The following is a 123,027-nucleotide window of genomic DNA, read 5'->3' as shown; positions in this document are numbered from 1 at the left end:
TGCTGGTCTCTCCTGGCTCACAGTTTTTGAGATCACACAGAGGCTACAATTATCAGTATTGTATTTTTCAACATACTGCATTTTTCATTTTCAACTTTGGTCTCCACCTTATTAATATGTTCTTATTTTTGTTGCACTGTAGGATAATTGATGTTGTACTTAAGCTACTTATTTCTTGGTTTCAAAATAAAATAAAAACTATTTTAACTGAATTTTAATTGTACATTATTTTATTTCAAAGAACGCTGTCTTGTCACAGTCACACACAATTCAATTCAAAGGGTTTTATTGACATGAGAAAACATTGAAGTATTTATGAACAGTTTGCAGAATGGGTACATTTCACATGAAAGCACGACCGTCACAGTCTGTCATTAGGCGTGTTCGAGATGGGATAGGCGGACGCAGATCTGCGCATGTTTTACTACGGCCTCGCCAAGCGCGTTGCATGACGGTTAGAATGTTGTCCGACTTGCTCTGAAAATCTGGCGAGGCGAGGCGCGGAACTCGAGATGCTTCCACCTGCAGAACCCCAGATCCCCGCAGGCTGAGGATCCGCAGGCTGAGGACGCTCGCTTCCATTGGCTGATTTGGGTCACGTGACCGTCCCACCCAATGGCTGAATTGGAGTGTTGCACTGCGGGCATTGGCTGATTTGGGTCACGTTGCACTGCGGGATTGATTGATTGATTGATTGAAAACTTTATTAACAGATTGCAGAATGGGTACACGTGACCGCCACAGGCCCTGATTGATTGATTGAAAACTTTATTAACAGATTGTAGAATGGGTACAGTGACCGATTGATTGATTGATTGTTTGATTGATTGATTGATTGAAAACTTTATTAACAGATTGCAGAATGGGTACAGTGACGTCACAGGCCCGGATTGATTGATTGATTGATTGATTGAAAACTTTATTAACAGATTGCAGAATGGGTACAGTGACGTCACAGGCATGGATTGATTGATTGATTGATTGATTGATTGAAAACTTTATTAACAGATTGCAGAATGGGTACAGTGACGTCACAGGCCCGGATTGATTGATAACTTGATTAACAGATTGTAGAATGGGTACAGTGACCGATTGATTGTTTGATTGATTGATTGATTGAAAACTTTATTAACAGATTGCAGAATGGGTACAGTGACGTCACAGGCCCGGATTGATTGATTGATTGATTAATTGATTGATTGAAAACTTTATTAACAGATTGCAGAATGGGTACAGTGACGTCACAGGCCCGGATTGATCGATTGATTGATTGAAAACTTTATTAACAGATTGCAGAATGGGTACAGTGACGTCACAGGCCCGGATTGATTGATTGATTGATTGAAAACTTTATTAACAGATTGCAGAATGGGTACAGTGACGTCACAGGCCCGGATTGATTGATTGAAAACTTTATTAACAGATTGCAGAATGGGTACAGTGACGTCACAGGCCCGGATTGATTGATTGATTGATTGAAAACTTTATTAACAGATTGCAGAATGCAGTACAGCGCAATACACACAATTGTTAAGGGGATGCAGACCATGCAGTACTGTTACATTTGTGACATACAGTAAATATATACAAGGGGGAGGGAACTGTACATTTATGATGAATTGAAAATGGGGGACCCTGATGTAAACAAGACGGAAGTCTTTCTCTGGTCTGCATCCCCTTAACAATTGTGTGTATTGAGCTGTACTGCAGATATATTTCAATTGCCTTACTTATTTACATAAGTATTATAGGCCTACAGCAGTATTGTACAGACAGTAACTATAGAGAGTGTGCTGACCTACGGTGTGTGTGTGGTTCTCCAGCTGCACAAAGGCAGAGCAAGAGGCTCTACAGAGGGTGGTGAAGGCGGCAGGCAGGATCGTCGGGACTCCTCTACCAAACATCACCTCTGTCTTCACCTCCTGCTGCCTCCACCGCTCCAAGTGTATCATCACCCCGCATTTCATTGTATACCTGTATGCCGTGACAATTAAAACTCTTGACTTGACTTGAAATCAAGGACCAGTCTCACCCAGCACATCACCTCTTTCAGCTCCTTCCCCCAGGGAGGAGATACCGGTCCATACATGCCAAGAGTTCAAGATTTAAGAACAGCTTTTTCCCCCAAGCAGTCAGACTGTTAAACGCTCATTGACTGTCCCCTCACGTGCACCATGCACTTACCTGGACTTGATAATCACTGTTACCACTCATCATGCACTTTATTTAAAATATTCTGTTATGTACAGTGTTAAATGTGTTGTTCATGTATGTATATATTGTATTATATATAAAGTCACAGAATATTACAGAATGTATTAAGCCCAAACTGAGTAAAAGATCACGTTCTGACATTGAAGATGCAGAGGAAGCTTCATTGGAGGAAGCGCTGACAATAAGAGAGGTTGACATGAATCTAACATTACAGGCCATCAATAAGAGACTTGATAAACTGGATATGTTGGACTTGATGATGCAGGAAATTAAGAGCCTCAAAGAAAGCTTGGAGTTCAGTCAGAGACAAATTGATGAGCTGGTCAAGGATAATGCTGAGCTGAAAGGAAAGGTGGAATACATGGGAAACAAAGTAGACATAATTGAGATAGACAACAGGAAGTTGAAGGAATCTCTTCTGGATGTACAGTGTAGGTCTATGCAAGACAATCTGGTTTTTACAGGGATAGCAGAGAAGGAGAGCAAAGACTGTGAAACAGTCATAAGGGAGTTTATGTCAGACCAGCTAAGACTGCCTAGGGACACTGTTCAGAACATCACATTCTCTAGAGTACACAGAATGGGAAAACCCTCAGGGGACAGACCACGGGCAATAGTGGCTCGTTTTGAGCATCACCAGCAGAAGGAGCTTGTCAAGGGTAGGGGCAGGGAGTTAAAGAACACCACCTTTGGCATGAACAACCAATTTCCTCCCGAGATCAATGGAAGACGTAAGCTATTATATCCTATCATGAAAGAACATCGAAGCCTAAACAAACGTGTCGGTGGATAGACTATTATATCAACAACCAACTGTTTAGGGACTCCAGTATCACTCCCTGGTTATTCTGAAACCCATTGAGACTATTGCTTTATGGTCGGTAGGCCTACTGATACTTCCTGTATTAAGCTAGGCTTGCATAAAGGTTTGGTTATAGCTCATATCAATGTGTGTAGCCTGAGAAATAAGATACAATAACTTCCTTACAATAACCATATAATATATAAATAGCCAACTAATAGGAAATAGGAGTAATTCCAGATATTGATACATACATTGATGAATACAAAAACGGGGCGTATGGCAAAACTTTTATTTTATAAACGGAAAGGTCAAAATAAACACAACACATGATGTATTCTTAATCTTACTAATAGGCTACATAAAAGCCTAAGAACAGTTTAATAAACCAATCATATGGCGAATCAACATGGGTTTAATGCGTACACCCCCCTCCCCCCCAGTATCCACCCCCCTCCCCCCCTGTAGAGGACGAGACGTGCGGTGACCGGAAGCCCGCGCTTCGTCAGCGCGTCGTAGCCACCCCCCTCCACCACCAGGAGTCTGAGGGGCGACACGCTCCTCTTCATCATCGCCACCACCTCCTCGAAGAACTCCCTCTCCACGTTGCGTCCGTTCACCTCCACCACGTCTGGCCCGAGCCCGCTGGCACCACCTGGTGGACGGAACACAGAGCTGCACTCAGAGCTGATTGATTGATTGATTGATTGATTGATTGATTGATTGATTGATTGATTGATTGATTGATTTATTGATTTATTGATTGATTGAAAATGTTATTAACAGGTTGCAGAATGGGTACAATACAGTACGGCTCAATACACACAATTGTTAAGGGGATGCAGACCAGAGAAAGACTTTCGCCTTGTTTACATCAGGGTCCCCCATTTTCAATTCATAGTGACATTTATGACATACACGACATACAGATATACAGGAGATATATATCATGACATACATGACATACAGGTATATAGTACTGTTACATTTGACACACAAGATATGCAAATATACAGTACTTTAAACAGAGATCCTAACAGAAAATATATACACCGCTCATTGACATTTAGTCATTTAGCTGAACGTTTTTATCCAAGTCAGCAGGAAGGAAGGGTACAACTCTTACAGCTGAGTAACAATGTTCATCAAACAGTGCTGAAACTTGGGTGCTGCAGTGTTGAGTGCATAGTAGTAAACGTAGTAGAAAAGACACACACATCCCAAGTATAGTCACGGGTGCTCGACTCAAATAGATATGTAAAGTTGTGGAAAAAAAAGTCAGCACACCGTCTGCCGTGTTCCCAAGTTTAATATACTATAACACAACGTTTCGGCCTGTGGCCTTTGTCAAGTCAAATAATTGATGGCAATGAAAACCTGACTTGTGTACTGTAAAACCCAATACAAATATTGTTTAAAATAAAAAAACAAGAGCAAGACGCTTAACCCCTAACTGCTCCCGATGAGCAAGTTGGCACCTTGCGTGGTCGCCTCTGCCGTCGGTGTGTGAATGTGGAGGAACAAAAATTGTAAAGCGCTTTGGATAAAAGCTGCTATATAAATGCACCATTTACGATTTAATGTATATATTCATTATGACGTTAGATCATTCTTGGTATAAAAGTAGTGATGCTTATATATCGGCCGATATATCGTCGACACACTTCTTACATGTTTTGGCTTTAAATAGTTTCAAAATATCAGTCATTTTTGAAAATAAGTTACAAAAGTAAAAAAATTATGCGTTTTGGAAAATAGCTCTTTATTTGATTATCATAAAAAAGTGTTTTCTATACAGAGATATCGACATCGGTAAATATCGGTATCGGCCAGAACAGCAATATTAATATCGGTTATCGGTATCGGCCACAATTTTCACATCGGTGCATCACTATATAAAAGGCATCCATTATAGATCCAGTATAACAGTATGGAGTAGGGATGCACCGATCCGATATTGATATCGGATATCGGCCCCGAAAATAGCTAGATCGGGTATCGGAGACACTTTAAATATATATATTTTTATTGTTTTTTATATGTTTATATTTAATTTAATAATAAATAACAATTCAGTACATTTATATCTATGTCAAGCCTGATGTTGTCTTGCACAAAAGAATGATCCCAGTCTCTTCCACACAGTGAGGCATACAGTTTATTAATTGAACAATGGGTATCGGATCGGTACTCGGTATCGGCCGATACCCAAAGCCCAGGTATATCGGTATCAGTATCGGGACTGAAAGAGTCGGATCGGTGCATCCCTATAGTATGGAGTACCTGGCTAATGAATGTCCCGGGCTCATCCTGAACACAGCCCAGGTGGAACCCGAACCTGGTCTCCTCTCGGTCCAGGACACAGAGTCGGGGACAGGGGAGGGAGACGTCCTCTCTGCCTCCGTGTCCGTTCTGGTCGTCCAGGCGGCGGGACACGGTCTTCACCCCGTCCTCTCTGCCTCTGTGTCCCTTCTGGTCATCCAGGCGGCGGGACACAGTCTTTACCCCGTCCTCTCTGCCTCCGTGTCCCTTCTGGTCGTCCAGGCGGTGGGACACAGTCTTTAACCGGTCCTCTCTGCCTCCGTGTCCCTTCTGGTCTTTACCCCGTCGTCCTTCTTTGGCAGGTAGACCTCATGGAACAACAGTGGAGATATGCCCAGCTATACAAGAGGAAGACAGGCGATCAGAGATGAGTTAGACATGTGTCGTAAATTAATTGAATAAAAAAATGTACGGTACAGTAAGGTTAGGGTTTTAAGGAGACATATGGTCACAGCTTTAAAGAGGAATGACGCTCAAGTCAAAGCAAACAGCAAGGAATGCACTTTTGTTGAGGGGTAGATTACTGTTTCCTCACCCCCCACTCGGCGAGGTCAGTAACGCCATAAAAGCCTACCCCTCCGACACCAGAAGGAGGGGTTGGTGTATTTTAGGGTAGAAACAGACCAAACCATGGTGCTATTCTCCTCCGGTGACAGTTTAAGTCTTCTGCCAGGAAGACAGATAAGATGGTTACAGGGTCACATACCTTAGAAAAACAGTTGGTGGTTTAGATGTGAGTAGGAGATAGAAGGCCGAGAGGAGGAAATAACTTAGCAGCTGGTCTAAAACAGATTAATGACTTACAAATGCAGAAAGTTAAGACTCTAAAATAAGCAAGTTATTAAGCAACAGATAACTATAGGAGACACATTAAGAAAAAGCAAGCACTATGACACTAAGAAATAGACGGATTGACCACTGAGAAGTGGAATAATCTGACTCGCGGATAAAGGGAAAGAGCCACACATAGGTTTAAAAGATAACATTGTCAAAGAAATAAGATTTTAGTTTAATATAGGTAAAAAGCCATTACCAGAGAGAGACCAAATTAAATAAAACAACAGTCCTAAATACATTGCTTATGAAATAAAAAGGAGATGGAGTTTTGCATACTACTGTACCCACAATAATCTAAATCTGAATTAAATAGGATTTAGATGATCTAGCATAATCTGGAATGTAATAGTAAAAAGCCTGTAGTAAAGTAGAGTGAATATTTTATTGTTCATTTAGAAAGAAAAGGTTAAGACCAAATTGGAAAAAATAGCGGGCCTAATGTAAACTTATCCAAAAAGGTGATTGCTAATTTAGATCCCGTTGGTAAGAGTTGTGTGTGTATTATACTGTGCTATAACCATTCTGCAATCTGTTAAACAAAAGTATTCACTCATATATTTTGATCAAACAATAACTGTGTAGTCCTTGAAAACGGCCCGAAATAAGTTACTTCACCTCCTTATTTGGAGAGGAAGACAGTCTCCTAGAGTGGTAAGCCAATCACATTGGAGTCCTTGGCATGTGACATCACATCTCAGAGACTCGATCAATGGGGGATGGGTTGTCGAGTCCCTATATTTACCACAGATCTGAGACATGGAGAAAAACGCACGGAGACCAGCAGACCACGTCAACGCACGGAGAGCATCATCTTGAGACGACCCCCAAAACCTACGCTGAAAACCTATCCAATCGAGACGTGCTGCAGATGCTTTTAGACAATAGAAAAGTTGGCGAGAACTTTAAGCTGTTTGGATCTTCCAATAAACGACGGCCAGACTGTCTTTGTACCTTTAGCGCCTGGCTCCGACTCCAAATCATTTATAAGACAATTGAACAGAACGTGTGAGTACAACAGCAGAGATACTATAGAGATCCACTATACGATCCTAAGACTTTAGTAGATAGATTCATTGAAAATACACGTCAATCTGGAGCTGTTTTCCTGAGCTGAAAAATCCACTATACCATCCTTCGAAGACAAGATCTCTCACTGAGCAGAGCAACGACGTTTTCAACGACTGTTTACACTCTACACAACGGACATCCAAGCGCCGGCGGAGAGTAAACGGTAAGTTGCAACAGGGGAGATGGGTTTAGAAGGATGGAGTTTGGGCAGCTGTGAATCGTGGGTTGTAACGGAGCGAATAATGACATCAGAGCGGCCGAGATTTGGTTCCAGTTCTCACAAGACTGGTCTGGTGTCGGCCGTTGTGGTGAAGAGTTAAACGCTGGGGACAGAGGAGATGACGCGGGCAGTTGGAACAGGACGCAATCATAAATGTAATAGACTAGATTGTGTTCGTTCGGCCGCGTCGTCAAAGAGGTTGTTGCTTTTTCCGTGCCATCATTTGCGGACTTCACTCTTAGAATCGGCACGTATAAACAGACGAGTTTAAAAAGACGTTTTCATACAGATCTGTTATATGGTGATCCGACGCAATCTGCTTATAGAATTCGCCTATTAGTGCGAATTCTTAAGGAGGCATTCGGTCGATTAAAAACGGCGCTGGATGTGAAGATTGAGGGGTTGAGAAGAGGGGTGATGGGGGAGAAAAGTAACCGTTGATATAAAGCGCTTGTGCACTGGGGGGTTATAAAGATCTGCGCTTATGTTCGAACTAAAAAAGAAAGGCACTTAGAAGCGTTATGAGTTAGTATATAAAGCACTGTTTCGTAGCGGGGCTAATAAAGACCTGTGTAGAAATGTATAAAAATATGGGTAAGGGATGTAAATTGAGATATGCATTAATTCGGTGTGATAGGAGGCTGATGCGCCAGCTTGGCATTAGCGTCGCGGGTTGCGGCGGAGACCATGATAAGGTTGCCGTTGGGGCCCGTGAGCTAATGTTATGCTGGGAAGGGCTGGATACATGCTAAACTAGGCTACAAGCTAACGGGTGATGCTGGGAGCCGGTGGAGCTTATAGCATCGTGTCGGGTGGCTGGAAAGCTACCGGGCGGTGCTGCATACTGTATTGAGCTGCCCAGGGCTGAAGGTTATTATAATGTTGGATGAGAGTATGTGAGTGATTGTGGCGTTGTATGAAAGAGAATGGGGATGAGTTGTTTAGGAGGTTAGGAATGAATGAATGAAACAGATAATTTTGTAAACAAATGAAGTCCCGTGACAAAGCCTCGCGTGTTGCTATTCTGGTGTCCAACGAGATCTCAGAATGGCGGACGTGACGTAATTTCGGAGACGACGTCTGCAGGAAGCCGGCCTGCAAGACGAACTACAATTCGGTGCAGGGGATTCTGGGTGTTGGGGTTAAAATTGAGTGGGCACGTGGGCAGGCGTTGTGGAGGTGTGGCTGCGTAATGACGCACGTAATGTTAGAAGGTTGGGGGCGCCTCCTGCAGGATGTTTTGGGGTACTGTGGTGCAATAGGGGTGATGTGCGAAAAAGGGCAGCAGGGGGCGATATTGTCTTAGGAATAAATATAGCCTATTGTTCCCACAGGCCCCCTGGTATAAATGTGCGGGGTGCTTTCAAATCTCTTGCCCTGGTATGCTCCCTCAAGAACGCCCCCCTCTGACTCCTCTCCTCTCCCCTCCTCTCCTCTCCTCTCCTCTCCTCTCCCTCCCTCCCTCCTTCCCTCTCCCCCCTCTCCTTTCCTCTCCTCTCCCTCCTTCCCTTCCTTCCCTCCCTCCCTTCCTTCCCTTCCTCTCCTCCCTCCCTCCCTCCTTCCCTCTCCTCCCTCCCTCCCTCCCCCCCTCCTCCCTCCCTCCCTCCTTCCCTCTCTCCTTCCTCCCTCCCCCCCCTCCTCTCTCCCTCCTTCCCTCTCCTCCCTCCCTCTTCCCCCCCTCTCCCTCCCTTTCCTTTCCTCTCCTCTCCTCCCTCCCTCCCTCCCTCCTTTCCTCCCTCCCTTTCCCTCCCTCTCCTTTCCTCTCCTTTCCTTTCTCTCTCTCTCCCTTCCAGTCTCAATGGTATATGCCCCCCCGCCCCGCTGTAGGATTGAGATATCAGTTCTCTCCATGAAGTGGTGTGAGACCCCGTGCGGAAATAGTGCGCTTTTTTGCCCCCCCCCCCCCCCCCCCCCCACACGCTGTTTCCTGTCCTAGCTCCTTTCCTAGGTACGTCACTCCCTCCCTTGTGGTATACTCCCTCACGGGATGTTCCCTCCTTTCCTGTCTGGCATGACGTACTCTGGTCTTGCCGGGTCTCCTCTCCTCTGGGTAAATTGGGTGTGCTCCCTCCCTCCCGGGCCTTTCCCAGTGTGTGTCCCTATCCCCGGCCCGGGGGCGCTTTCCCACCCACTCTCTTCCACTCTCCTGTTAGGGATATATTGGAGGGTTGGTTAGGGGGAGAATAGACCGGGGTTATGTGTTGTATGGTGAACAGTTTGTAATGAGGGATGTTGTTGGCTGTTGTCTGTGGGGCGTTGCAGGGAGAGTGGGAAAACGCGCAGCAGGAGGAGGGAAGCAGGGATAACGCGGAGGAGAGCGGGCCGGTAAAAGGATGGTTGGTTTGTCTAGGCGTGCGGAGTGCGTGTTGGTGTTGGGCACTCTGGTGACGGTGTTCTTGTTATTTACGGCAGGAGTTTTGTATTATTTTTCGCCCCAGCGGCCGGAGCTTATAAATATAGATGTGGACAAGCGGGAATTGCGTGAGCCTCACACGAATGTGTTTATAAAAATAGCAAGGGAAGTGGCGAAAAGTGCGAATAAGTCTGATTGTTATGTGTGCGGCCTAGCACCGGAGTCTGCTGCAGCCGGTTTACCGCTTATGGCCCACCCAGTCACTGAGTGTCATAACTCTGTGTTGAGGGGATTTAATTTGCCTTTCCTATGTAAGGGAGTAAGTGAGGGGAGGATGGAGGCGTATCGTAAGACGGGGCGGTTGCTAGGGGGTGAGACGGGGCAGGCTAGTTTGGATGTTAGGCCTATTCCGGTGGCAGTTAGGCCGGAGGAGTTTACAAGATGTGAGGACGGCGAGAATGGTGTGTATGTGGGCACGCTGGGGAATTGTGTAGGGGGGGTGAGCCTGGGGGCTGCAAAGGTGGCTGCACGGGCTCCCCCAGGTACGTATTGGATTTGTGGTGAGAATGCGTATGCAGCGTTGCCAGCGGGTTGGAAAGGAAGGTGTGCGTTGGGGTATCTGGTGCCGGCAATGAGGGTAACGGATGTCTTGCCGACGCACCCTGGGGCGAGGAAGACGCGGGCTGCGACTCGTGCGGATCGTTTTTTCAGGGTGGCGCTTCCTGCGTATGGGACGTATGCTAATATGAAGGAGATTGATCGTTTGGCTGCATTATTTGAGGACATGGCGGCCACAACAACAAAGGGGTTTAGCCTAGAAAATGAGGAGATGCGGTCGTTGAGATTAATGGAGATGCAGACAAGGGCGGCTATGGATTTTTTGTTGGCAGCTTCGGGGGGTACGTGTGCGTTGATTGGTCAGGAATGCTGCACATATGTGCCCGAAAATGATGAGATAGGGATGCCGGACGTGATAGCACATTTGAGGAACATTACGAGGGATATCCATGACTCTCGGGTGAGTTCGTGGGAGGATTGGGGTCAGGAGCAGTTGGGGTATATAGGTTGGGTGATAGTTAAATACGTTCTCTATGCAGTGGTGATATTTGTGATATTGGTTGTGTGTGTGTCGGTGATTAGAGCATGCTTTGGGTATCTGATTAGGACTCTCTGCGCAGCCGGTCCGGCGGTGGAGAAGTCACTCCGCTCGGCTGCACCTGATATGACTAAGATAATGGCGGTAGAGGAGGATGACGAAGGGGGCAGAGCGGAGGTGGGCGTTCCGTTGGTGCCAAGGTACCATGAGTACGCCCTGTCTGTCATTTTTTGATCTGGACTGCTGGACAGTCTGGGTCGATGGGTGGGGGATGGGGTGTGCAGGGGGGTATGGTGCTGGGGGGACGTGCCTGGGGATATTATAAAAGTAATGTTGTTTTTGTGAATGAGTTTTGTTTCCATGACTAGGTACACGGAGAAGGAATGGGTTGAGAGTTGTTAGGTCCCTGGGGTCTGGTGCTGAGTCTGTACGGTTATGCATGACCGTTTAGCAGGGCACTGGGCTTCCTGGGGTTAGTGACAAGGTGGGGTGCCTGGGCGTTAACTACCTTGTACCTGTGGTGAGGTTATCCTGTCCTCTGTGGGGAGTCTGTAATGGACGCTTCGGAAAACAGAGGGTGGGGCCTCGCGGCGTGCAGGGAGTGATGTCGGAAGGTGCGTAGAAACAAATGTTAGTGGACACGTGTCTGAGGAGGACAAATGTCCACTGGGGGGAAGTAGTATTGAGAAATGGAAACAAGATGATTGAATGAAATGTGTAATCAAGATGGTGACACTAATCAAAGAATTTTGTGATTTTCGAGGTGAAACAGAATATTGGAGCGGGACCACAGGGAAAACATCGGAAAGCGGAAAATCAACGAAGGAGGGATCAACATAGAAGCGGAAATAAGGGAGTAGACACCGGAAACGCAAACACCACTGTCAATCACAACATCTCTCAAAAATTTGAAAGAATTGTATGAATTAAGTAAAGGATTATTCATACTGTTGATAAGAAATCTCTCAAAAATTAGATGTGGTATGAATATTAGATAGAAGATATATTCATACTGAAAAAACGGAGTAAAGTGAAATTCCAGTTGAAAAATTAAAAAGAACTGTTGTATTTTGTGCTCTATTTTTTCAGCAGTTCTGCCAGGCAACAAGGGCACCGCAAGTCAGGTAAGACTACAGATCACCAGTGAGAAGGGAAAGAAGAGAATAGACAGGGCTACAAGTACCGTTAGCGGTTGTTCGAGTAGGAGATAGTCACAAAAGCATAGACACCTACACGTAGACAGGGAATACAAAGATCACTCTTGCCTGCTGCCATTTAAAAAAAAAATTAAATAGGACACAGAAAGAGGAATTAAAAACCTCTAGTACATGAGAAGAAGAAACGCATATAGAAAAATGACAAAAGAGGCGAATAAAGATGTGAGTACACCAATTGGTTGGATGGAAGTGCTTGCTAAAAATAATCCTTACACAGAGGACAATCCTTACTATGTGGAAAGACTGATTGAATTATCAACCAAATGGAATAAAAGATGGCCAAAAATCACAAAACCCTGGCCTATTGAGGGCTCTTTTGATTTAGAAATAATATCAGATCTGCATGCTCTAATTAGGACATATAGAACGGGGGAGGAAAAAGTGGGAAAGATGACAATCAGAGGGAAAAAACGCATGCAAGAAATGGACGCCTTATCAAAATTCGCTCGGGAAGCTGAGAGAAGGAAGAGTATGGTTGAGGACAGTTCGACTGCCAATAAGGAGGCCCTGCCGACAGAGGAGCTAGCTCCCATCCTGATCACTCCCCAGGCCCCTAAAAGGACAATAGTCATCTCCCAAAGAGCAACTGAGGTAAATATAGCACCTCCACCTTATGCCAGCAGGAATAAGGAACCAATCTACCCTATCCTGCCTATGATAGACATGGATAGCCAATACGAGATAACCAACAATAGTGGCCGTAGAACAGAGATGGGACGGGCAGTGACAACAATCACCCTAACGCCTGAAGCAGACGAAAAAGAGGGGGAGAGAAGAAGGGAGCGAGACGTTCAGTCCCACAGTATTCCTTATCCCAGGGCGGCGGAGAGATATCAAGACGAAGAGAGACATCGATGCATACATGTACCGCTCACTGCCGCACAGAAAGAAATACTCTGGGCGGAAGGAGAGGGACGCCGAAGCGACGACATCAGGGCTTGGGATGACCAAATAGAAAGTCTATACGATAGAGATCTCAGCCCCAGAAGAGACTATCCCCAGGGAAAGTCAAGACAAGCTCCCATCCGGCGTCGGCTCTCCCCCCCCGCAACCCGCAAATACGGGGAAGACACAGAGGACGAGGAACAGACATGGGAGCCCCCGAACAGGTACCAGGAGAAAGACAGAGAACGAGAGGAAGAGGAGAGAAAGAACAGACCCCTCAGAGAAGTGACGCCGAAGAGGTTACCTGCTCCAAAATTCACTACACCATTCTCCGTGCCCGCACCTACCCTCGAAGAAAGAGATCAGCTGCAGAAACTGACGGCTACCATGGAGGAATTAAATCGACGACATCATGGAATGAGTAAGGAAAACCGAGAGATGGAAGCACAGATACAGTCCTACCACGATGACCAAGACACTGAGTCCGAGGGATACAAAGCAAGCACCGAACGCTGGAGAAGGGGCACCACAGCACGACAAGAATTGGAAGAACAAATGACAAAAGCAAAGGATGAAATCAAAGCGTTGAAAAGGTCGGAAGAAAAAAGAGTGACCAGATCCAGTACCCGAGAGCCTACGGTCAACATACAACCCTTGATGATAAGACATCAGGGATTGGAGTACCAGCCATGGAATGCTTCAGACATGTCCCAAATATCGGAAAAGTTGCCCTCCCTCCAGAATGGGGCTTTTCCATGGATTGCCAAGCTGGAGGAAATAATGGTAGGCCAACAGCTGGCTATCGGCGATGTCAAGCGACTACTCTCTCACAAAGTAGGAGTCGCTGGCATGGAAGAACTACTAACCAAGGCTGCCTTGGTGCGGTATGTAGTGTCTGGAGCCCACGACCAGGACCTCTTCGCCGCTCACCGAGGAGCACTGTGGCGGGTCCTGCGGGAGACCTATCACACCCTGATGCATCCAGATAAGATCCACATTGGTGCGTTGGGACCTGATACCCCCCCCAGAGAGTATGTGGCACAAGCCTACGCCACCTGGAGAGACATGACCGGCCAAGACCCTGCACAAAATCCAATGGGAGAGGCGATGCTAAGAGAGAAAATACAGAAGGGCCTCTCCAATGAGGTGAGACAAAAACTGAACGAAGTGGTGTGCCTGGGAAGCCTTCCGTTAAATGCATACCTGGAGAACGTGAGCCATCAAGTGGAGCTGCACAGGAAGAAGGAACAACAGGCCAAAGACAAAGAAACGGCAAGTCAGCGAAAGCTCATGTACCAACAGCCGGTCGAGGCAGTCAAGATGGTAGAGTACCTCCAAGCCCTGGTACAAGCCACACCACCCAGAGCCGAGACGGGGAATAGTGGACAACTGAACAACCAGGAAACAGCACAGCCCACCAAACAGGAAGCACCGGCACCCACTCAACAACAAAATCAGAGGGGATCAAACGGGCAGTCACGACGAGGAAATGGACAGCAAAGAAGCGGACCCCTGGAATGGCCAGCGTCAGCGGAGTGTTGGCATTGTGGAGAAATCGGACATTTCGCCCGGAACTGTGAAAAAGGATGGCGAAGCCAAGGACCCAGCAGCAGGGGTCGAGGAAATAACAGAGGAGGTGGCCGAAGAGGTTATGGCCGATCCCAGGAGCAGTGGTACGGACCCAACCAATACCAGAACCAAGACCAGATGCAAGACCAGAACCAGCAACAGAACAGGGGCCCAGTGAATCCGTCCAGAGGGCCGGAACAGGAGTTCTGACGAGGCCCAGAGAGTTCAATGGGGGGGTGCCAGCTGTCATTGTCACACTTAAGGGAGGATCCGATAGTGCACGTAGCGGTGAATAATAAATCTGTCAGGATGATGGCAGACACCGGGGCGGCGTACACTGTGGTCCAACCTAAAGATGCAACACACCTGCCCATGTCCAGTCGATATGTACGGACCATTGGATTTGAAGGGATAAAGAAGCTGATTCCAGTGACAGAGCCTGTCACCCTGAAGTACAGAGGCAAAGAGGCGACGGTTTCCATCTTGGTCTCCGACACCGCACCCATTGGCTTACTGGGCAGAGACGGCCTTGGTATGTTGGGGATGAACATTCTATGCACGCCGGATGGTTGTGTGATCGACGTCCCAGAAGACCAATATTATGAAATGATGCAAAGAACAGACCCCCGACCCCCGGAAGTATACTGGTTGGGGAACCTAAGCCAGGAATTGCTCGGACCAGCGTTGGAATGGGAGACCTTCATCACCGCCAATATGCCAGCGGCAAAGAACCCAGAGACACCATACCATTGCACCCTACAGTACTATAAAGATGCGGATGAAAGACAAGCCGAGGAGTGGATGAGAAATCAACCAGAGGAGGTGCAGCTCAACGCCACCAGCATAGTGATGGGCCCCCAAGGAGCAGCAATACGGCTTGCACGGAGCAACTATCTGCAAAAGGAACACGAGATCACAGACAGCGTTCCCCACGTGACGCTAAAAGTGACCGACTCGTGCGACCAACAACACATCGGAAGGATGATGAAAGAGGCAGAAGGAATAAAGTTCGAACAGACGACGGAGAACCGACTCATATGGATAAGCCCGGACAAACGGTTCATCAAGATAATGATTCAAGGCACAGGGATGGGACGTCCCCAGACGGTGCAGCTGTCACAGGAGACAGTAGAAGAAACCCCCCAGAAATTGAGCCTCCAGGAGGAGATGATGGGGGCCATACCGGAAGTGCTGTGGTCAAAACATAGCACCGACATTGGACTGATCAAATCTGCTCAACCAGTGAGGGTGGAGCTTAGACCAGGAGCAACCCTGCCCTGGAAAAGTCAGTACCCACTGAAGGAAAAAGCGGTGGCCGGAATTGAGCCACAAATCAAAGGACTTCTAGAAGCCGGAGTACTACGAAAGACAAAGAGCCCCAAGAGCAACACGCCGTTGCTGCCAGTGGAGAAACCTGACACCTCGTACCGTCTGGTACACGACTTGAGGGCCGTCAATGAGGTTTTAATTGACTATCCCGCCGATGTCCCAGATCCCCACACACTACTGACATTCATCCCGCCGCAAGCTGAGTATTTTACGGTTATAGATTTGTGTAGCGCCTATTTTAGCGTACCTTTGAGCAAAGAGTGCCAGCATTTTTTTGGTTTTACCTATAAGAATGAGCATTATGAGTACACTAGGCTCCCACAGGGATTAAAGCATTCCCCACACATCTTTAACAAGATCTTGAGAGAGGATCTGGACGGGTTGGACCTGAGATTAAAATCCAGAGTCATTCAGTATATGGACGATATTATCTTGTGTGCCGACGATCAGACAACATGTCACAAGGAATCTATCGAACTATTGCAACTACTAGCAGAGAAGGGACACAAGGTGTCTTTGAAAAAATTGCAGTACTGTCAACCTAAAGTAGCATATCTAGGTCAAACGATTTCAAAAGGCCATCGAGCTATTACAGAGGAACATTTGGTGGCTATTAAGAAAGCTCCAAAGCCAGTGACTGTAAGACAGATGATGATGTTTTTGGGAATCGTCGGGTATAGTTCCACTTGGGTGGAGAATTATACAGAACTAGTAGGGCCTTTAAGAGCTATGATAAAAGTTTGCGGAAATGATAAGTTGAGTGCTAAAGTAACCTGGACTGAGGAGGGCCTGAGGGCATTTGAGACCATAAAGACCCATATGTTAGCTGCCCCGGCCTTGACTTTGCCTGATTATACCAAGCAGTTCATACTATATGTCTCTTCCTCTTCAGATCAGAGGTATGCATGCGCAGTACTGGCACAAAACACCGGAGTGGGGATCCATCCACAACCAATAGGATACTACTCCATCGCCTATTCAGAGGTGGAAATGGGAATGCCTCCGTGCTACCGAGATTGCGCCGGAGTCTTCCTGATGTACGAGAAAGCTGCAAGTATCATGATGGGGTATCCAGTCAATATTATGGTAGGACATGCGATCCAAAATTTGTTGGAATCTGGTAAATCTGCACTAACGATACCCCGTCTGAAAAATTATTACAGGATTTTGGAACAGGAAGATGTTACTTTGACTAGGTGTTCCATAGTGAACCCAGCGCAGACCCTTCCTAAGCCTGAGGATGGAGAACCTCACGACTGTGTGGAGGCCGCTGAGAGGTACTCCAGACTTAGAGCTGACTTGCAGGCTTTCCCGTTTAGCAGTCCTGATTTGGAACTATGGACAGATGGCTCATGTTACAGAGTTGGAGAGGACCTAAAAGCAGGTTACTCTGTAGTAAAATCACAAGGTGATGGGTTTGTCGTAGCAAAGGCCGAAGCCTTGACACAACCCTGTTCAGCTCAGCTGGCGGAACTAGTCGCTCTGACTGAAGCGTGCAAAATGGCAGAAGGCAAGAGCTGTAATATCTACACGGATAGTAGCTACGCACAGAATATCAGTTTTCTCTACGGAGCGGTGTGGAAAGGGCGAGGTTTTAAGAGAGCAGATGGTACCGCCATAAGACACTGTAGTCAGATAACCGATTTGTTGCAAGCAATAATGAAACCCAAACAAATCGCAATTATCAAATGTGCTGCCCATCAGTCTGATGAGTCTAAGGTGACCAGAGGTAACAACATGGCGGATGTTGCTGCCAAGCAAGTGACAGGTGCGGACAGAGCAGGTAAGGTATTGGTTATCACACATGAGGTGGAGTTGGAAGATAAGATTACTTACAAAGATGTTTTGACCTTTCAGGAAGAGGCGAGTCAGGTGGAGAGAAATCTCTGGTCAGCAAGGGGGGCTAGTAGGGATGGGACAGGTTTGTGGCGGAACCATGAAGGACTTGTGGTTGCACCAACTGGCCTGGTCGGACTGCTGATCCAAACTGCGCATGAGTTCTGTCATGCACACCGGAGAGAGGTGAGTAGAAAAATAGAAGAGTATGGGTTTTGGGCGCCAAACCTGCTACGGCAGATTGATTGTGTAATAAGTAGATGTGCAATTTGCTTGAAGAACAATGCACGCAGAGGGATCGTTGTGTCTCCGGGACACATCCCCACCCCAAATGGCCCAATGAGAGAACTTGTGATTGACTATGTAGACATGATAAAACCGATTAACCAAAAAAGGTACATTCTTGTCGTGGTGTGTCGATTTTCAAAGTGGGTGGAGGCTTGCGCGACTAAACATAAGGATGCTGCCTCAGTGGCTAAGTTCTTATGCCGTGAGGTAGTAAGCCGTTACGGAATTCCAGATAAAATCTGCAGTGATAATGGAAAAGAATTTGTGGACAAAACTGTACGTTTAGTACTCCAACAGATGGGGATAAAACAGCGTTTCGGGTCCGTTTACCACCCTCAGAGCCAGGGGGCTGTGGAACGCATGAACGGGGTACTTAAGAACAAATTGGTTAAGATCTGTCAACACACCGGTCTAAACTGGCTGAGCGCGTTACCGTTAGCATTGATGGCTTGTAGATCTAGCGAGATCCGGGGTCTGCGTTTAACTCCGCACGAAATGTTGTTTGGCCGATGTATGGTTGTGCCCGGATTGCGCGCAGCAGGAAAAGGTCCGAGTTTGGATATTCTAGACCACGAGATGCGTGAGTACGTGAAGTACATGTCAAAGCTCCACGGGGCAATCTATGATTATGTCTCTAGTAAACGAGAGACAAAGGAGGAGGAGGATAGGCGGAATGTTCCCCAGATAGTACCAGGGGACTACGTTTATGTTAAAGTGTTCAGACGCAAGTGGTATGGAGCGCGGCGGGAAGGACCGTACGAGGTCGTAAGAGCTACGGAAAGAGCGCTACAGGTAAAAGGATCTTCAATGTGGTTTCACCTTTCGCATTGCGTAAAAGCCCTGCAAGATGGGCAAGAATTGGAATCCGAACCCCTGTTCATTGATCAAGAACAGGAGGAAAGGCACGACGAAGGGGAAAATGAAGACGATTATGGGGAACCAGACAGAGGCGAACATGATGGTCCCTCTAGGGCAGGGGTGGCCAACCATTCAGAGACTAAGAGCCACAAAAAAATGACTGTGGTACCACAAAGAGCCACACCATATACCAGCGTTTCTCAACCTTTTTTTTCAGTCACGGCACCCTTCATGTGTTTATAGGTCTCACCCTCTGGCCTCTGAAGTTGCTAATGTCTTTTTTATTTGGGCCTCACATGGTTAAAAGTACCCTGTGAGACCCACGGTTGCAAAATTACAAAATCACTTTTAGCCATTTAAAAAAATAATGTTTATTTAAAAAATGTTAAAGGGGAACTATTTTACTATTTCTTTCACTATTTGGGCACTTTTACACAATTCCTGTGAGTCTATGGAACACCTAGGTTTTTTTCAAAAAAAATGCATTGTTTTGTATTTCTAATCAAGTACTAAAAACCGCATTTTTCTACCTCAAGATCTTAAGCCGTTTTGAGGCTGGGCTCCAACCACTGTGTGGCCTGGTGCCAACTGCCACATCAACTGCCACATTATTATGCAGCTGAGAAATCTCTGACATCACAGATATGCACATTTTCAGATGACTCAGTTCAGTGAGGGTGAATATTGTGAGAGGAGAATTGGAAGAATTCGCCAATATGAGAATTAGAGACATATATCCTATTAATATAAGTCCACATAGCTAAGAAACAATGGTAAACACTGAAAAAAGCCATTTATAAGATAGTTCCCCTTTAAGCACATGTATAGTCAATTGGTCCTGTTGTTCAGCCTCACAATGCTATTTGATAGTAAATGTGTTTATATGTCCCACCCTCTGGCCTCTGAAGTTGCTAATTTCTTTTTAATTTGGGCCTCACAGGGTTAACCTCTTAAGCCCGAGATATACAATAAAAGTGTATATTTTCAGCATTATGTTTGTTTACCAATTATTTTAACTGTTATTAGTGAAATATAAGATTATAGAAATCTCAGGGCATTGAGTCGGAAACCGGCGCATATTGACAGGAGGAAGTGGCACAGCCAAAAGTGAGTGTAGTCTTTTGAAGGAAGAGACTCAGGGGCGGGGCTTTCAAATTTCGAAAAACTACCCTACCCAGCTCACACCAGCCCCTGTCAATCATCTGACTTCTGGATTTACTTTTTAATTTCTCTTATTTTTTGGGATTATCTCCCACAAACCTGAACGTTATTGCCATAAAACAGAACGCAGTTAGTTTCTCTACCTTTCTGTGAACGTCTTGCAAAAAACGGTGTTGCAATATGATGAAGAATGGTGGAGAAATTTACATTATAAAAAAGATGGCAGAATTCAGTACTGTATCTACAAAACCTTCTGTTTAATCATCTTCCCTTTATTCATTTGCTTAGATTTTTCAGGTCTGGTCAATTTTAGCATGGTGTTATTTACAGTCAAAGATAATTTTTTTTTTTAAATAGAATTGATATTCTCCTTTGGTTCATTACAATTTACTCAAGCCTAGTAACAGACACACTATTTCTGACACTGATCCATATATGTCCCTAGATTCAGATACCAAGAACATGCAAATGGACCATTTAAAAAAAAATTGTAAATGTTTATTCTACGTCCTTATGGAATGAGTGACATTAAAAAAAAAAAAGTAAAAAAAAAAAAAAAAAAAACATTTTTTTTTATTTATTTTTTATTTTTTTTATTGATGGAAGAGCCGCACATTGACGGGCAAAGAGCCGCATGCGGCTCGCGAGCCGCGGGTTGGCCACCCCTGCTCTAGGGGAAATGAAGGATTTTTGCAGGAGCCAGACAGAGGAGATCATCAATTGGAATTGGAAAATGATGATTTTTCCTCTGTGGATTTTGGCGGAGTACCAACAGCGGAACCAAGGACGCTGGAGGAGAGAGCGATTAGCGCAACTGCAACGAAAGAGAGACGGCCAAAAAGGGTTATCAATAGACCTCAGAGGTTTCAGTGAGGATAACTGGTAGAATTGCAGCTAAGAGGAAATAGACCTCAGAAGGTCTTTTGCGAAGGAGAAATTCAGTGTTTATATGTTTATGGTTTAAGTCTCCTTCGTGTTTTATTAGAACTGTTAGTCTTATATTGGTGTGAGGTAAATCTTTTCTTGCAGAGTCCATTACACAAATAGACACAGGTGGTAAGGACATGGATAAATATAGTCGTAAACGAAAAGAAGCTGAGAATGGTACGATCATCTCTTTGCATAGAGAGACGGACCTAGACTGGATGTCATAATAATAACTGATAAATGTGTATAACTATGCAAGAAGAAGAGGTAAGTGAAATTTTGGATTTTTTAAGTTTTTGGAAATTTTTAAAAATTGTTTATATTTTATGATAATTATAACATTTTTGATTTTGGAAATTTACTGGTTACATAATGAGGGTAGACCCCTCAGAGAAGGGATTGTCGTAAATTAATTGAATCAAAAAATGTACGGTACAGTAAGGTTAGGGTTTTAAGGAGACATATGGTCACAGCTTTAAAGAGGAATGACGCTCAAGTCAAAGCAAACAGCAAGGAATGTACTTTTGTTGAGGGGTAGATTACTGTTTCCTCACCCCCCACTCGGCGAGGTCAGTAACGCCATAAAAGCCTACCCCTCCGACACCAGAAGGAGGGGTTGGTGTATTTTAGGGTAGAAACAGACCAAACCATGGTGCTATTCTCTTCCGGTGACAGTTTAAGTCTTCTGCCAGGAAGACAGATAAGATGGTTACAGGGTCACATACCTTAGAAAAACAGTTGGTGGTTTAGATGTGAGTAGGAGATAGAAGGCCGAGAGGAGGAAATAACTTAGCAGCTGGTCTAAAACAGATTAATGACTTACAAATGCAGAAAGTTAAGACTCTAAAATAAGCAAGTTATTAAGCAACAGATAACTATAGGAGACACATTAAGAAAAAGCAAGCACTATGACACTAAGAAATAGACGGATTGACCACTGAGAAGTGGAATAATCTGACTCGCGGATAAAGGGAAAGAGCCACACATAGGTTTAAAAGATAACATTGTCAAAGAAATAAGATTTTAGTTTAATATAGGTAAAAAGCCATTACCAGAGAGAGACCAAATTAAATAAAACAACAGTCCTAAATACATTGCTTATGAAATAAAAAGGAGATGGAGTTTTGCATACTACTGTACCCACAATAATCTAAATCTGAATTAAATAGGATTTAGATGATCTAGCATAATCTGGAATGTAATAGTAAAAAGCCTGTAGTAAAGTAGAGTGAATATTTTATTGTTTATTTAGAAAGAAAAGGTTAAGACCAAATTGGAAAAAATAGCAGGCCTAATGTAAACTTATCCAAAAAGGTGATTGCTAATTTAGATCCCGTTGGTAAGAGTTGTGTGTGTATTATACTGTGCTATAACCATTCTGCAATCTGTTAAACAAAAGTATTCACTCATATATTTTGATCAAACAATAACTGTGTAGTCCTTGAAAACGGCCCGAAATAAGTTACTTCACCTCCTTATTTGGAGAGGAAGACAGTCTCCTAGAGTGGTAAGCCAATCACATTGGAGTCCTTGGCATGTGACATCACATCTCAGAGACTCGATCAATGGGGGATGGGTTGTCGAGTCCCTATATTTACCACAGATCTGAGACATGGAGAAAAACGCACGGAGACCAGCAGACCACGTCGACGCACGGAGAGCATCATCTTGAGACGACCCCCAAAACCTACGCTGAAAACCTATCCAATCGAGACGTGCTGCAGATGCTTTTAGACAATAGAAAAGTTGGCGAGAACTTTAAGCTGTTTGGATCTTCCAATAAACGACGGCCAGACTGTCTTTGTACCTTTAGCGCCTGGCTCCGACTCCAAATCATTTATAAGACAATTGAACAGAACGTGTGAGTACAACAGCAGAGATACTATAGAGATCCACTATACGATCCTAAGACTTTAGTAGATAGATTCATTGAAAATACACGTCACATGTCCTGTTACTTAAACTACTACAGTAGGTAGAGATGTAATGTTATATATTATACAACGGCATGCAAATTTCTCGATTCTGATTGGCTGAAACAGTCCATTTACACGTCTTTATTGGCAACAATCCACGGTCCTGGGCTCAGGACCCGCCCACAACCGAATCACATAATCACTCCGCCGGCTCACTCCGGGAGAATGTTGATAGCGCCAGAATGTTGATAGCGCCAGAATGTTGATAGCGCCATAACGACTAAATATGAAGCGATTCTGTCAAGGGGAATGTGTTAGTCCTTTAAACAATGTTGGATGATGTAATTGATGGGTCTTGAGTCAATCTAGAACAAAAGAAAAATCGCGGATTGATTGATTGATTAATTGATTGATTTAAATGTCTACTTCCTTCCCACTGACTGCAGCGTTCACTCTCACACTGTCCGACGCTGGCGTACCCACAAACACACACACACACACACACACACACACACACACACACACACACACACACACACACACACACACACACACACACACACACACACACGCACACACACACACACACACACACTCCTGTCTGCAACAGCGGGGGAGTCAGACTGAGAGAGAAGCAGCGCTGTTTTAAGTGAGCATGGTCTATTGAATTGATTGATTGGTTGATTGCTAATTTTATTACTGTACCCCTGGTTTCCAACTGGTTAAGTTTAGGCTAAAAGAAATAAATAAAAAAATAGGGCGAAGAAAACGTTTTTTTTCCTATAGGGCAAAGAAAACTTTTTAATTTGTTTTACCTACTTTATATAGAAGCATCTAAGAATGAAGTTCTATGGAAAGTAGGTCTGCATTCCCTTAACAATTGTGTGTATTGAGCCGTACTGTATTGTACCCATTCTGCATCTGGTAATACAATTTTCAATCAATCATTCCAATAATACACAGTTGGATGTGTTAGTTGGTTGGATGCACTTCAAGCTGCTTCCACATGAGGCAACTTCTCTCAATCATTCCAATAATACACAGTTGGATGTGTTAGTTTGGTTGGATGCACTTCAAGCTGCTTCCACATGGAGGCAACTTGTTTTTTTTGTAGTTGTGGGAACTACTTTTTCTGGCGGATGGTTTTTTCAATAAATCTTCGATTAATGTGTGTTTATTGTATAGAAATAAGGTTGGATGAATCTGGCAGTTGTATAAAAGCTTTACACCACTTGCAGTCGTGATTTGTGAACAATAAACCATGCCTAGGGGGGTCTAACGACCCTCGGCTGCGCCTCGGGCCTAACGACCACCCCTAGGCATGGTTTATTGTTCACAAACCACTCCTGCGCGTGATGTAATGCTTAAATATATTAGACATGTAATGTTATAATACTACAGTATGTTAGAGATGTAATGTTATACAATATATTAGAGATGTAATGTTATAAACGGGGCTACCATGGACAGGGTGAGCAGCTTCAAGTACCTGGGGGTCCACATCTCAGAGGACCTGACATGGACAACACACATAGACGATAGCGGCATGGTGGTGTAGTGGTTAACACTGTCGCCTCACAGCAAGAAGGTCCAGGGTTCGATTCCCGCTTGGGGACCAGGTTTCCATGATGCCAGTTACCCAGGTGGGGTATCTCCCGGGCCTTTCTGTGTGGAGTTTGCATGTTTGCATGTGCTCGCAAGGGTTTCCCCCCCTATAAGATAAACCCAATGGAAAAACATGCACAACAACAGATCGCTAACGCTGTGGCGTCCTTGACGAAGACGGACAGGAGCACTTGGATTGGTCCCCTGGCGCGGCTCACGTTGACGCCCGTCTGCTCCCGGCTGCCCTTGGGGGGGAAGGACGATGGGATGGGTTAATCGCAGATACGAATTGCATGCATGCATTGCATGTGTGCCGATTGATGACCTCTGATGACCTAAATTATTATTATTATTATTATTAGACTCAGTCGTAAAGAAGGTGAAGCAGCGCCTCTACCACCTGAGACAGTTAAGGAAGTATGTATGTATATACACTCTTTTTCTGGACACTTTTTGTAGCACAAACAGTACTGTATTTGCAAATCTGGTATGTCATAAATGTATAGATGTAGCAGTACTGTCTATCTGTATGTCGTGTATGTCAAGTCAAGTCAAGTCAAGAGTTTTAATTGTCACGGCATACAGGTATACAATGAAATGCGGGTGGTCTTGCCCGCAACGATGTGCAATACAGTGGTACATATAATAGAATCAAAATGAAAAAACAACATTGTGCAGTAAACAGGTAACAGGTAACATGGAGTGACATCTCGGTATCTGTACATAGTTATTTACAGAGCATATGGGACATGCTAGTTAGCTTTGGTAGTGCAATACACTGTTCCTGTTATTCTAATTTAAAGTGTCCTTTCCTTTGGCCATAAGTGTGCGTGTGTGCGACATGAGTGTGTGCCTGCTCATGTTAAAGTGTTAAGTGGCTGCTCGTGTGTGAGCGTGCACAGTGTGCGTGTCGTGTGTGTGTTCATGTGTGCTTGTGTGTGGATAGTTCAATGTTCTGAGCACTCAATGTTCATTGTTCATGGCTCTGATGACCTGGGGGAAGAAGCTGAGCCTAAGCCGCTCTGTCCAAGTAGCTGGGGTTCGCAGGCGTCTGCCTGACCTCAGCAGCTGAAACAGGCTGTTATTGGGGTGGTGAGGGTCTTTCATTATCCTGCAGGCTCTGGATTTGCACCTCTTGTTGTATAGAACCTGCAGGGGGGGTAGTGCAATACCCGTGGTACGCTCGGCTGAGCGCACCACTCTCTGTAGGGCCTTCTTGTCCTGTGCCGTGCTGTTTCCATACCAGGCAGTGATGTTTCCGGTCAGGATGCTCTCTACAGCTCCTGAGTAGAAGGACTGGAGTATCTTCCCCGATACTCTGAACTTCCTTAACTGTCTCAGGTGGTAGAGGCGCTGTTTCGCCTTCTTTACTACTGTGTCTATGTGTGTTGACCATGTCAGGTCCTCTGATATGTGGACCCCCAGGTACTTAAAGCTGCTCACCCTGTCCACAGTAGCCCCGTTAATCATCAGTGGTGTGTGCGTCTCCTGCTGTCCTCTCCTATAATCCACGATCAGCTCCTTGGTTTTACCAATGTTCAGGAGCAGGCTGTTGTCCTGGCACCAGCGTTCCAGTACCTCAACCTCCTCCCGGTAGGCCTTCTCGTCGTTGTCCGAGATCAGCCCCACCACCACCGTGTCGTCTGCGAACTTCACTATGGAGTTGGAGCTGAACTTGGCCACACAGTCGTGTGTGTAGAGTGAGTACAGCAGGGGGCTCAGAACACAGCCCTGGGGGGACCCGATGCTCAGGGTGATGGTGTTGGAGGTCTGACCCCCCACCCTGACTGCCTGGGGTCTTTCGCTCAGAAAGTCCAGTACCCAGGCGCTCAGGGCGGAGCTCAGACCTAGCTCGATCAGCTTGTCCACCAGTCTGGTGGGGACTATGGTGTTGAACGCTGAGCTGTAGTCAATGAACAACAGTCTCACATAGCCCCCCTTCTGACGGTCAAGGTGCGAGAGGGTGCTGTGCAGTACCTGGGAGACCGCGTCGTCGGTGGACCTGTTTGTCCTGTATGCAAATTGCATAGGGTCCATATCACTGGGGAGGGAGGCACAAATGTGGTCCTTGACCAGCCTCTCGAAACATTTCATGACCACAGAGGTGAGTGCCACCGGTCTGTAGTCATTTGGACATGTTGGGGAGGGTTTCTTCGGTACAGGGATGATGGTAGACATCTTGAAGCAGGCAGGGACCACTGACTCCGCCAGGGATTGATTAAATATGGCGGTGAACACTGGGGCCAGCTGGTTGGCACAGGACTTGAGTATGCGTCCTGTTATGCCATCTGGGCCAGCAGCCTTCCTGGTGTTCACCTGCATAAATGCTCTTCTCACACTGTGTTCCGACAACGAGAGAGCGTCCCCGCCCCCCCGCGGTTGCCCCCCCCCCTCCACAACAGCCGGCGCGCCAGTGACGTCACTAGCCGGAGAGCCGGCAGCGCCACTGTCTACACCAAACCGAGCGTAGAAGATGTTGAGCTTGTCCGCGAGGGAGGCGTCGTCGCTCCCCATTGAGGGGGCGCTGACTTTATAGTCAGTTATTGTCTTCAGTCCCTGCCATAATCCTCTTGTGTCGTTTTATATATGTTATATATATATGTTATATATGTTATGATGAATTGAAAATGGGGGACCCTGATGTAAACAAGACGAAAGTCTTTCTCTGGTCTGTGTATTGTTGAGCTGTACTGTACTGTACCCATTCTGCAATCTGTTAATAAACTTTTCAATCAATCAATCAATGGGTACAGTACAGTACAGCTCAATACACAATTGTTAAGGGGATGCAGCCCAGAGAAATACTTTCGTCTTGTTTACAGGGTCCCCCATTTTCAATTCATTCATCAGTCTTTCTCAGGTCTGCATCCTCTTAACAATTGTATGTATTGAGCTGTACTGTACTGTACCCATTCTGCAATCTGTTAATAAACTTTTCAATCAATCAATCAATCAATCAATCAATCAATCAATCTTGTACGAGGTGTTGCACCGCCACTCGGGACAATAAAACGGACCGGTCGCGAAGTCACTCCAGAAACTTGCAGAAACGATGCTTGCACTTCAACGTGATCGGGTCCCGATATGCATACCCTACTGTCTGGGGAGGGTGTAGACCAGTGGTTCTCAACTGGTCTAGCCTCTGGACCCAACATTTTCCTTAGTCATTAAGTCACGACCCACATTTTTTAACCACTATGATTTATTTAAAAAATCTTTTTTTGCACTGTTAAAAACATGAAATAAACACAAAAAAGTGCAACAAAAGTGCAACTAGGGATAAAAACCCAATGAAATAAAATAATAATAAATAATATATGCTTCTTAGCAGATTTCTTAGCTTAACATAACAGACCTAAGTTTGGGGGAACTAATGGGATAACTGGGGTTGCAACAAAAGTGCAATTAGGGCTAAAAACCCAATGAAATAAAATAATAATAATAAATAATTATGCTTCTTAGCAGACTTCTTAGCTTAACATAACAGACCTACAGTAAGTTTGGGGGAACTAATGGGATAACTGGGGTTGCAACAAAAGTGCAACTAGGGCTAAAAACACAATGAAATAAAATAATAATAATAAATAATATATCCTCCTTAGCAGACTTCTTAGCTTAACATCCCAGGGAACTAATGGGATAACTGGGGATGTTGTTTGCTCCTGACAAGAGTCTCAAAGTCTGGGGTGATGGTAGACAAAGCAACTCTGAGGTCATGCTCAATGTCCAATCTGTTCCTCTGCTTTGTCTTCAGCTGGACCAGAGCTGAGAAGCCACTTTCACAAAGATAGGTAGTGCAATTTTTTTTTAATTAAAAACAAAAAATACATATTTTTTTTCTTGTTTACTTTTTTTATTTAATTTTTTTTACACACATCCGCGACCCATTCAAAGTGGCCCTGCGACCCACTTTTGGGTCGCGACCCACCAGTTGAGAACCACTGGTGTAGACTACCCTACTGTCGGTGTGGGGAGGGTGTAGACTGCCCTACTGTCGGTCTGGGGAGGGTGTAGACTGCTGAAGGAGAATGGAGCTTCTTTAAGGAAAGCAGACGATGCTGGTCTTAACACTTTGGCTGCCTAAGGTTAAATTCATGATATACCATAGATTGCCAGCGCTATTTGTCTATGGAGAAAGTCCCCTTCTTTGCAGGGCTATAACTTTTTAAATTCTATTGCTACATTGCCATTATTAGGGCCCATTCAAAGTCCTATATGTATTGTTCATTGTGTAGCAACGTTAAACTTTTTCATTCACATATTCATAGTAAAGTATGGTCTAATGTATAAGTATGTTTTCATCTCTTTCTGCAGCTTTCTCCAGAACGTGATATATAGCCCCAAATGCATTATATTGATGATGAAATACAGTTTGATGGCAATCAGCGCGATATAAAAAATTCCAACTAGACGTACTTCTAGAAGTTACTACACGTCATCTGATGTTGACCGGATGGGCGAGGGGGCGTTTATAATTCCGTGGGCAGCGTTATACCAATCATCTAATGTGGGTCAAATGTTGATAATAGCAGTTAGTATCGAAGACGGTAACGTTACACGCTGAAACTCACCCCAGTCTCCGCGCGCCGTTGGGCGATCATCGTCGAGTAGAAATCTTATCATTATGGGATATATTTTTACCCGGTCCATCTCCAGCTTGTATAATGGTATATACGTCCAAATCATGTTGTTTATCGAGTTATTGCCAATCGATCACCGTGTAGCGTGACGAGCCAGAGTCCCATGAACTATAGCGAGCGCCCGGAAGTACTACGGTCGTCATGACAACCTCTATTCAACATCCTGTTTGGCGATTGCGCCGATCGGCCACCAGATGGCGCTCCTGAACCGCCAGAGAGCTCAGTGGGTCCTGCTGGTGGATCTCAGGCCAGCGGAGGGGACATATGAATCCGATCGCAGATTTTTGAAATATTGATATAAGGACGACGTAACGCGTCCTCCGGCAACTTTAGCATGGCCAGCAAAGACGTCTAAAGACGGGTCCCGGCACTCAAAGTGTTAATTATTATCGACAGAAGTGTATTCAACAAAGCATTGGTTTAAGACAGAACAGAATTGATACAGAACCGAATTGATACAGAACCGGCGCCGGCAGAGAAGGAGGAAGAGAGAGCGGCCCCTCCCATTGCATTGATATTTATACATTCCAGAACAGCTGATCACATGACAAAATGGTTTAAACAGGCGTATCCTCCCCTAAAACATACGATATGATCATGACCCGGCTTCAATGTTTCTGGTGTATGTCATCATGTCCTCCTTTGATTGTTTGGTGAGGATCAACACATCCCCACAGAGGTCTGTTAATATATTACAGAGTTCTGTGGGAGGCTGAGATCGATATTAATGATGTAATTATGATCTCATATGATATAGAAACTATACATTTTCCACTACACTACCCTACTGTCGGTCTAGGGAGGGTGTAGACTGCCCTACTGTCGGTCTAGGGAGGGTGTAGACTGCCCTACTGTCGGTCTAAGGAGGGTGTAGACTGCCCCACTGTCGGTCTAGGGAGGGTGTAGTCAGACATAAATATTAGTGGTATATATCTTTCCAGACTTTTCACTGTAACTTCTAAACTTTTCAAAACCTGGAAATTATCAGGTTCAGGTAGTTTCCCAGACTTTCCAGAGCCGCGTATGAAGAGAGAGAGGGAGAGAGCGAGGGAGGGAGAGAGAAAATAATGAACAGCAAAAACACATACAAGATAAACTACAAAGCCTAGAGTCAACCATAAAAGACTACCAGAACCCGCTAGACTCCCCAATTACACTACAAGAACTACAGGACAAAATAAAATCACCAAGAAGGCCTGCGGAGCGGATGGTATCCTAAATTAAATGATCAAATTCACAGACTCCAAACTCCAATTTGTTAGGATGGGGTTTGGCGGAGCCCAATAGCAGAACACATGTTATTCCCCAAGCAGACAGGTTTACAGAGTATGCAGAAATGTGCAACAGGTACAAGAATGTATTATCGGTGAGAGCAGGAGCACTCCTTGTGCAGCACGGGGCAACAGACACAGGAATGTACAGTAGGTGAGAGCAGGTGCACTCCTTGTGCAGCACGGGGCAACAGACACAGGAATGTACAGTAGGTGAGAGCAGGTGCACTCCTTGTGTAGCACGGGGCAACAGGTACAGGAGAATGCCGTAGACGAGAGCAGGTGCACTTCTTTTGTAGCACGGGGAAACAGGTACAGGAGAGTGCCGTAGACGAGAGCAAGTGCACTCCTTGTGCAGCACGGGGCAATAGGTACATGAAAGGGGTAATAGGCGAGAGCAGGAGCACTCCTTGTGCAGCACGGGACATCCAGGTAGGAGGTGTACTGGAGCGGAGGTCCTAGGAAGCTAGTTTAACACTCCGACGAGGGTAGAGCAGGATCTGCGGGCTGAAGTATCCTCTCCGTCACAGCCGTGTTGATTGATGTACTGGCAGCGTGGGGATCCGGGGAACGGAAGCTGCCCATATAAGGGTGTGAGAGGATGAGGGGTGAGGGAAGCTTCCGCCGTGATGGTGAGGAAGGAGGAGGAGGGGTGAAGAAGGCTCGGGTTTATAACACAATTGGCTATACGAAAACTCCTTAACATTGTCCTTAGCTCTGGGATCTTCCCCAATATTTGGAACCAAGGACTCATACACCGCTCCACAAAAAGGGAGACAAATTTTACCCCAACAATTACCGTGGGATCTGTGTCAACAGCAACCTTGGAAAAATCCTCTGTATGATCGTCAACCACAGACTCATACATTTCCTCACAAACAACAATGCCTTGAGCAAATCACAGATTGGCTTCCTACCAAGTCACCGTACAACAGACTACATTCTCACCCTCACCCTCGACAACCAAATAAATAAAAACAAAAGCTAATTATACTCCTGTTTCGTTGAATTCCAAAAAGCATTCGACTCAATTTGGCACAAGGGTCTGATGCACAAGCTATTAGAAAGGGGCATTGGAGGGAAAACCTACGACCTCATAAAGTCAATGTACACCAACAACACATGTGCTGTGAGGATTCTTTCCTCAAAGCTGTGGGGTTAGACAGGGGTGCAGTTTGAGTCCAACCCTCTTCAACATATACATCAATTAACTGGCAAAAACATTGGAACAAACTGCAGCACCTGGCCACTCCCTAGCAAACACAAGTCAAATGCCTACTGTTTGCAGATGACCTTGGGCTGCTGTCTCCAACAAAAGAAGGGCTACAGCAGCACCTTGATCTTCTGCACAAATTCTCCCAGACATGGACACTGACAGTTAATCTAACCTAAACTAAAGTTATGATATTCCAAAAAAGACCCAGCCTAGAACAACACAACCACAAATTCCTCCTAGACACAATTGCCCTAGAACACACACAAAACTACACCTATCTCGGCCTAAACATCAGTGCTACAGGGAACTTCAACTAAGCTGTGAACGACGAAGGGCTTTTTATGCTATCAAAAGGAACATCAAGCTAGACATTCCAATTAAAATCTGGCTAAAAATATTAGACTCCGTCATAGAACCCATTTCCCTGTATGGTTGCGAGGTCTGGGGCCCACATGCAAACCAAGATTTCACTAAATGGGACAAACACCCAATTGAGACTCTGCATGCAGAATTTTGCAAATCCATTCTCCACACCCAATGGAAAACACCAAATAATGCATGCAGAGCAGAACTAGGAAGATACCCACTAATTATCCACTAAAAGAATGTTCTATTTGAATCCCTCCGAAAGGGCTGACAGGCACCACACAATGGATGACTCAATGGTTAGTCATTAGAGTTTGTTTATTTAAACAAAGATGTTTTCTCCACAATACAACCTTTATAATTCCCACAGTTGACCACAGGCTTACCATAGGTCAAAAACCTGTGAAACAGAACAAATGCAGTGCATACACATTAATCATAATATTAATATACAATATATATTAATATCAATACCAATCAATCAATCAATCAATTAATTAATATTAATATCAATATACATATCAATATATCAATACCACTATCAAATATACATACACTATTCATTTTATATATTATATTATATATATAATTATATTTATATTATTTATAAATATACATTACACTTTATCAAACCAGCATGTCATGTCCCCTTTAATTGTGGGCGAAAGGAGGGAGAACTAGAATGACTCCATTTCCCAGAATGCATGGCAATGTTTACTTCCTCCTCCATAACGTGAGCCACTGAGCTCCTCAGACACAGCGCGACCCACACACACAACGGACAAGATAGCAGTTCTCATTCATCAAAGCACACACACACACACCAAAGTTCCCCACATGAATCTCACCGTGACAAACCGGGAAAGCCACCAAGACACCAGCTCAGCCCTGCACCCTCGGCGAGGAGCGTTAGCCTAGCCACAAGCTAGCGGCAAACATTCAGACACAACGTTCATTCATTCAGCCAGCATCACTAACACCGTGCACTATGCAAATATTATCCGCAGGCTGCATTAGCAGCCAGCAGCCAACGTGATACATTACATTGTACATATGTGACACAGCCAAGTTAACATTGCAATCCCTTAATAAAGTCCACTTACCAATGGGCGATGTGATCCTGTCAGTGCTATAGTGAGAAGTGACAGCCCGCCACCATTTGAAAGGCAGCTGCGCGAACTGCGCATGCTCAGTCCCAATCACAAACACCTGTTAACTTATTTAGACCCCTTTACACATCTGATCCTTCCTTATATTAAATAAACCAAAAGTCTTGACAATTATCAAAATCCAAAAAAGAGCATTTCAATTCTATAATCACATAAAAGAAAGCGACCCAGACACACTCCATAACAAAGCCCTCACCTACAGAGAGACCATTGAGAGATGCCCACTCAGCCAGATGGTTCTGGGACTCTGCTCACAAACACAAGCAGAGCCACCAAACAGAAACCACACTGGACTAAACCAAATTATAAGAAAACAAAAAGAAAACGATCTGACACATTGGAAAGAATCAACCCAAAACCAGAGCAAATTGAAATGCTATTTGGCCCTAAACAGAGAGTACATAGTGGCAGAATACTTGAGCACTGTGACTGACCCAAAACTAAGAAGATCCTTGACTAGGACAGGAATTGGAGTAGGCTCATTAGTAGGCTTAGCAACAGGCGATATATATATAACTAGATTGTGCAAGGCGGAGTCTCCAGCGTAGTTCACCGGCGGCCATCTTGTCACAGGCAGTACGCCCACTCATAACATGAATGTCTATGGTGCATGTACTATTGAAATAACAATAGCTTGCTAAATTTTCGACCGATTTACAAACGGTTTGGTTTATTACGAACATTATTAACGTGGCTATGAATCAGGATGCTTGGACATGTTGAAATTATTTTCCTATGAAAGTCCATTATAAGTATGCAGTATGATAACTACATCTCTGACGTTTAATGCGAACCAAACCGTTTGAGAACTGGTTGAAAATTTAGCAAGCTATGGTTATTTCAATAGTACATGCTGTTAAAGTTATGTGATGTATACGATTGCATGTAACTGTCTAACTGTTTCCACAAGAGGGCGCTATAGGCGGAGCTATTAATGCTGGCGCCAGGTAAGAGGTATAAAATGAGATGTTAACTCCCCCTCTGTCTCTTCCCATCTACCTCTCACAGAGAGGTCTCATGTACTAGTATGCTCAATGTGATAATAAACCACGCCGATTAATGGCTGAAGTGAGAGGACCTTGTCGTCATGACCATGTTATTGTCGCCCCATAAGTGACTCTGTCAACACATGCAACATAGACATTCATGTTATGAGTGGGCATGCTGCCTGTGGCAAGATGGCCACCATGTGGCAACGTCGGTCTCCATTGGCCAGCAGCGCGGGTGAGTCATCTAGCCTTATATATCATCAATTGTCTTACTCTGTCCTCATTCATGTCCATAGCCCTGTTCAGTCTGTCTTACTCTGTCACTTAGCCTGCTCTGCCACTGAGATCCACCTTTTGCGTAAGTATGTCCTGACTACTGACTCCTATTCATGCACTGTGCATGTATCAGAGCCATCTCCTCTAAAGCACACTGGCTCCCTAATCTCAGACTTCACCACCATGTTTACAAGATGCAACATTGTACCCCATCCCACTGCTCCCCTTTGACTCTAGGCATGAGGCAATACTCTCCCCTATGGAGATCCCAATCTGCTTCGCTATGCCTGTTACCATCTCCACTGAAGGATCCCCAATATTTATGTCAGGTACTTCTGATTTAACTGCCCTCAATTGTGGCGGAACAGAGTAACTATCATTGTCGTCTGATAACTTTTCAAGATCAGGCATAGGTGTAGATGTGAGAGGTGAATGCTGAAATCTGGTGCTACCCCTCCCAACTGATGGTATCGGAGTGTACATCAATGCACCCCTCCCACCTGCAGAATATTTAACACCCTCCATCATGCAAAGGTATCCAGTGTAAAACTGTATATCTTAAAAAAAAAGATTCTAATAATAATCAGACTTTACCAGTACTCTTGTCTACCAAATAGTCAATCTTGAAAGACACCATACCATCATTAAAAAATTTAAATAAAATCAGCAAGCTGATCACACTATCATTAAAAGAAAACATAATGCTAAATAACATATAATAATAATAATAAAAAAACGTTTTATATTTCAGAAACCACCCAAGTGTATTAGGAATTACCAAAAACCACAGTACAGCACCTACAACTGGAATAGTTGGGTAAAAATGTCCTTAATCCATGCTCAACTCAATTCAAAACGAGTGAAAACACAATGATGTATACTTGTCATAAATGTCTTGATGAAACAGTACTGTATATTTGTATGTCTTGTATGTCATAAATGTCTTGATGAATTGAAAATGGAGGACCCTGATGTAAACAAGACGAACGTCTCTTTCTGGTCTGTATCCTCTTAGCAGTTGTTTGTATTGAGACGTACTGTATTGTACCCATTCTGCAATCTTAATAAAGTTTTCAATCAATCAATCAATCAATCATGTGTTCGTTCTGATAAATAAATCAACATTGCCACCTTGTGGCGTGTGTCCGGCATCAACGTTACAAACATCACAAAACAAACTGGTCAGACTACTACTCGACCTTACTCCTAGAACCCACCTTACCCCTGCTCACTTTGACAACCTAGGATGGCTTAGAGTAGACGACAGAGTACAGCAACTTGCAATGGGCCTGGTCTACAAGATGCACTACACCACACAGGTACCCATGTACATGTCGAAATACTTCCCAAAGTTCAGTGAATACCACGCCCACAACACCAGAGGGAGTTCCACAAATCATGTGCAACTCAGATTTGGCACACACAAGGGACTAAACACATTTCACAATTATGCCACAACAATGTGGAACGCCCTACCCACAGCCGTAAAAAGATGTGAATCCCTACCCACATTCAAAACCGCTCTTAAAGAGCACCTACGGGAGGCTGCAATTCTAAACTGGCCACCATAAATGTCCAAACCCCCCACCCCCTCCTAATAGACAGTCTCCTCCCCACCGTATGTATATATTCTCTCCCCACCGTATGTATATTTTTTCTCCCACCCACCCCCTCCTAATGTACAGTCTCCTCTTCATCATATGTATATATTCTCTGTTAGGATCTATGGGTAACAGTACTGTATATTTGCATATCGTATATGTCACAAATGTAACAGTACTATATACCTGTATGTCATGTATGTCCCTATGCCATAAATGTCATGATGTCATGTGAAGTGAATTGAATTCACTATGAATTGAAAATGGGGGACCCTGATGTAAACAAGACAAACGTCTTTCTCTGGTCTGCATCCCCTTAACAATTGTGTGTATTGAGCCGTACTGCATTGTACCCATTCTGCAATCTGTTAAATAAAGTTTTCATTAATTCAATCATCCATCCATCCATCCATCCATCCATCCATCCATCCATCCATCCATCCATCCATCCATCCATCCATCCATCCATCCATCCATCCATCCATCCATCCATCCATCCATCCATCCATCCATCCATCCATCCATCCATCCATCCATCCATGCCTACTGCTACAAGAGAGAAAACTCAAACTCGCTACCAATCTGATAAATGATCCAATGCTTCCACCTTGTGGTGAATGTGCAACACTGCGCTAGTGATGTTCATAGCGCGAGTCTCTCCAACAGGGCCTACTGCTAAAAGGGAGTAGGGTGTATCTGCAGAACCGCAGAACTGGGCCCACAGCTGGCTGGGCGTGGCTTGAGGGGCGTCCCTGATTTCCTGAATCAGTCACGTGGTACGGCGCGCGAGCCTTTTAACGTCATCAACACGAGACTTACTGTGAGACTCTCTTTGTGTTTACTGTGAGCTCTCTTTGTGGCAGAACTCGACTGGACCAAGATTTTCTACTGAAACATCTGGATCAAAACGTCGTTCTTTTGCAAACAGAGATCAGACTGTGGACACCACAACATCTGTAAGTACAATTATGTTCACATTGTTTTCCTCTTATTGCTCCTTCCTCGCAGCATCGCCACTCGAAAGGAGTCTTGACGTTGTACAATCCCAGCTTCATTGTAGAAAATGCCAAATGTTTTGTTTTCATTTGTAGTAACTTTACCATCTCCATGGTCAACTAACTGCTAGCATCTGCAGCGACGTAATTCTCTTCACAATAGAATATTACATTTCTCCTGATACCGGAAGCTTTATTGATAAAAAAGAAGTAAAACATCAGTGAAAGAAAGCTGATGTTTGATAGTGTTTTATTCTTCTTGTCCTTTTTTTGATACGTGGATGTACTGTTTAGCCCAAGAGTAGCCTATTGATAATTTGTTTGTAGTATGTTTATCAGATCAACATAAGCTAAATATACCAGATCAACAGAAACGGGTCTTTCCTCCTTTGCCTTTCAGCCATAGGCCACAACAGGATTAACAAGATTCAAGATTGTTTTATTGTCATGTGCACAGTTACAGACAGTTTGCCGTACAATGATGAAAATCCTATTTACAGGCTCTGGATTTCCCCACTCTTTTTCTTTTGTGCCAGGCAGACACTCTGACCTGACTGCTGCTGTGACCTCACTGTCACCCTTCCCCCGCACTGTGAATAACTAAACAAGACACTTTTAACTGCTGCTGGAGCCTGTGACCCATTGTCATTGTCACCTCCATATTTATATAATTTCTGAGCTGAAATGAAACGATTGCACATAAATTAGGTAAATAAATATGAACAATAATATATAATAATAATATATTAATAATATATAATAAAATAATGAACAATGAACAATATTTATTTACAACACATAAATTAACTTATTTACAATTATACATACAGTAGTGACAACACACATATGAACTACTTACATCCAGTGTCGGAGCGAGCGCACTCGAGTTGTTCGGAAATTCTGAGGGTTCAGAGTGCACACTGGACGCTCTGACCGAAGAGTCAGTTTATCAGAGCGGAGCAGATTTTCAGAGTGAATTTATTAACTCACCTTAACTAGGGCCCTATGAAATCCGTTTAAATTTTTCAGATAAAAATTGTCCTGTTTTCGGATTTCTCTGTCTTTAATTTTCCCGTTTTCGGATTTCTCTGATTTTATATTTTTTTCCTTTGGGATTTGACCAAAGAAAACTATACAAAATTATGTTTTTAACTAACTTTAATAACAGTGTAGTGTACATCTGCAAACAATGCCAGTGTAGTTCAGTGCCAGTTAGGTTATGAGGTTTCTTTTTTCCAATTTAGTTCAGTTCAATGCAGTTCAACTTTCCAAAGACCAGAGTTGGGACGGGCATACACACACACACACACACACAGAAAGTGAGTGGCTTATATGAACTATCCAGTTCATATATCAACTATCCAGTTGGTTTTTATAGTGTAACGTTTGGCTACTTGAAGGAGAGACTGAGACTTCAGTCAGTCTCGGAGTTGTCTCGGAATGGATTTGGTAGCTTTTTGCTGCGTCTCCGTAGACCGTGCCGCACCACCGTTTTAAAGTCTTAGTGAAGATTGATTTATATGAAAATTGATGTATGTATAATTTAGCTAGCTCGACAACATTATATTATTATATATATTTTGTTATACCTTTTTTTTTTATAATTTTTTTTACCCCCGCCAAGGCAATGGTAGGGGAAACACTGATTTGTAAACACTGTGAATCGGAACATGCAATAACGTTAATGTTACTCACTGGGCCTTGTACAGGTGCAGCTCGATAAATTAGAATATCGTGGAAAAGTTATTTTATTTCAGTAATTCAATTCAAAAAGCAAAACTCTCGTAGATTATAGATTCATTATACACAAAGTGAAATATTTCAAGCCTTTATTAGTTTTAATTTTGATGATTATGTCTTACAACTCATGAAAGCCCAAAATTCTGTTTCACCAATAAAAAATTAAAAATAGATGTATTTTTCTTTTGTATATAGAAATGTCCATGTATGTTCACCCAGTACTTTGTTGGGGCTCCTTTTGCACAAATGACTGCATCAATACAGCTAAATATATAGACTTTTCCACGTTATTCTAATTTATTGAGCTGCACCTCTATATATCTTGTACTACTACTAGCAAAGTAAGATTTTCATTGTACAGCAAACCGTCTGTTTAACTGTGCACATGACAATAAACAATCTTGAATCTCTCTTGGTGTTCACAGTTCAGGGGAAGGGTGACACTGAGGTCACAGCAGCAGTCAGACACAAAAGAAAAAGGGGGGGTTCAAAGTTCAAACTCTGTCATGTGCGGGGGGGCTGGCTAGCTGAGGGAGCTGTTCACAAGCCTGATGGAAAGGCCTGTAGAAACTGTTTGTCAGTCTCGTAGTCCTGGATTTCAGACTCCTGTAGCGCCTGCCTGATGGCAGAAGGTTGAAGAGTCTGTGCTGGGGGTGTGTACTGTCCTTAATGATGTTATGGGCTCTCCTGGTGACCCTGGTAGAGTAATGTCCTGAAGTGAGGGTAAGGCTGCTCCTGAGATGTGCTGAGCAGTTTTTATCACTCGTTGGAGTGCCTTCCTGTCCTTGGCAGTGCAGTTTCCATACCAGACTGTGATTGAGCTGGTAAGGACACTCTCAACCGTACTTTTTTTTTTTTTTTTTTTGGTCTTTTTCCCCCTCCATTTTCCTCCGATTTTTCTCCCATCCCAATGTTAGTCATATGCCAATTCCCAGTCCCTTCCTGATCGCTGCGCACTTACCCCCCACAGTCAGATCATCTGGGAGAGTGGAGGCTACCACGTGCTTCCTCCGACACACGTCCAGCCAATCACCGCTTCTTTTCACCTGGCAGCGCGGATTCTCATTGAGAGGGCGTAGCGTGTGGGAGGACCACACTATCCCCCTCACGTCCAATCCGCGCTTAGCAGGCGCCCCGACCGAACTGTAGGAGTCGCTGTTTACAACGACCCGGACCCACCCCGCCAGCTTCTCCCACCCTCTGATACAGCCAATTGTATCAGTGCAGACGGCCAGCCAAGCTGGTGACAACCCCGGAGCTGTGAGCTGGATTCGAACAGGCAAATCCAGCTCAGCTCCGGGGCTGGTGACGAACGCAATCTCCGCTCGGCCACCTAACCGCCCCCGTTCTCAACCGTACTTCTATAGAAGTTGCTGAGAATTTTGGTTGGCATGCCAACTTTTCTCAGCCTTCTTAGGAAGTACAGTTGCTGCTGGGATTGTTCTGTTGGAATTTGAAGGTTTTCACCCTGTCCACCTCTGTCTCACCTCACCCTGTCCACCTGTCTCACCTCACCCTGTCCACCTCTCTCACCTCACCACCTCTCTCTCACCTCACCCTGTCCACCTCTGTCTCACCTCACCCTGTCCACTGAAAGTTGTAGCCAACATTAACAACTAGGCCTAATAAAAAAGGCAGTGACATTGAACTACTGCTACAAAAGTAACAGTCACTTAACTTTAGCTTTTGCCCCTTTTATACATACAATGCCTATGTTTTGGCTAGTGTTGCTCTTCTAGAAAAATAATCCTTTCAGGGTTGCCTATTGAAATTAGAGTTGTTACGATACCCATACCAGTATCGGAAATGCCTCCGATACTGCCTAAAATGCTGGTATTGGCGAGTACGCCGAAAGGCTAGCCTCCGATAATTTATAAACAACACGTGCGGTCTGCGTGCTGAGTAGGGCTGCAACTAATGACTATTTTGGTAGTCGACTAATCTGTATTATTTTTTTCAATTAGTCGACTAATCGAAAAAAAATTATATATATTTTTTACAATATTTTTAATTTTTTTTGCACTACCTATCTTTGTGAAAGTGGCTTCTCAGCTCTGGTCCAGCTGAAGACAGAGCAGAGGAACAGATTGGACATTGAGCATGACCTCAGAGTTGCTTTGTCTACCATCACCCCAGACTTTGAGACTCTTGTCAGGACCAAACAACATCCCCAGTTATCCCATTAGTTCCCCCAAACTTACTGTCGGTCTGTTATGTTAAGCTAAGAAGTCTTCAGCTGGACCAGAGCTGAGAAGCCACTTTCACAAAGATAGGTAGTGCAAAAAAAAAATATAATAATACTTTTTTTAAACGACTAATCGACGCAACAATTCCTCGTCGGCGATTTTTTATAATCGACATTGTCCATTATGTCGACTAATCGTTGCAGCCCTAGTGCTGAGTGAGCATTATAAAACAAATGTGTTTTTAATCGACCGTGAATTAAAGTGTCAATACTGTTCGTCATTTTAACAGCAGATACTTTCTTAAATGCCATCGTCCCGGCAGAGCGGGGCTTGCTGGTGTTATTAGCATTAGCTGAAAAGCTAGTTTTAGCTTTAACGTTACCTTGGCTAAAGTTGGTGCTATTCATAATCCAGCAATAATGGCTGCAGACCTGCAAGCAAAGTACAGCAAGTTGGCAAAGGAGTATTCCAAGGTAAATCACTTTTTCACCAGTAACGTTATATTGTCTTGTTTCCATCTAACGTTAGCTCACGCTAATGTGGCTAACTGATCAACCTCTCCCACATGCATGCAATTAATGACATAATGCAGACAGCCATACCGGTGACAATGTTTAGCTTTTAGTGCCAAATGATAAGAGTCTGAGGCGGAGTCTCAAAAGAGAATGTTTAATATTTATTGTACATTAAAAATCACAACAGAGCCTCTGCTAACCTAAACGGAGCCTTCTGGCAACAACGTGCAACAACATGTAACGTCTGTGCGGAATCAATGTCCCAACAACCTTTCCGTGGGTGAACTCATTGAGCAAAAAACAGTATATATAAAACAGTAGCTGTAAAAAAATGTATAATATATATATTTTTAAATGTATGCACTGGTATCCGATCAGTATCGGTATCGGCCAATACCCGAAGCTTAGGTATCGGAATCGGATCGGGAAGGAAAAAATGGTATCGGAACATCTCTAATTGAAATACTGTACACCTCCAGTACAGAAACATTGTTTATGAGTTTGCGTGTCAGGTAGACCATTGATTGACAGTCGATTCTGCCAATTACGTCACACCGCTTGCACCCATCTCTGCTGTTGATAACGCTAGCCAAGTTGGCACACACATACACACACGCACAGTGGGCCAGTGACTTTGGTGTAGGGGTGTAACAATGCATCGCAATGCATCGATCCTAAGGGGAAAATTCAACTGCATCGATTTTTTTAATGTGTACACAGTGTTATGTTATTCTCATGTCCGTTACAGCCAACACAACGACGTACACTACCGCATCAACGTTATGATTAACAAAGCAAGGCATTCGTTTTGTTGCATTAACGTTATATTACTATTGCTATCGATAAATCTAGGTGTTCTAAAATCTATTGCTATTGGTAAGACTAGAATAAGTTACATAAAACGTAATGTTACTGTCTCAGAAAAGCCTTGCATAGCGCAATGGCGGACTTTACAACAGACATGTTTCGGAACAGGTGTTCCTTCTTCAGTGTTAATGGCTAGCAATATTAGTTTGAAAAGATGGTGGCTATGTACAAGGTGGGCAGGAAGTGACATCAATACAGGTATGCCTGGGATTGCTGGTCAACGTTGACCCTAGGAAGGACATTATAATGTGAAGTCGATAAAAAAATTACCAGAAACAAAATAAACCATCTTCACCATAGCTAATGGGGCTAAATAAATTAGCCCATTGCAATATTTGCAAACCAAAATTCTCTTAAGATAAGAGCAGCAAAAACAGGAGGAAAACATTTCCTCATTCGTAAAAACAATGATAATAATAATAATAATAATAATGTAATCATAATAATGATGGTAAAAGTAACTTATTATAGGAAACGGGTTAACACGTTCTCTTCATTCATTCCCCTTGGTTCAATGCAATTGAACAAATGGATATAATAACATTTGCGTTGCAATAGCAGCTTATGCCTGTCACCCCCTCTAGAGGGCCTGTTGACTAGCTCGAGTCCCATATATTTCAGATCGTTGACGGCATGATTGCATTTAGAAAAATGTCAAGCTAGTGCTACAGATGACTTGACATCTAGATTTCTGACTGAACATTTGTGTTCACTGATTCTAGATTTAAAAGCTCTAGTTGTTTTACCCACATAAGAAAAATTGCACAGACATTTCAACAGAATCAGTGAACACAAATGTTCAGTCAGAAATCTAGATGTCAAGTCATCTGTAGCTCGACATTTTTCTAAATGCAATCATGCCGTCAACGATCTGAAATATATATATATATATATTTTTTTTAACCTTTATTTACCCAGGGTAGGTTCGCTGAGCACAGATGCTCTTTTTCAGGAACGCCCTGCTTCACATTCACACAGTTCCATTCACACCTGGGAGCTGCCCAGTACAACCACAGTTGACACCATTGGCCACTGAGCAACTCCACTGGAGAAGTTGGGGGTTAAGTGCCTTGCTCAAGGGCACTTCAGTGGTTGGTGTTCCTGCCGGTCCCGGGGATCGAACCGGCAACCTTCCGGTCACAAACCCGCTTCTCTAACCTTTAGGCCACCGCTGCCTAAACCATCTGGGCCCTATTCCCTGTACCTGGTTCAACTATGTCGATCAAAAGTCCCATTATCCAGATTCAATTAACCCGATGTTTGAATCCGGGCTTTCCCTGTTCCTCGAAGGCTGATTCAGCCTCGTTAATTCTAACCAGACTTGATACTCAGCCAGGATAAGTGCGCATGGCCGCCTCACCTGAAAAGACAGCAGGTATCGATCGCAGAAATCCTGATTTTCTAACGGCATTGATTGATTTAAAATAGGGATGCCCCGATCGATCGGCCAACGATCGTTATCGGCCGTTAATCAGTATATATATGCGATCGGGGAATTCCGATAATTAGTCATATTCGCCGATCGCGGAAACTGATCAAGTGGATATCTCACTCGCTTGTCTCAGACGCACAGGACCTGCAAACTGCTCCTCCTCCCTAGCCCCGCCCGTACCCGTGTAGAGTTTGTAAACACGAGGAGGCGGACCTCCTCTGCTGAGTCTAGATAGTGCATTCGACCTGAGCTAACGTTAGCTACCTAGCTATCGTTACTGTTTAAACAAAATTACCCAGTCAACTATTCACTTTTAGTAGGCATTGTCTAACGGTATTTAGCCGGCTAGCTACTGATAGCTCCGGATATCAACAAATGCCCCAGAAGTCTAGTGGTCCATGTTGATATCTCCGTTAGCTTGCGTTAGCTGACGTTAGTTCACCGTTCAAAACGAAATGTCCGATTGAACTAAATAGTTGTCTTAACGTCATCTAGCCGGCTAGCAGTAGCTACAGATAGCTCCTGATATCAATGTCTTATATCAATGTCTTATCAATGTCTTATAACATCTAGTCGGCCAGCTACCGATAGCTCCTGACATCAACAAACGCTCCACAAAGTCTAGTAGAGACGTGTATGCTACCTGTTAGCTCACGTTAGCGCAAGTTAGTTCACCGTTCAAAACAAAATGTCCCATTGAACTAAATAATTCACTGAGGCGTTGTATTAACGTTATATATCCGGCTAGCAGTAGCTACAGATAGCTCCTGATATCAATGTCTTATAACACTGATTCGATGCGTATTCCAGCTGAGGGCTTGCTGAGCACAGTTAAGTAACGTTATGCCAATAGGGTCCAGGTGCAGCGCCGGAGAATCCTGGCCGTAGCTCTGCTCGAGGCTACTCGAGTATAGGTCCAGGTGCAGCTCCGGAGAATCCTGGCCGTAGCTGGAGGCTACTAGAGTACACACAGACAGTGGAGCTTGTTGCGTGGTGGCGATGTCTCGCAGATAATACAAGTACAAGTCTAATTATATAATATATATATTTTATTAAAAAAAAAAAAAAAAAACTTTTTATATAAAATAATTTTTAATTTCTTTTTAATCAAAAACGATCGGTATCGGATCGGTATCGGCCGATATGGCTCACGACGATCGGTGATCGGTATCGGTGGCAAAAAACGTGATCGGGGCATCCCTAATTTAAAACTTTATTAACTGATTGCAGAATGGGTACAATACAGTACGGCTCAATAGCCTCGCCGACCAGTTAAATGCATAATCTATAGGCTAATTTTAAGTCCCTCATTACCCCAATCAATCAGATTATATTTATTTAAATGTGCCTGCTGGCAGTAGGCTTAATGGAATGAATAATCAAATGAGATCTTGCTAGCGAAAATAATTGGTTCAACTCTTTCAGAATAAGGATAAAAACAAGCCCAAATAGTATATCTAATTGATACGAATTATATTATGAGGATATCTGTACTGTATGTGCTTAGGTATTATGTACTATATAAATACATGGTTCCCAAAGAGAGGCTTGGAGGGAGGCTTGCAGTTTCACTATTGATCAGGTTTTAATCTGTTTTTCGGACACCATCCATGCATGCAGGGCCGCCTCAGGGGGTGTGCGAGCAGTGCGGTCGCACAGGGCCTCGCGGGAAGGGGGGCCTTGCAAAAAAAAAAAAAACATTTTTTTTTTAATTTTTTTGCGAGGCCCCCCTTCCCGCGAGGCCCTTTTTCATCACAGACCTAAAATCTAGTTTTGCTTATATGCTTATATATTTCACATTAGACACGTTTGTAGAATGTGTCTGACTTCCTGCCTCTGCGGCTCTGCAGACTGCAGTTTTCCGGTTTCTGCGGATTTGCTGCTCTACAGATTTTAGGATAGTGTTTCCGGCCCGTCTGCCGTAATACCAAATAGAAGAAGAAGACACACGAGGTAGATAATTCAGCGCTATTCAGAAGAGCGAGGCGAGTGGATGTCTTTTCAAAAGCCGCATGGATCAGAAGAAATTACACCATGGGCCAAGAAAGTCTCCTTCCAACTTTACCATTGGCGCCGGATTGATACTGCGTTATGGTGAGTCAACCTATGATTATATTCCCGCCGTGGACCTATGCTCTCTTTCTCTCTCTCTGGAGCCAAACTGGTCGACTAGCTAATATAGTACTACTAGTAGCTAACGGTGTGTGCCTGGTGTCAGCGCCTGTATTGCTTTTCTCATGTTGTTGTTTCAGTGGTAGTGCGTTAGCTCATGGTTAGCGATAGCCGGGTTGAGCTAACTGGCTAACTGATAGCATCAAAGTAACGTGCGCAGCCAGCAGCTAACGTCGTAGCTAGCTGCCGGCTAGCTGCCGGCTGCGCACGTTACTTTGATGCCATCAGTTAGTGTTACGACCCCTGTGTGTCTAAGGGTAAAGGGCTGTAACATAACAGTTGGTTGACAGAAAAGATGGACCACGTTTGTAAACAACAATGATATTTATTGGTAAATGCAAAGGAAGCACATGTAGCTCAGGGGTGAGCCCAGGCCAAAACAACAAACAAACACCACTATACTCCAAATAAACCCAATCTAATCTATGGTAAAAGAAATTACATTACCTAAACTACTCTTACCTAACCAAAACAGGAGAAAACAATATCCAAAGGAAATGGCAGCTCACCCCATCTGTGCTTCCTGAGAAAGGAGGAGAAAAACACATTTAATGATACATACAACAAAATGGAAACATAACAAAACAATCTATAGGTAACAATGCTCTCTCTGCGGCCATACAATCACAAAGGCACTTTCACTATTACAAAGGCCTATAAACAAAAAAGGATATTATCAAAGTACAATGCCACAAAATAACACTAGGCCTAGCCTCATGCCAGAGAGAGAGAAAGACTGAAGGGAGAAAGCCATGTTTTAACAGGTGTGGGGTGATCCATGATTGGGGGGTGTGGATTGAGTGTTAGAGTCTGGAAAGCCAACCACCAATCACTGCTGTGTTGCAATAATGGAAGGATTGGCCTGGCAGGGACCAATGGGGAAGGGAACAATGGCTGGAGGGAGGAAACAAAATGGAGAACACACACACATGGAGACACACACTGGGGAATATATACATTGGGATGTAACAGTTAGCCTAGGCTAGAGTTAGCTGTTAGCTTGTGCTACGAGTCGACCATTGACATTAGCCGTGAGAATAGCAGGGGGTTCTGGCTTATTTTGTCCCGCCAGCGAGAGGCCTTTCGTCAACGTGGAGACCTGTGTTGCGGCCTTTCGCCCTGCGTTCCTTTTGTGCAGGTAAGATTAATGAAAATGTCATGACATTACCCCACTCTTCCTTCCTTCCCCTCCCGAATGTTTTGTTAATAACGATGTTTTTTTCCAGGCAAAACATATGCTACTTCACAACATTTGGAAATACGACATGTGCTGTGTGTGAATGTCTTGGTCGCTTGTGTAGCTTGGGTAGCGTTGGGCCGTTGGCCAAAGCTGTGTGTGGCCTGGTGTCACAGTACCTGGCTAGCCTATTTAGCTGATGTCGGCCATTGGCTCCTTGCTGCTTTGGTTTCTCTGGTATAGACCCTCTTCTTGTTGGATTTAAGTGTTGATCTTTGTCCTTTTGGATCTCTCATACATGCTCTAGTCTCTCTCTAACACACACACACATGACAAACACATGTTCTCTCTCTCTCTCTCTCTCTTTCTAACACACACAGTCTGCCTATGGCGGCCTTTCTCGATGGCTAGGCTGTGCTCAAGGATCTTCAGTCACAGTGCTCAGGTATTCTGCCACTGTGTACTCTCTGTTTAGGGCCAAATAGCATTTCAATTTCTTTCCAATGTGTCTCTCTCTCTCTCTCTCTGTACACTGTATATTGACTGTAGAACGGGAGCTCTCTCTCGCTCTCTCTTTTGCTATATGTTGACTGTATCATGCCCCGCCTCGGGCAGCGCTATTATTTAAGAATATGTTGACTGTATTAAAAAAAAAATATATATATATATATATATATATATATATATATATATATCATTTTTTTTTAACCTTTTTGGGGGGGGGGGGGGGGGGGGGGCCTCGCGTTAAATCTCGCACAGGGCCTCGCATTTCTCCCAGGCGGCCCTGCATGCATGCATTGAATTGATTAACCTTTGGTTTATACCAGTGACACCTCATGTTCATCATCAGATAACAGTGCTTGAAAAGATAAATGCATTTTCTCAAAAAGGCTCATTCAATTTATCAAGTCATGTCACGTCATCAAATCCATCAAACGGTGCATCTCCTCATATATTTTAAACCCAGTTACAATATCACAATAACGTGTGACACTGTCACAGTGACAGTGATACAATTAAACAATCCACAGATTCAGATTCCTCATAATTCATATCCACAATCCACGCATAGATGCTTCAATGTATGTATGCTTGAATGAAACACAATCCGGGCGCTCCGTTAAGCAAATACACAGCGAAGAATATGAAACTATCAGAGCCAAACGGCCGATGGGTTTCATTCATTACAAATATCCCAGCGGGATTCACATTTGCAATGATCCGTTTAGTCTGTTATTTCAGGAAGCGAGCTGGCATTTCTTTGCAAGGGTGTGGCCATGCAGGTTATCCAGCTAACTGAACTTAACCCTGCTCCGGAGCAGGTTAAAACTTTTCGATCTGTTGCCATAGCGACTTAGAAAATCCGACGTCGGGGAACGGAAAGGTCTGGCTTAAGTCAAGCTATGCTGAAAATTATCCGGCTAACTCAGTTAGCCAGGTACGAGGAATAGGGCCCTGTTCTCTCCCCTCCAGGTAGGATTGCATCCAGCTCACTGATTCTTATCAATCAGAATGGAGTGATTGACAGTGTCGAAAGCCTTTTGGAGGTCCAGCATGACCATGCCACAGTATTTGCACGCGTCCACCTCGTGTTTGATGTGGTCGTTCAAATAGAGAAGGCATCTGTCAGTGGAATGGGATGTTCTGAAGCCAGATTGGAATTAGTAGATTCGCTTTTTTTCCGCAAGGCCTAAAAGAAAAAATGGTTTGGTTCCGGTTGCCGACCGACCCTGCCGATTTAGGTGCGACCCAATTTATTTTATAAGTTTAAAAAAATATATATATATAAAAAAAAAAGCAATAATAACTTTCTTTTTTTATTACAAGAAAGTTTCATAAAAACCTTTAGTATTATGGATATTAAACATGCTGGCAGAGTACATGCATCCATGTTGTCGTGAGAATTTTTATTCAATAAAGAAATTCCCTATCCATAGTCGCCGTGGGAAAAAATAAAATAAAATAAATTCCCTACCTACCCATGGCCTTAACTGACGACCAACAGGAACCAAACAATTTTTTTCTTTTATGCCCAAGGTACTTTTCGACCAGTTTGTTTTTTCCATAACTTTCAAGATCACACATGTTGATTTTTATCCTTAAGTCATTGCTAGGTAAGCTGCCCTTATATATCTCCAGACTTCTGTTCTTTTATACTTGCTTTTTTAATACCAGACGAGCAGCAAATGGGATGCTTTTAAATGTTCCTTTGATGCAGTCAGAGCTTGGTAAAGCTGCATTCTCCCACTATGCTCCCTTTTTATGGAATACGCTGCAAGTAAAACTTTGTCTAGAGGCACTTCCTACTGTGAATGATTTTAAAGGTATGCTATGATTAGCCCTTTATGAAACATGTAACTGTTTTACCTGATGCTATTGCTGATCTGATTATGCTCCTTGCCACTGCACAAATGGCCTTCTGTATTTATATTTGAATTGTATGTTTTGTTTAATGCCCTGTTTTATGGAGAGGTTTATTATGTGGGTGATGACTGGGGTAATGGTGGCTGCTGAGTCTCTGAGGAATTTAGAGGGGATATTGTCATGGCCAGTGGCCTTGTTAGGTTGGAGGGCGCTCAGTTTTTTTTAACGCCTCATCTGTTGTTACTATTTCGAGTTTGAAGTTGTCTTTGCCAACCCCTAGGTTTTTGTAGAAGGCTAGGATGTGTTCTACACTAAAATTCCCAGAGTGGGAGGGTAGTTTATTAACCAGTGTTGTGGCTATGTTTGTAAAGAATATGTTAAGTAATTGGCACATCCAGCTTGTCTGTGATGAGTGTTTTCTTTTATGTTGATGTTTGTAAATCTGTTTTTTTTGTTTTTTACTACAGCCTAGTTGGTTGTTGAGTAATTTCCAAAGAGGGTTTGTTTTGGTTTTCAGCTTTATCATTGATGAAATAATCTTTTGCAAATTTGATCATGGTGTTTACGTCATTTCTTAGCCTGTTTTGTTGTTGTTTGAGTTTAACCATGTGGGCTTGGAGGTCACTGTTGAAGCTTTGACTGACTTTTATGTAGTTCAGAGCATTTTCTGTCTCTGGTTTTCATAGCGGTCAGTATGTCTGAGTGCATCCACTTTCGAACATAATTTCAACCCATACCCTTTCAATTGCATCATGATTCAGGTCAGTACGGTTAATGAATTTGGTATCTTGGTGTATGCAGACACCACCTACCTCCATACTTGTTACTATCATTTCTGACGATTAAGTAGTTTTCTATTTCTATCTCGGGTCTTTGACTGGTGTAACTGGTCTAAGGCCACCCTCTTGAATGTCGTCGTGTATGGGAAGTGAAGAGACAGTTGTGGCCATTCATTGTTTATTTCTCCTGTTGAAACATCCCAGATAGGCACATATTAACATTGGCCAGCAGATGGCGTCAACAGCTTACATAGGCTCCTCCTCGTTCAGGCCAGACTGCACATTTTGAATCATACATTGAAATATCACATTAAAATAAAATACACAATGAAATAATACAAAATAAACTAAGACGTCTCAAATTACCTGTTGAAACATCCCAGACAGGCACATATTATCCTTTGGCCAGCAGATGGCGTCAACAGCTTCCATAGGCTGCAATGAGGGGATATCAATCACATTTCAGAACGAGGCCTACACATTTTGCTCAGCCATTACTTCTAGCTCAACCACATGTCCTTGCAACAGTTCGCCACCACAGCTAAACCACATTACAACAAGTGCAGAATTGTTCATCATTAACACAGTTACCAGTGCCACTATATACAACTCCGGTTCATTTGCCCGGTAACTTATTTACAAAATGTAAACCATTAATACGTTCTTTTAAACCAAGGATATGTTTAGAGACACTGAGCAACTCTCACCTCCTCCTCGTTCAGGCCAGACTGAACGGGAAGGGGCGCGCACCAAAGTAAATACGTCACTTCGGGAGGAAGTGACAAACTCAAAATAAAAGACTTTGAGAATAAAAGATAAAAATAAACAAATTAAAATAAAACGTGAGGGAGGGATTCTTTGTGGAATACATATTAGTATATTTTATATATACCTGCTACACTGGCTCATCAAGTTGTTTCAGAGAAACATAGGATACTTGCCTTACCGTTAAACATTTGTCTGATTTCAGCCAGTTTAGGTCTTAGGGGCTGTTAATGTTCAGATGAAATATGTGCAGTCCATTGGAATTAATCATTTCGTTGATGTCTCCAGTTGCAAGTCTGTGATGGGGGGGGGGGGGGCTGGTCCTTGTTGATTCCAGATGCGGTCCGGGTGGGTGGGGGGGGGGGGGGGTTTCGGCCTTTGTTTCATGTTCGTTGTGGGGGAGGGGGGGGTGCTCCGGTCCATTGTCCTGGGCTGGTTAGGCTAGATATCTATGAGGCTAACAGGCGACGCAACCGTGAGACCGGTGGGGGGGGGGGGGATGCATGATGGGCATTAGGGGTGGAACGGTGCGCATTTGAACTGTACACCGTTCCGTACGACCTCCACGGTTCGGGGCATGTGTGTATTGTTCCGTTCAGGAGATGCGCAAAAAAATATGCACATGCACGCACGCACACAGGCGGACCTCCTCTGCTGAGTCTAGATAGTGCATTCGACCTGAGCTAACGTTAGCTACCTAGCTATTGTTACTGTTTAAACAAAATTACCCAGTCAACTATTCACTTTTAGTAGGCATTGTCTAACGGTATTTAGCCGGCTAGCTACTGATAGCTCCGGATATCAACAAATGCCCCAGGAAGTCTAGTAGTCCATGTTGATATCTCCGTTAGCTTGCGTTAGCTGACGTTAGTTCACAGTTCAAAACGAAATGTCCGATTGAACTAAATAGTTGTCTTAACGTCATCTAGCCGGCTAGCAGTAGCTACAGATAGCTCCTGATATCAATGTCGTCTTATAACATTGATTGAATGCGTATTCGAGCTGAGGGCTTGCTGAATGTGAAATGACCAAAGCATAACGTTACCAATAGGGTCCCGCTGCAGCGCCGGAGAATCCTTTTTGGAGCTGGAGGCTACTAGAGTACACACAGACAGTGGAGCTGTTTGCAGATAGCGAGCATTTTGACTTGTTGCGTGGTGGCGATGTCTCGCAGATAATACAAGTACAAGTCTAATTATATAATATATATATTTTATAAAAATAAAAAAAAAGTATATAAAATAACTTTTAATTTCTTTTTAATCAAAAACGATCGGTATCGGCCGATATGGCTCACGACGATCGGTGATCGGTATCGGTGGCAAAAAACGTGATCGGGGCATCCCTAGTTTAATTATTTTGTAAAGTTAATACTTTGACAAATGTAGCCTATATTTTTCAGTCAATTTGGTCTTTGTGTGCCAAACATCATTTAAGGCAAACCGCTGTAAACCTTTTTTTTTTACCAAATAAATGAGAAGCATGTTTAAATCAGCAATGCCTCCCCTCTTGCTGTACCAAAATTTCTCCTAGCTCTAACCAGGGGTGCCCAACCTTTTTTGAACCAAGATCTACTTTTTTATTTGCCACCTAGCCGAGAGCTACCAGCCTAAATTTGACCTACTCTCGGCTGGTATTAGTAATAGTATTAGTAATACCCATTCAATATGCACATGACAGAAAATATTATATGGCATATAATATTTTCTGTCATGTGCATATTGAATGGGTATATAATATATGATATTTTATATATCATTGTAATGGTGTAGTGTAGGAATTACAAGAATGACAAGACTGTAACTTAACTTCTCACGTTGGGCATGCAGGCAGCGTGACCCATTTATTTCACACTCTGCATACACACTGACAACACACACTCAATTCAATGGGCATGAGAAAACATGTTTACATTGCCAAAGCAAAAGTGGAATACAATCAAAAAACAATTCCACAAAAAGGTCTGTCAACAGTCACTGATGGTTCTCCTTTATCTATTTTTTTTGTAGAATTAAATGTCAGTCATATATGTCATCCTCACTGTCTTGCTCTGAATTGTCAGCTGTATTTACAATGCAGTCCTCTTTTCCATCAGTGGGTTTTCTTTTGCTTTTTTGACACACTTTTGCAAAGTGATTCTGTGATCCACATGATTTGCACTGTTTCCCAAATGCTGGGCAATGTTCTCTGCCCCTTGGATGAGAGTTGCCACAGTATTTGCATGTATAATCTGTCTCTGGGTGAATAGCTCCGTCTCCCTTGGTTATGCCTGACTTGTTGCCTAGCAACGGCGTGAACAGCGTCGGTGCATGGGCTCGCTATCTCCATCGCTCTCACCCCATATCAGCCTGTCCGCTGCTCGGCACATTTGTGTCGGCTGTTCAATACGATCGGGTATTTAATGTCATCCGGTAGATTGGGGGCTCTGCGTAGGCGACCACCCACTCTGATGAGGGTGTGAGCGTCGCTCTCGGGGGCCAGGTGAATTAATCTGCTGTCGGATGGGACGGGCTTTCCTCCCTGTAGACAGGCCAATTCATCGGGGAACGAGTCTCTCTGGGCTCGCTGCAGTAGAAGCAATTCTGCTTCCTCGTAGTTAGCTGCTGACATATCAGCGGGGGACTTGCACTCCGGGTGGTACCGCAGGAATGTTCTTTGTTGTGCACTCTCTATGGACGTGCAATCGTTTATGTTAGGGTCGGTGGAGGCTACGGTGCTCAATCCACAGAACACAGACTTCTTAATTTCCACCTCCTCTGGACTTGCTTCCCTCGGGATAGGCATGGGCCACTGTCCTTCCGGGAGTCTTAGGAATGCGGGGCCGTCACTGTAGACATTGCGACGGGTGAGGTCATCCAGGGGCATCCCCCGGGTGATGACGTCAGCTGGGTTCTGTTTTGTATCAACGTAGCGCCACTCTGTTTCTCCGGTTAACTCTTCGGTTAAGTCTTGAATCTCGGTGACTCTGACTCCCACGAAGACTTTGTACTTGCATGAGTCCGATTTGATCCAGGCGAGTACCGTCGTGGAATCTGACCACAGGATTGTTCTAGACACCGGTATGGTGAGCTCACGTTGGATGAGCGTGGCTAGGTGCGCTCCGGCTAGGGCTGCGCAGAGCTCTAGACGTGGGATAGATTGTTGCTTGCGTGGGGCTATTCTCGAGCGGGCGAGGACAAATGCTGTGTAGATCTCTCCCCCCTGGTCTTGGGCCCGCAAGTAGGCTACTGATCCGTATGCGACCTCTGAGGCGTCACTGAAGACGTGTAAGTCCATTTTACATGTCTCTGGCCTCACCGTGGGTGGGAAGTAGCTTCGGCGCATATTAACGCCTGGGAGTGAGTGGAGCTCCATCTCCCACTCTCTCCAGGTGGATGCAAGGTGTGCGGGAATGGGGTCGTCCCAGCCCTGGTCCTTGTCCCACAATGCTCGTACAATCATTTTTGCCCTGGTGGTGTACGGTAGAATACATCCTAGCGGGTCATATTGTCGGGCGAGTGTTGTGTACACACTCCGTCTGGTGGTCGGCGCCGCCGCCGGCCTTCCCTGCTCCGTAGTCAGGGGCTTGTGTCTGTAGTGAAGCGAATCTGTTCTGAATCGCCACACCAATCCCAGGGTCATCTCCTGGGCTTCTCCCGGGATTGTAGCCATCCAGGTCTCGCTGCTGGCTGCCTTGTCCTCGGAGGAGAGGCTGCGCAGTACTTGCGGATCGCTGCTGGCCCACTGCCTGAGATCAAAGCCGCCTTTGATCAATGAGGCGCGGAGTTTAATCAGGAGAGCCTCGGCTTCTTCCTGGGATGAAAGGCTTTGTAGACAGTTGTCTACGTAGAAGCTGTTCTTTACGCTGCGTCGGACCTCTTCGTCCGCTGCTGGGTCCTCTGCTACATGTTTCTGTAGTGCAAATGTCGCACAGCAGGGGCTGCACGTCGTTCCGAAGGGGAGGACTTCCCATTGGTAGATGGCTGGGTGCTCATCTCCTGGCTTCTCTCTCCATAGGAACCGTAACAGGGGCTTGTCCGCCTCTACTAATCTCACCTGCAGGAACATTCCTTTAATGTCCCCGCTGATGGCCACCCTTTCCTGGCGGAAGCGGAGTAGAACGCCGAGTAGGGAGGGGCCGAGTGTGGGACCGGGCAGTAACTCTTTATTCAGATTTTGGGATCCGATCTGGTAGCTGCAGTTAAATACTATGCGGTCTTTACCGTTGTGATGGACCTTGTGGTGGGGCACGTACCACGATTCAGTGGTCTGGTCAGCCTCTTTAATGTCCATCTTTGTGACGTGTCCCGCTGTGATGAGCTTCTCAATCTCAGCGCGGTATACACTCTCTTGGGCGGGGTTCTTGGCTAAGCGCCGCTCCGTGTTCAGCAGGTACCGTTCTATGGCGTCTGTCTTGGCGTGGAAAGTAGGCATTCCTTCTCGCCGCAGGAGTGGCGTGGCGTATCTCAACACGCCGTTGACCGGGACTCTCTTGGTCCCTGTCTCGAGGAGGTGAATGGCGTAAATGTCATCTTTAGAGCGAATGTCTTTCTTTCCATTCTTAAAGGGCATTTGTTCCAAGCTCCATAGCCGCTCTACGTGTTGCAGGAGTGCGGTTTCTCCCTCTGTGACTCGGGAGTGGAGACATCTAGTGGCTGTACTTCGGTTGAGAGATTTGGCGAGCGGGCCTTGGAGAGTCCATCCCAAACGGGTCTCGACTGCTGCAGGACAGCCTCGGGGTCCGGTATGAACCCGGTCTATCGGGACAATGAGGTCTGCATGGTCGGAGCCTATCAACAGGGTCGGCATAGCATTGTCTATGAGCGGGATCGGTAACTTGCGCAGATGTGCATATTTCTCCATCAGCTTGGCGACGGGGTATGTGTACCGCGACAGTCCTATTTCTTGGCTGGTGAAAGCGTCTGCAATCTGGTACCGTCGCTCAGGCTGGCCGCTTGCTGCGATAGAGAATGAGACATTCTCGCCCTTTATCGTCTTCAAATCTCGTCTTATTGTCCGAATTGTCATTTGGGTTTCGCTTCCCCGCAGCCCTAGCTGGGCCGCAGCGGAGGCGAGCAGCAGGGTCTTCTCTGACCCGTCATCGAGGACGGCGTAAGTGTCCAGGACTTTATTCTGGTAGCTTAGTGTCACACGCACTACTTTTAGGAGTACTCGGGCTCCACTGCTGCTGGCGGGATCGATGTACATGACGCTCGCTTTGCGACTGGATGGTGCAGGTGAAGGGCGCCGTCTGTTACTGTCGTGAAGTATGTCCAGATGGGCTCCATCGCACTTGGTGCACCTTTTCTTTAAGCGGCATTCGGCTGCCATGTGTGAGCGCGCACAGCGAAAACAGCGCTTGTTGGACTTTATCCATTGACCTGCTTCCTCCGCGTTCAGCTTGGGGAAGGAGTCACATTGCGCTAGCCAGTGTTCTTTCTCACAGTAGGGGCACACTATCTTCCACTTCTCCGTTCTGGAGGGGGTACTGTGGCTCCTGCTGCTCGGTACTGACTCCGATTGGTGCATCACAGTCACCGATCTTCTTCCATCATTTAGTCGTCTGGTTCCTTCTCTGGAGCCAGGGGTGCTCCGTCCGAATGTATCTAGCCGTAGGCTGCTGACTTCTCTCGCCAGGAAGTCTGCTAGATCGAGGAGGTTCGGTTCGGGGCCATTCGGGTCTCTGTGGTCCCTCTGCCGCCTAAAGCGCTCCTGACGAGCGGGCGGCAGCTTCTCCAGGATCCTTTCCACATTTGAGTTGGCGTAAAGTTCATACTTCCCCTTCTCTCTTTGCGCTCCCAACATCCCTACCAGGGACTGCACTCTGATGGACAGGTCGTCCAGTGCTCGATTGTCCATTGCTGGGGGTAAGCGGTCGATGTGTCGGATCTCCTGGATCACGTAATCCCATATGCGCCCATACCTCTGGTCCAATGCTACCAGCGCTGCTGTGTATGGGGTGGTGGAAGTCGCGTAGGCGAGCGCTATATTATGTGCGCGGGGCACCTTTAAGTGCTGCAGTAGGATGGCGTATTTGTGGCGTTCATCCAATACATCCACCAACATGGTCTCCAGACACATGCGGAGTTCTGTATACTGGGCCCGGTTCTCTTGGGTGAAGTCGGGTACCATAGGCGTGCCAATGTATGACGCTGACTGTGGATACATCGGCGAGCGTTGGGGGGGAGGCCTCCTAGGCGAGTCTCCTCCCGCTCCTTGGTATGGGCTGGTACCGGCAGTGTACCATGGCCCGCTTGTCCAGGTGCTGTTCCTCGGTGCGGGTCGTGCGTCGTGCTCACCCGTGTATAGAGTCGGGGGTCTGTAGCGCAGCTCCGCGGGAGTATAGCCTGGGCTGAGGTCCGGTAGAGTACTGTGCTGTCTTCGGGCGCGGTTCTCCTCCTCTTCCTCTTCGTCTTCAGTTAGGTCATCCAGTGCTTGTAGTCTCTGGTTTAGCCTCTCCACAGGATATGCTGCTCCTTCCCGGTTGCTAGGTCTCGCTTGGACCGGTGGGGGGAGGTGGTCTGTGGGGGGTATAGACCTCGTCTGTTGGTCAAGTTCAGGGTTGTTTACTCGGCTAGGGGATGCCGCCCTGGAGGTGTGTCTAGACGAGTTCCTGGAGCCTCTGGCGGAGGGAGAGGGTGTTGTCCGTCTGATCAGCTGTTCTATTAGTTGCGCTTGCTGTCTGTCGCGCTCTGCGTCCCGTAGAGCACCAGCAGCTGCTCGCTGGCTGTCTGCTCGGTCTCGGGCCACATTCTCTTCCATCTGAATGCGTCTTATTTCCAGGCGTATGTGCTCTTCTTCGCTCCGTTGCTGTAGCTGCAATCGATCGCGTTCACCCTGGAGTCTATCGCGTTCAGTAGAGGCTTTCAGGCTGACGAGGAATGCCTGCTGTAGGGTCCTCTCTGCCTCGCTGGGAGAAGGCGGTTGTATAGGGGAGCCTTCCCTCGGGGTACTCCTTGCGGAGCCTTGGAGCTCTATCTCCACGGTGCTCTCCCCGTCTTCTTCCGTGCCGAGTTCTCTCTCGGTAGCGTTGTATTCCTCCCGGGACTCATCGGGGACTACTTCTTCAGTACTGGCGGGGTGTGAAGTCATGTCTGGTTCCCACTGGTCCCCACCGTGAACTTGGTCAGTTACATTAGAGCCCGTAGGGGCCTCTATGGTCGGGGTAGTCTGGGCGTTGGGGTTAGACATACTTTTACTTTCTAGTTTTACCGCGTTTACTGTTAGTAGAAGACTAGGTTGTTGACTGACAGCGTAAGCCTCTAAGTACTGAGGGAGCCGTCGTTCGCGCTGCGGGCGTTGGTTAGGAGGATCGTTTCGTGGAGTGTTCATCATAGGCCATTTCAATATTAATAACACTATATTAATATTACACTAATTACCATCCGGCTCGAAGGACCAATTGTAACTGAGGGGTACAATTCCCTGACTGTATTACTAGATATGATACTTACTACCACTACCTTTGTACTTAATATTCGGCCACCCAGTACACGGCATAAATATATTATCATGAACACTCTCACGTAGATGAAACTGATCCAACACAAATGTACGAATTAGAAGCAGGTCTTTATTTCCTACACAGCGATGGTGTGTAGAATAAACACTTAATCACTTAATTACATTTATGAATTGAAATAGTATGCACTTTTATGGCAAGGAGTATTCGTCGGTATATCAATAGATAATGTCCAATCTCTGAAGGCGCAGGTGGTAAATATACGACTTGGAATAGTTAAGGAATAACAGCAATGATACTTTAATGATTATAGGCTGGATACACTAGAGGGGGTTAATCCGGTCGCTTGTAAGCCGACAGGAGTAGGAGGGGGGGGGGGTAGAATCCAGCTGCCTCGTCCGGCCAAGGGTATCCCAGGTGAACCCACTGTAGTGCCGTTCAATGCGCCGGCGATCCTTGGACCACAGATGAAAGCAGGTGGACTCTTTGTGGGCCGGCTCTCTCCGGTCCACGGGGGAGAGATGTGGAGAGACCTCGTCTTGCAGAGCGTCTCCTCACCTTGCGTCCTCTCCAGGGGGGGGGGTTCCAACACACGGTAGTGTCGGGGGTCTTTATCCATAGAATAATCAAAGTATCCAAAGCATAATCCGTGCCTGGGAAGGCGGGCTGTCGTCGGTAGAATAATCCGGTATACAGGTCCACTCGCTCGTCGGCTCTGGGGCTCCTCGGGTGCAGCTTCACATAGGGTCAACCACCCTGGGTAAGCAGCCAGTTCTCTGCCCGAAACGATGGGGTACTGACTACGGTAGTATTCTCACCGCACGAAGCACTATATATTAACAGACTATTATTAGCTTAATAGACTACGTCCAACTCGACGATATAGTGCCAAATATGACTATTCAAATATTAATATACACGATGTCTCAATACCGATGGTAGGCCGAACTTGGCCTTACTCCCACACGTGGCATCGCGGGGAGGCTTTACGTCTGTGACTCTATTGGAGGGTAAGAAACTGGACTGAAAAGAAAGTCCTACTTTAGTAGCGCAGTATATATACGCACTATGAACAAATAGTCCCATTAGTGGTGCGGTAGCCAAATTCCTACGCGGAACTAGGACTTGTTCGTACATGTCGAGCGGTACGTTTGAACTGGGTCTGAGGGGTATGGCAGCCTGGCACCAAGGTCTCGACCAATAGTAGAATGGAGACTATTATGGGATGTTCAGTAGGCTAGAATGGATATTCAATGCATATTGTACAAGGAATATACAAGGGATATCAGGGAATATTAGAGAATATACAAATACAATTAAATATATATATTCGGTTTAATCTGGCCCTTCACAACAACTATGAAACTTTCCCAGTTTGTTATGTACATATAAACTAAGAAAAAATATATTGCAAGTTTTCTGAAATGTATGTTTATATATGCAAATGAGGCACTTCCCCATTAAATATGTGTACATTTATGGATGCAATAAGGCAACATGAAGTAAAATAAACAACTAAATGTGTGTTATTGATGTTTTATTGTCACTAGTTTCATAGAAGACATGTTTACGAAGCAAAATATAACAATCTCAAAATCAACAAAAAAAGTATATTTGCCTGCAGTGTCTCGCCTTACGTCATCTAGCCGGCTAGCAGTAGCTACAGATTGATATCATGTCTTATAACATTGATTCAATGCGTATTCGAGCTGAGGGCTTGCTGAATGTGATATGACCAAAGCACAGTAACGTTATACCAATAGGGCCCAGCTGCAGCGCAGGAGAATCCTTGCTGGAGCTGGAGGCTACTAGAGTACACACAGACAGTGGAGCTGTTTGCAGATAGCGAGCATTTTGACTTGTTGCGTGGTGGCGATGTCTCGCAGATAATACAAGTACAAGTCTAATTATATAATATATATATTTTATAAAAAATAAATTATATAAATTTTTTTTAATCAAAAACGATCGGTATCGGTCGATATGGCTCACGACGATCGGTATCGGTGGCAAAAAACGTGATCGGGGCATCCCTACTATTTTAAACAATGCAACATGTTAGAGGGTTCCATGCACCATTTAAATGTTATAGCATTGGATTGAATTTAATCGGAAATCGAATCGGTTCGGGACCTTGTGAATTGGAAATTCGGAATTGAATCGTTTTGGGAAATCAGTGGCGATACCCAGCCTTACAGTGATCCAAAGTGTTCTCCTCTCTGGTGGGGCATTTAATACGCTGTTTGTATTTGGGGAGTTCGTGGGTGAGGTTACCTTTGTTGAAGTCACCAGGGACAATAAACGAAGGAGTCTGGGTTAGTTTGCTCTACACGCCGTCCCCGACCGTATCTGGTTGGCCAACGCGTGCAGCTAGGCCTGCCGCGATAAGCAATAAATCGATTAATTGCCGCGATAATTAAAATGAATGCAATGATTTTGACGGGCGCGATTAATTGCTATTTGCGCGTTTGTTTTAATGAGGCGGAACCAGTCCAGTACCCCTCGTCAGTCACTCCGTGTGGGGGGCCGCTGGCCTTACTACAGAGCACAGCACGGGAGCTCCGTGGGGCACTAGCAACGCCACATATAGCTTAACTACATTTCTCAATAGTGTTGCTCCTTTTAACCAAATAGCGTTCTTTGTAGTGTAACGTTAGCTATTTTTAGACCCAAGTAGTTACTCGCTACTGCCCGGAGAAACTGGACTGCTAAATAAAGATTAAAGATCTAGTGTTGATGCTCATTCAATGCCAACAACATTAGACGAAATACAACGTATAGCATAGCTACAACACAGAATAACGTTAATACAATTACATGCATCATTGTTTACAATGAACGGGTGGGACTAGTCAAAGGACTGGACACGGGGACAAGTTAAACATGAATACATTTATTATAACAGGTAATCGAGTTGCTTTCCCGTGCCTACGCACCACAGGGCTATTCTATTCTATACGGCTTTGACGCTTCCTCCTCATCGTTGATTGCCTGTCGTAGCTGCATCTAACGTTAGTAGCTAACGTTAAAACTAACCTAAAGTTAGTTGCTCACCAACAATCTCAACATTTGTTTTATCATTAGCTCAAAAACACAGAACCGGACGAGATGCTGCTAGGATAATAACAACAATACTTCCGCTCCGGTCGGTGGGCTTCAAAATAAAAGTCTAAAACCGGAAAAGACGGAGCGGTGGGCTTCAAAATAAAAGTTTTGGGAAATAAATTTCTCAAAAAAAAATTCTCTAACCGGTCGCAATAATATCGCTTATCGCGATATTTTCGGGGGCAATTAATCGCCCAGCAAAATGTGTTATCGTGGCAGGCCTACGTGCAGCGCATCCTGCATGTTACCAGTGGAATGTAAACGCAGACCAGAATGAATGAGGCGAACTAGCGCGGGGAGTAGAAGGGTTTATTAATTTAATTCATGAAAAAAGTTTCCAGGTCAGGAGAAGTGTTGTAGGATCACTGTCGCATCGTTACACCAGCCACGGTTAGAAACAGGACCCCGGCCTGATTCGGACTATATCCTGTACCTACACTCCTTTACCATCACTTATTTTTTTATGAAACTGGATAATTCCTGGTAGGCTATGTTTTAAAATATCTTACACCTTTTACAAGTGATGGTATAAAAATCTGAAAAGACGCATATGTTGCAGCTTTTATTTTGAAAGATTCTGATAGAAAGTCATATTGTTGTTGTCGCTAGCTTGACACAGGTCTTTGTTATGAAGCTTGCTTTACAATCTCTCGGAAGATTCAAGCCCTTTTAATTCCAGCTTCCAATCAAAATTGATAAAGTAAGTGACGATGGACATTACCATTGAGCATTAATTCACAATATACGTAAATTAACACTTGTGTCTGTGATCAATACATACATGTCTGTGGTCAGTACATAGAACTATCCTACATGTCTGTGATCAATACATAACTATCCTACCCGTCCGTGATCAGTACATACTTTATGTTGCATGGTTTGGAGAGTTAGGAGGCTACCTTACGCTCTAGCCCAGGGGTGGTCAACCAGCGGCTCGCGAGCCGCATGCGGCTCTTTGCCCGTCAATGTGTGGCTCTTCCATCCATACACAAAATAATTATAATATATATATATATATATATATTTTTTTTTTATGTCACTCATTCCATAAGGACGTAGAATAAACATTTAATTTTTTTTTAAATGGTCTATTTGCATGTTCTTGGTATCTGAATCTAGGGACATCTATGGATCAGTGTCAGAAATAGTGTGTCTGTTACTAGGCTTGAGTAAATTGTAATGAACCAAAGGAGAATATCAATTCTATTTAAAAAATAAAATTTTTGATCTTTGACTGTGAATAACACCATGCTAAAATTGACCAGACCTGAAAAATCTAAGCAAATGAATAAAGGGAAGATGATTAAACAGAAGGTTTTGTATACAGTACTGAATTCTGCCATCTTTTTTTATAATGTAAATTTCTCCACCATTTTTCATCGTATTGCAACGTTTTTTGCAAGACGTTCACAGAAAGGTAGAGAAACTAACTGCGTTCTGTTTTATGGCAATAACGTTCAGGTTTGTGGGAGATAAATAATCCCAAAAAATAAGAGAAATAAAGTTAATCCATAAATCGGATGATTGACAGGGGCTGGTGTGAGCTGGGTAGGGTAGTTATTCGAAAGCCCTGAGTCTCTTCCTTCAAAAGACTACTCACTTTTGGCTGTGCCACTTCCTCCTGTCAATATGCGCCGGTTTCCGACTCAATGCCCTGAGATTTCTATAATCTTATATTTCACTAATAACAATTAAAATCATTGGTAAACAAACGTAATGCTGAAAATATACACTTTTACTGTATATCTCGGGCTTAAGAGGTTAACCCTGGGAGGCCCAAATTAAAAAGACATTAGCAACTTCAGAGGCCAGAGGGTGGGACATATAAACACATTTATTATCAAATAGTGTTACGAAGGATCAGATTAAACCGAATATATATATTTATTGATTGATATATATTGCATAATATTTGTATATCGTTTGATATCCCTTGTATATTCCTTGTACATATACACGGAATATCCCTTTAGCCTAGTACAGACCATAATATTTCATTCTCCTATTGGACAGCGGTCCACAGGCGCCATGGCCATACCTTCAATGTCGGGTTCAAAGTCACCGCCGGGGACATGCCTGGACATGAACTGTATTGCGCAAGGATATGAGACAGGAATAAAGCTGGTACTAGTTTATTCACCTAAGCGTATAAATACGGCGCAGGTGAATACAGAAGCACTTAGTCAGAAGTCTTAGTAACTAAAGTTGAAGTCTCACCCACGATACGACGTGCGGTGAAGTATGGCCTGTTTGGCCCCAAATAGAGCATTGAGACCGCGTGCGAATTAATAACTGAAGTGTCAGAGTTTAACGCTGTACCGTCGAGTTCGACCTATTCTATTAAGTCAGTAATAGTCTATTTGTGTATAGTGTATCGTGCGGCTAAAGTTCTACAGTGACCAGCATCACCAACGTTTCCTCGTATCAGCTAGAGTGCTTATCCAGGCTGGGCTGCTTATCATGGCGCTTTCACCCGAGGGGCCCTAGACGAGGACCGTGTGGATTATGTACACTGGATAACCTACCGACAACTGCATAGCCCTTTTCGGCTGGATTATATTTGCTTTTGGTCCTGTAATTAATGGAGCGGAGAATCGCCGACACCCACAAGTGTGTGGGATTTAACCTGTGAGGAGCCACGTCGAGTCTGCCTCTCAGAAGTCTGAGGCCGGCTAGCTTTCTTCCATGTGGAGCTACATGCTACGGAGAACAGCTGTATTCGTCTGTGGATCAAGATCTTATTGCACCGTCTCCTGTACTCGGAGTCTCCTTATCATCGTTGACCCAGACTCTACTACCGACAAATCCTCTACCCTTGCTGGCTTACAACCGGGGGGACCCTACCAGTATCTCCCGCTATATTACTAGTGTACCATAGATATAATTCCCTAAGATTCAGGTTGTATGATTATCTCCTGCGTAATATGAGAATGGACATTCATATTTCATATTTATTGATTTATTGATTTGCCTACGCACATTCCTTTGCCTTATAAGCGCATCCAAAGTGAAGTAAAGTATATTATGTACCTTTTGCTGCTAATAAATACTTAAATCCAGCTTTGTGTGGGACCGAGTCATTGTGGGGAAGTGTTCATCATTAGATACCTGTGTACTGTATGGCCAGTAGGAATGTACATAAGACGGTAGTGGTTTAATGATACCATACTTATCAATACAGTCAGGGAATTGTACCCCTCAGTTACAAATAGCATTGTGAGGCTGAACAACAGGACCAATTGACTATATATGTGCTTAAATCTTTTTAAATAAACATTCTTTTGGCTAAAAGTGATTTTGTAATTTTGCAACTGTGGGTCTTGCATGGTACTTTTAACCCTGTGAGGCCCAAATAAAAAATACATTAGCAACTTCAGAGGCCAGAGGGTGAGACCTATAAACACACAGGGTGCCGTGAATGAAAAAAAAAAGGTTGAGAAACGCTGGTATATGGTGTGGCTCTTTGTGGTACCACAGTCATTTTTGTGGCTCACACCTACCCTGTTTGGTCCACTTTAAGTGGACCATGGTCCCTTTAGATCAATAGTCTGTTTCGTTTGTACAGGTGTGAACACAAACCGAACTATTTTGAGGACCAAACAACCGAACCATGGTCCTCTTGTAAAGTTGGGACTCGGTTCGTTTCAAAGTGGACCATGGTGCGTTTGCTGTTGGTGTGAACGCGATCGAACTTTATATAGTACCACTACCTAATCTAGAGCAAATGAGTGACAGACGCCTAGTGGTGGCTGGCGCGCGACCCAACTCAAATGAATGACAGGCGCGCGGACAGTCTCTCTCTCTCTCTCTTTCTCTCTACTCTCTAGTTCAGCGGTTCTCAACAGGGGTTCCCCGGCACACAGGGGTTCCGCGGAGAGCTGCCAGGGGTTCCGCGAGATGCCTGGCAATGTTCTTTAAAAATATAGAATGACAACAGTCTTATTTTGAAAATCCTATAGCGGGTCTCATTTCTGCCCACGCGCAGCTCCAGCTAAATAACTAGGCTCCGAAAGCTAGCAACATTTAGGTCATTATGATACTCTTATTTTGAAACTCCGTGGTGTCGTGACTCATATCCGCTCTACAGCACACAGCCAATAAGGATGCATCTCAACACAGCAGGCTGAGCAGTGAGCTTAGCGTCTCTCAGCTCAGCAGTAGTAGCGTACTCTGGATCTGGAACGCGGACATTGAAACACAGCAAGGATAGTGTTTTTGCGACCCAAAACAAATCCCTGCTGTTTTATTCCGCAACGGGTCAAATGCATATAACATGCTTTGCAATCCTTGCCATTCCTTTGTGGCCACGTTGTGTTTAAGACCGGAATTAATGTCCCTTTAGCATAAGCTAACAACAAGCCCTGTTCAGAGCGACAGAGAACAGCAGGGTGGGGACTTGGAAGGAGGACTGGGAAGGAGGGGGGGGGGGGGGGGGGGCATTCTCCCTCTGTGTGTGCGTTTGAAAATATATGATGAAGTCAGACTACTATATTATATTGATAGTTTAAATTGATATTTAAACATAAAAAATACAATACATAATAAATGTATCCATGATCATCATGCAACATAAAACAATTGCAGGAACGGTTTGGGAGAGGAAGGTGTTTTAGGTTGCGTGTTCCAAAAAATGTACTTAAAGTTTAAAGCTCAATATATCAAAACGTGGCACTTTATAGTGAACAGGCACTTTATAGTGAATCCAAATTATTTTTTGGATTACAGAAAATTATCCCTAAAGTGCTATCTGATGCAGCTGCACTGTTTTCCATGAAAATACCATATTTGGATAAGTTTGACCATTTCTAAAAATCTGAAAATCATTAAGTCACTCTGGATAAAAAAAGACTTTACAGACAACATTGAGACAAAGCTTCCTGACACATCTCCATCCAAACTCTTGGAAGAACTCATTGAAATCTCATCTGATACCACCTGGAGAGCTAGTTTCAGAGTGTGGTGCTGAGTACCAAGTATCTCATGATGCTGCAGTTAAGGTGTTGATACCATTCAGCCCCACATATCTGTGTGAAGCTGGCTTTTCATCCATGACAGCTCTGAAAACAAAATATAGGGCCAAGTTGAGCCTTGATGATGACATGCGTGTTGCCTTGTCAAAGATCTCCCCACGTATTGACCGTATTATTAGCCAGCAGCAGCGGACCTCGCATTGAGCTAGAAATGTCCACTGAGTGAACGAGTGCTTATTTTCTGTATTTATTTATATTTTTTGAGAAATGGTAACTTGGTGATCCTTTTCTGTATTTAAAAAAAATACATGATTTTCTGTTTTTGAGAAATTGTCAAACTTATCCAAATATGCTATTTTTATGGAGAACAGTGCAGCTGCAACAGATAGCACTTTAGTGATCCTTTTCTGTATTAAAAAAAAAATACATGATTTTCAGTTTTTTCTTAAATAAACATTATTTTGAAAGCAAGCACTTTTGTCATCAGATTCAGACAACTTTATTGATCCCGCGTGGGGCAATTCATATTTGCAGATTCACCAACAAGCAACAAAGACAAACAAACAACAAAACATCTCAACGACAGCACGGCAAATAAAGAATCATTGTATCATCATTGTAGCAAAAAAGACGGGACCGAAAAAGTCTTTATCGTATGTAGGGGTGCCCTGGAATATTTTATTGAACACAGGGGTGCCTTGGCAGCAGAAAGGTTGAGAACCCCTGCTCTAGTTGACTTGCGCCGAGCTCGTTATAGTATCTCTCTCATTACGCTGCCGGCAACTGTTTACGTTTGTGACTGCTATAGTCCAATAGATGCGACTGTATGTCCTTTGTTTACAAATTAGATCCGCACCAAAAAGGGTAGTGTGAACGCAGACAAATCAAACGATGTATCATTTTCACATTTGGTCCACCAGAAAGTCCGGACTATCCGCGGATAGTTCGGACTATCCCCGGACTTTCAGGTGTGAACACGCCCTTAGTGTCTGACTGGTTGGCCACCCCTGCTCTAGTCTAACGCTAACATTTCCTTTTTGTTCCGTTTCAAACCTTTATTTCAACTTGTTAGGAAGTGGAGGTTTCCCCTCATTTAGATTAGATTAGCTATCATTATTAGGGATGCCCCGATCGATCGGCCAGTGATCGGTATCGGCCGATATTCAGTATAAATATGAGATCGGTGAATTCCGATAATGCTTTATTTTTGCCGATCGTGAAAACCGATCGATGACACAGAAAACATGATCCAATTCTCTGCGGAGTTCTCACTCGCTCTTCTCTCACAGCCACACTCTGCTGCTGCACGTCTTGCCCCCCCTCCTCCTCCTCCTCCCCCTCCCAGACCCATCTCATGTGAACAAACCCTTCGGCAAGACTGCATGAACACTGCAGAGCTCCTCTTTCAACATAAGCATTAAACAAAATGGCCCAGTCATCTATTCACTTTTGTTTAATACATGAGGCGTTGTCTAATGTTATCTAGCTACTGATGGCTCCTGATATCAACGTCTGATATCATCAGTTTGGTATTCGTTTTCGCAAGTGCTGGGCTGGCTAGCATTGGCTAACTAGCTAGCTACTGATAGCTCCTGATATCAACAAATGCGCATTGATAGGTGTTACAAAGGGTCAGATTAAACCGAATATATATATTTATTGCTTGAGATATATTGTATAATATTTGTATATCGTCTGATATCCCTTGTATATTCTTTGTACATATACACGGAATATCCCTTTACCTAGGTACAGGCCAGACCATAATATTCGTTCTCCTATTGGACAGCGATCCCCCCCTAGGCGCCACGGCCATACCCCCAATGCCGAGTTCAAAGCCACCGCCAAGGCTTGTCTCAACATGCCCAGGTTTGCGCAGGAATACGAGACAGAAATGAGGTTGGCACTAGATTATTCATCTTACGTATAAATACGGCGCAGGTGGATACAGCAGTAGTCTTGTCTTATCCTAAAACGTTCGTTCAACGTATCGTTCGTTCCTTACTAGTAAAGCCTTCATCACGAGTCAACGACCAAGTGAAGTGAGCAACCTTGCATCTAAATAGAGCACTTAGAACCGCGTGCGAATAGGATGGTAAAAGTGTCAGAGCTTAGTGAAATAACGTCAAGTTCGACCTAGTTAATGTGAAGTACCGTGCACAGGAGAATCTACACCGGTGAATGCAGAGCCTTTTCCGGCTGGATTATTATATTGCTTTGGTACCGTGGCTGCTGGATCAGAGAACCGTCTACCCCGCTGCTGTGTGGGATTTACCCGTGAGGAGCATCACTCGAGCCCGTCTCTAGGAAGAGGCTGGCTGGCTTTCACCTATGCTGTCGCGCATACTTGGATTATAGCTGCTGCTTTCGTCTGCCGATCAAGGGAGTATATGTACCGCCTCCCGTAGCTGGAGCTTATTGATTCCTCGTTGATCCAGACTTTTGCATCCGAACATTCCTCCCCCTGCTGGCTTACAACCGGAGGGAACCCCTTAGTATCTCCAGCTGACCTACGAGTGTACCATATATAATTCTTATGCTACGGGTGGTATTAATTATCCCCTTCGTAATATGCTCATGGATTTACGCTCTTGACCTATTCATGCACATTCTTCGCCTTACAAGCGCAACTCTCAATCGTAATAAATGTAAGATAATCTTGGTGCTCTTCTAATAAATATTATTATAAACAGTACTTTCTTGTTAAGCCGTGTTATTGTGGGAGTGTTCATCACATATACCTGTGTACTGTATGGCCAGTAGTAATGTACATAACGCAGTAGTGGTTTAATGATACCATACTTATTCAATACAGTCAGGGAATTGTACCCCTCAGTTACAATAGGGATGCGCCAGCATGAGACCTCTGTTAGCTAGGTAGCTCACGTTAGCTCACGTTAGTATTAACGAAATTACCCAGTAAACTAAATAGTTCACTTTATTTTAATACATGATGCATTGTCTAACGTCATCTAGCCGGCTAGCAGTAGCTACAGATAGCTCCTGATATCAATGTCTTATAACATAATTGACATTATTCGTTTTTGCAGCTAAACATTGGCTAATTAGCTATCATGCTTCATAACACGTTTCAGAGCCTGTTGAACTATCGCTCTGACTGGGGACGCCGAGGGGATGCTGAACAAAGCAGAGTATACACACAGTGGAGCTGTTTGCAGATGGCGAGCATTTTGACTTGTTGCGTGGTGGCGATGTCTCGCAGATAATACAAGTATAATTATATAATATATATATTTTTTATATATATATATATATATATATATATATATATATATATATATAAAAGTATATATTAATTTTATTAATTTTTTAAACCAAAAACGATCGGTATCGGCCGATATGGCTCATAGACGATTGGTGATCGGTATCGGTGGCAAAAAACATGATCGGGGCATCCCTAATCATTATACAGCACAAGTACAGTACAACACAAAGAAGTTTGGCAGATTTAGGCTATTGTTGGTACATTATGATGACATGAAGGTATCTTTTTCTCTTAACTTGCTGTAATTTAGCCTTTAGTTTTTTTGGCAAATAATCCACTGCGTCCATCATGATGAATTTGTTTTTGGCATCTTTGTGTCAACCTCTAGAACAGGGGTCAGCAACCTTTTTGACATGGAGTGCCTGTTTGAAATATAGTTGTAACTAACTAGTGTGCCTCAACAATATTCCATGCATCGTATTTTTTTTCTTCTCATAATCAGGTCTTTTTAATGATAATTTGTACATTATTACATCATTATTGTTATTATTAACAATATTATTATGATGGTTTTATCAACCCTAAATCTAAGTTGGGGGGGGGGGGGAATGCAATGCAGACAAACAGCTGCATACAGTGTGACCATTTCACTCACATTTGCCCATTTATTTTTGGACACATCACACACCATCGGTGTGTGTACTGTACGTGTGCTGTCATAGCTCCACCTACAGGCCTAATGGAGAACACCGGGAGAACACCAGGATGTGAATGGAGGGTGAATGTGAGGTATATCATGTAAATAAGTTTTGATTGATCGCAAGACTACGCTGTAAAAAAATAAATAATAATAAGTTACCAGAACTTAAAAATATTGAGTTCAGTTACTGTGCATTAAGGTTTTCAGTTTTCAATCCATAATAAGTTAACAGAAAAATAAGTACACAGACACATTATTTCAACCTAATAAAACTATGTTTATTGTCATTGTTTTAAGAACACAAGTTGACTTGGTAATACTCACATTTTGAGTAAAAAAATGGCTTTTAACATGTGCAATGTTCAATGAAATAGAAAAATAAATAATACAATTTGTTGATTAATCCCACTGGTCACAATGGTGACCGTAATAATGTTTTTTGTTATAAGGCTCTGCAAATGTTACTGAATGATGTAGCAATGTATTTCCAGCTAAATTGAAATAATAAACAAATAAAGGGTCTCAATTAAATATGTGGTAGTAAAAATAACCTGTAGGAGGATTTCAACAAGATAAATGCGACAACAGTGCAAAATATTTCACTAATATTTCAAAGCAAATTTTTTATTTTTTTTATGCTGCCCCCTGTGCCTATGCAAATGCCCCCGCGTGCCTACGCAGGCACGCGTGCCTTGGGTTGCCTACCCCTGCTCTAGAGAAAACCCTAATGGATTGTCCAGACGTCCACACGCTTCCCATCACCCATGACAACAAGGATGGTCTGCTGGACATAGACGAGCTTGCCAGAGGTGATCATTTTACCACTTCATTTACATTCATTACATTCTTTAAAGTAATTTTGTTCTTAATTTCTATTATTCATAAACACCTCATGGATGTCAATCAATCTACATTTTATTACGGACTCAGGCTCCATATAAAAGACAATACATAGAATAAATTACACACAAAAGCACCATAAAAAACATAGTTTAACACTGAGTGCCAGCCACAAGAAATCTCGTTAGTTCATGCCATGTGTTGAGTGCCAAAAATGAGAAATCTTGTTATTTAATCGTTGTTTTTTTTATTAGCGATTTCTTCATTTTTCATCGATCTAGCCTCACGTTACCATTGGGGATCTATCTGAGCTCAAACAGGGAAAATACCGCCCCCTATCGTCTCTCCGGATGGTATTGCACCCATTGGATTGGACTGAATGAAATGGATGGGAAAAAAAGAGTCCGGAATCCACATTTTACTTGTCAGGCATGTAGGGCTGTCTTAAATACTTCTAAGCTTCGAAGCTTCGTTCGATGGGCATGGGATTTGAATATGAAAATAAAATTTGATTATTAAAAAAAAATATATATATATATATATATATATATATATATATGATTTTTTTGTGCAAAATCAACTCTGCCTCTCTTTGTTAACTACAACAAGCAATGATGTTTGTTATTTAAGATGAGGTCGGACTCGGCACTGACAGATTTGTGTTCATTGTGCTGCTTTTATAAAGCCTCAAATGACGGCTTACAATATTTCATGAAAGCAAAGTGTTTTGTTTGTCTAAGATTTATAAAGGTTTAAACTTTACAGCACTGACAAAGTTGAACAAAGTGCTGTACAAGTCCCACAGCATAATACATTTTTTTAAAATAATTATAATATATATATATATATATATTTTTTAATCTCGAAGCTTCGAATTAAAATCGAATCTCGGCCCCCGAAGCTTCGAATTCCAAAAAAGATTTGAAGGTCAGCCCTACAGGCATGTAACCGGAGACGATCCCATTCATTGTCGAGCCGCAGAACAGCATGGAATATGTGTTTCCAGTACCCAGCGTTGGATCAATAAACGCGATCGATATTTGGAATGGTGATCAGGAATTGGAATAATCTTTTTGGAGAACATCTGATCTGAGGTAAGGAATCTATTTTACCAGTCTTGGGATAATCAGAGTTTTTTTTCACATATCTCAGCCTGACCTTCGAAGCTGTTTTTGGCAATCGAAGCTTCGGGGCCGAGCTTCGATTTTAATTCGAAGCTTCGGGGGGAAAAAAATACAAAAAAAATATTAATTATAATATATATATATTTTTTTTTAACTTATGTTGTGGGACTTGTACAGCACTTTGGTAAACTTTGTTGTTTTTAAATGTGCTCTATAAATAAAGTGGATTGGATTAATTAATTAAGTAGCCCCTTTTTTGACTGTGACGCAGCCAACAAGGTTTCACTCGGCTGCGCTGCCTGGGTGCAGTGGGGCTGCTCTCACAGCCAACGACATGACATTACATAATTATGTTGCAACCTTCGTCTATCAAGCAAACTATTATATTATATTTAATTTATAATTTATAATTTATAATTATATCAGACAGTGAACCCATACAACAGGTTGATGAGGTTAAATGACTGGGAGTCATAATAGATAGTCGACTGACATGGGTAGAGCACATTGGCACAGTGACTAAGAAAATGGGTAATGGCATTTATATGGCAAGAAAATGCCTTCCTTATGTTCCAGGACATATTCTGGGACAGGTCGTTAAGTCATTATTTTTAAGCCACCTGGACTACTGCTCACCTGTTCGGTCCTCTGCATCTGACAGTGCACAGAGGAAACTACTAATTACCCAGAACAGAGCTGCCAGACTATTCCTACATTGCCCCATAACAACGAACATAAACAGTATGCATAGGGAACTCTTATGGTATCAGTAGATAAAAGGCTTGTCTTAAATACAGTTGCATTCTACAATAACAGCATCCACGCCTCTAAGCCTGAGTTTTTATATAGTCAAATTATCAGATCAAATCAAATTTATTTGTAAGGCCCGACAACACACGTTAATGTCCCCATGAGCCGGACACGTCTTCTTTAAACAAGTCAAGAAGAAACATAACAATAAGTCAAGAACAAAACAAGAACACCATAAGGTCCAACAAATTTAAAATAAATGCAAATAAATGAATGAATGCAAGCACTCTCAGACATACCCCACGCGAAGGTAAGGAAAAACTTACTAAAACCTAACAATAGGGGAAAATGCACCACAGGCAGCAGGAGGAGAGAAACCTTAGAAGGGCCATTCAAGGGGGGTTCTCCCTTTAGATGTCGGTGATAGTAGTGTTGCAGACTAACACAGATGAGTGCATGCAATATCAACTGAACATTTTGAAAAATTAAAGATCGAGCTGATAGCGATAGCAACTGAACATTTTGAAAGATTAAAGATAGAGCTGATAGCGGATCTATTTGAGGCACAGGGGCGGCGCAAAGAGGGTTGCGTCCTCCCCGTCTTAATCACAGGACGTTCAACACTCCGGTCATCGCTCCGAGACAGCAGGAGACAGGGAGATAGGGGGCGGCGCAGAGAGGAGATGCAGTCACTTACACAATCATTTAACTAGAATGGCAGGAGAAGGTCAAATCATGTTACCTCGCCCAAAATCTAATGCCTTGCGAAAATCAGTAATTTATCGAGCCATTACTTATTGGAATATCTTCCCAGAACACATACGTCAATTAAATAGCAAATCATCATTTAAACATAAATTACGAATGTATTACTTAGTCCAGGTTTTTTTTTTTTTTTTTTTAATGATTCATTCTTATTATTTTCATGAATAAAGTGATTAATCTGATTTAAATTTGTCTTTTTTTTCAACTGTCTTAACTCATTGACTGCCAGCTATTAGCCTTATCCTGTAGTAGCTACTGCCACCGCTGTAAACGATGGGAGTCGCTCACCTTGTTTGCAGGGCTATAACTATATATTATAGCTATGGATGCAATAATATGGCCCATTTGACATCGAGTATCTATTGTTCAAGATGTGAAAAGAAATATTTTTTCCATCCATACATTCCCGTTTTATACCGTGGTGAATATAAGTATGGTTTTAGAGCGGTTTAGGGTATTTCCTGGGAGGCTAGTAATAGGCCGCGACGCATATTATACTTAATCCATTGGCATTTCGTCCATATACACGCTACAATAAAAAAATGCATATGATCGGTATATTATGTTCCATCATGAATGCATGAAAGGGAGGGGGGTCGTTTCTGATTAATTGATTGTCAATAACTGCATTTGTTAGTACAACAGCATACGCTGATCAGGGTGATGGCTATGAAAACAAGGCACAACCAAGCTGAAATTGACGTTAAATTGCTCTTACCTGTGGCCGGTGAGATTCCAAAAAGAATATTCCAATTATTTGATTGCCATCATGTAGATCGTATGTCCATTTGGCCCACGACATAACCCACCACAGCATAATGAATCAGGGGTCCCGAAAACTATTCAATGCGATCGGGTAAAGCTCTCGGTCCAGGCTACTAGAAAACTCCGCCCGGAGGAATTTCAATGACACACAGCCACATACAGAGTCTCAAAGGGAGTGCAACATCGGCCGCATACCACCAGGTGGCGGTATTGGACTTTTGCGATCTCAGACTCATTCCCTATGGTTACACAGGCTCCCTGGATGGATAACGATTGGAAATAGCGAATAAAATAAACAACGATCAAATAACATATACGTGGTTGGCGTTCAATGATTGGCAAACAAACACGTATTAAATCGTTGTTGGCAGGGAATGAGTTAATGAATATAACTAATCAGTTTCGTCAACATAAATAATCCAATACGAAAGTGATGGTGACATCTTGATGGAGCGCCAAAGCGGATGCAGATAGGCTACATCATTTATGATAAATGTTTTATAAAAAAATGTATGACTAGTTATATACTATAATAGTAAATACTATAATATTAGTGTAGCCTAATATTTATCTGCAACTGTGAAGAAAAACCCCACGAATAGACACATAAAAAAATATATAATAATAATAATAATAATAATAATAATAATAATAATAATAATAATAATAATAATAATAATAATAATAATAATAATAATAATAATAATAATAAAAAAAAATTATTAGAAATTCGAATTGTTGATGAACGCCAATGTAACGAATGAAGGTCTGAACATTTGGGCTCAGCCCTATTTGACAGGTACTGTTTATAGTCCAACACTGACAAACCAGTTCATTTCTACACTTTCGTTTGTGCGCTGTTCCACGCTAAACATTGCCCCTTTTCAAAATAATCCAGTATTTTTTTCTAGATCGCAAGATATGACTTGTTATATGCATATGCGCAAATCGTTCGGGTTGCTCGCCTGAAACCTATTATTTCCAAATCAAAGGTATATACCATATGTTTCTTCACAAAATCATCAAGGGGGGGGGGGGGGGTCATTTACGAAGCTGCGATCGTTACCAAAAGCATGTTTTTTTTTTACGTTCGGTACAATATGATGCTGTGATCAATACAAAAGCACCTTCGAAGCTTTTTTTGGCAATCGAAGCTTCGGGGCCGAGCTTCGATTTTAATTCGAGAAGAAAAAATGTATTAATTTATTTTTTTTAATCTTATGTTGTGGGACTTGTACAGCACTTTGGTAAACTTTGTTGTTTTTAAATGTGCTCTATAAATAAAGTGGATTGGATTAATTAGCCCCTTTCGTGACTGACGCAGCCAACAAGGTTTCATTCGGCTGCGCTGCCTGGGTGCAGTAGGGCTGCTCTCACAGCCAACGACATGACATTACATAATTATGTTGCAACCTTCGTCTATCAAGCAAACAATTATATTATACTTAATTTATAATTTATAATTATATCAGACAATGCACCTACAAAAGCAGATGACTACAATTAAATTAGCCAACTTGGTAACACATTAGTCATAGCAGCATAGGCATAGCCTTATTAATGTTTTGTGTGGCGTTGCCGTCGTGTACAACTCCAAGGGATATTCCATTGGAGATGCATTTGAGGCAAAACATTTTTTTCGTTTTTTTTTTTTACACTTCGATTATTTTTTTAATGTTCAAAGCTCATGCCATCGAACGAAGCTTCGAAGTATTTAAGACAGCCCTAAGGTTGGGTAAAATAGACCTAGAATAGACCATACCTTAGTCAGAAGGTACTCCAAAATGAATAATCCCATCGCAATTACTTGTGTGCATTGGGCACGGCTATAATACGGGAAACAATAGGCAGCGGTGCCAGGGAGACACAGGCAGGTCCGCACAAGTGTTTAGAATGGGGAAATCAAAAGATCTAAACCCGAGAAATCTCGGGGTTGGTGCTGAACAGTTGGATTTGAAACCAGAGAAATCTCAGGTATGGCGCAGAAAGAGTTAAGAACAGTACACTATTCGAAAATGATTTGTCAATCATGCACATCCCTAGTATGTGTGCGCGTATATGTATGTATATAGTGTGTGTAATATATACGTGTATACAGTACATGTATCCATGTGTGTAATGTATATATTGATATGTGGGACTTCAAACCCCAGGAAGACTAGCTGGTGCCATTGGCATCAGCTAATGGAGATTATTTTTCATAAACAAATACAAATATGACTCTTCTCTCAGTTTCAGAAAAGGACACAGACTGGTTTGTAATCCAAGGTTATGAGGAGCTTGGAGAGAAAAGTGAAGCTAAACTACAGACGAGACTCTTTGAAATCCTGCTAAAGAGATTGTCAGCGGTAAGATGGGGAAGAAAATATTACAGTGGGAGTTGTTTTGCATAATCAATTAGCAGATTTTATATAAACTTTTACATGATAAAAATATAGATACAATTATAATTGCTTGCCTAATCTTGTTCTTGGCTGGGTCTTGCTTAACTAGGCTTGTCATGTCTTGGTCTTGCCTTGGTCTTGCTTAACTAGGCTTGCGCCGCTTATCTAGTCTCGTTCTTGGCTGGGTTTTGCTTAACTAGACTTGCCTAATCTTGTTCTTGGCTGGGTCTTGCTTAAACCTGTTCCACCCCAGGTGAAAATCTGCATAAAATGTATACCTAGGTAAATGGAATATTGCTCCACTTCTACAAGGGCTATTTGCATATTCTTGGTATCTAGGTACATCTCTGGACCTCAGTGAATGTATTCTCAGTGTCAGAAATATTGTGTCTATTACTAGGCTTGCTTAAATTGTGATGAAACAAAGGAAAATATGAATTATGATTATTATTTTCATCTTTGACAGTGAATAACACCATGATAATAATGACCCGACTTAAAAAACTGCCACTGACCTCGTTCAGTACCCTCTTGAGATCATGTGTACAAAAGATCTAAGGAAATTAATAAAGGGAAGATGATAAAACCGAAGGTTCTGTAGATACAGTACTGAATTCTCCCATCCGGACCAATGCAATTTGAAATATTATTATAGAATATAGAATATATGCTTATACATTACCTTATTATAGCCAATTCGCACATTTATATATATATACATATAGTATCTTTCAAATGCCAGAGTTCAATTTGGATTTAGTATCACCAGGCATGCATAATAACTAGGGATGTCCGATATTATCGGCCGACCGATATTATCGGCCGATATCGGCAGTAAAATGTGATATCAGAAAATATCGGTATCGGTTTAAAAAAAAAAAAAAACAATAACAATATTTGTTATGTATATATCCAGTGAAATTATTAGTTACCTGAAATTATTCAGTTTTTTGGACGGGGAAACCCTGCATATATCGGTATCGGTTGGATACAATACTGTGCAGTGTACTAATATACAATACTATATAGTGCAAGGCAGAAATGGAGAAATGGGACGAGGTGCAATTTAGGTACAATTCACAGTAGGTGTACGAGTTGTAGTGCAAATCCTTTATCACTTGACATGGACCACACACATTGACAGTGTTGTGAAGAAGGCACGACAACGCCTCTACTTCCTCAGGCGCCTAAGGAAGTTCCAAGTCAGTCAGAAGATCCTTAGGAACTTCTACTCATGTACAATAGAGAGCATCCTGACCGGCAACATCACCTCCTGGTTTGGGAATAGCACTGCACAAGACCGTAGCAGACTACAAAGAGTGACACGTTCAGCCGAACGCACAATTGGAGGGGGGCTTCCCACCCTCCAGAACATTTACAACAAGCGGTGCAAGGGGAAGGCTAAGAGAATTATTAAGGACTCGAGCCACCCGAACAACTGCCTCTTTGAACTGCTGCGGTCAGGCAAGCGATACCGGAGTCTTAAGGCGAGCACAGAAAGACTCAGAAGAAGCTTCTATCCCCAGGCCATCAGGCTGCTAAACGAACAATAATCGCTAAACGAACAATAATCACTATGCAACAACCATCAAATGCACACAGCACACACACCCACACGCACACACTCACTCAAACAAACAACACACTGCAGCACCCACTCTCCACACTTTAGATCACACAAACACACTTACACTTTATATTTATTGATAAAGGATTTGCACTACAACTCGTACACCTACTGTGAATTGTACCTAAATTGCACCTCGTCCCATTTCTCCATTTCTGCCTTGCACTATATAGTATTGTATATTAGTACACTGCACAGTATTGTATATTGTATGGTAACTACGTCTATTCTGCATCGAACATTGTACATATGTCTAAACTGAACACTGTGACCTCTTTTTTTTTACTTCTAATTTTACTATGTTTTTATTTCATACTTATCTTGTCTTGCACAGTCTCTGGAGCGCAACAGTAAGAAGCATTTTGTACAAAAGTATTCTGTACTTCTGTATGACAACTATTAAAGAAACTTGAAACTTGAGTGTAAACACTTCTACTTTTAACAATACAAGTCAGGGTTTGAAGTGGTGCTTTGATTTGTGTCTGAGAGAATTAGAAAATCAGAGCGGTTTTAACTTTAAAGCCTAACGGTCAAATCTGGGTTGGATAAGAGTGTTTTATGTCTCTTTCTTATGTGTTTGTTAAATGGTGCATTTATATAGCGCTTTTATCCAAAGCACTTTATGATTTTGTTCCTCACATTCACCCATTCACTCACACATTCACACACCGACGGTGCAAGATTCCAACCTGCTCATTGGGAGCAATTAGGGGTTACATTTTCTTGCTCAAGGACACTTCGACAGGGAACCTTCCGATTACCAGATGACTTCTCTAGCCATATGAAATCTGCGTTCACGGACGGAATCGCAGAATTTACCAATAAAAATGGAATCACCTGTAAAATGTGGAATATTGCAGAATTTGCCCTAATCTGGACTGAAATTCCATTTTCGGGAGAAGATGGAAAGTTTGGTGCAAAGCAAACATGACCGGGGACGCTACAGCGTGTTACACACAGCAATGGCCAAGCGTCTGGCTGCTTCTGTGTTAACACTTTCCGTGCCAGCCATGCGGTGCCTAGGAACCCTGTTGTGTGCCACCACTCTATTCAATGACGGAGCTCTCATATTTGCGAATGCATAAACTATATCTTAAATTATGGCTATGTGTCTAATATGGCCGTCGCTTATCAAGCACTTGTTTGCAGTCAACATTGTCGAAACGGATTGTTTTTTAATAAGTTAATTTCCGTTTGATACCATTTTGAAAAACGCTCGTTTTTTGAAAGTTTCAGAAAAAAATTAAGATTCTGTTATAAACGCCCTTTACTGGAATACACTGGAATACACAAAACACGTTGTCATTTTTCTGCCTATTTATGAATCGTTTTCAAATAAACGCTAGATTATCGATAGTATATGTGTACTTATGCACGCTATAGAAGCGGGCTGAAAAATCGATTATCTTATTTCCTGATCGCACGCACACACACATACACACATATGGCACACGCTGATATATAGGTGAAAATAGCTCTGATTAACCCAAGACTGGTAAAATAGATTCCTTACCTCAGATCAGATGTTCTTCAAAAAGATTATTCCAATTCCTGATCGCCATTCCAAATATCAATCACGTTTATTGATCCAACGCTGGGTACTGGAAACACATTCTCTGCTGTTCTGGTGGTGGGCAATGACTTGGATCGTCTCCGGTTACTTGTCTGACAAGTAAAATGTGGAAGCAGGACTTTTTTCTCTCCATGCGTTTCATTCAATCCAATCCAATCGGGTGCAGTACCATCCGGAGAGACGATAGGGGGCGGTATTTTCCCTGTTCGAGCTCAGACAGATCCTCACTGGTAACGTGAGGCTAGATTGATGAAAAATGAATGGAAATCGATAATAAAAAAAATAACGATTAAACAACGAGATTTCTCGTCGCTGGCACTGAAAGTGTTAACGTCGTCAAAAAAGCGAAGAAAATCCGCACTAAGCCCTAAATTCAGAGCAGAGCAGTATCCTAATGACTTTTATGCCTCAGACGATAAGGTGTTTTGCAAATTCTGTCAACATACCGTGGACTGGACCCGCAAAAACATGCGCGAAGATCACTTAGTCTCCAAAAGCCATGTCAGGAACAAGGAAAAACACACCAGGGCCCCGTTCCCTGTACGTGGCTAACTGAGTTAGCCGGATAATCTTCAGGATAACTTGACATAAGTCACGCTTTTTGGTTCCACAAAGCAGTTTTGTTTAAATCACTATGGCAACAAATCGAAAAATTTGAACCTGCTCCAGTGCAGGTTTAGTTCAGTTAGCTGGATAAACTGGCCACTCCCTCGCAAAAAAATGCCAGATCCCATTATACCATTCTGAATTATGTTTTTGTGCTTCGTTTTTCTAGAGGGGGCTTTTGAAATGTAAAATAATAGACCTAAAATGCTGATCATAAATCATATTCAGCCTATGGATTTACTTTGTCCTAAATAATGCACATCATAGCTAACAATATACTCGTTATCACCATACATAACGCTTATATTGAAACACGTTGACATTAGGGCCGTTCTTTCAACCTAAAAGTGCACTTTCTTCAACCTCGCACCTAAATTCCTTAGCAACCCGTGTTACCAAGTAAACAAATCACAAAACAATAGCCAGTTAGCCAGCCAGGTACCAACGTTAGCTCTCAGAACGATTAGCCATGTTAGTTAGCCATCAACCAGCCAGGTACCGACGTTAGCTCTCAGAACGATTAGCCACGTTAGTTAGCCAGCAACCAGCCTAATACCGACATTAGCTCCCGGAATGATTAGCCACGTTAGTTAGCCAGCAACCAGCCAGGTACCGACGTTAGCTCCCGGAACGATTAGCCACGTTAGTTAGCCAGCAACCAGCCAGGCAGAGACGTTAGCTCTCAGAACGATTAGCCACGTTAGTCTGCCAGCAACCAGCCAGGTACCGACGTTAGCTCTCAGAACGATTAGCCACGTTAGTTAGCCAGCAACCAGCCAGGCAGAGACGTTAGCTCCCGGAACAATTAGCCACGTTAGTTAGCCAGCAACCAGCCAGGCAGAGACGTTAGCTCTCAGAACGATTAGCCACATTAGTTAGCCAGCAACCAGCCAGGCAGAGACGTTAGCTCCCGGAACGATTAGCCACGTTAGTTAGCCAGCAGCCAGCCAGGCAGAGACGTTAGCTTTCAGAAGAACGATTAGCCACGTTAGTTAGCCAGCAACCAGCCAGGCAGAGACGTTAGCTCTCAGAACTATTAGCCACGTAACCCTCTGCTGGCACGTGCTGTGCACTACAATCAACTCCGTGTCTGTAATAGCAGTCTGTGACGTCACTGTATTGAGAATCATACCGGCGGGATCTCGAAATATCCTGGTATACCGTAATACCGTCATACCGCCCAAGCCTACTATTGGGCGTTTGCCTCTGATTAGTTTCATATTCTCCGCTGTGAATGTATTTGCTTAACCGGAGTGCCCGGATTGTGTTTCATTCAAGCATAAATTGAAGCGTCTTTACGCATGGATTGTGGATGTGAATTATGAGGAATCTGAATCTGTGGATTGTTGAATTGTATCACTGTCACTCACACGTTATTGTGATATTGTAACTGGGATTAAAATTTCGGAGGAGATGCGCTGTTTGACGGACTTGATGATGTGGACGTGACTTGAGAAAAGTGAATGAGCAATTGCAAGCCTTTGACGTTTTCATGAATGAATTTGAGAAAATGCATTTATCTGTTCAAGCACTGTTATCTGATGAGGGGAACCATGTATTTATATAGTACATGATACCTAAGCGCATACAGTACAGATATCCTCATAAGGATCTATTAATTCGTATCAATTAGATACTCTTTGGGCTTGTTTTTATCTACTTATTCTGAAAGAGTTGAACTAATTATTTTCACTAGCAAGATCTCATTTGATTATTCATTCCATTAAGCCTACTGCCAGCAGGCACATTTAAACGTTTAATTTTTTTTTATAAAAAGACAAAACGACAATTTCCTTTGACAAGCAAAAAAAACACTTTAGTGTAAAACATACTTATAACTTTTCTGATGTACTTCTGAATTTATGGCTGCATGACAAAAATTTGTACAGTTGCCTCCAGGGGGCGGGTCAACGTACCACTGGCCCAGTCTCCCTAAGTTAAGACATGAAGGTTTTGGCAATTTGGTATTTGTTTGGGCAAGTTGTCCAAGTTTAAAATGTCTGGGGTTTTGCATGTAGATTTAGGAAATTACCTTGACCATGTACCTTGACCTTGAACATGTTCTTGAAACACAAAATGTACTTATTAATTAATTAAATAATTATTCACCATGCTTCCTATGTGGCTTAGTCCCATAGTTATGGTCAGTTTTTGCTAAACATTACCTTGGAAATGACATTTGACCTTGAGATGTAATAATTACTTCAGAAATGTATCCCTTGCACCAACAAACATAGAAAAGGTGATATTATACAAGGATCTAGTTCTAATAGGAGCTGAGATATGACATGTTCTCTTTCTGACGGTAGCCATATTGGATTTTATGCATACAGGCCACCAGGTGAATACCCCAAGTTGTATGCAGTGATTTTATAAAACCTTATGCCCATAACTAACACCATACCTAACTTTTGCAAAACTTTTAACCAAATTGCAAAACATATTCCCTCTCAGCTAAAATGTTTTACATTTGTAGTATTTTAACATCTCCATAGTCTACTAACTGCTAGCATCTGCAGCGACGTAATTCTCTTCGCAATACAAATATTACAATTCTCTCGATACTGGAAGCTACATCTGATGGCTCTAAAGACATTCATTGTCAATGGATTGGTCAAAAAGAAGAGAGCGCTGCTGGGATACACATACGTAGTAAACCATCAGTGAAAGAAAGCTGCTGTTTGATAGTAGAGCTGCCACGGTATTGATTTTTTCCTTACCGCACAAATTTGCTAAATATTTCCTACCGCCGCGATAACCGGGCAACATTTTTTTTAATTTGAAAGCATTTTTTATTTTATTTTTTTTAGTCTACTCTTTATAGCATATAGCCTGCCTCTAGTCTAATGGCGCTTTTCCACTGCATAGTACCTACTCGACTCGACCCGCTTTAGGTACCTGGTACTTCGTTCCTTTCCACTGCAGGTACTACTCCGTTTGTCTCCGTGTGGGGACGTAGGCGGGGCCGCTTGTGTACAGCATGAAAGCTCCTTGAGCATAGCTATGTCTGAGGGCTTGCAGCAAGCCAGAGTTTAACACAGTTTCAATCAATAACAACATTAACCAGAATCTCGTTGTGTCTATTCTGCTAAAGCTAACGTTACCTCTTGTGTCTATCTGCTGACGTTAGCGTTAGGCCAACAACAACAACAAGCTTAACACATCAGCGATCTTTTTGTGACACTAAACTCTCCGCTCGGTGGTAAATTGGGTTGATGTCGGTTTTGTTTCATCAATAAATGAGGCAGAATACACAGTGAATCCATCCTTTTTTGTTTATTGCACTTGGTCCTGTTGCAAACAAATCCTGAATGAAATGAATCCTTAGCGAGGCAGTAAAGATGGCGGCTTTCTGCTTTTGTGCAGGACGCTCCAACGTGTGATGCGTCTCTCTTCTGACCAATCAGTGGTCTGCAGTGTTTCACGTGACTTTTCTGGTACCACTTCTACCCAATAGGGTCGCTTGGAACCTCGACAGAGCAGGGTACTTTATTATTATTATAAAAAACAGTGGTGATGCGGTATTCAGCCTAACTCTGCGGTGGGCGTGATGTAACAGCGATACCGCGGTAATGCGCTAATCGCGGCAGCTCTATTTGATGGTGTTTCTTTTTCTTGTAATTATTTTTCTTGTAATTCTTTTGATAAGTGAATGACAATTGACAATATGGATGTATTGTTTAGCCCAAGAGTAGCCTATTGATCATTTGTTTGTAATATGTTTATCAGATCGACATAAGCATAGATATAAGGAACTTGTTAGTTCACACCTTATTTCACATCTATGGGCAGATGTAACTACTATGACAGACGGATCAACAAATCAACAGAAAAAGGTCTTTCCTCCTTTGCCTTTCAGCTATAGGCCACAACAGGATTAACAAGCAGCATCAAGGCTGCAACAGTTGTCTTAGTGCTGGGCAGACTGAAAGGTTATCGGGTGGCAATATGCTGGATACTATAAGACTGTTGAAAGAAACAGGCAAAATGTGATCTTAATTCATAATCTTGATCTGATAAACATATTACAAAGTAATGATCAATAGGCTACTCTTTGGCTAAACAATATATGGATTAATTGACATGTAATTTATATTGCTAATATAATGTCCATTCCATTTGAATATATCATTTCTGAATTATCTGTGCTAGTGGTCTGTGTACTCTTAATTGCTCCCCAGAACAACACAAACTAGGAACACCATTGATATTTTTACAAGAACAGATACAACCACAATGTCATATTGCAGGCAACTGCCTGTTGGGTTTTATCTCAGTATTTTATTAATGTTGGCTAGTTTTCGATAAACGTCCTTGGAGCAGATTCACTGTTAGATCACATCAACAACTACATTTTGAGCATACAATTCTTTTTGAACTTGAGAAATACAAACTGAACGAATGCAAAACACACAAAATCTGAACTCTTCATTGGTGTACTTCTCTCTTCTCCAGGTACAATTGCGGCATTGCTCCCCAACAACAAGCAGAGATATGAACGAGTCAAGGCCTCACTGCTGTGGCCAGTGTGGAACATGCTTCAGTACCCCTGGAGGCTTAAAGGAACACCAGCGCATTCATACAGGAGAGAAGCCTTACCACTGTGACCAGTGTGAGAAGAGCTTCAGTAACTCTGGCAACTTAGAGATTCACCAGCGCATTCATATAGGAGAGAAGCCTAACCACTGTGACCAGTGTGAGAAGAGCTTCAGTGCATATACACACTTAAAGAGACACCAGCGCATTCATACAGGAGAGAAGCCTTACCACTGTGACCAGTGTGAGAAGAGCTTCAGTAGATATGACCACTTAGAGATACACCAGCGAATTCATACAGGAGAGAAGCCTTACCACTGTGACCAGTGTGAAAAGAGATTCAGTAGATATGACCACTTAGAGATACACCAGCGCATTCATACAGGAGAGAAGCCTTACCACTGTGACCAGTGTGTGATGAGCTTCAGTAGATATGACCACTTAAAGAAACACCAGCATATTCATACAGGAGGGAAGCGTTACCACTGTGACCAGTGTGAGAAGAGCTTCAGTAGATATGACCACTTAAAGAGACACCAGCGCTTTCATACAGAATAGCCTTACCACTCTGACCAGTTTGAGAAGAGCTTCAGTCAAACTGGAGAATTAAAGAGACACCAGCACATTCATATAGGAGAGATATACCATTATATTCCAGTATATTCATTCAGGTTTTCAAACCTTAAAATTGTGTAGGAAATCTGCATAAAAACTAAACATACTTGACAACACATTCATCCTTGACAGCAATCCAACTAATGTGATCTGCATCAGAAGAACTTCTGACACTCATCTTCAAACACCAGTGTTGTGGTTTTAATAGAGCCCTGCTCTCTAGTCCTCTCTTCCAACAATAGTTGTCTCTCTTCCAACATGGCTGCCTGTAACCAGACACACATAGGGCCCAAGGGGTGCTTACGTGGTTTTATTACTTGGGTGCTGGGAGGGTCAACTCTGCGTTCGCACATACAGCCCCTCTGATTAATGTACAGATTCTCAGTGTGTTTTGGGGGGACAGGCATGCTGTTGATTATTTTCCCAATTTGATGTGTGTGCATGCGTGTGTGAGTGATTGGGAGAGGAACTTGATTCGCTGTACACATCGCTATTTTTTCACCTGCTATGATGACGTTAGTTTGAATATTTATAGAGCCTTTGATGTGCCCTTTATTTTTGGTTGAGCACCAAGGTTGAGATGTGAAACATTGGAAACGCATATTATTGTTCCACTGGCTTTCCTGTTGATATATTTCTCAAATATCTACACATAGAAACCGTTGTCCCTTCCATTGCCATGTTCAAAACAATTGCTGCTATGTTACAGACAGCCATGTTGGAAGACAAAGAACTACACACATTCAGTGCACGGCCTCTATTAAAACACATTTTCAAATCTTATGACCACCTGCTATCAGAAGGCCTCGTTGAGTCATGGTGTCCTAATCGATCAACCCTGCACCACCAGCTATAAATAAATAATGTTATTTCATCATTTATTTCCTTTGTTGAACCAGACCAGGCTTTAGCTCCACTATTTTCACCTTGGTTAACAACCAGGAAAGAGAACGTATTGTATTGTGGTTGAAATCTAGTAATCCATGCATGAAAATTATCTTATTTTCAGAGAATCTTCATTACATGTGTTGTGTTTATATGTGATGTATTTACAATGATGACTTGTCTATGCACATATAGATTAATATTGCTGAGTGGAATATATTGGAGCACATTTATTTGCTATTGCCATTCATAATTCAGCGGGCACCTTGTCCATGCTGTTCTGAGTGTGTCTGAGATTGCAGACGGTCAATACCATTTTTGTATGCATTATGTGATTGAATGGAATAAACTTCTTGATTTAAAACAATACAGCACTTTGGCAGAACATTTTCAATCTTTAGGAATCAAATGTATTGCAGTTCACAAAGAGTCACCATCAATATTGTCTGCTCTGGGAGTGGAGACCACTAGTCACCATCACTAACTTGTGTTCAGAAACCAAGTAAATATACTGATACTAACGCATATACATGTGAAAAAGTAGAGCCGGGTACTAATATTTAATTGTGTGCCCAGGTAAACGAGAAGCCATTCTTCCTGTTTTCAATTATCAATATTAAGCCCAATGCCAGTGATGTATATCCAGGAGAGGTCATATTCCAGGTGGAGTGAACTCCTATCGAGCGGAGCATGTAACGCCTTACTTTTATAAATAATAAAGTACCTTGGACCTAATGAGGAACTACATGTTAACAAAGTATATAGAACAATTATTATTCACCTGATAATTATTAGAGGTAAACGGATGGACAGGTCTTTACTGAATGTGTCATTAGGAAGTGAAGTAGAAGCCATTCTGGAAGGATTTCAGGTCATCGGGTCTGAGACTTGATGTGTCTCAGCCCTCACCCAACCCACCCAACCCCACCCCACCAACCTCCTCCAATGTACAGTTTCTACGCCAAATGTATATACACTCCTTTTCTGGACACTTTTGTATCACAAACAGTACTGTATTTGCAAATCTGATATGTCATAAATGTATAGATGTAGCAGTACTGTCTATCTGTATGTCATGTATGTCATATATGTTATGATGAATTGAAAATGGGGGACCCTGGTGGAAACAAGACGAAAGTCTTTCTCTGGTCTGCATCCCCTTAACAATTGTATGTATTGAGATGTACTGTACTGTACCCATTCTGCAATCTGTTAATAAACTTTTCAATCAATCAATCAATCAACGATAATCAATAGTTTAACATCACACTCCTCAATAGGTGCTTAATCATGATTATTATGCCCTCTAAAGTAAATGTTACTGTATTTATAAAGGACCTTTCAATACAGTTAAGTAACAAAGAAACCCAAATCAAAACAAAAACGATTTTACACATTAACACATTAACTGCCACGCAGTTTGCCCCTCTCATGCCCATCTCTGCCACCACTCTAAGCCTATGGAGATGTTCACCTTCTTTGCAGGGCTATAACTTTTTAAATTGTATTGCTAAATTGACATTACTATGGCCCCTTTCAACATCGATTATCTATCGTTCAGGATGTGGGAATGTTATACTTTTTCATTCATATATCCTCCCGGTTTAGCATCAGCATGTAGTGGTCGCATTGGTCAGAGCTCCTATCCTGTTATTTAAATTTTTGCTTCAAAAACCACTTACACCACCAATGTGTTTAAACCTCGACGTATATATCAACTAAGATCTTCAACTAACTATATCGACAGAAAGAATGAAGATGGCAACAAGAAAAGAAACAGAAAGAAAACGCGGAGCCAAACTAACTACAGAAGATCCGCCTGTGGATACGAGCTCCGTACGCGATAAAGCAAGAGAAATCGAGATAAAAACAGCTGAGATTGCCACCTCTTCCACCGTCCCCGCCACCTCAACCGATATTGATTCTCTTGCCCGCTCCATAGATTCTCTTGCTAAGCTAATAAAGACCTTAACCGATAAGGTCGATCAGGTTGACGCTAAGGTTGTCAAAGAATCTATCGAATCGAAAAATCAAAGATTTAAGGGCAGCGGCTGCAGAACATATCGAACGCACTATTGTAGTGGAAGCCACCTTGGTCGAACACACACTGAAATTCGTTAGGGGTGATGGGGCTTTACATGACTACATCGTGAATCTAACGGAGAAGATAGAAGATGTCAACGAGAAGCTAGCGGATAAAATAGATGACAACAACGAGAAGCTAACGGCTAAGATATTCGAAATCGAACATCATTCCCGTAGATTTAATATCCGTATAGTGGGACTGGATGAATCAGTTAACTGCACACACGACTCATTCGCGACAGTGTTAGCTCAAATTCTAGGACCAGATATCCTCTCTACACCACCTATAGTGGATCAGCGCTACAGAATTGGCACCCGAGACGACAACAACAAAAAACCGAGGGTGATTATTGCTAGCCTACGTCAAGTTGGAATAAGAGATACGATTATCCGGGCGGCATGAAAGAAGAGGGGTATTCTGCAACACAACGAGAAACCAGTGTTTTTCTACGAGGATTACTGCCGCAAGGCTGTAACCCTACGAGCCCGTTACAAATCAAACCCACACTACGCTACCCTGCGAAACTTTCCATCATGGATAAAAATGGAAAGAGGGTCCAGCTCTCCTCTCCTAAAGACGCAGAGGATTACATGATGGACCCACTACGCGGAGGAGGCTAAGTCTTATTATTATTATTATTATTATTATTATTTTTTTCTTACTTCGTTATAACTTAGACATCAAAAACTGCGTCAAATAAATTTTGATAACCTTGATGTAGAAATAGGTTAATAAAGGTTCGCTGTTTGGGCCCGCTAGATTTATGGGTTTTATGCAAGTCATGTGAGGAGCTATGTTGTTGACATATTGGAATATTCTGGACTTTTTCAACGCTCTGTGTCATATTGGAATATTCTGGAATAATAACGCTCTGTGGCATACAGAATGCCCTGGAACATAAAGAACAATTTGTGACCATACACAAGAATCATATCCGGAAGAACAACAGCCTTTACAGCGGAATACTTCCCACCCCTGATTGGGGGACGAACTGCATACACGTATTTAAAACCTTCCTTTTCATCTAGGTGTTTAAGCTTGGCAAAGTTATTTTAAGATTTAAGCAAATGTTCTCTACTCTTTGAGGTTTCTCTAATTTAGTTCAATACATCTATTTTATTCTTCGGTGTGTTTTAACTTATACATGTTTGTATAAGGTTTAAGTGAATATACTATGATATTTGAGGCATATTTTTATTTTTATGTTTTTTACATATCAATCTTTTATTTATTTTAACGGGAGAGTGGCTAAGCCACGGTTGACATTCTATTAAGGTAGAATTAAGAGTTTTAGATCGTATGGCAATTTGCATAGGAAAGTTAAGGATAAATGGCTCATTCTGGACTGACTGGTCGTGTAAGGGAGGGAGGGAAAGGGGAATAGGGGATTATATGTATGGGTTTTTTATATGTTTATCATTCTCATGCTCGGCTCTCAACAGGACCTCAATAATTGGATATATATCTATTGTGAATTGGTACTCCAGACGAATAGCACACAAGAATACAGCAACATGTTTAGATTATGGCTAGTTTGAATATAATGATTTGGAATACTAGGGGACTAAACAAACAACATAAACGCAAAAGCGTGCTTACACTGATGAAAAGCAAACAGGTTGATGTGGCTCTTTTAAGCTAAACGCACTTTTTAGTGGCTGACAATGTAAAGCTGGCGGACAAAATATATCATAACATTAGCTACTCATCTTTTGGAACGAGATCCCGTGGGGTTGCTATAGTCGCGAAACGGAAGTTGAATATTAAATTGTTGGACGTATGGTCTGATGCGGATGGTCGAGTAACCATTGCTAAAATAGAATACAGTAACAGGAAAATCGCGTTGGTAGCGGCTTATGCCCCAAATCTTTACGACGCTAACTTCTACGCTACACTCACTAGAGCAATGTTGGACCTTCCTGAGTATTCATTTATAATTGGCGCGGATTTTAATGCCATTTGGGATCCCTTGATTGATAAATCTAATCCCACCATTTCCAATGATCAGAAACATGCACTAAAGGATTGGGCCAAGAATACAGGTGTAAATGACCTATGGCGATTACTCAACCCAACGGCCCGAGAGTACTCTTTTCGCTCTGCAAGACACAGGACATTTTCCAGAATAGATTATGTTTTTGCATCCCCTAGTCTAGGGTTAGTGGCGGCGCCAGATAATTGGCATTGGGGGAGCTCTGGGGGGGCTGGATTGTTTATAGCAGGTGTTAATGAATTATAATGGCCACAGCGACCAGACATTAAAGGTGTCATGCAGTGCTATTCCTAGCACTATTTGGGCAACTTTACACACTTCCTGTGAGTCTATGTAACACATGTGTAATTTTTATTCCAAAAATAATCATTGTTTTATATTTCTAATCTTGTACTCAAAACCAGCATTTTTCAGCCTCATGAAATCAGGCTATTATTGGCTTGGCTCCACCCACACTTTGAGTGACAGCCACCCACCAAATAGCTCCGCCCATCTCCCCGTCATTCCATCCAGGTAGAGGTCTGAGGTCTTAGGTTTCAGGTTTTTATTTCGACACGCAAAAACATATACCGATTTTACTAACTAATACAACATGGATGTACATTATGTTTGGGATCCAGAGAGCGACCCACAGTTTGAAAAGGGAGTATATACATTTGACTGTATATACTGTATATATACTGTATATTGACAACCATACTGGGTAATTTACATTGGAGGTGGGGGGGGGGGGGGGGACACTATACAAACAATCCACATTCCTTTACAGCTTTGGGTGAAAGCGGTGGGTGAAGGGGGCCAATCTAAACAATTCTGGGTCACATTATTACACATTATTACATTACATCACACTGAGTTACAAACCTACCTTGACTCTTGACATGCGAACGAAGTGTTTTCATAGAAAGCTGTGTACCAACAGAACGAATCTTTGGGTTGTCTGTCTGGCAACTGAAGTCCCTTGAAGCAGGAGAAAGGCGTACATTGCCGCTGGAACTTGTGGTGGCCTAAGAGTTACCAAATCGTAAATCAATTACAATATAATACAAGCCACTAAATATAACGTTACCTTGTTTACCTCTCACTAGTTGTGTTCTTTTATTTAGAAGTTATGACTAGCTTGCTTCAATAGTTTTCTATAACGTTACTTTATAAAGAGCAGCAGTTACTATAACGTTAGATGGTATTTATGATAACATATCTCACACGACATATCTACTTACTATTTCTTGTGTCGGGTCGCGTATTGAAGGCACAGCTCTTTTGGTTAGCACCAACATGGAGACCACTCCAGCATCAAAAATACCTTGATTGGTGACGTCGTCGGCGGAGAAATGTGCAGTACAAACCCGAGTATTAGACGTTGCAACGGAACTTGGAGGGTCACCAAAAAGGAACTTGTTCCATTGTTGGCGAAGTTCGGCATCAACGGGGAAACTGTGCAAAGACTTCTCGGTAGCTCTACAACCAGGAACATTACATCTGCGGGGTTTGCTGCTCATCGTGAAATTGAGGCGAGTGACGGCAATTTCTGTTTCCAGGTTGTATCGGCTCCAGGTACCAAGAATGGAGGCGGGCATTAGGTAAAACCACACAGCCAATCACATCACCTTGCGCTATAAACAGCGCCCTGTGACGTTGCCCAGCTCGTCAAATCAACATGACCTGATTTACTAGAGGCAAACAGGGGATGGGCTGTAGCTGAGGAATTCGTCAATATAGTATTTAGGCCCAAAAATACATTGATACGAACTCCTATTACTATAATACAATGCTAGAGACTGAAAAATGACATTTATAACGCATAGCCCCTTTAAAATGGGCACAGCGACCCGACAATGGGCACAGCGACCCGACATTCCAGTGTGTGTGTGTGTGTGCTGTAACAGTGGGTGTATTATACATCGAATGTATTATTATTATTAAAACACAACACTCACCATAATGCAGGCAGCCCTGCCCTGGGCTTATTATTGTTTTAGCTTCGGTCCTCCAAAATCCATGCTCATGTTTCAAACATTGGCTTTTGGAGGACCGAAACAATAATAAGCAACCGGTGACTCTCGCGTGTTGACATGGCAACACGTAGCCCCTTTCGTGACTGTGATGCACCGAGTGAATCCACAGTCACTTGCTCCTCAATAGGAAACCAACCTAGATTTACCCTGAAGGATGTCAAAGGTACTTGCAGCTGCACGAGGGTTTCGGACAGAGATACGGGATGGTTTGAAAGCTCGCCGTTGCTAATCCCAACGCCGGAAATAATGCCGTTTTGAGCAGTTTATAAAATATATTTAAAATGTTTATTAGCAACGCCGAGCTTTCAAACCATCCCGTATCTCTGTTCGAAACCCTCGTGCAGCTGTGAGTACCTTTGACATGTCTCTGTGATATTTGTATAACGAACAGTTCGGTTAGAACCAGTCCTTCAGGGTAAATCTAGGTTGGTTTCCTATTGAGGAGCAAGTGACTGTGGATTCACTCGGTGCATCAGTCACGAAAGGGGCTACGTGTTGCCATGTCAACACGCGAGAGTCACCGGTTGCTTATTATTGTTTCGGTCCTCCAAAAGCCAATGTCAAAGTTAAGTATGACTCCTGTTTATTAAAAGAACCTTTATAGGTCGTAGGCTCCTCTTCTGGCTCATGGTATTTCCCCGCTGCAAAGAAGTTATCCAAAGATGTTTGTTTTGTTTTTGCAAACGCACTGTGGCATCCCAAACGCGGAAGTGAAAGAGAAATTCCATTGGTTCTCCCAGTCCACGTGACCATTTCTAGCATTTCAATTGGCTATAGTGACAGCCATAGATATGATGAATAGATATATACAGCTTCACAAAGACACAAATGTCCAATATAACGGAATTCGTAATGTATTTTATATATAAATAAAATAAAAAACATAACTGGGAGGGGGGGCTTAGAGGGGGCTAAGCCTTTTTCAGAGGGGGCTTAAGCCCCTGCTAGCCCCTCCCTCCCGCTGCCACTGCCCCTAGACTATTTGATAGCTATCAAATCAAATTTATTTATAGGGCCCGACAACACACGTTAATGTCCCCATGGGCCGTACAGGTCTTCTTTAAACAAGTCAAGAAGACAACATAACAATAAGTCAAGAACAGAACAAGAACACCATAAGGTCCAAACATTTTTAGATGAATACAAATAAATGAAAGAATGCAAGCACTCCCAGACATACCCCACGCGAAGGTAAGGAAAAACTCACTAAAACCTAACAATAGGGAAAAAAGCTCCACAGGCAGTGTGGAGGAGAGAAACCTTAGAAGGGCCATTCAAGGGGGGATCTCCCTTCTTAGATGTTGGTGATAGTAGTGTTGCAGACGGACAGTTGGTAAGCATGCACTCATGTGTGTGGTGAAACAGATGAGTGCATGCAATAGCAACTGTACATTTTGAAAAATTAACGATAGAGCTAATAGCGATAGCAACTGAACATTTTGAAAGATCAAAGACAGAGCCGACAGCGGATCCACCCGAGGCACAGGGGCGGCGCAAAGAGGGTCACGTCCTCCCCGTCTCAGTCACGGGACATTAAACACTCCGGTCGTTGCTCAGGGACAGCTGGAGACAGGGAGATAGGGGGTGGCGCAGAGAGGGTCGCGAACTCCCCGACATCATCGCGGGACATCCGGCACTCCGGTCACCACTACGAGACCTCCGGAGACAGGGGGGCACGCAGAGGGGGTCGCAATCTCCCGGCCTTCGTCACGGGACGTCCAACACTCCGGTCAACACTCCAGGACAGCAAGTCATAGGAAGACAGGGAGACGGGACAGGCGTTAGACAGCTCATGAGATTGTAGTAGGCGGACATAGCAATAGATACAAGTGGTAGGCATATATGTGAATGGAGTAGATATATGAAGTAAGCGTATTATGTGAATAGAATAGAAGTACTTAACCCAGCAATGAAACCGCGTTGACTGTTAATCTGTTAACAGTCTGTTAATACTGTTAATCAGTTGACAGGACCACGGACAGACGGCGGTGAATAACTGATCCAAGGCCTCGGAGGTGCATGTAGAGCAGTCACTACAATCTTGGCCAAGACCCAGAGGCATCCATCACCTTAGTCAGCGCCAGGAGACGGGCACTCAGAGAGAAGGGGGAGGGAGGGAGGGGGGAGAGGGGGGGGGGGGGAAGAGTTAGAGAGTTCCCATGTTTGTGGTGCTGCAAAGGAGCAGACATGTAGTACCCTGTAGTGCCATGTAGTACCATGTAGTACCCCGTAGTGCCATGTAGTACCCTATAGTACCCCGTAGTGCCATGTAGTACCCCGTAGTATCCTGTAGTACCCTGTAGTGCCATGTAGTACCCTGTGGTGCCTTGTGGTACCATGTAGTACCCCATAGTGCCATGTAGAGCTATGTAAGCCATGTAGTACCCTGTAGTGCCATGCAGTACCATGTAGTACTCTGTGGTACCATGTAGTACCCTGTACCCTAACTAAACTACCCTATAGTAAACTACCCAGTGGTACCATGTAGTACCCTGTACCATAACTAAACTACACAGATTAATCTAAAGGTCATGTTTCAAACATTGGCTTTTGGAGGACCGAAACAATAATAAGCAACCGGTGACTCTCGCGTGTTGACATGGCAACACATAGCCCCTTTCGTGACTGTGATGCACCGAGTGAATCCACAGTCACTTGCTCCTCAATAGGAAACCAACCTAGATTTACCCTGAAGGATGTCAAAGGTACTCGCAGCTGCACGAGGGTTTCGGACAGAGATACGGGATGGTTTGAAAGCTCGCCGTTGCTAATCCCAACCCCGGAAATAATGCCGTTTTGAGCAGTTTATAAAATATATTTAAAATGTTTATTAGCAATGCCGAGCTTTCAAACCATCCCGTATCTCTGTTCGAAACCCTTGTGCAGCTGTGAGTACCTTTGACATGTCTCTGTGATATTTGTATAACGAACAGTTCGGTTAGAACCAGTCCTTCAGGGTAAATCTAGGTTGGTTTCCTATTGAGGAGCAAGTGACTGTGGATTCACTCGGTGCATCAGTCACGAAAGGGGCTACGTGTTGCCATGTCAACACGCGAGAGTCACCGGTTGCTTATTATTGTTTCGGTCCTCCAAAAGCCAATGTCAAAGTTAAGTATGACTCCTGTTTATTAAAAGAACCTTTATAGGTCGTAGGCTCCTCTTCTGGCTCATGGTATTTCCCCGCTGCAAAGAAGTTATCCAAAGATGTTTGTTTTGTTTTTGCAAACGCACTGTGGCATCCCAAACGCGGAAGTGAAAGAGAAATTCCATTGGTTCTCCCAGTCCACGTGACCATTTCTAGCATTTCAATTGGCTATAGTGACAGCCATAGATATGATGAATAGATATATACAGCTTCACAAAGACACAAATGTCCAATATAACGGAATTCGTAATGTATTTTATATGTAAATAAAATAAAAAACATAACTGGGAGGGGGGGCTTAGAGGGGGCTAAGCCTTTTTCAGAGGGGGCTTAAGCCCCTGCTAGCCCCTCCCTCCCGCTGCCACTGCCCCTAGACTATTTGATAGCTATGACGTGGAATTGGTACCCAATGCACTATCAGATCACAGCTATTTACTCCTGAAGGGCTCATTTGGTAGACTGTCATCCCGAGCCCCAAGATGGCGATTTAACTCGACACTGCTGAAAAACAATGAATACATTATACAATTCAAAGTTGAACTTATAAAATTCCTGCGGAGTAATGCGGGTTCGGTACAGGACCCCAGAATGTTCCCAACCTTTTTCCCCCCAGGGACCCCCAAACATCTCTGATGAAATTCGCGGACCCCCTCCTAATAAGATACCATAAAATACTTATTTTTTTTCATTTTAATAACAAACTGCTTATACACAGGCATATGCATCACAATTAGACTCACTATGCTTCTTTGACTTGTGCCTTCAATCAACAAATCTCATCTTGCACCATATGTGTAACTGAGGGGTACAATTCCCTGACTGTATTAATCAAGTACTAGTATCATTAAACTACTACCGTCTTGTACATTACTGGCCAATACCGTACAAAGGTATATTAGATTAGAACACTTCCACAATAACACGGTTTCCACACAAATACTCATTTAGAATATTTATTACATCAAGAATATTGTTACATTACTTAGATTGCGCTTATAAGGCAAAGAATGTGCAGGCAAATCAATAATGAATATTAAGTAATTAGATCTAGGGATATTCTGGGAAGGGGGGGTGTACTACCGGTTGTAAGCCAGCAGGGGGGGGCAAAGCTCTATGCAAGTCAATGGTTCACGGAGGCGATATCACCCCTGTGTCAGCGGGGATAGGCAGCCTGGTCCCAGGGTGCGCGCCGTGCAGGTGAAAGCCGTGGAGCCTCTGGTACGACAGAGACGGGCTTGAGTGATGTCTTCACGGGCAGGTGTAGATCCCACAGTAGCAGTGGGGTAGGCGGTTCTCTGCTCCCGCAGCTTGGTCAAAGCAATGAAGAATAATAATCCTTGCCGGAAAGTGGCACTGCTGGCGGGGTGTAAATCCTCCGTGGTGCGCGGTAGTGCACGGTTGAACTTGACGTTACTATCCTATTAGTACGCGGCAATAAATGCTCTATGTAGACGCACAATTACCCACTTCACGTGGTCTTTGACTCGTAATGAAGGTTTACTAATAAACAGCGAACGATACGTTAAATGAACGTATTAGGATAACACGAGACTCTATCTTGGGGCGATGCGAGCCCTACTCTGCCCACGTTGCGTAGTGGGGAGAGACGTCACTTGGATAACTGGAACTGAACGAGACTGAACGGGACAAGGGACTAAGAGGAATTCTACTTTACTTGCGCCATATATATATGCGCTGTGAACAAATAGTACCATTCGTATTTCGCCAGACGTATTCCTACGCGGAACCGGGCTAGTAACGACATGTTCGTCGGCACGATTGAAGTCAGCTCTAGGGGGGTAAGTCACTGGCGCCAGGGGATCGCTTCCAATAGGAGAACGAATATTATGGTCTGTCCTGTAGACTAAAGGGATATTCCGTATATATGTACAAAGAATATACAAGGGATATCAAACGATATACAAATATTATACATGGGATCTCAGGCAATAAATATATATATATTCGGTTTAATCTGACCCTTTGTAACAATATGCATTTCAAAATGTTTGGCAGAGAGAATCTGTCCTAGCTGGGTTTAATACCTTTTTTTTGTCATTTTAATAACAAACTGCTTATACACAGGCATATGCATCACAATTAGACCCACTATGCTTCTTTAACTTGTGCCTTCAATCAACAAATCTCATCTTGCACCATATGCATTTCAAAATGTTTGGCCAATAGTCAAATCCTGTATTCATCCTCTCAAATCAGTCCCTAATGGTGAACGGTTTGCATTTATGGAACAAATCAATGCAACAAATTAAACTAAATATGAGACAGGAAATTCCAATCAGTAGCAGAGAGAATCTGTCCTAGCTGGGTTTAATACCTTTTTTTTGTCATTTTAATAACAAACTGCTTATACACAGGCATATGCATCATAATTAGACCCACTATGCTTCTTTGACTTGTGCCTTCAATCAACAAATCTAATCTTGCACCATATGTATTTCAAAATTTTGCCCAATATTCAAATCCTGTATTCATCCTCTCAAATCAGGCCCTAATGGTGAACGGTTTGCATTTATGTTGAATGAAGTAAGAATCCACTGCAGTAAAAATATCCTGGTAGTAAGGTTGACTGACATGAGAATGTCCTGCTTCAGATCCTCATTTTCAATATATTGCACATAAACGATGAGCACAGCCTCGTCTGCGACAGTTGTAGTTTCATCAAGTTGTATGGCAAATGGACCCTTTCTAAGCTTTTCTGACAGCTGCTGCTCGCAATCACTTGACATCTTATCAATTCGGTCTTTCACTACATTGTTCGAGAGTGGTACTGATTTTAGTTTATCCGCCACCTGTGGGCCGCACAGTTTCTAAACCATTTTGATGCAGCTGCTCGCCAATATTGTGCGGTTTCTTTGCTTTTGCAATTAAAAGCGAACACTCAAAGGAGGCTTCGGTAGCCTTCTGTAAATCACTGCCACCCCTGCTCCACGCTACTCTAACATCAACAGGCTTGTTCGCCTTGAGAGACTGTTCTTTCCTCCGAAAAAAGTCTGGATCCTCTGGGTGCTTAGACGCCTGATGTCTCTTCAGCTTGCTGGGCTTCAGGCTCGAGTTTGCCAACTTTTCTCCACAAATCACACACTCAGGTCGTTTGTCTGGTCCCTCAGTGAAGCCCATGGTGATGTAATTTTCGCGATTGCTGTAGGTCCTAACTTTTTTTGCAGATGAGCTGCCATCATCTCCTTTTCGTTTGTCACACATTTTCGCCTCTGGCGGCTGACTGCAGACGAGCCGAGAAAGTTAACTAGCGTGCTAGGCTAGCTACAGAAAGTGATAGTCAACTGATTCGCGTTTTAGCGGCTACCCGGTAGCCTACTGTTAACGTTCAAAAATCATGTCTAGATGTTTATTTATTTATCTTTATTTTTTATTGTAGTGGAGAGACTATTCATGCTTCTGATGATAAAAAAAAAATCAAATTTTTTTTATTTTTTTTAAAAGACCTCAAATCATCTGTGGTCTGGCGGACCCCCTGCGCCCCCTGGCGGACCCCAGGGGGTCCGCGGACCCCAGGTTGGGAATCACTGGACTATAGTATGAGGCAGGTAGTTATGATTATTATAGTTACAGTATAGGACAGTAAAGTAATAGAGTTGTAGACAACATGACAGGATGAAGTGAGCCAGTGTGGAAACAGACCAGACATCAACTTTATTACAGGACGATGGTGTTTCACTGTACAAGACAGACTCTTTATAGCTTCTGAACTTAGACAGCAGGTATAACAGCATCTTTTCTGACTTATAAATTATCAATAAATACTTGGGGCAGGTGATGAGACTGTTTCCTTTGTGATCTCTGTTACGGATAAGAAGAGGGAAGGGTAGCCTTAAAGCGACAGTTGACCCAAAATAATAATACAAAAAAGATGTCTGCTGTAGAGATATCTGCTGTAGAGATACCTGCTGTAGAGATGTCTGCTGTAGAGATATCTGCTGTAGAGATACCTGCTGTAGAGATACCTGCTGTACGGATGTCTGCTGTAGAGATATCTGCTGTAGAGATATAGAGATACCTGCTGACTGCTGTAGAGATGCCTGCTGTAGAGATACATGCTGCCACTCCAATACAATGGGGCTGAATGGCACTCAGACAGAATACTTTTCATCGAAACCTAAAAGCATTGTCTCTTTCCAGAAGTCATGACCCACGTTATTCAAGACACAGACCTTGTTGTGAGCCGTTTCCTGTAGGAACTGTTTTCTACCCAAATACAGTGCGACAGTGGCTCAAGAGGTAGAGCTGTCGTCTGGTGATCGGAAGGTTCCCAGTTCGATTCACGCTCCTCTCAGGCAGCGTGTGGAAGTGTCCTTGAGCAAGACACTTAACCCCTAACTGCTTCTGATGAGTAGGTTGGCACCTTGCATGGTCGCCTCCGCCGTCTGTGAATGTGAGTAACAAAATTGTAAAGCGCTTTGTATAAAAGCTGCTATATAAATGCACCATTTACACCCCCCATTCATTCACTTTTTCTTTTTCTGACTCTGGAGAAGACGGTAGACGCATTTGCCATAATGTGGGCAATCTGTGTTGTTTATGAACCATAGGAACAGAAATGAGCGGGTCACACCTGGCATCACACCAGAACCTGCTCTTGTTTACATGTTTAATGAATGTAAAGTAGTACACGAATTAGAATCCATGGTGATTTGAGCCCCAGTCCTCCAGGGCCCTATTCCCCGTACCTGGTTCAACTAAGTCGATCAAAAGTCCCATTATCCAGATTCAATTAACCCGATGTTTGAATCCGGGATTTTCCTGTTCCTCGAACGCTGATTCAGTCTCATTCATTCGAACCAGACTTGAGACTCAGGATAATTGCGCGCGGCCGCCTCAGCTGAAAAGACAGCAGGTGTCGATCGCAGAAATCCTGATTTTCTAACAGCATTGATTGATTTAAAACTTTATTAACAGATTGCAGAATGGGTACAATGCAGTACGGCTCAATAGCCTCGCTGACGAGTTAAATGCATAATCTATAGGCACATTTTAAGTCCCTCATTACCCCAATCAATCAGATTATATTTCTTTAAACGTGCCTGCTGGCAGTAGGCTTATGGAATGAATAATCAAATGAGATCTTGCTAGCGAAAATAATTAGTTCAACTCTTTCAGAATAAGGATAAAAACAAGCCCAAATAGTATATCTAATTGATACGAATTATATTATGATATGTGAGGATATCTGTACTGTATGTGCTTAGGTATCATGTACTATATAAATACATGGTTTCCAAAGAGAGGCTTGGAGGGAGGCTTGCAGTTACACTATTAATCAGGTTTTAATCTGTTTCGGACCTAATCCATACATGCATTGAATTGATTACTGTTACAAACTTTGTGTAGAACCGGTTCATTGTGGGAAGTGTTCATTATATTTATATATCATGTACTGTATGGCCAGTAATTAAAGTACATAAAGCGGTAGTGGTTTAATGATACCATACTTATCAATACAGTCAGGGAATTGTACCCCTCAGTTACAATTACCATTTGGTTTATACCAGTGACACCTCATGTTCATCATCAGATAACAGTGCTTGAAAAGATAAATGCATTTTCTCAAATTCATTCATCAAAAACGTCAAAGGCTCATTCAATTTATCAAGTCACGTCACGTCATCAAATCCATCTAACAGCGCATCTCCTCATATATTTTAATCCCAGTTACAATATCACAATAACGTGTGACACTGTCACAGTGACAGTGATACAATTAAATACTCCACAGATTCAGATTCCTCATAATTCATATCCACAATCCGCGCATAGACGCTTCATATGCTTGAATGAAACGCATCCGGGTGCTCCGTTAAGCAAATACACAGCGAAGAATATTAAACTAATCAGAGCCAAACACCCAATAGGTTTCATTCATTAAAAATATCCCAGCGGGATTCACATTTGCAATGATCCGTTTAGTCCGTTATTAAAATAACTGTGTGTCGCGAGCGCCGTATCCGTATAAATATGACGTGCATTATATAGGACAAAGTAAATTCATAGGCTGAATATGATTTATTATCAGCATTTTAGGTAGACCTATTATCTTACATTTCAAACGAAGCACAAAAACATAATTCAGAATGGCATAATGGGATCTAGACTGTGAAAATTATTTCAGGAAGCGAGCTGGGATTTCTTTGTGAGGGTGTGGCCATGCAGGTTATCCAGCTAACTGAACTAAACCCTGCTCTGGAGCAGGTTCAAACTTTCTGATCTGTTACCATGGCGATTTAGACAATCCGACGTCGGGGAACGGAAATGTCTAGCTTAAGTCAAGCTATGCTGAAAATTATCCGGCTAACTCAGTTAGCCAGGTACGGGGAATAGGGCCCAGCTCCTCTGAGGACAAATGGAGGAGAGGATTCCTGACAAATGAGACTTTTGGAGGCGACTCAGGTGATGTTTCTATCAGCTGGTTGGGATCAAACATTGGGACAAAGATTCATAGAATTAAAGGCAAATTAGACAAATAAATATAATGAAGGGGAATATCTACTGCTTTCTACAACTAGCCTACACTGTAATCATAACTACCTACCCCATAATAATATTAATAATAATTATTATAATTATTATAATAATAATAATAATAATAATAATAATAATAATAATAATAATAATAATAATAATAATAATAATAATAATAATAATAATAATAATAATAATAATAATAATAATAATAATAATAATAATAATAATACACTTATTTGTATAGTACTTTTCATAAAAGAATTGCAGCTCAAAGTGCTTCACCGCAGTAAAAAAAAGACGGGCATAAAATGAGCACAAAATTGGCAGATCAAGACCAATGCATAAAGTACAGACATAAACCAAATGATACAGCGATTAACTCCATTACAGACTGCTTACTGGCAATAAATAAATAGATGAGTAAGAACTTTCTGAAACTAAACGAGAACAAAACTGAAATTCTAATTATCGCCCCCAAAACTTAAAAAGACACGTTAAAGAACCTGGGAGGACTAACCCCTTGGATCAAATCTGAGGTCACTAGTCTCTGGGTTATCATAGATTCAGAACTGAACTTCAATTCTCATATTAACAAAGTGACGAAAACATCATTCTTCCATCTCAGAGATATAGCAAAAGTATGACCATTTATTCATCAAAACGATGCTGAGAAGCTAATTCATGCATTCATATCTAGCCGGTTAGATATACTTCACAGGTCTCCCTAAGAAAACCACAGAGAGGCTTCAGCTAATCCAAAACTCTGCAGCCTGACTGCTTACTAGAACCAAAAGGAGAGAGCACATTAGTCCAGTCTTAGCTGCTTTACACTGGCTTCCTGTAACATTTAGAATTTACTTTAAGGTCCTTCTCCTTACATACAAAGCTCTAAATGGACATGGACCTAGCTGCTACATCACCAACACTCTAATAAATTACAGGCCAGCAGAAGAACACTGCGATCATCAGCTACTGGACTACTAGAAACTCCCAGAAACAGTCAAAAAAGGATCGGTAATGCAGCCTTTATCAACTATGCCCCAAAACTGTGGAACAAACTACCCCAAAACATTAGGGAAGCCAACTCGCTATACATCTTCAAAAGACAACCTATCTCTTTGCTCAGGCATTTCAATGAAACATCAGGGATATCCTGACAAATTGTACCTTACCTGCACTATTCTTACCTTACCTACTTTCATACACTTCCAATCAAACTCATATGTCGGTTCTATGCAAATTATATCTCACTACCTCCTATGCACTGACATTTAAGAGCACTGCTCTGTTGTAATTCAAAACTGAACTTTGTAAAGAAACTCAAAGTTAAGAGCGATGCTCTGTTGTTGTGAGCGACGCACTGCTCTGTTGTTCTAAAAGGTAATTTGGAACTGTACTTTGTAAAGAAACTCGAAGTGTTAATGTCGCGGGTGGGGGTATAGGGGTATCTCTATGGGGGGTGTATATACCTGCGGGAGCCAAAGAGGAGGACGTGTCCCGGGATGGTCTGGAAGAGGACCTAAAGGCATACCTGGCTGATGGACAAGGCAAGTGAAGATCAGCTGATGATGATATGTGAAGTACCGTCACTGTACTGCACCATGCTGTCCCTGTTGTTTTGTGTAGACGGAGTGGAGTCCAGGAGGTCCTGACGGGAGCGGAGAGAGCCATCTTGGGAGGATGGTGATTTTGTGCAGACGACAGCTACAGCAGGCAAGTGCAGGACCACCAGGGGGGGGTAGCGTATGTAAACGGTATACAGGCTACACATGTAGAGCTGCCGCGGTATCGGTATTACCGCGGTATCGCTGTTACATCATGCCCACCGCAGCGTTGGGCTGAATACCGGCATCACCGCTGTTTTTTATTATATTATTATTATTATTACGCTCTTGTTGGTCTTGCGGCTCTGCAGATATACCCTACTTCTCTGTCGAGATTCCAAGCGACCCTATTGGGTACCAGAAAAGTCACATGAAACACTGCAGACCACTGATTGGTCAGAAGAGATACGCGTCACATGCTGAAGCATCTTGCAGTGCTTTTACTTCCTGAATCTCAGCCATGAGCCATTGATCAGAGCTCAGTCACAACACGGCTAATAGTACGTTAGCTCCCACCGGAGACCGGAGTGGATTACCGACGCCGTCGCTCCTCAGGGAACGAGGCATAATGATTTTACTGCAACGAAATGTTATAATAAAAGCCCTTCGTTCTATACACTTGTCTGATTGAAAACTTTATTAACAGACCGCAGAATGGGTACAACTCGGCACGCTCTGAGCAAAGAAAGGAACTTAGATATTAATTGAGTAACGCTTGCCAAGTTGCCTTGCTATGGTCCGGTAAATACGAACGTGTAACTATACTAACGTTAATGCCACAAATCGAATGCCTTTGTAATCATAAGTAGTAACGTTATAATAATAAGAAGAAGAAAGGGTCGGGGGGGTAACCGGCGGGCGCGCCGCTACCACCCCTGCTCGCGACACCGAGGGGAGACTTCGAATCCGTGTTTCACTTTTAATAACGAATGCGTGCATGCCGAATCCCAAACAATATTCATGCTGCAAAGTCATCCTCTAAAGATAGACATTTAGACTAGAGCCAGGCTATATGCTATAAAGAGTAGACTACAAAAAAAATGCATTCAAACTTTTTTTGTGTGTGTGTGGGTAATAACCGCAGCGGTAGGAAATATTTTGCAAATGTGTGCGGTAAGGAAAACATCAATACCGCGGCAGCTCTATACACATGTGTGCCCTCTTCTTCTTACGCAGCTGGGGAGCGTCGTTGGAGGGAGCGCGAGGTGATTGGCTGGCTGGCGTGACGAGGGCGGGACCCGGAAGTGCTGGCGCTACTGAAAGGAGAATCAATGACGGACAGTGGCAGAACGAAAAGGAGAGTCGAGAGGACGGTAGCAGAGGACGCAGGGCTGCGAGGACACACGGCTCTTTTTGTGTTTTTACCTTTCCTCCAGTGGAACCAGTTCATAGCGGCGACTGCAGTGTTTCCTCCAGAGTGGAAATGAGTGGAGCTTCAGACCGGAGGGACATTATCGCCACCCCGGGCGCCGTGAGTAAAGAACGCAAGACAGTGGAATACGTGCCTAAACAAACAAACTATTTTCCCGAGTGGTAAATGAAGACATAGACGAACAGTGACTGCATTTGAATTAGGAATATTATTAGTGGCGTGAAGCTGAAGATTATCGGAACGGCATACAGTAAAGCCAGTAATACTGTCGAAGACTGGAACCTAGTATTGTGGATTCTCCATCCTCTGTGAACTACCTTTTCTCTCTTTTCTAAATCATATGGAGGATATCTAATCCATTGTGCATTTTGACGAACCCGTGAACGGGGGGAACCTTGCTCTTACTGACTGTGCCTTTCATTACAGGCGGAAGGACATTATTGCACGCCTGGTGCTTGGAGGGCCTAAAACACCCCAGTACAGACCGAACAGTTTTTAGCCCGAAGCCGAGAGGGGCTACGGGAGCGGAAGGAGGTGGCGTCCTTCCGGCCCTCAGCTTCGGGCCCTGGTTATCATTAACCTTTTTTTGTGTATTGTTTGTAACTCAGCGCTTCCACTGCCCCAGACCTAGGTTAGGATATGGGAGGAGTATTCTAGGCCTGGTCACAACCCCTAGCGGTGAACAACACCCACTATCCTATCCAAACCCCCTTAATTTACCGTGTGAACACTTAGTGTGTATTTATCTACCTATATTCTCCCTAAATCATTTGCCGTGGCTCCCCGAGGGATAGTGTGATATCGATGCTTATTTCAGGCTGTTTGCAGTGAACCGTGTGGTATAGTGTGATTCTAAGTTGATTTTTGATAGTCATAGACCCGTGTGCAGGGCAGACTCTTTTTCATTCACGTGTGTAGTGTCTCAGGGGCGGGGATAGGTGACGTGGGTGGGAGTAACAGTCTGGGGGTGGGTTTACGGGGCATGGAGCACTTCCTCCTTTTAAACTACCTTAGGCTTAAGAGGCGTGGGTCTTTTAAATAGGCTAACCGACCAGCTATTTATATTCAAATATAACCTTGTATTAAACTATCTATTTTTATGCAATAAAAGCTTTCTTACTGTTTCTCGGCGCATTCTCCCGTGTCTGTTTGTGGTCCTGGGGAAATTCATGGTGGTAGGTCGGCTGGCCCCTTTGGGAAGAGTATCCGTGCATGTGCACACCTTAGCCTTAGACCTGGATGCTTCCCGTGGGGGTCAGGTGACATAAATTGGCGTAGTCGGTAGGATTTCCCCATAGTCCACAGCAAACATGGTCGATGAGAATGTTAGAGAAGCGGGGATGCGAGCAGTCATGATGCCCTGGTACTTGGGGTCGCATTGGGTCCCTAAGTTTAGTGGAGAACCGGGGACCACTAAATATAGTCAATGGCTAACCCAGGTCGAGGCCTTTTTGCGAGCACAGACATTGCCCTCCCCACAGGGAATAGATTTCCTGTTTAGCTCCCTTGATGGCCCTGCACATAGAGAAGCCATGCTCCTCTCAGCCACTATTAAAGCTTCCCCTAAGGAAGTAATCAGGGCGTTAACCCTAAAGTACGGAGACCATAGGTCTTCTGATACCCTTCAAGAAGGTTTTTTTTGTTGTAGGCAGGCAGAGAAGGAAGGGATAGAGGAGTTCACCCTGCGCCTTAGAGAGTGCCTGTACCTATGGGGGGTTAGTGACCCAGATGGGGCAGGGGAGGAAAATAAGAGGCTGAGGGCACAGTTCACTAAAGGCCTCCGGGAAGGCCCTATCAAGCGCGAACTCCTGCGCCACCTGAGACGGAACCCAGAGGCAACTTTTGAGGAGGTTCGGCAGGAAGCAAGCTCCATTGAGCGGGAGGAACGAGCGTCCACTGAGGTGGCGGCGGCTTGCCAGACCCGAGCTGCCCCAGCTATCCCACCTCCCGGCGTCGAAGCAGTATCCCAGAGCGGCCTACAACAGCTGAAAGACTCGCTACGGGTGGAGCTACAGAGGGAACTACGTGACCAGGTGACACTGCTGGGGAGCACCCTTGCCGAGGAAATACGGAGCCAGATGTGGGGTTCTGGACCTGGACCCGAGTCAGCCCAGAGGTGGGAACAGCCAGGCCCTTCAGCTAGACCCTCTGCACGGCCGCACCGACGCCCTGACAACCGGGAGCCGCGAAACTACCAGTGGGATGAACAGGGTCGGCCGATCTGCAAGAACTGCGGGGAGGCGGAACATATTGAGAGGTACTGCACGCGTAGGACCACACTTCCCCCGGATTTTCAACAGTCCCGGTCACTACAGGGCAAGTGACCGGTTCAGAAGGTACGACGGAGGCCCTACAGAGACCAACCATGGTGGGTCGCTGTCCCGAGGTAGAGGTCCTGATTAGGGGTAAGAAGATACCCTGTGTGCTGGACACGGGTTCACAGGTGACTATGTTTGGCAAATCATTCTTTCAGCGCCATTTCGGGGGCGAAGGGTTCCAGGGGCCTGGAGGACTACCCTGGCTGACCCTGCGAGCGGCTAATGGGCTACAAATTCCATTTGTGGGCTACGTGGTTCTGGACTTTACCATCGGCGGTATTGAGGTACTGGGTCGGGGAGTGGTGATTGTAAACGATGACTGTATTAGTACGGAATATGGGTTGTTGGGCATGAACGTTATCTCAGAATGTTGGGAGGGCATATTTCAGGGGGGACACCCGGGGCAGGAAGCTTTCACCTCCACTGTTCCTCCAACGGCCCGGAGGGTGTGGGAAAAGGCGTTTAACCTCTGTCAGCAGGTACAGAGCACCCCCCCAGCTGATGTGGCCAGTGGCACAGCTAGACTGCGGCGGCAGGCCCCTGTCCTGGTGCCTCCCGAGTCGGAGATCGTGGTATGGGCAGAGGTTAGTCCACGGATGAGTCGCCTGGACTGCCCGGTGTTAGTGGAAGACCACACTGACCTGGTGGTAGGAGAGCGTGGCTGGCGAGTGGCTCGATCCATCAGCTGGGTACGGGGGGGTAAGGTGCCATTGCGTATTTGTAACCCCCACCTCTCCTCTGTGCTGATCCCCCAGCGGTGTTCCCTGGCCACAGTGTCCTTGGTCCCCCTGCAGGATATCCATGGGACCAACCAGCTGATTCTGAGGAACACCGGCCCTGGGGTGGTAGAAGTGGACGTGCGTCGAGTGGCTGAATCCCCCCTTGCCGACCATCTGGCCCTAGATCTGAGAGGAGAGGGACTGACCGGAGACCAAGAGGCTAAGCTCGCGGCCCTGCTGCACCGATGGACCCATGTATTCGCTGCACATGAGGAGGACTTCGGACGTACCAAGGTGATTCAACATAATATCCCCACTGGAACCGCACCACCGATTCGGGAGAGGTACCGTCCGATTCCACCCAAGCTATATGCAGAGCTGAGGACGCTGATGCAGGGGATGGTCGACAGCAAGGTGGTATGCGAGAGCTCCAGTCCATGGGCGGCCCCAGTGGTGTTGGTCCGCAAGAAGGATGGATCCTGGCGCTTCTGCGTAGACTACCGGAAGCTGAACGCTGTGACCCACAAGGATGCATACCCGCTGCCCCGGATAGAGGAATCGTTGACCAATCTGACCCAGGCGACCTGGTACAGCACCCTGGATCTGACCAGTGGGTATTGGCAAGTGGAAGTGGCGCCGGAGGACCAGGAGAAGACAGCCTTCGCCACACCACTGGGGTTGTACCAGCTCTAGCGGATGCCCTTTGGTCTGTGCAATGCCCCCGCCACCTTTCAACGATTGATGCAGCGTTGCCTGGGTGGTCAGGTGAATGACCATCTCCTCATATACCTGGATGACGTGATCGTTTACTCCCCCGACTTTCAGAGCCACCTGGATCATCTCAAGATGGTGTTCCATCGCCTGCAGGAGCATGGTCTCAAACTCCAGCCAGGGAAGTGCAGGTTGTTCCACCGGGAGGTGAGGTACCTGGGACATATCGTCAGCGGCCAGTGGGTGGCAACTGACCCAGAGAAGACTCAGGCCGTCCGCAGCTGGCCTGTGCCCACCACGGCCAAACAGGTGAAGTCATTCCTGGGATTCGTGGGGTACTACAGGCGGTTCGTCCCTGGCTTTGCCCGGATCGCCGCCCCTCTTAACCGACTGCTCCAAGGCACTGCTGGACGACCATCTGCACCAGTGACCTGGGCGCTGCCCTGTCAGCAGGCATTTGAGGAGCTGAAGAGGAACCTGTTGGAGGCCCCTATCTTGGCCTTCGCTGATTACGGCCAGCCGTTCAGGCTCTATACGGATGCCAGCTTGGAGGGGCTGGGAGCAGTCCTGTCCCAGGTGCAGGGGGGCCAGGAGCGGGTCATCGCCTACGCCAGCCGTGGCCTGTCCCAGACCGAGCGCAACGACCAGAATTACAGCTCCTTCAAATTGGAACTGCTGGCTTTGAAGTGGGCAGTGACTGAAAAATTCAAAGATTACCTCTGGGGGGCCCAGTTTACTATCTTCACGGACAACAATCCGCTTGTGCATCTGGAAACGGCCCGGCTGGGGGCACATGAGCAGCGCTGGGCGGCCCAGCTCGCGAACTACTCCTACGTAATCAAGTACCGGCCAGGGGCTGTCAATCAGAATGCCGATCTGTTGTCTCGGTTGCCAGAGACGGGGAACACGGCGGTCCAGGCAGTGGAAGGACGGGACCCGCTGGAGAGGGAGGTGGAGGAAGCTGCGGACACGGAGGCGGCAGCCACGGAGGCACGGGACTGGAAACAGAGCCAGCAGGGGGACCCGGACCTGCGACAAGTTCATCAGTGGCTGACCCAGGGGGCACCGCCACCTCCAGACCGCCGCCACCCCTTGTGTCCGGGCCTACGAGGTCTGCTGGCCGAGTGGGAGTGCCTGAACCTCCACAGAGGGCTTATTGTGAGGAGAGGGGTGGAGCCTGATACCCATCTGACCACTGACCAGCTGGTTGTACCTCTCAGTCGGGCCAAGGGTCTCTGGAAAGACTATCATCAGGCCGCTGGCCATTCTAGTGCCGAGAAGGTACTCTCCTTGCTGCGGCGACGGTTCTTCTGGACAGGCATGAGCAAGACAGTGCAGCTCTGGACCAAGGAGTGCCCCACGTGTGCAGTCAGCAAGGCCGGACCAGAACAACGGGCGCCTCTGAGCTCTATCCGGAGTAGCTACCCGTTTGAGGTGGTGGGTTTGGACTATTTATCCTTGGGCCGGCCGGCCGATGTCTATCCCTACATCCTGGTGATGACTGACCTGTTCTCTCGCTACGCCTTTGCCGTTCCCACCAAAGATCAGACGGCGTCCAGCACAGTCAAGGCGCTATGGACAACGCTGATCCAACCCTTTGGGTGTCCGGAACGGTTTTTGATGGATCAGGGGGCTGCGTTTAAGTCCCGGCTGATGCAGCAGTTGTGTGACATGTATGGGTGCGTGAAGAGCCGCACGACTCCGTACCACCCTCAGGGCAATGGGGCCTGTGAGCGCTTTAACCAAACGCTGCTCTCTCTACTGGGCTCCCTCGACCCCGACATCCAACCAAACTGGCACCATCAGCTTCCATACCTCGTCCAAGCCTACAATAATGCCATACACGCAAGTACCGGTATGACTCCTCATTTTGTAGTGTTCGGTCGCCATGCCAGGTTGCCAGTGGACTTGATACACGATGTCTCACCCCCGCAACGGAGAGCCACCCTGGAGGGATGGGTTCAGGGCCATCACCAGACACTGACGGAGGCCTACGAGCGTGTACAGGCGAATGTGACCAAGAGGCAGCGGTGGGACCAGGCTCGTTATGACCGAGGGGCGCGAGCAGTACCCTTGCTGCCGGGAGAACGGGTCTTGATAAGGAACTTTCGTCGGCGGGCCCAGGGGAAGTTGGCACCCCGGTGGGTACCCAGACCCCATGTGATTATCGGACAGCCCCGACCCGACCAACCCGTGTATCTGGTTCGGCCGGAGGGTCAGGAAGGGCCTGGTCGCACCCTGCATCGGAACAATCTCCAGCCCTGTCCAGCGGGGGTGCCCTCATACCCTGATGAAGTGCTGGAGGGACCGGCAGAAGGTAGGGCCCCCCTTGAAACCCAGGGTCTCCACTTCCCCTTTCTGCCGCCCCCAGCGACCGGCCAGGGCGGTTACATCCTCCCGGTCCCAGAGCTTCACTTTGGCCCCGCTGTACCGAGACCTGCGGAGGAACCCCCGTTACCTGTACAGCTGGAGGCAGCCGAGGCTGCAGTAGTCCCCCTGGAGGTGATACCGCCTCGACGATCCCGGCGCCTGGAGTCAAGTGGGGGACCTGTCGGTCCTGAGGAAGGAGGTCCTGGAGAGGTGGAGGTACCTGTCAATCCTGAGGAAGGAGGGAGCAGCCGAGGGAATGGAAGGGCCGAAGCCGGGCCTGCAGTGGTCCCCCTGGAGGCCAGACCGCCTCGACGATCCCGGCGCAGCAACTTGGGCAAACCCCCCATCCGCTTGGTTCAGCTGTGATGGCCGGGACAGCCATCGAAATAGGGGGGGGGAAATGTCGCGGGTGGTGGTATAGGGGTATCTCTATGGGGGGTGTATATACCTGCGGGAGCCAAAGAGGAGGACGTGTCCCGGGATGGTCTGGAAGAGGACCTAAAGGCATACCTGGCTGATGGACAAGGCAAGTGAATATCAGCTGATGATGATATGTGAAGTACCGTCACTGTACTGCACCATGCTGTCCCTGTTGTTTTGTGTAGATGGAGTGGATTCCAGGAGGTCCTGACGGGAGCGGAGAGAGCCATCTTGGGAGGATGGTGATTTTGTGCAGACGACAGCTACAGCAGGTGAGTGCAGGACCACCAGGGGGGGGTAGCGTATGTAAACGGTATACAGGCTACACATGTGTGCCCTCTTCTTCTTACGCAGCTGGGGAGCGTCATTGGAGGGAGCGCGAGGTGATTGGCTGGCTGGCGTGACGAGGGCGGGACCCGGAAGTGCTGGCGCTACTGAAAGGAGAATCAATGACGGACAGTGGCAGAACGAAAAGGAGAGTCGAGAGGACGGTAGCAGAGGACGCAGGGCTGCGAGGACACACAGCTCTTTTTGTGTTTTTACCTTTCCTCCAGTGGAACCAGTTCATAGCGGCGACTGCGGTGTTTCCTCCAGAGTGGAAACGAGTGGAGCTTCAGACCGGAGGGACATTATCGCCACCCCGGGCGCCGTGAGTAAAGAACGCAAGACAGTGGAATACGTGCCTAAACAAACGAACTATTTTCCCGAGTGGTAAATGAAGACAACGGTGACTGCATTTGAATTAGGAATATTATTAGTGGCGTGAAGCTGAAGATTATCGGAACGGCATACAGTAAAGCCAGTAATACTGTCGAAGACTGGAACCTAGTATTGTGGATTCTCCATCCTCTGTGAACTACCTTTTCTCTCTTTTCTAAATCATATGGAGGATATCTAATCCATTGTGCATTTTGACGAACCCATGAACGGGGGGAACCTTGCTCTTACTGACTGTGCCTTTCATTACAGGCGGAAGGACATTATTGCACGCCTGGTGCTTGGAGGGCCTAAAACACCCCAGTACAGACCGAACAGTTTTTAGCCCGAAGCCGAGAGGGGCTACGGGAGCGGAAGGAGGTGGCGTCCTTCCGGCCCTCAGCTTCGGGCCCCGGTTATCATTAACCTTTTTTTGTGTATTGTTTGTAACTCAGCGCTTCCACTGCCCCAGACCTAGGTTAGGATATGGGAGGAGTATTCTAGGCCTGGTCACAACCCCTAGCGGTGAACGACACCCACTATCCTATCCAAACCCCCTTAATTTACCGTGTGAACACTTAGTGTGTATTTATCTACCTATATTCTCCCTAAATCATTTGCCGTGGCTCCCCGAGGGATAGTGTGATATCGATGCTTATTTCAGGCTGTTTGCAGTGAACCGTGTGGTATAGTGTGATTCTAAGTTGACGTTTGATAGTCATAGACCCGTGTGCAGGGCAGACTCTTTTTCCTTCACGTGTGTAGTGTCTCAGGGGCGGGGATAGGTGACGTGGGTGGGAGTAACAGTCTGGGGGTGGGTTTACGGGGCATGGAGCACTTCCTCCTTTTAAACTACCTTAGGCTTAAGAGGCGTGGGTCTTTTAAATAGGCTAACCGACCAGTTATTTATATTCAAATATAACCTTGTATTAAACTATCTATTTTTATGCAATAAAAGCTTTCTTACTGTTTCTCGGCGCATTCTCCCGTGTCTGTTTGTGGTCCTGGGGAAATTCATGGTGGTAGGTCGGCTGGCCCCTTTGGGAAGAGTATCCGTGCATGTGCACACCTTAGCCTTAGACCTGGATGCTTCCCGTGGGGGTCAGGTGACATTAAGAGCGATGGACTGCTCTGTTGTATGTGAGTAAGAGTAAGAGTGTAAGAGTAAGTCAGTAAGTACCATGTTAGAGCGACGGAGTGCTCTGTTATGTTAGAGCAACGGACTGCTCTGTTGTATGTTAGAGCGACGGACTGCTCTGTTGTATGTTACAGCGACAGACTGCTCTGTTGTATGTTAGAGCGATGCTCTGTTGTATGTTAGAGCGACAGACTGCTCTGTTGTATGTTAGAACTTTGTAAAGAAACTCAAAGTACTAACACTGCTCTGCTGTATGTTAGAGCGATTCTCTGTTGTATGTTAGAACTTTGTAAAGAAACTCAAAGTACTAACACTGCTCTGTTGTTTTAAAAGGTAATTTAGAACTGTACTTTGTAAAGAAACTCAAAGTGTTAAGAGCGATGGACTGCTCTGTTGTATGTTAGTAAGAGTAAGAGTGTAAGAGTAAGTAAGTAAGTAAGTACCATGTTAGAGTGACGGACTGCTCTGTTGTATGTTAGAGCGACGGACTGCTCTGTTGTATGTTAGAGCGACAGACTGCTCTGTTGTATGTTAGAGCGATGCTCTGTTGTATGTTAGAACTTTGTAAAGAAACTCAAAGTACTAAGAGCGATACACCGCTCTGTTGTTATATATTTTTTATTCAACAATCTTATCACACTTTTTTACTGTCCATTCTATTTTATTATTTTTAGCCTATTTTAAACTGAATCAAACCGCACTTTTTTACTCTATCTAATCTATTCTATTTTATTATTTGTATTACTGAAGAACTGTGATTTGCCTTACCTTGCTACCTCTCTATCTCTTTGTGTAACTGAGGGGTACAATTCCCTGACTGTATTAATCAAGTATTGGTATCATTAAACCACTACCGTCTTATGTACATTATACTGGCCATACCGTACACGAGTATATGATGATAACACCTCCACAATGATACGGTTTCCACACAAAGTTGTCTTTAAGTATTTATTACAGCAAAGGGTACATAATATACTTCTCTAGATGCGCTTATAAGGCAAATGAATGTGCGTAGGCAAATCAATAATGAATGTCCATTCTCTGGTTACGCAGGAGGTAATTATACAACCTGAATAGTAGGAATTATCTCTAGGGGATACTGGTAGGGGGGTTCCACCGGTTGTAAGCCAGCAGGGGGAGCAAATGTTCGAATGCAAAGTCTGGTCAGCGGGTACTCAATATAGGCTCCTGGAGGTGGTATTACTCCCTGTATCAGCGGACGAAAGGCAGCCGCTGTAATCCCAGTATGCGCGTCGCACAGGTGAAAGCCGGTCAGCCTCTCCAATAGAGACGGGCTCGAATGATGGTCCTCACGGGCAGGTCCCACAGCAGTGGGTGTAGACGATTATTCTCCGCTCCAAACAGCCTGGTCCAAAGCAATAAGAATAATAATAATCCAGCCGGAAAGGGGCTCTGCTGGCGCCGGTGTAGATCCTCCGGTGCGCGGTACTTCACATTAACTATGTTGAACTTGACGTTACTCAACCAAGCTATGATACTCCACTATCCTATTCGCACGCGGCTATAAGTGCTCTATTTAGACACACAATTGCTCACTTCACTTGGTCTTTGACTCGTAATGAAGGCTTACTAGTAAGGAGCGAACGATACGTTGAACAAACGTATTAGGATAAAACAAGACTATTTTGGGGCAATACGGGCCCACTTCACCGCACGTTGCATAGTGGGTGAGGCTTCACTTGGGTAACTCGAACTCGAACTGAACGGACTGCGGACTGAACTGAACTACTTCTGTATCCACCTGCGCCATATTTATATATACGGGGAATAATCTAGTGCCAGCCTCCTCTCTGTCTCATAGTCCTGGGCAGAACCGGGCATGTTGAGACAAGCCTTGACGGTAGCTTTGAACTCGACTCTGGGGGTAAAACACTGGCGCTGGTGGCACGCCATCCAATAAGAGAACGAAATATTATGGTCTGTAGTAGGTTAAAGGGATATTCCGTGTATATGTACAAAGAATACACAAGGGATATCAAACGATATACAAATATTATGCAATATATATCAATCAATAAATACATATATTCGGTTTAATCTGACCCTTTGTAACAGCCGCCCCCTAATTAGTCCCACCTAATTAGCTAAGCAGAGACAGATTAACCGCACTGTCCACTACTCAATGTCCGTTGTGAGGGTAGGCAGTTCACAAAGTCAGGGGTCATGGTCGTCATTAAGCGAGTCGGGGAGCCTTGGCGGCTCTATCAGCCTCGCCACGGGTCGGTTGTAGGTCCGCCCTTGGACGAGCAATTCTGCCACTCTGACCTTTCCGTCGGCACCAGTGGTCACTTTGCTTACGCGGCCGGCCGGCCACGCAGCTCGGGGTAGTGACTGGTCTATGGTCATGACGACTGGACGGGATGAAGGGGGGCTTAGGAGGAAGCGGGCCTGAGACTGCTTTGATCTGTGCTTGGCTGTGCCTCCTCCTCCTCCGTCTGTTTCTCTTGTTTGCTCTGTACCCCGTCTGAGGAGGGGCCGGTCCCGGCCGCCCCGTCAAGGAGTCGCTTGGGGTGCTGGGTTCGAGGTCAGCTACGTCTGAAGCGCAGCTGAGGGGGGTGGAGTTCTGAACTCCCTCTGGTGCCCACGGTTCTCTCACGGGCCTCTCGCTTAATGTCAATAGCCTCTGCTGTACGAGGGAGTGGCCGGTGTCGCTCGCCTTTGTGTGTAGGCAGCGTGTAGACGTGGGTTGACTGTCAAGTCCGTAGAGGGGGCCCTGGAGCGTCCATCCCAGTCGGGTCTGAACCGCGACTGGGCATCCTTTGGGTCCGATGTGGGCCGCCTCAATTGGGAGAATGAGGTCCGTGTGGTCGGAGCCGATGAGCAGGGTCGGTGTGGCGCCGTCGATAAGCGGTATAGGTAGTTGACGTAGGTGCACATACTTAGCCATCAGCTGTGGGATGGGGTAGGTGTACTGAGACAAGCCTATGTCGTGGCTGGTGAAGACGTTGGTTATACTATACTGCTTCTCGGGCTGGTCCACCGCTGCTATCTTGAAGGAGACCTTTTCACCTTTTATGGTCTTCTGGTCCCTTCTGATGGTGCGTATGGTCATGGTATCTTTGACACCCCGCAGGCCCAACTGGGCTGCTGCGGAAGCGAGGAGGAGAGTCTTTTCAGACCCATCGTCCAGGACGGCGTAAGTGTCCAGGACCTTGTCCTCGTAGCTCAGGAGCACTCTGACCACTTTGAGGAGCACTCGGGGGGTCCCGCTATGCTGGTCAATGTGGAGCACTCCTGTTGGTCGGTTGCCTTGGATCTTCTGGTGGGCTCCGCACAGTGCTGCGCGGTAAGCGGCGCCCGCCTGGGCCGCCCCTGCGCGGTAAGCGGCGCCCGCCTGGACCGCCTCACGCCACTGGTCAACTTGGACGGGGTTCAGTGTCTTATATTCGGCGCACTGTGCCAGCCAGTGTCTGCCGTCGCAGTAGGTACAGTAGGGAGCGGTCTGGTGGCTCTTCGGTACTGGTGCCACCGCCTCGGCATGGTACATTACCGCGACGGGCCCACTCTGTTGTCCTGGCTGACGCCTGTTGATGTCATGCAGGACCTCCAAGTGGGTGCCACCGCACCTGCTGCACTTCTTCTTCAAGCGGCACTCAGCTGCTAGGTGGCTGCGCGCGCAGCGGAAGCAGCGGCGGTGGTCCTTGATCCACTGACTCACCTCGTCCGTGGTCAGCTTCCCGAAAGTGTCGCATTGGTACAGCCGATGTTCTCCCTCACAGTACTGGCACTCAATCTTCCACTGGTCCTCTTTCATCGAGGGGGTGTTGTGGTTCTTGCTGCTCGGTACTGATTCTGATTGGTGCATGACGGTCACCAATCTGCGGCCATCGTTTGCTCTCCTAGGTCCCTCTCTGGAGCTTGGTGTGCTCCGCATGAACGTATCCAACCGTAGGCTGTTGACTTCTCTCGCCAGGAAGTCGGCTAGGTCTAGGAGGGATGGCTCGGGACCGTTAGGATCACGGTGGTCTCTTTGCCGCCTGAAGCGCTCTTGTCGGGCGGGCGGAAGCTTCTCTAAAATTCTCTCGACATTAGAGTTTGCGTACAGTTCGTGCATACCCTTTTCTCTTTGCGCCCCCAGCATCCCTACCAGGGATTGTACCTTGATAGACAGGTCATCTAGTGAGCGATTGTCTGTGGCTGGGGGTAGGCGGTCAATATGCCTTATCTCTTGTATTACGTAGTCCCATATGCGTCCATATCTTTGGTCGAGTGCTGCTAGAGCCGCGGTGTATGGGGTAGTAGAGGTGGCATAGGCCAGCGCTATATTGTGCGCTCGGGGCACCTTGAGGTGCTTCAGTAGGATAGCATATTTGTACGGTTCATCAACTACATCGAACATCATTGTCTCTAAGCACATTCGTAGCTCTGTGTACTGTGCTCTGTTCTCGTGTGTGAAGTCCGGGAACGTCGGTGTGCCAAGGTACGATGCCATGGATGACTGGCACATCGGTGAGCGTTGGGGGAGAGGCCTCCTAGGCGAGTCTCCTCTTACGTGTCGTCTTGGGCTGGTACTTGGTGGGTACCAAGGGCCGGGTACCCAGGTGCTGTTCCTCTGGGCTGGCGGTGCGTCAAACTCACCCGTGAGTTGAGTCGGGGGTTTGTAGCGCAGTGCCTCGGGGCTGACTTCTGGGCTGTACTGGACCTCCTGGTCCAGAGTACGTTGCTGCTGGTCGGGGCTGTACTGGGCCTCCTGGTCCAGAGCACGTTGCTGCTGGTCGGCTTGACATTCCTCCTCTTCCTCTTCATCTTCCTCTGCTAGGACCTGGAGTCTTCTGTTCAGTCTCTCGGCGTGGTCCGGTTCTTCCCGGTTGCTGGGTCTCGTATGGACCGGCCGGGGAGGGGGTTCGGAGACGTGGACAGGATCCTCCTGTTGGCGGGGTCCCGGGTCGCTTGGTCGGGTAGGGGAATGTGTCCTAGACCCTTGTCTTGACGATCTCCGAGAGCTCCGTGCGGAGTGAGGGGGTGTCGCCATGGCAACCAGTTTGTCTATCAGCTCCGCCTGCAGCCGGTCGCGCTCTGCCTCGCGCTGGGCATGGGCTGCGTCGCGCGCTGCTTCGCGCTGGGCATTGGCGGCGTCGCGCTGCGCATTGGCGCTGGCCTGGGCGGCGTCGCGCTGTGCGTTGGCGGCGTCGCGCTGGGCATTGGCGCTGGCATGGGCGGCGTGGAGCTGTGCATTTGCGACGTCGCGCTGTGCATTGGCGGCGGCGTGCTGTGCATTGGCGGCGGCGTGCTGTGCATCGGCGCGGCTTCTTTCAATGTTCTCTTCCGTCTGAAGGCGTCTGGTCTCCAGTCTTATGCGGTCGTCTTCACTCCTTTGTTGCGCCTGGAAGCGCTCTCGCTCGGTTGCAGAATGTTCGCGCTCGCGCGTCTGTTGCGCTTGAAGTCGATCGCGTTCGGTGGAGGCTGCCAGGGTGGCGATGAGTGCCTGCGCCAGCATCTTGTCCGCCTCGCTGGGGGAAGACGCCGTTCGAGGCGATCGGCTCCCGGCAGTACTTGTTGGAGATCCGTTCTCCTGTCGCGTACCGAGGAGATCCATCTCCTGGGTGCGCGTCTCTTCTTGTGGTGGGTCGGGTTCCGTCCCGGGAGGGCTTTCTTTATCCTGGAGCTCTCCGGGGACTGTCCCGTGGTCGTTGTCTGGGGGTAAAGTCATGTCAGGTCCCTCCTGGTCCCCACCGTGAGCTTGGTCAGTTACGTTAGAACCCACTAGGGTCTCTACTGGCGGGGTAGCCTGGTCGGTAGGGTTGGACATAATTTTACTATCCGCTTTAGTTACTTTATCCGTATTTAACTTCCCTTTAAAGCTAGGTATTGGACTGACATTGTATGCCTCTAGATAGGGAGGTGGCTGCCGTCTGCGCTGCGGGCGATCTAGCTTAGGAGAACCGTTTGTGGAGTGTTCATCATCGGCCATGTCAATATTAATATTATATTAATATTACGCTAATTCTCTCCGGCTCGAAGGACCAATTGTAACTGAGGGGTACAATTCCCTGACTGTATTAATCAAGTATTGGTATCATTAAACCACTACCGTCTTATGTACATTATACTGGCCATACCGTACACGAGTATATGATGATAACACCTCCACAATGATACGGTTTCCACACAAAGTTGTCTTTAAGTATTTATTACAGCAAAGGGTACATAATATACTTCTCTAGATGCGCTTATAAGGCAAATGAATGTGCGTAGGCAAATCAATAATGAATGTCCATTCTCTGGTTACGCAGGAGGTAATTATACAACCTGAATAGTAGGAATTATCTCTAGGGGATACTGGTAGGGGGGTTCCACCGGTTGTAAGCCAGCAGGGGGAGCAAATGTTCGAATGCAAAGTCTGGTCAGCGGGTACTCAATATAGGCTCCTGGAGGCGGTATTACTCCCTGTATCAGCGGACGAAAGGCAGCCGCTGTAATCCCAGTATGCGCGTCGCACAGGTGAAAGCCGGTCAGCCTCTCCAATAGAGACGGGCTCGAATGATGGTCCTCACGGGCAGGTCCCACAGCAGTGGGTGTAGACGATTATTCTCCGCTCCAAACAGCCTGGTCCAAAGCAATAAGAATAATAATAATCCAGCCGGAAAGGGGCTCTGCTGGCGCCGGTGTAGATCCTCCGGTGCGCGGTACTTCACATTAACTATGTTGAACTTGACGTTACTCAACCAAGCTATGATACTCCACTATCCTATTCGCACGCGGCTATAAGTGCTCTATTTAGACACACAATTGCTCACTTCACTTGGTCTTTGACTCGTAATGAAGGCTTACTAGTAAGGAGCGAACGATACGTTGAACAAACGTATTAGGATAAAACAAGACTATTTTGGGGCAATACGGGCCCACTTCACCGCACGTTGCATAGTGGGTGAGGCTTCACTTGGGTAACTCGAACTCGAACTGAACGGACTGCGGACTGAACTGAACTACTTCTGTATCCACCTGCGCCATATTTATATGTACGGGGAATAATCTAGTGCCAGCCTCCTCTCTGTCTCGTAGTCCTGGGCAGAACCGGGCATGTTGAGACAAGCCTTGACGGTAGCTTTGAACTCGACTCTGGGGGTAAAACACTGGCGCTGGTGGCACGCCATCCAATAAGAGAACGAAATATTATGGTCTGTAGTAGGTTAAAGGGATATTCCGTGTATATGTACAAAGAATACACAAGGGATATCAAACGATATACAAATATTATGCAATATATATCAATCAATAAATACATATATTCGGTTTAATCTGACCCTTTGTAACACTTTGTATTTAAATTTATTATTTTTATGCTCGCTTATGCCTGTATTTTTTACTGTTGTGAAGCACTTTGAACTGCAACCTCTGTATGAAAAGTGCTATACAAATAAAGTTATTATTATAAAACAAGTAATAGACAGCAGCAAAATAGACAAAGTCAATGTAAGACATAGAGCATTAAATCACATAGTATTTCATATTAGGATCTAACATCTTAACACTTTGAGTACCAGCGACGTGTTATGTCGTTATTTCATGCCCCCTGTTGAGTGCCGACGACGCCAATTGTCGTTTTTTTTTTTTTATTAGCGATCTGAATTCATATTTCATCAACCGAGTCTCCCGTTGGTACAGCAGCCCCTCTAGGAGCTCTGATGTTAAAATACCGCCCCCTATCATCTATCCCTGTGTAACTGCAGGCCATTCGATTACACTGGTGGATCTGTGGGGGGGGAGCCTACTGGCTCAACTATGCTGGCGAGGGATCTGATGAAGAGGGAAGTGATCGCAAGATGGAAAGCAGCCTGGAATATATATTTACAGCAGCCAATAATCAATCAATATACGCGATCGATATTTGGAATGGCGATCAGGAATTGGAATAATCTTTTTGGAGAACATCTGATCTAAGGTAAGGAGGCTATGTTACCAGTTTTAGGATAATCAGAGCTGTTTTCACTGAGATAACAGCGTGTCCCGTATATGTGTGTGTGTGTGTGTGCTGTTGAGGAAATAAGAGAATCGATTTCTCAGCTTGCTTCTATAGTGTGCATAAGTACACATATACTATCGATAATCTAGCGTTTATTTGAAAACTATTCATAAATAGGCAGACAAATGACAACGTGTCTAGTGTATTCGAGAATATTCCAATAAATGCCGTTTATGACGGAATCTTTCTATTTTCCGGAAATTTGCGAGAAAACTATAGCTTTTCGAAATGCTATAAAAAGGATATGAACCGATTAAAAAAAAAAACAATCCGTTTAGACAATGTTGACTGCAAACAAGTCATTGATAAGCGACGGGGAGATTAGACACATAGCCATAATTTAAAACATAGATTATGCGGTTTTAACGCTATCATTGAAGTGGGTGGCGGCATTCAAGGTAAAAAGAAAAACACAGCCGGCACTGAAAGTGTTAACACTTTAAGTGCCGAAAACGCTTTTAGGCGTCCTTCCCCGCCATGCTCAAGTTGCCGAGGACGCCGTAACTCGTCTTTGATATCAATATTTCAAAAATCTGTGATCGCAGCCTTCACACACTGTTCTGAGCTCCTCTCAATCCTCTAGCGGTTCAAGAGCGCCATCTGGTGGCCGATCGGCAGAAGCGCCAAACAGGAAGTGATGTGGATGAAGTGCTGATCACCCATATTACTTCCGGCCACTCTCTATAGCTCCCGTGACTCCATCTTGACACAATACATAGCGATCCGTTGCCAATAACTCGATAAACAACATGATTTGGACGTATATACCATTATACAACCTGGAAATGGACCGGGTATTTTTACATCCCATAATGGAAAACGGTCTACCCCTGATCGCCCAATATTTCCGTGTTCGATACTAACTGATCTGATGAACATATGACCCACATTAGATGAATGGTATAACGCTGCCCACGGAATTATAAACGCCCCCTCGCCCATCCGGTCAACATCAGATGACGTGTTGTAACTTCCAGAAGTACTTCCAGTTGGAATTTTTTATATCGCGCTGATTGC

The 123,027-nt window shown here is 44.4% G+C and overlaps 1 long non-coding RNA gene across 1 annotated transcript; it reads left to right on the top strand.

Annotated features, from left to right (window-relative positions):
- Positions 1-36,891: 36,891 nt before the first annotated feature.
- LOC311233262 lies at positions 36,892-85,631 on the top strand. Its single transcript, XR_014620020.1, has 3 exons — positions 36,892-36,987; positions 76,942-77,057; positions 85,355-85,631. It is a non-coding gene; the product is annotated as an uncharacterized lncRNA (long non-coding RNA).
- Positions 85,632-123,027: the final 37,396 nt, after the last annotated feature.

Source organism: Notolepis coatsorum (assembly GCF_963971535.1).
Source record: "Notolepis coatsorum genome assembly, chromosome: 8".
In the NCBI taxonomy this organism is placed as follows: Eukaryota; Metazoa; Chordata; class Actinopteri; order Aulopiformes; family Paralepididae; genus Notolepis; species Notolepis coatsorum.
Note: the sequence above shows the minus strand (reverse complement) of the source record. Positions and strands in the feature narration are given on the sequence as shown.